Genomic DNA, 144,179 nt, shown 5'->3' with positions numbered 1-144,179 from the left:
CAGGGCCGCCGGGATTCCTCTAGTCTCAGTCAGACCATTAAGTTTGGTCTTTTTATGAGAATTTGGGGTCTGTATCCCACTGATCTCCTGCTCCCTCAGGGGTCTTCTGCTGTGCTCCCTGTCAGGGCAGTCATCAATTGTGGCCGGGCACCAACTAATTCTTCTGGTCTCAGGATGATGTAGGTCTCTGGTTCATGTGGCCCTTTCTGTCTCTTGGGCTCTTAGTTGTCGTGTGGCCTTGGTGTTCTTCATTTTCCTTTGCTTCAGGTGGGTTGAGACCAATTGATGCATCTTAGATGACCGCTTGTTAGCATTTAAGACCCCAGACGCCACATTTCAAAGTGGGATGCAGAATGATTTCATAATAGAATTATTTTGCCAATTGACTTAGAAGTCCCCTCAAACCATGTTCCCCAGACCCCCGCCCTTGCTCCGCTGACCTTTGAAGCATTCATTTTATCCCGGAAACTTCTTTGCTTTTGGTCCAGTCCAACTGAGCTGACCTTCCATGTATTGAGTGTTGTCTTTCCCTTCACCTAAAGCATTTCTTATCTACTGATTAATCAATAAAAAACCCTCTCCCACCCTCCCTCCCTCCCCCCCTCGTAACCACAAAAGTATGTGTTCTTCTCAGGTTTACTATTACTCAAGATCTTATAATAGTGGTCTTATACAATATTTGTCCTTTTGCCTCTGACTCATTTTGCTCAGCATAATGCCTTCCAGGTTCCTCCATGTTATGAAATGTTTCAGAGATTCGTCACTGTTCTTTATCGATGCGTAGTATTCCATTGTGTGAATATACCACAATTTATTTACCCATTCGTCCGTTGATGGACACCTTGGTTGCTTCCAACTTTTTGCTATTGTAAACAGAGCTGCAATAAACATGGGTGTGCATATATCTGTTTGTATGAAGGCTCTTGTATCTCTAGGGTATATTCCGAGGAGTGGGATTTCTGGGTTGTATGGTAGTTCTATTTCTAACTGTTTAAGATAACGCCAGATAGATTTCCAAAGTGATTGTACCATTTTACATTCCCACCAGCAGTGTATAAGAGTTCCAATCTCTCCGCAGCCTCTCCAACATTTATTATTTTGTGTTTTTTGGATTAATGCCAGCCTTGCTGGTGTGAGATAGAATCTCATCGTAGTTTTAATTTGCATTTCTCTAATGGCTAATGATCGGGAGCATTTTCTCATGTATCTGTTGGCTGCCTGAATATCTTCTTTAGTGAAATGTGTGTTCATATCCTTTGCCCACTTTTTGATTGGGTTGTTAGTCTTTTTGTGGTTGAGTTTTGACAGAATCATGTAGATTTTAGAGATCACGCGCTGGTCGGAGATGTCATAGCTGAAAATTCTTTCCCAGTCTGTAGGTGGTCTTTTTACTCTTTTGGTGAAGTCTTTAGATGAGCATAGGTGTTTGATTTTTAGGAGCTCCCAGTTATCGGGTTTCTCTTCATCATTTTTGGTAATGTTTTGTATTCTGTTTATACCTTGTATTAGGGCTCCTAGGGTTGTCCCAATTTTTTCTTCCATGATCTTTATCGTTTTAGTCTTTATGTTTAGGTCTTTGATCCACTTGGAGTTAGTTTTTGTGCATGGTGTGAGGTATGGGTCCTGTTTCATTTTTTTGCAAATGAATATCCAGTTATGCCAGCACCATTTGTTAAAAAGGCTTTCTTTTCCCCAATTAATTGACACTGGTCCTTTGTCAAATATCAGCTGCTCATACGTGGATGGATCTATGTCTGGGTTCTCAATTCTGTTCCATTGGTCTACGTGCCTGTTGTTGTACCAGTACCAGGCTGTTTTGACTACTGTGGCTGTATAATAGGTTCTGAAATCAGGTAAAGTGAGACCTCCCACTTTCTTCTTCTTTTTCAGTAGTGCTTTGCTTATCCGGGGCTTCTTTCCCTTCCATATGAAATTGGTGATTTGTTTCTCTATCCCCTTAAAATATGACATTGGAATTTGGATCGGAAGTGCGTTAAATGTATAGATGGCTTTTGGTAGAATAGACATTTTTACTATGTTAAGTCTTCCTATCCATGAGCAAGGTATGTTTTTCCACTTAAGTATGTCCTTTTGAATTTCTTGTAGTAGAGCTTTGTAGTTTTCTTTGTATAGGTCTTTTACATCCTCGGTAAGATTTATTCCTAAGTATCTTATCTTCTTGGGGGCTACTGTGAATGGTATTGATTTGGTTATTTCCTCTTCGGTGTTCTTTTTGTTGATGTAGAGGAATCCAAGTGATTTTTGTATGTTTATTTTATAACCTGAGACTCTGCCAAACTCTTCTATTAGTTTCAGTAGTTTTCTGGAGGATTCCTTAGGGTTTTCTGTGTATATAATCATGTCATCTGCAAATAGTGATAACTTTACTTCTTCCTTGCCAATCCGGATACCTTTTATTTCTTTGTCTAGCCTAATTGCCCTGGCTAGGACTTCCAGCACGATGTTGAATAAGAACGGTGATAAAGGGCATCCTTGTCTGGTTCCCGTTCTTAAGGGAAATGCTTTCAGGTTCTCTCCATTTAGAGTGATATTGGCTGTTGGCTTTGCATAAAAAAAAAAATTTATTATGTTGAGGAATTTTCCTTCAATTCCTATTTTGATAAGAGTTTTTATCATAAATGGGTGTTGGACTTTGTCAAATGCCTTTTCTGCATCAATTGATAAGATCATGTGGTTTTTATCTTTTGTTTTATTTATGTGATGGATTACATTAATGGTTTTTCTGATATTAAACCAGCCTTGCATACCTGGTATAAATCCCACTTGATCATGGTGAATTATTTTTTTGATGTGTTGTTGGATTCTATTGGCTAGAATTTTGTTGAGGATTTTTGCATCTATGTTCATGAGGGATACAGGTCTATAATTTTCTTTTTTTGTAATGTCTTTACCTGGTTTTGGTATCAGGGAGATGGTGGCTTCATAGAATGAGTTGGGTAGTATTCCGTCATTTTCTATGCTTTGGAATACCTTCAGAAGTAGTGGTGTTAAGTCTTCTCTGAAAGTTTGGTCGAACTCTGCAGTGAAGCCGTCCGGGCCAGGGCTTTTTTTTGTTGGGAGTTTTTTGATTACCGTTTCAATCTCTTTTTTTGTTATGGGTCTATTTAATTGTTCTGCTTCTGAATGTGTTAGTTTAGGTAGGTAGTGTTTTTCCAGGAATTCATCCATTTCTTCTAGGTTTTCAAATTTGTTAGAGTACAATTTTTCATAATAATCTGAAATGATTCTTTTAATTTCATTTGGTTCTGTTGTGATGTGGTCCTTCTCGTTTCTTATTCGGCTTATTTGTTTCCTTTCCTGTATTTCTTTAGTCAGTCTAGCCAATGGTTTATCAATTTTGTTAATTTTTTCAAAGAACCAGCTTTTGGCTTTGTTAATTCTTTCAATTGTTTTTCTGTTTTCTAATTCATTTAGTTCAGCTCTAATTTTTATTATTTGTTTTCTTCTGGTGCCTGATGGATTCTTTTGTTGCTCACTTTCTATTTGTTCAAGTTGTAGGGACAGTTCTCTGATTTTGGCTCTTTCTCCTTTTTGTATGTGTGCATTTATCGATATAAATTGGCCTCTGAGCACTGCTTTTGCTGTGTCCCAGAGGTTTTGATAGGAAGTATTTTCATTCTCGTTGCATTCTATGAATTTCCTTATTCCCTCCTCGATGTCTTCTATAACCCAGTCTTTTTTCAGGAGGGTATTGTTCATTTTCCAAGTATTTGATTTCTTTTCCCTAGTTTTTCTGTGATTGATCTCTAGTTTTATTGCCTTGTGGTCTTAGAAGATGCTTTGTAATATTTCGATGTTTTGGACTCTGCAAAGGTTTGTTTTATGACCTAATATGTGGTCTATTCTAGAGAATGTTCCATGTGCGCTAGAAAAAAAAGTATATTTTGCAGCAGTTGGGTGGAGAGTTCTGTATAAGTCAATGAGGTCAAGTTGGTTGATTGTTGTAATTAGATCTTCCGTGTCTCTATTGAGCTTCTTACTGGATGTCCTGTCCTTCTCCGAAAGTGGTGTGTTGAAGTCTCCTACTATAATTGTGGAGGTATCTATCTCGCTTTTCAATTCTGTTAAAATTTGATTTATGTATCTTGCAGCCCTGTCATTGGGTGCATAAATATTTAATATGGTTATGTCTTCCTGATAAATTGTCCCTTTTATCATTATACAGTGTCCTTCTTTATCCTTTGTGGTGGATTTAAGTCTAAAGTCTATTTTGTCAGAAATTAATATTGCTACTCCTCTTCTTTTTTGCTTATTGTTTGCTTGATATACTTTTTTCCATCCTTTGAGTTTTAGTTTGTTTGTGTCTCTAAGTCTAAGGTGTGTCTCTTGTAGGCAGCATATAGATGGATCGTGTTTCTTTATCCAGTCTGTGACTCTCTGTCTCTTTATTGGTGCATTTAGTCCATTTACATTCAGCGTAATTATAGATAAATAAGTTTTTAGTGCTGTCATTTTGATGCCTTTTTATGTGTGTTGTTGAGAATTTCATTTTTCCACATACTTTTTTGTGCTGAGGCGTTTTTCTTAGTAAATTGTGAGATCCTCATTTTCATAGTGTTTGACTTTATGTTAGTTGAATCGTTAAACGTTTTTCTTGGCTTTTATCTTGAGTTATAGAGTTGTTATACCTTTTTGTGGTTACCTTATTATTTACCCCTATTTTTCTAAGTAAAAACCTAACTTGTATTGTTCTATATCGCCTTGTATCACTCTCCATATGGCAGTTCAATGCCTCCTGTATTTAGTCCCTCTTTTTGATTATTGTGATCTTTTATCTTTTGATTTCCATGATTCCCTGTTATGTGTATTTTTTTTTAATTAATCTTAATTTGTTTGTTTTTGTGATTTCCCTATTTGAGTTGATATCAGGACGTTCTGTTTTGTGACCTTGTATTGTGCTGATATCTGATATTATTGGTTCTCTGACCAAACAATATCCTTTAGTATTTCTTGTAGCTTTGGTTTGGTTTTTGCAAATTCTCTAAACTTGTGTTTATCTGTAAATATCTTAATTTCGCCTTCATATTTCAGAGAGAGTTTTGCTGGATATATGATCCTTGGCTGGCAGTTTTTCTCCTTCAGTGTTCTGTATATGTCGTCCCATTCCCTTCTTGCCTGCATGGTTTCTGCTGAGTAGTCTGAACTTATTCTTATTGATTCTCCCTTGAAGGAAACCTTTCTTTTCTCCCTGGCTGCTTTTAAAATTTTCTGTTTATCTTTGGTCTGGCGAGTTTGATGATAATATGTCTTGGTGTTTTTCTTTTTGGATCAGTCTTAAATGGTGTTCGATGAGCATCTTGGATAGATATCCTTTCGTCTTTCATGATGTCAGGGAAGTTTTCTGTCAGGAGTTCTTCAACTATTTTCTCTGTTTTTTCTGTCCTCCCTCCCTGTTCTGGGACTCCAATCACCCGCAGGTTATCCTTCTTGATAGAGTTCCACATGATTCTTAGGGTTTCTTCATTTTTTTTAATTCTTTTATCTGATTTTTTTTCAGCTATGTTGGTGTTGATTCCCTGGTCCTCCAGATGTCCCAGTCTGCATTCTAATTGCTCGAGTCTGCTCCTCTGACTTCCTATTGCGTTGTCTAATTCTGTAATTTTATTGTTAATCTTTTGGATTTCTACATGCTGTCTCTCTATGGATTCTTGCAACTTATTAATTTTTCCACTATGTTCTTGAATAATCTTTTTGAGTTCTTCAACTGTTTTATCAGTGTGTTCCTTGGCTTTTTCTGCAGTTTGCCTTATTTCATTTGTGATGTCTTGAAGCATTCTGTAAATTAGTTTTTTATATTCTGTGATAATTCCAGGATTGTATGTTCATTTGGGAAAGATTTTGATTCTTTTGTTTGGGGGGTTGGAGAAGCTGTCATGGTCTGCTTCTTTAAGTGGTTTGATATGGATTGTTGTCTCCGAGCCATCACTGGGAAACTAGTTTTTCCAGAAAATCCGCTAAAAAAAAAATGCAGTCAGATCCCTATCAGAGTTCTCCCTCTGGCTCAGGCTATTTGGATGTTAAATGAAGCCGCCTGGGGAGGGTGGGGGAGGGAACAGAGAGATAGGAGAGTAGCACCTCAGAATATAGCCAGAGTTGCTTGTCTTGCTTGGAGTGACTATTATATCTGAGACTCCCGTGGGGCGCGTCGCCTATGTGTGCTGGCTGTGTGGAGATTGCCCCCGGGGGGTCTGGCCCACTGGAGTCACGGTCAGATCCTCCGCTTCCAGCCCCACGCCCAGCGTCAAGGCTCCCCTACTGGGACGGTGCACTCTCGACTCCAAAATCAGTCGCTGCCTCCCGGGGACTTCTCGTCCCTCCAGCCGCGTTGCCGTGCCGTCCTCGCGAACCAGTTGGGCCGCCTCCCGGGGTTAGTTCAGGTGGGTGGAGCAGCTCCCCGTGCTTGTGCCGTGACCGAGTGTCCCGGCTGGGACGCTGTTCTCCCCGCTCCAATACAAGTCGCTGCCTCCTGGGGACTTCTACTACCGGCTGCGTCCCACGCCACCCGCGGGACCCAAATGGGCCCCCTCCCGGGGTTAGTTCAGGGGGGTGGAGCAGCTCTCCGTGTTTATGCCGTACCTGCGTCCAGTCCAAATCCCGGCGGGGTGGTTCCCCGGCTGGTACGCTGCTCTCCCCGTTCCAAGACCAGTCACTGCCTCCCGGGGACTTCTCCTACTGGCTGCGTCCCACGCCGCCCGTGGAACCAGCTGGTCCCCCTCCTGGGGTTAGTTCAGGGGGGTGGAGCAGCTCTCTGTGCTTGTACCGTACCTGACTGGTACGCTGGCTCCAGGCTCTGAAAACAATCGCTGCTTCCCCGTATTAGTTCGTTCTCAGTCTCTAAATCTGTGTTTGTTGTTCAGGGTTCGTAGATTGTTATGTATGTGATCGATTCACTTGTTTTTCCGTGTCTTTGTTGTAAGAGGGATCCGAGGTAGCGTCTGCCTAGTCCACCATCTTGGCTCCCGTGAATCTGCTGCAGCACTTTTGAATGATCTTCACCAAAATTTTGCTTGCATGTCATACTAATGATTTTGTTCTATAATCTCTGCATTTGGTTGGATCACCTGTCTTGGGAACAGGCATAAATATGGATCTCTTCCAGTCAGTTGGCCAGGTAGCTGTCTTCCAAATTTTGTGGCATACGTGAGTGAGCACTTCCAGCGTTGCATCCTTTTGTTGAAACATCTCGATTGGTATTCCGTCAATTCCTGGATCCTTGTTTTTTCCCAGTGCCTTCAGTGAATCTTGGAATTCTTCCTTCAGTACCATCAGTTCCTGATCATATGTTACCTCCTAAAATGGCTGAACATCGACCAATTCTTTTTCGTATAGTGACTCTGTATATTCCTCCCATCTTCTTTTGATGCTTCCTGCATCGTTTAATATTCTCCCTGTAGAATCATTAAATATTGGAATTTGAGGCTTGAATTTTTTCTCCAGTTCTTTCAGCTTGAAAAATGCTGAGTGTGTTCTTCTCTTTTGGTTCTCTATTTCCAGCTCTTTGCAGATGTCATCATAATATTTTACTTTGTCTTCTTGAGCCACCCTTTGAAATCTTCCGTTCAGCTCTTCATCATTTTTTCCTTTTGCTTTAGCTACTCAACCTTCAAGAGCAAGTTTCAGAGTCTCTTCTGACATCCATTTAGGTGTTTTCTTTCTCTTCTGTCTTTTTAATTGCCTCTTGGTTTCTTCATGTATGATGTCCTTGATGTCATTCCACAAGTCATCTGGTCTTCAGTCATTAGTGTTCAGCGAGTCATGTCTATTCTTGAGAGAGATGGTCTCTAAATTTAGGTGGGATATACTCAAAGTCGTACTTATATAAGTGTCATTATATACATGCTTGTGTTAAAAATTTTAACAGTTATTTTTTCATACAGTGTTAAAGTGGTTAAACAAAAATTGAAAACTCTGGAAGTATATGTATTAAAAGTCACATTATTTGAAATTTATAAAGAAAAACTATGTAAATAAAAAATTCCTTTTTTACTACAAAAACATAGTTTATTATAACTGTACTTATCTGGCTTTGTGTTTGTTGTTGTTAGTTTCCCTTGAGTCAATTTCTACTCATAACAGCCCCCTGTATGCAGAGAAGAACTGCTCCACAGGGTTTTCAAGGCTGTGACTTTTCAGAAGCTGATCTCCAGGACTGTCTTCCGAAGAGCCTATGGGTGGGTTTGAACTACTAGCCTTTCGGCCAATAATCGAGTGCGTAACAGTCTGCACTACTTAGTGTCTTATTTTATTGTTTTCTGTTTGTCTCCTGTGTTTTTGTTCCTCTGTCTCTATTTGCTGCCTTCCTTTTGAGTAATTGATTTTTTTTAATATTACATTTTTATTTAATTTTGTTATTGTAGTAAAATATATGTAACCCCAAACTTATCACTCTAACCATTTTTAAGTGTACAATTCAGTGACATTAATTATATCCACAATGTTGTATAACTACCACCACCATCCACCTCCAAAATTTTTTGTCACCTGAAACAGAAACTCAGTATCCTTTGAGTACTAAGTCCTAATTTATCCCTCCACCTTCGCCTGGCAACCCCCATCTCTATTGTTTGCCTATTCTAGATATTTCTTATATGATATTTGTCCTTTTTTGTCTGACATTTCACTTACACCAATGTTGTCAAGCTTCATCCAGCTTGTAGCATGTATTACAACTTCATTTCTCCTTATGGCTGAATAACATTACCTTGTTTTTAATTACTGATAAAGAAAAACTGATGCTATTTTGCTGTTTGTTTTATGTGTGTCTGATACATTTTTTTGTCCCTTATGTGGTTTCCTTTGTATTTATTCTGCTTGGGGTTCACAGAGCTTCTTTGATGTGTAGGTTGATGTCTTTTTATCAAAATTAGTTACTTTCACTCTATAGATATTTTCTTCTTTTTTATACCAAAAAACCCCAAACCCATTGCCATTGAGTTGATTCCAACTCATAGTGACCCTATAGGACATAGTAGAACTGCCCTATAGGGTTTCCAAGGAGTATCTGCTGGATTCCAACTGCAGATCTTTGGGTTAGCAGCCTTAGCTCTTAAACACTGCACCACCATGGTCCCTTCTTATTTATAGTGGGTAGCAATTCAGATCTGTGCTGACACTACTTGGGTAGTATGTCTTCAAGTACATTTCTGCCTCATTCTCTTTCTTGTCTCTTTTTTGAGAATCCAGCAGATGTATGCTCAACTTTTCTACTTTGCCTACAGGATCCTGATGCTGTTTCTTTTCTTTGGTTTTTGTTTTGTTTTTTATCTCTCCCTCTTAGTGGATGATTCTTGATGATTTATTTTAAAGTTTACTGATTCTTGCTTTTATCATGTTCATTTTGCTAGTAAGTCAATTGAAGGAAAAATGTTGTTAGCTGCCTTTGAGTTGGCCCCCAACTCATGGCGCCTCCAGATACAGTGGAATGAAGTACTGTCCAGTCCTGTGCCATGGAACCATTGTGATCCATAGGGTTTTCATTGCCTAGTTTTCAGATCACCAGATCTTTCTTCCTAGTCCATGTTAGTCTGAAAGTTCTACTAAAGCCTATTCAGCATGATAGCAACATACAACTCCACTGACAGACAGGTGGCGCCTGCTCATCAGGTGTATTGGTTGGGTCTCCTGCGTGCAAGGTGAGAATTCCACCATATTGAAAAGCACCAAAATTTTCAATGTTTTGTAGTGTTTTTTCTGTGTTGAGATTCCATCTTTTTATCCATTAAAAGCATATTTCCTTTACCTAATTCAATATAAAAGGAGACTTGTCAGCACAACGGTTAAGCACTTGGCTATGAACCAAAAGGTTGGCAGTTTGAGCCCACCCAGCAACTCCTTGGGAGAAAGACCCGGTGATCTGCTCCCATCAAGATTACAGCCTTGGGAACCCTATGGGGCAGTTCTGTTCTGTCACCCGGGGACACTATGAGTTGAAATAGTCTCAGTGGCACCTAACACAATAACAGCAATTCAACATAGTTATAACAGTAGTTCTAAAGTCATTGTCTAATAATTGCCTTCTGTAGGTTTTCTTTTCTCACAACACATAGTCATATTTTCCTGTCACTTTGTATGTTGAGAAAGCCCTGAACATTGTGAATGTTACATCATGGAGACTAGATTCTGTTATACTTATCTACAGAGTGTTTACAGATTGGTTTTAGCAGGCATTTAACTTGGCTGAGCTCACACTGAAGACACACTCTGGTTTGTGGTGGATAGTAACTCAGATCTAAGTTCATCCTGCTTTCAAAAAACTCACTCGTGCTTTTTGTTTCCCCTAGTTATGACTTCAGCTCAAATTTGCCTGCTTTTGTTCACTACATAGAGCCATTGGGTACTTATTCTTATATATTTTGTCCAGAATACGTAGGCATTCCCTTGAGGAGCATCTGTTTGTAGAGGTTATTTCTCTATTATGGAAGTGGTCAATTAAAAGCATAACTGAGCTTTAAGATAGGTCTGTTAACTTGATGCAGGTACATATTGTACCACTCACTGATGGACAACTAAACAAAGAAAATCAAAGAGGAATAGTTGATTAATTAATTAGTTTAACTTATTATCTTCTTATCAAGAATGGAAAATATGGTTGATGAATTTTTTAGGAAAGGAAGTTAAATTTCAAAGCAAGAAATTGGAGATTTTGGGAGCAAGCAGATGGAAAAGCCCCTGGTTCAAGAATCAGAATATACACAATCTTTATAGACTTCTATTTAACCCTAAATTGTCTGTCAAAATCATTTCCTCAATCCGGTCCCCTATTTTCTTTTCAGTACAATTATGCAGGGAGAATGTAGAGGCGTAGGAGCTTGACTCGCAGGATTGGGCTTGAGAATAGACAAGAGAAGAAGCAACAAATCAACGTTCATCTGCTTCAGAGGCCCAGCTTTGGCCATTAACCATAGTGAAGGCTGTGAGAATGGGTGGACAGAAGTTTCCAGCACTGAATGCCAACTTTCTCTGATACCCTAGAGTTAAAATCTAACCCAAGCATCAGCCTAGGAGAGACCCAAAACCCAAGCATTTGGAGTAATTGAATGAATCATCTCTCTGCCCCCAAACCTTGAAAGTTAAGCTGGTGGGAAAGGAAAACGATGCTGAAGAAACACTTAGCAAAAGACCTTCTATCCCTAGGTCCTGATGCCTGGGGAAAGACTAAGGGTTCTCCCCATGGGATTCTAGGGTAAGTTTACACATTAGTGACTCTCATAATAGAACGAACCAGTTATGTTAGTAGTCTTTACAAAGAACTTTCTTCTGCAATCCAATTCATGCCTATGCCAACCTCAAAGGACAGTTTCACCATAATACTGGACAAAGAAACGGGTTTCATTTCAGCCTTGTCAATGAATTTTGAAGCAGAATGGAGTAGTAACAGAAGCCAGATTTGGGCCAACACTCATATCCCCTTTATATAAACATACTGTGCTATAAAAATTATTATAGAAGCTCTATGCCATGAATAAAGTAGAGGGCAGATGGTCCCAGAAGTCATTATATTATCCTTTGGAGAATATATTAAATTTTAATACTACAACACCTATAGCTCATATCAACCAGCTGTGTCCCGCATTTGCAGCACACATTAGTATACTCTGATTCTGTTTGCGCTTTTCTGTATCTACCTCTGCTTCTCTCTTTCACTCTCTCCCCAGTTGTGATTTGCTGTGACTTTCTCTGTCTGACAGCTTCTTTCTTTGATTCCCTTTTCTGTCTCTCTTTTGTCTTCTACATTCTCTGCACTGTTTCCTGCCCACTCTCTCCTTGAACTGCCTCACTTTTTAACTGATAATTATATGAAAATAAAGAACTTCCTAAAATATGTTGTGCTTGATGTTTTTACAAAGTGAAAAAGCTCTATTTTTTTCATTTCTTCATCTACCCTCCACTGTCCTCTCTCTTCCTCTTTTCTTTTCCTCATTGCATTCCGGAGAGTATTTTGTCATGCTAAACCGACACATGCACACGCCACACACACAGAATAAAATTATGAATGGAGAAATACAAAAACAAATACTGTAAAAGTCTAAGACAAATGGAATAATTAAAATGCATTTTTTTCACCCGTAGTCATCGCTGTGGTTTCCTAGGGCTGTTATGTCAAAGTACCACAAACTGGGTGGCTTATAAGAACAGAATTTTTGTGTGTCATAGTTGTCTTAGTTATCTATCACTGCTATAACAGATATACCTGTTATACAGGTATTGCTGTCCTATATGCTGAGGACAGCACTGTGACATCTCAGTAAAATAAAATAACTGTGTCCCTTATGTCTAGTGGTGGACCTAACTGAACTTACATTGAACTTTTTTTTTTTGGTGGTCCGTGAGTCTGTGTGTGCTTGTATATTGGGGAAGCAGGGGGAGGAGAATTAATAACTCAAAACATAGGTATGTTCCCTAAGGATTTTTATTCAGACCGTGACATCTTGTGCCATAATTGAATGAAGTGACACAGCAGTTTAAAGAGTGAGCTCCAGCCCTGGTTGCATCCATAAACACGGGCTAACGTTCATTCACATTTCCTCAACCTTTTTTCCCTTTACGTCAACAAATACTAATACCTGGTCCTCCTCCTTTCAGAGAGTGTTCTGGGAAGTTACACAATGAAATAAGTACTGCAAACCATTCTTAGCTTTTGAGATTTTCTCATCGTCCTCTTAGAATTATTTTGACAGATTCCCAAGACTTTCTTGTAAGAAACAAACAAACAAACAAAAAAATGAAAGATTTTCTTGACCTGAATTATATGTCTACCACCCTTCTGTCAGTTTGTCCTACTATGCTGGTCTACATGCTGCTGTGAGGCTGGCAGCTATGCCACCAGTATTTCACATACCAGTAGGGACACCTGTGATGGACAGCTTTCAGCAGAGCTTTCAGACTAAAAGTAGGAAGGAAAGCTTGGTGATCTGCTTCAGAAAATTAGCCAGTGGCTCTCTATGGATCATAACAGAACACTGTCCAGTATAATGCTGGAAGATGAGCCCCTTAGGTTGGAAGGCACTCAAAATACCTAGTAGTGATCCTGAAGATGGTACAGAACAGGGTAGCATTTCATTCTATTGTACATGGGACTGTCTTGAGACAAAGCCGACTTGACAGCAACTAACATTGACAACAAAATATGTATACTGCTCTAGCTAGCTAGGTAATACAGGAAGAAGGACAGAAACTATTGTGCCAGCCACTTTAAATATAATGTCTTCTTTAGGCTTTACAATAACTTTGTAAATTATAAATATAATTACTCATACATTACAGATATAATTAAATGAATTATGCAAGCTTGGAAATGGTCAAATTACAATTGAATTCAGTTCTTTTCTGATTTGAAAACATGATTTTGATGTTTGTCTTCATGATTTTAAGTAATATATTATCAAAGTCATAAATCTGGGCCAGTTTTGCTGGCAGGACTATGATTGATACCTCCTTGGAGGTAAGAATTAAAATGATATCATTACTGGGTGGTAAGTTAACACTTGGAAACTCTGTACTTACAGGAGTTGATTCATCAGTGTAGTAATGGAATGAAGCATCCTGGAGCAATTTCCTGTAGTATTGGTACATACTCTTAACCGATACCTGGAGACTTCTAATGTAATGGACTCTAATCCTTATCCAGGCACCAATAGCATTGATTTATTAATGGAGATAATTGTATGCCTATAATTTCCTATAACTGTATAGGTATTTCCCGCACACTTGGTGACTTGTGATGTCACCCTTTTATTAGCTCACATTTTCATAGGTCAGAAGTGTCTGGGTTCTCTGCTCTGACTGCAATCAAGACGTTGTCAGCCTGTGTTATCATCTGGAGCCTGAGGTCCTCTTCCAGTCCACTCCTGTTATTGGCAGAGTTCAGTTCCTTAAGGTTGTAGTACTGAAGTCCCTGATTTCTTGTTGGCTGTCAACTGGAGGCTGCTGTCAGCCTCTAGAGGCCACTCTCAAGTCCCAACCCAGTGGCTCTCTCCATCTCAGCAACTGAGAACCTCCCTCATGTTTAAACTCTCTCAGGCTTCAAATCTCTCGGACTTCTTCAACAATCAGCTGAAGAAAACTCTGTTTTAAAGGGCTCATGTGTTTAGGTTAGACTGGCCAGGATAATCTCCCTGTCTTAGAGCCAACTGATGAGTAAATTTAATTACACCTGCAAAATCCCTGTTGCCAGGTAATGTAACGTGTAATGTCACAGAAGTAACACCATGGTTCAGAGATCATGTGGGCCATCTTAGAGTTTTGCCTACAACAGTCATGCATTGACAAATCTTGTATTCTAGATATATTTATAAGAGCAGTGATAAGAACCCATAAACAAGACTCATTGCCGTCGAATTGGTTCGGACTCAAGGAGACCCCACAGGACAGAGTAGAACGGCGCCACAGGGTTTGCAGGCTGTACATCGTCATGGAATCAGACTTTCACATCTTTCTTCTGCAGAGCAGTTCATGGGTTCAAACCACCGACCTTGCGGTTAGCAGTGGAGCGCTTAACCACTGCACCACCAGGGCTCTGCAATAAGAATACCCAGTACCAAAAACTTAGCAATAAGAATAGTAACTAATTATTTGGAATCTGTCTTGTACCTAGGAGGCATTCTAGATGCTCTACTCAGTATTTCTCTAACCCTTACAAAAAGCCCTCTTAGGTAGTTAAATTATCCTATTTAGCATATGGGAAAGTTAAGCTCTGAGAGACTAAGCCACTTGTCCAAAGTCATACAAATAGGTGAGATTTTCCAACTCTTTTTGTTATGCCATGCACTATATTCACCAGTTTCTTAATAATGACCACATGATTTTGGAAGTATGTTCTTTACAAACCTGAAATTATTAACCTTTTATTATAAAGTACAGTGAATTTTTACAATGTTAAAAAAATAAAATTTCATTCCTAATAATTGTCTTAGTAATGGAGATTTAGGGTGACCAAGGGAAATTGGTTCTAAATACAAATCCCTAAGAAAAGTAGAAAATAACTGTGGGGATTCATATATTCATCATGGAAGCAAGAAACGTTTACTTAGCATCTTTCATTTCTAAGAGCAATAGTAGATAGTATAGAGTAAGGCAAGGATTTAATAACTGCACAATAAATGCTTGTTGCACCGAATGCGCCTTTTGCCCTCAGGTAGCTACCAGTCTGTTCCCTGAAGGGTGGAGACATGTAATTTGCTACATCACCCTCTCCAGATAGCACTAAAGAGTGTCTACATGAATGACTTTAAGGAGATTAAGAAAGATTTTCTAGAATGAGTAAAGTCAGAACTTGGTTTTGAAGAATGACTAGAAAAATGACTGGGAATATAATTAATAAAATTTTAAGACTGTTATCCATGTTTTCCTTTAATCGAACCAGTGCTTTATTATCATCACAAAGACAAGATATTTAGACAACTTGTTTAAATATGGACCCTGAGCAATGGTAGAAGTCCCTTAGTCCATAAGAGATAAACATTATGGGTGAGTAGCTCCTTGGTTTTCATTATGTCCCATCTAGAGAGCATCTGGGGCAGACTTTTATAACCTGGGATGATTCTTCTCTTTGTTAATCTTCTCTGGACAGGTTACAACACTGATACTTGGGGTATTTCATGGACCTGTTGACCAATAACTGTTTACTTCTTGGGATGCTTAGGGTTTGCTGCCCTTTGACAGAGTCACAAACATGTTTCCTTCATGAGCCAGGGTATTTGCAGCCAGTCTCTGTGAACCTTTCTTCACTACTCTTATACTCTAGGTTGCTGGATTTGGGCCCTGCCTGTGCTAGCAGCCCTAGATGGTATCAGGTCTACAAGAAATCCTGAGTCCTGTAAGACTATTTTTATCTGCTCTGTTTACCTTGTTTGTTTCCATTTGAGTGAAATGTTCACCAAAAAAACAAAAAATAAAACATTGCCGTAGAGTTGATTCTGACTCATAGCAACCCTATAGGATAGAGTAGAACTGCCCCGTAGAGTTTCCAAGGAATGCCTGGTGGATTTGAACTGCCGTCCCTTTGGTTAGCAGCTGTAGCACTTAGCCACTATGCCACTAGGGTGACTCAGTGAAATATCCCAGGTGATCTTGATGGACAGTGACTACTGGGGCAAGTCATTTCATGAGAATAATGGTTAGAGAGTCAGAATTTCAAGTCTGATGGCACCTGAATCACATGGGAGCTTTTAAAGCAGATGCCAAGAATGCACCCCACACTTACTGAATCAGACCTTCAGGGATGAATTCAAGGTGTCTGTATTTTTAAACAGCCCTCCAGGTGATTTTGAATGGAGAGCCATAATTCCAGCTCTGGTTGATTTATTACATGTTTTTCAAGGTCAGGAAGGCACACAAATACACAGACACACAAACACACTAATGCACACACAGGTCATACAGTATTAATGTAAAGTAGTGTTTATTGGGAGAATACTTCAGCCGGATGGGTCAGGAGAATGTACTGTCCCTCTGAGTCATTACCCTGTTGAGAAGAGTGTCAGCTTTGGATATCCTTGAAGCATCAAGGAAAGCGTTCCAGTAGAGGGGCCTCACTCCCATAAATCTTTACAAAAGTATAGGAAATTTTTGAAAGAGAGGGGAAATGTTCAGTTTCCTGTGTAACAAAGAAGGTTGCCTGGCTGGGGGAATAATGTTATTAAACTGGAGCTTAGCTAGGAGAATTTCCATTGTAATGTTGCAGCTATCTTTTAGAAAAAGTGTGCTTTTCCTGTGAGTAAACTCAGTTTTGCTGAGCCAAGCCATCAAAAGAGGAAAGGGAAAGAACCTCCAGGATTTTCTATTAGGTAACGCAAGAAATTGAGTTCTTTCCTAAGTACTTTACTTAGATTTCTGGTACTCCTCTAAACCATCTTTACTTCAGGTTGTTTGAGGACATGGTAACTTTCACATGGTCACATTACATGTCAACGGTAAAGTCTGAAAAAAAGCTACTTGGTTTGGACTCAGAAGGAAGCACTGCAGTGTTTCAGAGGGAGAAAACAGGATTTCCCTCTGCTTACCGTTTAGAAACTGGGGAGACATGCTGGTGGTCTTGTGTGCAAACAGCTAACTGATTCCAACAGGAGCAGCCTGAGCGAGAGATGTCTCTCAAGGAAAAGTGGTACAGAAGGCGCGTCAAGGGAGTTAAGTCTAGCACGTTTACCACACAAGGAAGATACTGATCAGAACATTTACCTGTCCGTGACTCGGTTCCCTCACTTCTAACATGGTAGGTAATAACGCCTTTTACCCGTATTGCCCTTACCAGTTACCAGCTGCTGTAAGGCTGATTCTGACTCATGGCAACCCCGTGTGTGTCACAGTAGGACTGTGCTCCAAAGAGTTTTCAATGATTGATTTTTTGGAATTAGATCACCATGCCTTCCTTCTGAGGTGCCTTTGGAAGGGCCTGAACTGCCAACCTTTCAGTTAGTAGTCAAAAGCTTAACCGTTAGTGCCATCCAGGGACTCCCATAGTGCCCTTGATGTTATATAATCTCTTTCACATCATTTCATGCAATCTCCCCATTTATCTTTTATAGATAGTAGGAACTAAGATTAGCTTTTAATGTAGTTTTAAAATCAAGGGGGATGCTTGTTTTGATTCATTCCAGGATTGGTAAAGTAAGGAGTAAATTTTGATTCATACAAAAATCCTCAGAAAAATATTGCTGATTATTACTATTTTTTTTTATTTTGCTGTAGGTAAATCTGATTATTTTTGAAATAGAATATGAACCCAGTTCTAATATATTAAAGGACAGAATATATGCTGATATTTTAGCAGGAAAATCTAGGATAGTGAATTAGGGAGACCATCATACGAAACATGTTCTTATTCACTTGGTTCAATGTTCAAGTGCTTTGGACAAAGACACATGGACCCTAAAGGGGCCACTCGCTGATACCTACCTGACTCGTCTACTAAACAAACAAAAGCAGTTGCCATTGAGTCAATTTCTACTCAGGGCAATGCTATAGGGGCAAGTAGAACTGCCCATAGGGTTTCCAAGGCTGTAGTCTTTACAAAAGCATACTACCATGCCTTTGTCTTGCAGAGTTGCTAGTGGGTTTGAACCACTGACCTTTGGGTTAGTACCTGAATACCTAACCACTGCACGATCAGAGCTGCTGACTATTCTACAAACTGTGGAGGTGACCCTTATAGCACCCACACACTTGCATCCATGGCATGGTCATGTCTGTGCTTACTTTGCCAACACCATAAGCCAACCTGTGGGCAGCACCTGTATTCTAGGGGTACATTGCTATTATGGATGGATTCTCATGGGTTAAGAGCCTGGCTATCTCCCTTTAGTTCTGAATATCTATCATACCTACAACTGAAACCCTTCAGAAACTTCACAACACCATGATCCCTAAGCAGGGATTCCTGAACCTGGCCAAGTATTACACTCACTTATGGACCTTGTTAAACATGGAGCCCACTAAACAAGCACATTCCAGGTCACCACCCAGAGATCCTGATTCAGAAAATCCAGGGAAGAGCAGGACTTTTTATTATTATTATTATTCTCTCTATAAGTTATTCTAATAAAGAAGCAAATTTGGGAGTTACTATTTAATTTCTCCACCACCCACTCTGTCAGTTTGTCGGAGCTTGTGTGTTGCTGTGATGGTGGAAGCTATGCCACTGATCTTTCAGATACCCATACTGAACAGTTTTCCGTGGAGCTTCCAGGCTAAGACAGACTAGGAAGGACCTGGCAGTCTACTTCTGAAAAAATTGGCCAGTGAAAACCTTATGAATAGCAGTGGAAAATTATCTGATATATTGCCGGAAAATGAGCCCCTCGGGTTGAAGAAAGTTAGAACAAGTCCATGAGAGCCAAAGTATGATCTTGAGTATATCCCACCTGAATTTAGAGACCATCTCAAGAATAGATTTGATGCATTGAACACTAGTGACCAAAGACCAGATGAGTTGTGGAATGATATCGTACATGAAGAAATCAAGAGGTCATTAAAAAGACAGGAAAGATGAAAATGGATGCAGAAGAGACTCTGAAACTTGCTCTTGAACATAGACTACCTAAAGCCAAAGAAAGAAATGATGAAGTAAAAGAGCTGAACAGAAGATTTCAAAGGGCAGCTCAAGAAGACAAAGTAAAGAATTATAATGACATGTGCAAAGACCTGGAGAAAGAAAACCAAAAGGGAAGAACACTCCTGGCATTTCTTCGGCTGAAAGAACTGAAGAAAAAATTCAAGGCTAGAGTTTTAAAACTGAAGGAGTCTACGGGGAAAATACGAAAGGACACAGGAAGCATCAAAAGCAGATAGAAAGAATACACAATCACTGTACCAGAAAGAATTGATCGATGTTTAGACAGTTCAGGAGGTAGCATATGATCAAGAACCGATGGTACTGAAGGAAGAGGTCCAAGGTACACTGAAGGCATTGGTGAAAAACAAGGCTGCAGGAATTGAAGGAATACCAATTGAACTGTTTCAACAAATGGATGCAGTGCTAGAAGTGCTTATTCGTCTATGCCAAGAAATTTTGAAAACAGTTACCTGGCCAATTGACTGGAAGAGATTCATATATGTACCCATTCCAAAGAAAGGTGATCCAACAGAATGAGGAATTATTGGCCAATATCATTAATGCCACACAGAAGTAAAGTTTTGAGGAAGGTCATTCAAAAGTGGTTGTAGCAGTACACTGACAGGGAACTGCCAGAACTTCGAGGTGGATTCAGGAGAGGATGTGGAACAAGAAATATCATGGCTGATGTCAGATGGATCCTGGCTGAAAGCAGAGAATACCAGAAAGATGTTTACATGCGTTTTATTGACTATGCTAAGGCATTCGGCTGTGTGAATCATAACAAATTATGGATAACACTGCAAAGAGTGGGAATTCCAGAACATTTAATTGTGCTCATGAGGAACCTGTACATAGAACGAGTGGCAATCGTTCGAAAAGAACAAGAGGATACTGTATGGTTTAAAGTCAGGAAATGTGTGCGTCAGGGTTGCATCCTTTCATCATAATTACTCAGTTTGTATGCTGAGCAAATAATCAGAAAAACTGGACTGTATGAAGAAGAATGGGCCACCAGGATTGGAGGAAGACTCATTAACAACCTGGGTTATGCAGATGATACAACCTTGCTTGCTGAAAGTGAAGAGGACTTGAAGCACTTACTGATGAAGATCAAAGACCACATCCTTTGATATGATTACACCTCACATAAAGAAAACAAAAATTCTCCCAACTGGACCAATAATCAATGTCATGATAAATGGAGAAAAGATTGAAGCTGTCAAGGATTTCATTGAACTTGGATCCACAGTTAACATCTTTGAAAGCATCAGTCAATGGATCAAGCATTACACTGGGCAAATCTACTGCAATAAAAAAAAAAAAAAAAAACTGCAATAGACCTCTTTAAAGTTTTAAAAAGCAAAGATGTCACCTTGAAGACCAAGGTGCACCTGACCCAAGCCTTGGTGTTTTCACTGCCTGCAGCTGGAAGCGGAGTGCCTGGTCAGGTGAGCCGGTGAGCACAAGCACTTAGCATTTCTTGGTGTGGCAACAAAGGGTGAAGTGTGTGTGGTGTGGGGTGCCAGTCTTGAGACAAGGTGCTGTCAGGTCAAGTCTCTGAGTGATATAAGGGACTGGGAATGGCTACCACAGTGGCAGGCAGAACACTGTGAAGACAGTGACAGAGCTCACCGAGGACTGAAACCTCCTCTTGGAAGTATCCAAGAATGCAGTTCTGCCTGGTGATCTTCCTGGACCATTGTCTGTTAACGCTGCACAGAATACCACAGCTGAGAAAATTCAAGGTGGTGACTTTCCCTTGTAATTTTTCAGGGAATGAAACAATTGAAGGTCCCAGAGTGACGCAAGCAGTTGCCGATTGGCTTGTTAACCTAAACGTTGGCAGTACAAACACACGCAGAAGCACCATAGAAGAAAGGCCTGGCCATCTTCTCCCATAAGGATTACAGCCCAGAAAACCCTGTGGAGCAGCTCTACTCTGTAACACATGTGGTTGCTATGAGTAGGAATCAACTCCAAGGCAGTGGGTTTGGAGGCAGGTGAAAAATAAATTCATGTTTTACCCATTAGATGTCACCCTCGTGCCATCTGGCCTTCCATCTTCACTAATACTGCATTCTCTAGGGGCAGACAGAGGATCAGGGTACTTCTTCCCAAAGGCCTGTTGAGGTTTGGGGTGGGGACTGGTCAGCAGCCCCTGCATCAGTGACCAAGGCTGAGAAGGATTTGAAGTGAGAGTAACAGACTCCGAGATTTAGGGCACACAGCTCTGGATTAGTTGGGAACAGTGCTTCTCAACTTTGCACACCGCAAACACCTGGAAACCTTTCAAAAACTGACCTGGGTCGCAACCTCAAGATCTGTCCTCGTTGGTCCTGGATGTGGCTGGGGCATCGGGAGCTGTAAAAGCTCCCCAGATAATTTTATTGTAGAGCCAGTGCTAAAGACCACTGCTTTAGGCTGTTATTGTGAATCCCGATGTTGTGTGTATAGTAAATATTTATAATCAAATCACAGATGACATGCACTCTGGGAGCTTGCTTTTACAAGCAAAGCAGAATAAAGGAGAGTCACTGGATTCTTTGGGGAAGTGACCCCACCCCAGCACATTTTACTATGTTTGAATTTGATTCTCAAGATATTTACTGAGCACCCATCTTAAGCAGCACTCTGTGTGAGTCCCATAATACCATATAGCCCTAAAGAGCCCTAGTAGGGGAGGCCAATTCCTGTAGATCCCATCTACTACCTCTGTAGCTGCCAATTAGTTTTGGAGGGGTTGAGGTTGCTGGTGTCACTAGGAGGTTGTGGGGGGTGCAGACCACACTGGGTGACACTGTAAGAAAGGGTGACGCCGAAATAACTGTCCATAATATTTCTATGCCGTGTTTCAGCAGAAATATATATATTTTTGATAAATATATCCCTGTAGTTATTTATAACAACAAAAGCATTTTTCAAAAGCTCAGATTACATGTATCAATATACTTACAAGGCTAAAATTCTACACTAATTTACTTTTTGAATCTCTAATGTGCTCTGCTCAGAGCTGTCATTATTACCCAATTATAGTGATGCTTCCAGTCACTTGGTTTCTTCTGCACTATTTACAGATACACGTTGTTGTTTTCATTGCTAGCAATGTCTTTATAGTCACTGATTTTCTGATGTTTTAGCTACAATGTTATGGTAATTAGTATTTGTGAACCTATATCAATAGCTTTTTAAAAAATGAAGTAGTAATTAAAGGAAAAGGAGTGGTATACAGGTAATACTATTTATGAGTAGCAGTAGCCTAGAAAACATTACTAAGGATTCTGTCTGGTAGAGGAGGTCTATCGGGAGGGTGACACCATGAGTTACAGCACTGGGTGACACCAACCCTAGTGACACCACTGGTTGACATGATAGAAAAGAACTATAGAAAGGAGATTAGGAAGCTGAAGCAGTAAAACAAGGAGCCAATCAGGTATACAATGGACCTTTTAGCAATAGATTCTCTTGCCATTATCTTTCCAGATTCTTGCTCAGAGAAATCCAGTGACTTACACTGGGAAGCCACGGGATGCAGCAACTCCAGAGAAGAAGGTTTCAGCTTTATGACATTGTTCCCATGCACTTAACTTGCTAACTGCTAAGGAACCCAAGCAACTTCAAAGACGGGGATTGTTTGAGACCCATATAATCCATGCAAGGTGGAGGGGACAGCCATATTCTTATTCTCCTGGAACAAAAAACATAGGGAGATCTTCCAGTCTACTCTATGTGATCTTCATGGATTTCATTTCTTTGGCATCCCATTTGAAAGATCCTCACCTTTAATTTCTCTCTTTTCTAGATCATCTGCATCTAACCAGGTATCATAAGATAGTGAATGGACTTTCTGCTCATTCTAGAAACTAATCCCCTAACCTGTGGAGACCCATTGCCGTTGAGTCGATTCCAACTGATAGTGACCCCCTAGGACAGAGAAGAACTGCCCCATAGGTTTCAAATGAGCAGCTGGTGGACTTGAACTACTGACCTCTTGGTTAGCAGCCATGCCCTTCTCCACTGTGCAACCAGGGCTCCAAATGCCCAAAAGGTGAGTAATATACACACTAAGCATCCCTCTCCAGGCTTATTAAGATGAGGCCAGGACAGTCCTAAGACCAACACCCATCCACACTATCTTCCATCGATATAAAGAAAATACCAGAAATTTGATTTGATTAACAAAGTGGAATTTGCTAGAATATGGAATCATATTTAGTGGAGAAAATATGTCTCTTTTCATCTCTCCTTTCCTCTTAGTGTTGCTTACTCCCCTCCCGAGTCAAATTTGGGGGTGTTTCTAGAGGACTACTTTCAGAGACTGTGTAAAATTACCAGGAGGGCGATGCTTTGAATTTGATGTAAGCCCGGAATTCTGTAGCCCTGTTGGCTATCTGCTGAAGCAGTGGGTTTGCCAGTGTTCTCTCTGTATGTTATAGCAAGAGGAAAAGAAAGAAGTAGATGGAGGCAGGGTGAAGAGAGGAGCTAGTAATGGGGTAGCCTGCACGCTTACCATCTGGTGTGCCAAAGATCAAGAGTTTTTAAGGGGCCAAGTGAAATCAAGAGTTAGCCAGTCTTGAGTTTGTCTTGCCAGTGTCCCCTCTTAGGAATCTGGGCAGCAAATGAAGAAAACCAAAAAACCAAACCACTGCCATTGAGTAAATTCCTACTCATAGCAACCGAATAGGATGGCCATTGGGGTTTCCAAGGCTGTAATATTTATTGGAGCAGACTGCCACATCTTTCTGCCACAGAGTGACTAGTGGGCTGGAACCACTGATCTTTGGTTAGCAACAGAGTGCCTAACCACTGTGCCACCATGCTCCTTAACAGGTGAGGAATACCATGGAATAGCATTTTGCAGTGTCCTACCTGGTGCAGAAGCTGAGGGAAATATTTAAAGGAGGTCAAGTTAGAGGGGTTCTTTTCCCATATCAGGGGACTGTGCAGTGGGGGACCTAAGGGGCCTCCTGAAGCCCTGAAAGATGTACCTCACTTGGATGTCTGCCACAGACAGGGAAGAACCATCACCTATGCCTGCTAAATAAAAAGATTTTTGCCACCTCCATCTCACCTCCTTCTCCCTGTTTTATACCCTGATCTTAAAGAATCCAGAAGTGTCAAGAGGAAGGAGCAGGACATATGGAGGAACAGAGAAAAAGTGTCCACTCACCAGTGCACAAGGCAGGTCTGGGCTGGTAGGGAGGGAAATGCTTTGAATTAGATATAAAAATGAAATTTCAAACTGGACTAACTGGGATAGACATTGTAAGACCGAACAGTGCCTAGAAAGCTTTGAAATCTGCCCAGTAGGCCACAAAGGAGGAGAAGAGAGTCTACGGTGCTTGCTTGAAGACAGTAGGTGGAGAATAATAAAATCATTTTAATTTTGTAACCCACATTACTAGGCTGGGTTCTCTAGAGAAGCAAAATCAGTAAAGCATATAAATACATATATAGAGGGATTTATATCAAGGAAATGGCTCACACAGTTGTAGAGGCTGGAACGTTCTAAGTTCGTGGGCCAGGCTAGAGGCTTCTCCTAATTCAGGTAGCTTCTGGTGCTGGCGAACCCAAGATTGGCATTTCAGACAGCAGGGCTCTTGCTCAAAGGCTGTGAAGTCCAATGAATCCCAAGATGGGCAGGCAAGATGGCAGATAAACTGCTAGCTCAAGTGCCAAGAACCACAGGTCAGACAAACAGGAGCCACTTTCAGGATCTAGAGCAAGCAAAAGTCCAGGAGCCATGCCAGAAAGTCTACCTATATTGGATGTAGGCCACAATCCCAAGGAAACTCCCTTTCAGGTGTTTGGCTATTCACAGCAGATCCCATCATGGAGGTGATCACATTATTTCAAATCTCATCATGGAGGTGATCACATCATCATATGACTTTCAAACTATATCATGACTGCCAAACCACTGAGAATCATGGCCCAGTCAAGTTGACAAACAGCCTTAATGATCACGCCCACTAAGTTCAGACTGTTCAGTAAACTATTTACAAAAATTTAACCCTAGGCGTAGAATCCATTTTACACCGAATTTTCATGGAGAACCAGAGAACCATTCGACTGCTTCATATCTTCCACGTGATTTCTTTTTGGCTGTAGGCTTGTGGGTCTGCATATGTGTCCTTGAGTGTCTAGTGATTTGTTCTGGACTCGACTCTTAGTGATCTTTCCAAAGAAGTTGGTGATCAAAGCTTTAGTCCCAATGCAGATCAGTGAAAGATTAGTACTAGTTCTAAGACAAAAGAAAACATTCCGTGAAATCTGATTGAATTTTATGATTTGTATTTCCATTTTCTTGCCAAATTTTTCCTAACAGCTTTAAGTAGTTAAATATTCAGATTTTTAAAGGGAGTTTGTACTTTATAGGTACCTATAACTTATGATAATTATATGTTAAGAAACCCATTGAAATGAAATAATCCTGGAGATTTCCAGGGTTTGGTGGACAAAAATTAGAAACAACATACATATTCAACAATAGAGTAATTATGTTTTGTACAGTTAGAACAGCTCTTTAAAATAATGATGAGCACATGCCTGGCAGAAAATATAGTTGCATACCTCAAGACGCTGAAAATTTTGTAACAACATGGAAAAAAAAAACAACAAAAAACTATATGTTGTATGCAGCATTTGTTGTTGTTGTCAGATGCCGTCTGGTCAATTCTGACTCATAGGGACCCTGTGCACAACAGAATGAAACACTGCCCGATACTGTGCCATCCTCCCAGTAGTTGCTATGTTTGAGTCCATTGTTGCAGCCACTATGGCAATCCATCTCGTGGAGGGTCTTCCCCTTTTTTGCTGAATATCTACTTTACCAAGCATGATGTCCTTCTCCAGGAGCAGGTCCATCCTATTAACATATCCAAAGTACATATATGCAGTGTATACTAAAACAAAATATTTAGTGTAGCCGGGTACAAAAATTATTATTTTAATATTGGTGCCTAGTATCTCAGGGCTTGCAAGATCCTAGGAGATATTTATTCTCTCTCATTCATCACATATATTCCATTGTTCCATTAGCAAATTCTGTTGTTTCTACCTCTAAAATAGATCTCAAGTTTCATCTGCTTCTTTTCACTTCTCTCCATCACAATTACTATCATCACAGTCTAAGCTATTTCCATTTCGCAGTACCTCAAAACATTGAACATAGAACTACCCAGCAATCCTAATCTGAGGCATATGTCCAGAAGAAGTGAAAACAAGAACACAACTAGAAACCCATACACCAGTGTTCTCTGAAGCACTTTTCACAACTGAAATGTCCATCAACAGATGAATGGAAAAAAAAAATGTGGTATATACATACAGTCCACCACTCATCTGTCAGTCTGTCATACTGTGGTGGCTTGCATGTTGCTATGATGCTGGAAGCTATGGCACCGGTGTTTCAAATAGCAGCAGCGTCACACATGGTGGACAGGGTTCAGTGGGGCTTCCAGACACTCAGACAGACTAGGAAGAAGGGCCTGGTGATCTACTTCTAAAAAAAATTGGCCAGTGAAAACCTTATGAATAGCAGCTGAACATTTTCTGATATAGTGGTGGAAGAAGAGCCTCTCAGGCTGGAAGGCACTCAAAATATGACTGGAGAAGAGCTGCCTCTTCAAAGTATAGTCGACCTCAATGACATGGATGGCGTAAAGCTTTCGGGACCTTTATTTGCCATTGTGACATGACTCTAAATTAGAAGAAATATCTGCAAATATCCATTAAAACTGGAACATAAAATGTACGAGGTGTGATCCTAGGAAAATTGGAAGTTGTCAAAAATGAAATGGAATGCATAAACATCAATATTGTAGGCACTGGTAAGCAGAATTGGATGGGTAATGGCCATTTTGAATCAGAAAATCATACAGTCTACTATGCAGGGAATGATAAATTGAAGGGGAGTGATGTCACATTCATGGTCAAAAAGAACATTTCAAGATCTGTCAAGATATGTCTTGCAGATTTTTACCATCTTCTGCAATCTGAAATTGATCAAACATGCAATCAAGGTTCATCAATAATTATTGGTGATTGGAATATGAAAGTTGGAAAAAGAGAAGGATCATAGTTGGAAAATATGACCTTGGTGTTAGGAAGGACGCCGGAGATTGCATGATAGAATTTTGCAAGACCAATGACTTGTTCATTGGAAATACCTTTTTTCATCAGTGCAAACGATAGCAATACACATGAACCTCACCTGATGGAAAACGTAGGAAACCAATAAACTGCATCTATGGAAGAGATGATGGAAAAGCTCAGTATCATCAGTCATAACAAGGCCAGGGGCCAGCTGCAGAACAGACCATCATATGCAACTTGGAGCAAGTTGAAGCTGAAGAAAATTAAAACATGTCAGCGAGAGCCAAAATGTGACCTTGAGTATATCACACCTAAATTTGGAGACCATATCAAAAATAGATTTGACACATTTAACACTAATGACCAAAGACCAGACGAGTTATAATGATGACATCAGGAACATCATACATGAAGGAAGCAAGAGGTCATTAAAAAGACAGGAAAGAATGAAAACACCAAAACGGATATCAGGAAAGACTCTGAAATGTGCTCTTGAAAGTAGAGTAACTAAAGTGAAATGAAGAAACAGTCATGTAAAAGAACTGAACAGAAAATTTCAAAGGGTGGCTCCAGAAGACAAAGTAAAGTATTATAATGAAATGTGCAAAGCCCTAGAGCTAGAAAACCGAAAGGGAAGAACATGCTTGGCATTTCTCAAGCTGAAGGAACTCAAGAAAAAATTCATGGCTCCAGTTGCAATATTGAAGGATTCTATGGGCAAAATAGGGCCCTGGTGGTGCAGTGGTTAAGAGCTTGCCAGTTCCAATCTACCAGCCACTCCTTGGAAATCCTATAGGTCAGTTCTACTGTGTCCTATAGGATTGCCATGAGTCAGAATCAGCTCACTGGGAACAGGTGTGATTTTTTGTTTTATGGGCAAACTATTGAATGCTGCAGGAAGCATCCGAAGAAGGTGGAAGAATTACACAGAGTCACTCTTCCAAAAAGAGTTGGTTGACATTCAACCATTTCAGGAGGTAGCGTGTGATCAAGAACCTATGATACTGAAGGAAGAAGTCCCAGCGGCATGGAAATCATTGACGAACAACAAGGCTCCAGGAATTGACAGAATAGTAAGTGAGATGTTTTCACAAAGGGATGCACCCTTGGAAGCACTCACTTGTCTATGCCAAGAAATGTGGAAGACAGCTACCTGGCCAACTGACTGGAAGAGATCCATGTTTGTGCTCATTCCAAAGAAAAGTGATCCAACAGAACGTGGAAGAGGATGTAGAACAAGGGATCTCGTGCTGATGTCAGATGGATCTTGGCTGAAAGCAGAGATATCAGAAAGATATTTACTTGTCTTTTACTTACTAGGCAAAGGCATTATATTTTGTGGATCATAAAAATTATGGATAACATCCAAAGGAGGTGAATTCTATAATACTTAATTGTGATCATGCAAAACCTGTACATAGTCTAAGAGGCAGTCGTTCAAAAAGAACAGGGGGATAGTAAGTGTTTTAAAATAAAAAAAGATGGTGCAGGACCTGGCAGTGTTTCATTCTGTTGTACATAGGGGTTGCTATGAGTAGGAACTGTCTTGACATCACCTAACAACAACAAAAACAAGGGCTTTTAATCCAACTCTTCCAAATGATATGTGAATATATACTTTTCCTTGTATCCATTTATTCTTTTAGCCATTCATGTACCTGATAACGGCAATTTCAAGATTCCCTGCTAAGCTTTGGGAAGTTATTGACACATTCACCAAACTCCAGGGCCTGATGTCTACATGACAGACAAATGTATACACATAGATACACACATTTAAGTGGTAAAGGGAAGAGGACCCAATGGGGGCAGAAAGAAAGGAGTTCATTATACCAGAGAAGGCAGCAGGGGACTGGTGATCAACCAAGGCTTGATGGAGAAGTTGATAATTCAGGAGAATATCATAATGAACATTGACATTTTAGTAGTGCAATTCAGGGTGCCAGCTATAACGGAAAGCTTTCTCTCTCTGTCAGCTCTGGGGGAAGGTCCTTGTTTCTTTTGAGCTTCTGCTCTTGGGCAGTCTTCATGTGGCTTGACATCTTTCTTTCCCCACCTCAGCTTCTTTGCTTGCTTGTTTAATCTCTTTTATATCTTAAAAGAGATTTACTTAAGACACATCCTACAGTACTACTGTCTCATTAACGTAACAAGAAATGCATTCCCACATGGGATTATAACCACAGGCATAGAGGTTAGGATTTACAACACTTATTTTGGGGGACATAATTCTGTCCATAACACTGGCCTACCTCATCCACAGATGAAATCTCATCTTCTTCCTTTTCCTCCACCTCCTCCTCCTCCCCTTCTTGCACCATCACATTTTCCGGGGGCAGGATGATTTTAAGGAGCTTTCTCTTCAATTTTGCATTTCCTCTAGACCTTGAGAATGACACTCTCCCCAAATTCTATGAGGAATCACACACAGGACACTCACTGAACAGTGGTATCATTTCCTTGGGCTTCTCTGTTCCCTTAAGTAATGGGACGATTCCTCTTCTTATGTTACTTTTTTCATTGGCATAAAACCTCTTTCAGATACATTTTTGGTAGTGATCTGAGACAAAGAGCAAGAAAACGTAAATGGGAGGCCCAAACAAAGGTGCAGGCAGCCTCTTATGAGCATGAGCAGACATAAGGAGCATGAATTACATGATCCTGGGAGCCCCTTGTTCACTCTATAGATTCCCTATCATCACAGGCTCTGGACGAAGTATTAGATATACTGTGTGATGGATCACACTGTGGGCTCTGGATTCTGCAGGTCTTCTTACAATCTGGGTGGTCTGGGTTCAATAAGTTGGATGTGGTCAGTGTTCTCCCCTGTAAAATGGGGATAAAACAGCACATCTACCTTCATCCCGGGGACCGGAATGATCTCAAAAGATGGACAATGAGCTCCCTTTTTACCATCCTATAGCTTCAGCCCCCACCTCATACCAGAAAGTGTCACTGGGAGCATTGATTAGCTGTGGGAACAGGGTTCCCGGTTGAGTGGTGTGCGTCCCTGAGAAGAAGCCTAGTATACCCTTACATGGCAAGGCCATGAGCAGTTGGGGTCAATTACAGCATTTTTAGCTGTCTGGCTGTGGCTAAGAGCTTGACTGCTGACTAAAAGGTCAGCAGTTTGAATCGAACAGACTGTCCTTGGAAACTCTATAGGGTAGTTCTACTCTATCCTATAGCGACACTATGAGTTGGAATCCAGTCAACACCAACAGGTTTGGTTTTTTTCATGGGTCCATGCTCCCCTCTGGCTGGGTGTGTGAGGAAAAATGAACTCATGGAGAGTCAAGTGCTCCATGGGAACAGAGACAAGACCCAGGGCCCTGAAGGGCAAAGGCTGTTTGGGCTTTTGGCCCTGGACCCAGGGCAGCCTCCTAGACATTCCTACACAAACATATGGAAAAGCAGGAGCCCCACAGGATCTGGAGGACTGTTCAGGAGGATGAGACACCTTCTCCCACACCTGGGCAGCCTCCTGACCCTTCTACCTCCCTACTCCCTACACCTCTGTCTTCTACTGTTCCCACATACTGCCTTACTCTCAACACTGCTGTGACTTCCTATCCTTCACACCTCATCTTTGGTCACAGCTGTGCATTCATTGACCCCCTCCCTTCTACATCCACCAATGTCTGTGCCTTCTTGTGGCCTGTCCCTCTTCCTTGTTCCCTATACTCTCCTCACTTACCATGACTGGCTGCCTTCTGGCATCTCCAAACTCATCATTACCCACACTTCCTGGTTCTCTTCAGGGCCGTCTCATGTTCTTGGTTCTTATACAAGGTCTGACCTCTTATTCCTCCCACCTCCTCAGTCACCACACATCCGGGAGTTCTCTAGGCCTCCCCCGTGTCCTCATCTCCTATAACTTGCCTGTCTCTTTATCTCTCCGAACTCTCACTCCCCACAGCTTCACTGTCTCCTCAACCTTCCCTCCTCCTGCCATTTATTATGAAGTCAGACACTCAGGCAAATACTTGTACATGATGCTAACAACAGCATTACTCACATTAGTCAAAAGGTGGAAACAACTCAAATGTCCATCAACAAATAAACAGATAAACAAAATGTGATGAATCCATACAATGGGACAACATTCAGTCAGAAAAAGGAATTACATGCTGACAGAATGTACAACTTGGATGAACCTCAAAAACACTGAGAATAATAGGCCACCTATTGCATGATTCTATTTAGTGGTAAAAACCCATAGTATATAAATCCGTAGACACAGAAAGCAAGTTGTGAATGCTTAGGTCTAGGGGAAAGGGTCCTGGAAAGTGACTGCTTCATGGCTATAGGGTTTCTTTTTGGGGTGATGAAAATGCTGTGGGACCAGATAGTAGTGATGGTTGAGCAGCACTGTGAAAGCATAGAAGCCAATGATTTATACACTTTAAAATGATGAAAATGTGAAACTTTATTTTTGGTCAAACCTAAAATTTGAAACTAACTAAATGATAAATGTTGAACAAGGGAAAAAAAAACCTGCCAAAAAATGGAAGAGCTGCTCTATCAGGTAAGGGATGGGAAGGCTTGGGCCTGAGTAAATGCCAGCTTTGGCTCTGGACCTGATGCTGGAGGTCGTGCTGAGGCTGGCTCTGCTGTAAGAGTTAGTTCCAGAGGCAATATTTGAGGAGAGTCTGCAGAGAGTTCTGGAGGTGAATCTTCACATGATTCTGGAGTGGTTTCTGGAGGTCATATGCAAGGTGGGTCTGGAGTGGGTGCCAGAGGTGAGCCCCCATACAGATCTGGAGCCTATTCCAGAGGCAAAGCTCAGTACGGGTCCGGAGTGGGTTCCAGAGGCAGTGCTTGATGTGGATCCAGAGCCAGTTCCAGAGGTGAGTCTCCGTGTGGATCCGAAGTGGCTCCCTCAGGAGAATCTTCATGTAGATCTGGAATGCGTTCCAGATGAAGTGCTCTAGATGGATCTAGAACTAGTTCCGGAGGTGAATCTTCACGTGGATCCGAAGTGGCTCCCTCAGGCGAATCTTCATGTAGATTTGGAGTGTGTTCCAGATGCAGTGCTCTAGGTGGATCTAGAACTGGTTCCGGAGGTGAGTCTTCATGTGGATCCGAAGTGGCTCCCTCAGGCGAATCTTCATGTAGATTTGGAGTGTGTTCCAGATGAAGTGCTCTAGATGGATCTAGAACTGGTTCCGGAGGTGAATTTTCATGTGGATCTGGAGCATGTTCTGGAGGTGACACTCGATGTGGACCTGGAGAGGGTTCCAGAGGTAACAATCGATCTGAATCTGTAGTGGGTCCTGGAGGGAATGATCGAGGTGGCTCTGAAGTAGGTTGCACAGATGGATATTCATCTGGATCTGGAGCGTCTTCCAGTGGTGATGCTCTACTTGTATCTGGAGCAAGTTCTGGAGGGGAGGCTCTAGGCAGATCTCGAGCCAGTTCCAAAGGTGATGCTTGTGCTGGAGATGCAAAAAAATAAAAGTTAGCAACACAAAGTTCTTTCCTTGTGCCTTTCCAAAGACGAAAAAGTTTTTACTGCCATTAAGAAAAGCTTGACGCCAAGAACTCCTCTCCAGGAAGTTTTCCCAGACTTTGGCCCACCAGATGAGTGGGCAGAGGATATTCTGAGCTCTGGCCCAACACCAGCCTCTGGGATCTCCTCCCTGTGCAGCCCAGCCCCACACCCCTGCACACATGCTCACATGCACCAATCCCCGTCCTCCTCACCCTCTTGCTCTGTCTCAGCAGGCTCTGGGTGCTCCAGCTGGGCAAGCAGCAGGTTGGCCTGGCACTCTATTACTGAGCCTGGCATGTTCAGCTGAGCATAGGCCTTCAACATCTTGAGGGGGAGGAAGTCTGGAGGCTCATCAAAATCCTCAGAGTACTCTTCGAGGAAGGTGCCCAGGATGAAGGAGATGGCTCTGAGGGAGGCAGGGAAGAGCAGGGTCAGGGGCCTGGCCTTCCACCAATACTACTCTCTCACAGCAGCCCTGCAGGGATTGGACCTGTGTGCCTGCCTCTGACCTTTTGGAAACCAGCATCACCCCACTGACTCGCCCCACTCAGGCTGTCCTGGCAGTGGCAGAGCCAGTCACCCAGCAGGGGGCTAGCAAAGAAAAGAGCCTTGATCCCAAGAACTCTCCTTTAATGGTCTGATCAACTCTCTCCATTATCAGGAAGCCTGACATACTTCTCTGTCTGTCCCCCCTGGCCCCTCCACACTGGAGAGAAAATTCTATGAAAGCAGGGAGATTGTGTCTGTGTGTTTACTGCAGGGTCTGTGCACAGTAAGTGCTCTGTGAATATGTGACAGCTCAGGGAGAAACTGAGTCCTTCCTCTTGCCCTAGCCTGCCCAGGGCCCTCAAGGCTCCTCAACCTGGAGCTTATGCCCAGCCTGCTGCCTTGTTGCCTCACATGCAGCTGAGCATCCAGGACTGGGGTTCAGGAGATTGGGGATCTCAGATTGGGGAGAAGGTTAAGCAAAGCTGGGAGAGGGCTCTGGTGGGGATGGGTTCTCTCAGTGGCCAGCTCTGAGCCCTCAGCCATCCCTCTGCTCCCCAGGACACCAGGGCTCCATCCCCAGCTCTCTGTGTTTTCTTTCCTCCTGCAGGGGGAAGCCCCTGAATTCATTCCTCTAGGGGGAATCTGGAGCCCTGGTGGTGCAGTAGTGGAGCCCAGGGCTCTGCCCAGCCCCTCTCCAACCACAGCCCCTCTCCCTACAGCTTCCCACCCTTCTGTGGAGGCAGGATCTCCTCCTTCTCAACCCGAAGTTCACTCACTCTTTCAGCTGGTCCTGAGGCCCACCGACTCCGTCAGAATAGGGAAGGACACATCCGTACCTAGAGGAGGCATAAGGGCATCACATCTAATGCACTGTGGACACTGCTACCTCCTTCCCATGTCTGCTGTTCCTGTCTGACTTTCTGACTAGAATGGAGCCCCAGGAGGGCATGGACTCTTGTCTGCTGTGTTCATTGACTAATACTAAGTACCTGGAAAAGTATCTGCCCTGTAGTGATTAAGGGCTAGGTTGCTAACCAAGAGGTCAGCAGTTCAAATCTTCCAGCTACTCCTTGGAAGCCCTGTGAAGCACTTCTATTGTGTCGTATATGGTCACTAGGGGTCTAAACTGACTCTACAGCAATAGGTTTTATATATATATATACACACACACACACACACACACACATATAATATAGATATAATGCAGATATAATATACTGGGTTTGGGTTTACATATATAATATTGATATAATACATAAATATCATATAGATGTGATACATATATAATATAGGTATAATACATATATAGATATAATATAGATATAATACATATATATATTTGTTAAGGAGTCCTGATAGCACAACAGTTAAGCACTAGGTTGATATTAGAAAGGTTGGTGGTCCAAATCAACCCAGCAGCTCCATGGGAGAAAGACCTGGTGATCTGCTCCTATAAAGATTTCAGGAAGGAAAACCCTACGGGGCAGTTCTACTCTCTCATATAGGATTGCTAGGAGTTAAAATTTACTCAACCGCATCTAACAACAACATATATTTGTTGGATGAATGAACTCTACTAGCACCTTCCCTGATGCCTGAGTGGCCTGGGGCCCCTCTCCCAGCCCCCAGGGATCCCTCTTCTGGCTACACCAAGGACAGGAATCCACTAGACAGAACCTTAAACTCTCTTTACAAATGGGAAAATGACTTTGCTGTAGGTCATGGGGTCATTGAGAGGTGAGGCTGAGAGCTTCTTCACTGGGGAGAGGAATTGATCCATGTGGAGCACTGGTGGCGCAGTGGTTAGGAAGTCAGCTGCTAACCAAAAGGTCGGCAGTTGGTATCTACCAGCCTCTCCTTGGAAACCCTATGGGGCAGTTCTACTCTGTCCTATAGAGTTGCTATGAGTTGGAATCAACTTGATGGCAACAGATTTCAATGGGTTTAGTAATTAATGTGAACATCCCCAGCCTCTTCAGCAGCCTTTTCTGCAGAGCCAAACTCCAGGTCAGCACTGTCCCTGGCTTATCCCAGAGAGTCCTCACAATACCCCTAGGAGCTGATCCTCTTACCACTCCACTTTTCAGAGGAGCAAACAGAGGCTCAGAAAGGTGAAGTGGTATTATCAAGACACACGGCCAGTAGGTAGCAGTGTGGCTTCTGGGCTGTGGAGGGGCAGGGCACCCACCTGAGGAAGAGCAGATCCAGGACCTGCTGGGTGGTGGCGAATCCTCTGTAGTTGCTCAGGAAGGTATGGTTGTAGGAGAGGTCACCTCCTAGAAAGGCAGGCACCAGGTGCCCCACCAGCTTCTCTAGTGTGCCTGCCTTGATGGTCTGCACCTCACAGGTCTCATCCAGGTCCGGGGCTGACTCATGGTTACACTGGAGGTGGGAAAATGGGGGGATACACAGTCAGAGGCAGCTCCATGTATGTCGTGGTGCCCCAGGAGGGTTGGGGCCTGAACTAAGACTGGAAACACTCAGGCTCTCAGTGATTTGTGTCAGGAGGTGACACACGAGTGCCTCCAGCAGAAAGTGGTTCTCAGCTTGCAAAGCAGAATATGAGGTGGGGTATGATTAGAAACATAGGAACCTCAAGTCATTTTGTAAACCAAGTAATCATGGTATCACTCAGTATTAAGAGCCTAATCCTCCCAGTGACAAGACATCCAATTCTACAGATGAGAAAACAGGCTTAGGGATGTCAAGGGACTGCTCAAAATCACATGGTCAGAGCCCAGAACCCTCCACCATCAGGGCTACTCGATAGTCCCTCTGTGCTGTGTGAGGCTTGATCTGCTCCTGCCGTGGAGAGGAAGGGTCTGGTGCAACCTCATTTCCTCCCCAGTTTGGAGACAGTGCACAGAGCAGAAACACCATGTGACATCCTCATTGATGGCAAAGCAAAGTATGTATTCTTTTTTAATTCTTTGCATTAGAAGTGTCTTTGAGGACATGAAGCTGTGGTGGCCCCAGATCCAGGCAAGAGTAAATTTCTGGAGATCCCCTGGTGGGAGAAACACCCCCACAGGGTCAAGGATCTGAATAGATGGCTCAGGGAGAGCAAATCCAAATGGCCATAAGCAACTGAAAGGGGGTTCAGCTTCTTGCAGGGTGATTGTAAATTAAGTAAAACAATGATTCCATTGGCCACCCAGACAGTAGATTGGCAGGAATTAAAGAGAACGATCATACCCAGGATCAGGCTCACTACAGATACCCATCTACTGTTATAGACTACTGGTGGCCATGTAACTAACATGGCTCTTTTTTTTTTTTTCTTTCTTTTTATTGTGCTTTAAGTGAAAGTTTACAAATCAAGTCAGTCTCTCCTACAAAAGCTTATATACACCTTGCTATATACTCCTAGTTGCTCTCCCTCTAATGAAATAGCACACTCCTTCCCTCCATTCTCTATTTTTGTGTCCATTCAGCCAGTTTCTGACCCCCTCTGCCCTCTCATCTCTTCTCAAGACAGGAGCTGCACACATAGTCTCATGTGTCTACTTGATCCAAGAAGCTCACTCTTCACCAGTATCATTTTCTATACCATAGTCCAGTCCAATCCCTGTCTGAAGAGTTGGCTTTGGGAATGATTCCCATCTTGGGCTAACAGAAGGTCTGGGGACCATGACCCCTGGAGTCCTTCTAGTCTCAGTCAGACCATTAAGTCTAGTCTTTTTACAAGAATTTGGAGTCTGCATCTCACTGCTCTCCTACTCCCTCAGGGGTTCTCTGTTGTGTTCCCCGCCAGGGCAGTCATCGGTTGTAGCCAGGCTCAGGCTGATGTAGTCTCTGGTTTATGTGGCCCTTTCTGTCTCTTGGGCTCATAATTACCTTGTGTCTTTGGTGTTCTTCATTCTCCTTTGCTCCAGGTGGGTCGAGACCAATTGATGCATCTTAGATGGCTGTTTGCTAACATTTAAGACCCCAGACCCCACTCTCCAAAGTGGGATGCAGAATGTTTTCTTAATAGATTTTATTATGCCAATTGACTTAGATGTCCCCTGAAACCATGGTCCTCAAACCCCTGCCCCTGCTATGCTGGCCTTCGAAGCATTCAGTTTATTCAGGAAACTTCTTTGCTTTTGGTTTAGTCCAGTTTTGCTGACCTCTCCTGTATTGTGTGTTGTCTTTCCCTTCACCTAAAATAATTCTTATCTACTTTCTAATTAGTGAAAACCCCTCTCCCTCCCTCCCTCCCCACTGCCGTAACCATTGAAGAATATTTTCTTCTCAACACAGCTCTTTTTGAAAGGAATCTGGCTCTAGAAGTCTTAACTTTAAGTGTGCATATCTTTCAACCCAGCAATGCCATTCCTGGGATACTGTCTCCCCTGGGTGGGGACCCCTAGATTAGGACACACTAAGACATTCACTGCAGCACTGCTGAAAGGGCAGCAGAAAGGAATCATGTCCAGGTCCACCAGCACTGACAGGCTCAGGCTCAGTCGCTGTGGTAACTGGTCTCCTTTCTAAAATAAGTGGTAGCTGAGTCAGGACACAGCTCCTGACCTGGAGGTGGCCGTGGTGTTGTGTGCCATAAGTTGCAGGAAAAAGGTATATCGTAGCATGAACCCTGCCCTTTTTGGATAAGAAGAATCCTACTAAGCATGAGCATGTGTGAGGCTGGGAGGTGCGGAAAGGCAGTTGAGCTCCACGGAACACCTGCGGTCAGGAGTGAGAACACTCAAAACAGTAGCAAAATGCAAAAGTAGTCACAGCCTACATGAAGGAAAGCAGCACAAAAGGCTTCTTTCTGATATTCCTGTGCATATGGGAAAAGTGACTTTGCACTGGGCCAAGGCTGGGGTTGAACACTGGGGTGGTGGAGGAGGGAAGGAGTGGTGGCAAGATTTCTTTGGGAGGTAACTGAAGGGGAAAAGCTCTGGTAGGGAGCTCAGTGGAGTCTCCAGGTGGTGTCTGGTCCCTGGGACCCCCTCTGTCCATCTCTGGGTCCTGGGTGTGAAGACCCTGCCCCATCTGCACTTACCCTGATCCTGCGCTGGCCCTTCCTGGCCCCTTTCTCAGGGGAGAAGGAGTACCTGATGTTGTTACCCTGCTCCTCGCCGATCTCCTGCAGGGAGCTCTGCAAAGGCAGGTCCCAGTGGTTAGCCCAGGAGGGATCAAGGGCCTATCTCCAAGGCTGCTTCCTCCCCTTTCTTCCCCTTCAGGCCCTGGTGCTGGCCTAGGCATCAAAGGAGCTCCCAGTTCCCTGTCTGTCACCATGTGGTGGGGGTGGGTGTGAAACATGACAGTCCTGGGTTGTGGGCTGATGTCTGGGAGTCCACAAAACCAAGAATCATGTGGTCTTGGCTTAAACAGGAAAAAGGGTTTCTCTGGTTTCTCCCCATTTGCGGGCAGAAAGGAAAGGCTGTTGTTGAATAGGCAGTAATTCCTCCTACTGGGCAGCCTGAGGCTGAATTGCCAAGCCCTGGACAGGTCCATTAGCCATGGCTGCCCAGGGTCTATAGGCCCCTCTCCCATCTCCTACTGTCCAGGAAAGAGGAGAGTGTGCAGTGGAGAGGAGGGGGCACAAGAGTAGGGGTATTGATATCAACCTCTGAGACCTGCAGAAGGATCTAAGAGGGGCTACACCAGCATGAGGTCATCAGTGTCCCTGTCAATGTCACCACTAGGACTGTAGGGTGATTACTGCACACAGGGTGAGCATGCAGCTCAGAGAAGGCCCAGGTGAGAGTGCTGACTCGGCCTGTGGCCCACTAACAGTCCCTTCCCTAAAGCTCTGGGTAGAGACTTTGGTCCCAGCATCCTATATGATCAAGGAAGTTGGGGCAGGGACGTGATCCAGGTCCCTACCTGTGCCATCCCTACCCCCTAGTACCCAATGTACCCAAATTGATGGGCAAGGCCCAGCCACACCCAAACCCCTGGTCAGGCCCAGCCTCAGGGAATCCAGTGATGGTAAGATGTTATGGGGACAGAGCCTGGGAAAGCCCTCAATGAGTACTGATGGCACCGCCGTTATCCTCATCTTCATCATCACCTCTACACTCCCAAGCCTTCCCAGATCAAATGACCTCTCCTTCCCTGACCCCCACTTACCTCTCTCCTCTAAATTAGCCCTGTCTCACCCTCAGCCTCACCAGTTCTGCCCTCCCTGCCCATAGACTGGTTCCCCATGAGGACAAGGTCTCATGTTCTGGGACTGGTATGGCCTGTGGAGTGGTGTCAGGTTTCCCAGGTGGAATCATAGTAGTGGCCTAGCCTGAATTGGTGTTTCCTGGGCCACTCTGTGTTACCTTTGGTTTCTTTTTGGCAAATGACAGCCAGAGCCTTCTGGGGTGACGGCTAAGCTGTTGTCAGAACCTTTTCCAAAGAGTTGAACTCCTGGGTTTCCCAAGACAGCAAGAAAACATGTTGATGTTTTGAGTGTCTCCACCCAAGTGAGCTGGGTAGGGGGCTGTGTGTAGAATGTGGGAGCTTGGTTACCAGGGTTCCAAGTTCTGTTGGGCTTGATTGCCAAGGAAGTGAGGTCACATCCTGGGTCCCTTACTTGGGCCCCATCCTCAGATGAAACCTCCACAAGTGCCCTTCTGGGATTCTGAATGCTCACCTTTTCCCCATGCTGTCTCCATAACTGTTCATGGTAACACCAACACAGCCCTTACCACAGAACACGGGGAAGGCCTGCAGGTATCCAAGTCCCCTTGTTTGAGAAGACAGCTGGGGTCACACCTGGCTCCTCCCTCTTAGTCAGCAGTTTGTGACGCTGGACAAGTTGCTGTGCCTCTCAGGCCCTCCCCAGTCTCCTCACCTGCACAGTGAGGGTCATTCTAGGATCTACTGCTTAGGGACTTCACCAGGTGTATGAAAGATAATACCTATAAAACCAGTGGGATGGTGACACGTGTAGCTCATGCACAAACTTAGTGGTCAAAGAATTTCTAGAAAAAGTGGGAAGCAGCATGTAATACAACTCACAACAGAGCTGGGTTCTGGTGGTGTGATCGTTAACAAAGTCACTTCCCTCTTGGACTTGATTCCCAGTCTGTACCATAAGGGGGATAGAATTAAGTGAAAATCAGTATGAGTACCCTCTGGCTTAAACATTCCAATACCTTCCTCTGATGTTTGGACTCTGACCCAAGTGCCTTGTCCCAGACTAGGGGGTGGGACGTCTGCACAATGGCTCCCAGTGATCCTGCCTCCTGGTCTACACATGCTGTGTCATCCCCTCCCTTAGCATGGACCGGACTCAGGGGCTTACATCTAAGAAATAAGATAGGGCAAATCGTCTTCGCTCTCTTATATTCTCTCTCTCTCTCTCTCCCTCATGGAAGCATGTATGACCTGCCCTTTGGAGAGGGTCATGTGACAAAGATCCAAAGGAATGCCCTGATTAACAGACATGGACTGAGGCCCTGAGTATAACAGCTCACAAGAAACCCAGTCCTGCTGATAACACAGGAGTGATCTTAGAATCAAATCCTCCCCCATCGGCCCTCCGTTGAGATCACAGTCCAGTCTCCTGAGGTGCTTTGAGGCAGTGGCCCTAGCTAAGCTATACCCAGAGTTCTGGTCCACAGAGATTGTGAGATCATCCATGTGTGTTGTGAGCAGCTAATTTTTGGGTTCCTGTTGTCACAGAACAGTAGATAACTCCCCCAGTCCACCAGGTCCTGTGATCTGTGCCTGTTCTAACCCCTCCCTCCCTCCTCTCTTCCCAAGCTTACCTCAACCACACTGGTCACTTATCTAACCTCCTCTCTAGACAATCTCAGGTTTTTTTTTTTTTTTTGAGAGCAAGAATTTTATATTCTTAAAAGAATAGCATATATACATTATTATCACTAGTTGTAAACGTAGGTTTTATGAGCATGTCCATTTTTTAAAATTGTAATTTAGGTGAAACTTTACAGGACAAATTAGTTTCTCATTAAACAGTCAAGACACAAATTGTGACTTTGGTGGCCAACCCTGCAATGTGTCAACACTCTCCCCTTCTCTACCCAGGGTTCCGTGTTTCCATTCATCCAGTTTTCCTGTCCCTTCCTGCCTTCTCATCTTTGCTTTGCAGCTGGTGTGTCCATTAGTCTTGTATACGCGATTGAACTATGAAGCATGTTCCTCATGGAGAATCTCACTTCTATCTCCAAATCTCCACACCAGCTGTGCTTTCTCTCTGGCACTCTGTCCCCAGACTTGTTCAGAGTTGGTCTCTGTTGTAATTCTGGTTGCAGCATCAGTGTCACTTCAGTGAGGCCTCTCAGGCCACACTACAAAAAATGTCCCTGGCCATCCCTCACAGCACCCTGCTTTATTTTCCCTGCAGCCCTTGCCCTTTTCTTTTGCATGTATTTGTTTTCATGATTTCGTGTATCTCCCCTGCTCATGCGTGCAGGGACCACGTAGGTCGTTTTCAGCACCCACCCAGGACTTAACACAGCCCTAGCTCAGGCCAAGTGCATGGGGCCCAGTTTGATAGCATCTCAAATTCTCTGCCCAACCCTGAGCAGCCCAGAATGTGGAGATGTAGCCTGTTAATAAAACAAAAACCCAAACCTGTTGGCGTTGAGTTGTTTCTGATCCATAGCAGTCCTAGACAGAGTAGAACTGGCCCATAGGGCTTCCAAGGAGCAGCTGATGGATTTGAACTGCCAACCTTTTTGGTTAGTAGCCATATGACTTAATCACTATGCTGTCAGGGCTCTGATAATAGGAGGTCCAAATCTGAACTAGGGGAATGGCCAATATGGCGTCTGGTGACAATCCCTTGGCCCCAGTTTCTCCCGCAAAACCCAGGGTACACCCCTATCAGAAGAGGCTGCTGCCCTCTGGTGGCGATTGCTAGCACTGCAGCTCCAGGCAGGAAAATTCAACACAAAACCCACACCTTGTTCAGGTGTCCTCAAAATAGCAGCTCTCCTGGGCCCCAGGGAGCAATGGAGCAGGAAGCAGGCAGTATGGGGGACCTCAGAAATCTCCTTTACCCTCTCTCTGCCTCCACTGACCTTGGGGTGTCCAGCTCACTTGCGAGGCATCCTCCCCTCATTGAGGGCAAAGACTCGCTTCCCCAGAAGGACCCCACGGCTCCAACAGGGACTGGTCTTGACCCTGGACCTGGACCTGGACTTGTGGTCCAGTGCTTTGCCCTGCTCTGCCCAACCCCATGTCCCCAGACTCACAATCCTCTCTTCCAGGGAGTAGAAAGCATTTCTAAGGGCCAGGGAGCATAGTGGGTCATTGACAAAGGACCAAGGCCAGCAGACACTTCTCCGAGCCTGTGGCACCCTTGGCGTAACCTTAATTTACACAGGAGGAAATCAAGGCCTTCTCTCCTTCAGGCCTTTTCACTTGGAAGGGGTTCTTCCTAGCTCCAGGGGCTCAGAGCAGTGATTTCGAGACCAGGCCATGTCCTCTCCGGGTTGCCCTGGGGGTGACCCAGACCAAGAAAACCCCTGGGTACCTTGTGATCCCCTTGCCCTTCATCCTGGTATCTTCCTTGCCCCATGCTGTGGGCAGTGGGCATGTGGCTAGGAGACTGAATGCCCCATGGCAGAGCTGCCTCCACCCTCTTTCTTTTTTCCCCATTGTCACCTCCTTGGAGCCCTCTCCTCCTCTGACCTCATCCCCATGGTCTCCACATGTGAAGTCCCAAGTGGGATACTAAGAGGAAATCAGCCCCTAGTGTGGAGTGGGAGCACAGGGGTCCATGCATTTTAGGGGCTGTCATTCCCAAAGCAAACCCCACGGGAGGGAGTGGAGCCCTGGCCTAGGAGCCAGATATCTTCCTTTTCCTATGGATCCTGCCCACCATGTTTGTTCCATGTTGGTCCCCTCCCCTCTCTAGGCCTCAGTTTCCTAATTGTGCAGTGAGTGGTTGGACTCGAGAAACTGTAAGCCTGTGCTCAATGAGGACATAGGACCAACCTCCCCAGGTCCCGCCACCCCTGAACCAGGTGGGATTTGGAGTCGGGCTAAGTTCAAGGGGTGTGCCAGCTCCTGGCTTCCCTTGAGCAGGCAGAGGTGAGTGGGCACCTCTTGGGCAGCCAGGCCTATATCCAGGGCTGCAAGCGCACGCAGGTGAATCAGGGCAGGGCCGTGCACACCACGTGCAAGTAAGCCTAGCTTCACCACACACGCCTGCCATGCAGCAACTGCTCTGGTCATGTGGCAGGTCCCACGTTTCACACCTCTCTGCTGTATGTATTGTGCCCACATATTTTCTTGGGTTAAAAGCTATTATATTCATTTTTCTGTGTACTTTTTGTTTCTTTCTCACAGTTTTCTATCATGTGGCTTCCCTTTTTCTTACTGGTTCCTGGGAACTCCTTATATACTGGGGATGTTAACCCCTTTGTCTGTGATCGAGGTGGAAACATTTGTTATTGTTTTTTCATTTTTTTGAATAAAAAGTTCTGGTGATTTTATTTGGCATGTACTGTTAAGATGTCTGTTCTCCCCAAACGATCTATAGATTCAGTATAATCACACACACACAAAAATATCAGCAGAGTTTTGTGGAAACTGACAGCCAATTTAAAATTACTCATAGAAATACAAAGAGTCAAGAACACTCAATCTCCTAGAAGAAAGTTGGAGAAGTTACACTACCATCTCCATCTTGGGCCCCTTTGCTCTCCACCTGTTTCCTTCCTCTATATCCTTCTAACACTCAATGGACTTTCGAATATTGAGCTCCGTCGTTACTTCTTTGCTTTTCAGCACTTTAAAGAGTTCTTTTGAAGTTGATTTGACCAATGCAATGCGTCTTTTGGTTTCTTGACTGCTGCTTCCATGGCTGTTGGTTGTGGATCCAAGTAAAATGAAATCCTCAACAACATCAGTCGTTTTTCCGTTTATCATGATGTTGCTCACTGGTCCGGTTGTGAGGATTTTGTTTGCTTTATGTTGAGGTGCAATTCCTACTGAAGGCTGTGGTCTTTGATCTTCATCAGTAAGTGCTTTAAATCCTCTTCACTTTCAGCGAGCAAGGTTGTGTCATTTGCATATCGCAGGTTGTTAACGAGTCTTCCTCCAATCCTGATGCCGCGTTCTTCTTCATATAGTCCAGCTCCTCCGATTATTTGCTCAGCTTACGGATTGAATAGGTATGGTGAAAGGATACAACCCTGATGCACACCCTTCGTGACTTTAAATCATGCAGTACCCCCTTGTTCCGTTCGAACAAGTGCCTCTTGATCCATGTACAGATTCCTCATGAGCACTTTAAGTGCTCCAGAATTCCCATTCTTCACAATGTTATCCATAATTTGTTATGGTGCACACAATGGAATGCCTTAGTACAGTTAATAAAACAGAGGTAAACATCTTTCTGGTATTCTCTGCTTTCAGTCACAATCCATCGGACATCGGCAATCATATCCTTGGTTCCTCGCCCCCTTTTAAATCTGGCTTGAATTTCTGGCAGCTCCCTGTCGATATACTGCTGCAGCCACTTTCAAATGATCTTCAGAAAAATTTTGCTTACATGTGATACTAATGATATTGTTTGATAATTTCCATTTTGTTGTGTCACCTTTCTTGGGAGTAGGCATAAATATGGACCTCTTTCAGTCGGTTGGCCAAGTAGCTGTTGAAAAGCAAAGATATCACCTTGAGGATTAAGATGCACTTGACCCAAGCCATGGTGTTTTCAATCACCTCATATGTATGTGAAAGCTGGACAATGAATAAGGAAGACCAAAGAAGAATTGATGCCTTTGAATTGTAGGGTTGGCAAAGAATATTGAATATCCCATGGACTGCCAAAAGAATGGACAAATCTATCTTGGAAGAAGTACAACCAGAATGCTCCTTAGAGGCAAGTATGGTGAGACTTCTTCTCACATACTTTGGACATGTTATCAGCAGGGATCAGTCCCTGGAGAAGGACATCATGCTTGATGAAGTAGAGGGTCAGTGAAAAAGAGGAAGACCCTCAAGGAGGTGGATTGACACAGTGGCTGCAACAATGGGCTCAAGCACAGCAATGCTTTTGAGGATGGTGCAAAACCAGGCAGTATTTCCTTCTGTTGTGCATTGGGTCGCTATGAGTCAGAACTGACACAATGGTACCTAACAACAACAACAACATTACTTCTAGTTTTCTCCACCTTTCCCATCAAGGCATTGGATGGGGATGGTGCACCCCACTTCTGTTTCAACTTCCAAAAGCATGGCTTAGAACCCTGACACTGAATTTTAGCATTTCAGGGAGCAGCCATGAGAGGGCGGGCGAACTGCCATTTCTTTTCACCTGGCCCCCTAGCATGGGTACTGCTTGGTGCTCTGCAGGGATGTACCTGGGCGCAGCTCCCATGGCGAGGGCAGAAGCTTTCCTTCTCATGGGACCTACCGCCCCATGGAGGAATCACAGTAGAATCAGGACCAAACAGGTGCCAAGTCAGCACTGAGGAGAATGCTCCCTCTTCAGGGACCCAACTGCAGAAAAGGGAGCTCAGCTGCAGCTTCTCCTAGAAGGTTTTCTTCAACAGTAAGCACAGAACCTTGCATTTTCTAGGCTGTTTCCACATGTTGTGTTCTTTACTTTCTCATACAATATTTTAGCAAGGCTTATGCAGCAGTTTGCACTCATAGTGCTTAAGTGCTATGGCTGCTAACCAAGAGGTCAGCATTTGAATCCACCAGATCCTTGGAAACTCTATGGGGCATTTCTACTCTGTCAGAATCGACTCAACAGCAACGGGTTTGGTTGGAAAACCCTGGTGGCGTAGTGGTTAAGAGTTCGTCTGCTAACCAAAAGGTCAGCGGTTCAAATCCACCAGGTGCTCCTTGGAAACCTTATGGGGCAGTTCTACTCTGTCCTATAAGGTCTCTGTGAATCAGAATTGACTCCATCGCAATGGGTTTACTAACCTAAAGGTTGGTTGGAACCATCCCCAGCGCTGAGGAAGAAAGGCCTATAGATAGTGAAGACTGCAACCAAGGAAACCCTACCAAGAATAGTTCTACTCTGTAACACATGGGGTAGCCATGAGTTGGAATACACTGGACAGCAACTGGCTCGGGTTCTTTTCTTTTTGTTTTTGTTTGCTTGTTTTACTCCATTTGCTGATGCTTTTAGTGCCCAGAAACTCAAGGAGAAATTGAACGTGGGTGTCCTTACATGCATGCTTTTGTTAACAATTTTAATGGTTATTTTTTCATAGGATATTAAAATAGTTTTACAGAAATCGAAAACTTTAGAAGTGTATTAAAAGTCATTATTTTAAATTTATAAATTTAAAAATAAAAATTATATAAATAAAAAAATTCTTCTTTTACTCCCAAACCATGCTTTATTGTAATTCTACTTCCCTGACTTTGAAGTTATTGTTGTTAGTTGCCCTTGAGTTGATTTCTGTTCATAGCAGCCCCATGTATGCAGAGTAGAACTGTTCTCTAGGGTTTTCAAGGCTGTGACCTTTCAGAAGCTGTCTTCCAAGGAGCCTGTGGGTGGGTTTGAGCTACCAACCTTTTGGCTAGTAGTCAAATGCTTAATGGTCTGTACTACCTAGGGTTTCTTAGGAAGCTAATTCATCAATAATATTTTATAATTATACTTCTTAGCTTATCTCATTTTCAAAGGAGAGTATTGCCACATTTGACATTTTCTCATGACACAGTAATGATCTTAAATAATTTTTAAATAACTTCAGCTTACTGAAATGTCTTTTACAGGACCCCACTGTGAATGGTATTGTTAAAATAAATAAACAACCTAGGTGCCCATCAACAGACGAACGGATAGACAAATTATGGTACATACACACAACTGAATACTACTCAATGATAAAGACTGATGATGAATCCAAGAAACATCTCACAACATGGGTGAATCTAGAGGGCATTATGCTGAGTGAAATTACTCGGTTGCAAAAGGACAAATATTGTATGTGACCACTGTTATAGAAACATAAGAAAAGGATTAATTTAAACACAGAAAAAAACATTCTTTGATGGTTACAAGGGTGGGAGGGAGGGAGAGGGGAATTCACTAATTAGGTGAAGGAAAGGACAACACACAATACAGGGAAAGTCAGCACAACTGGATTAAAGCAAAAGGTAAGAGGTTTCCTGAACACAACCAAATACTTCAAGGGACAGAGTAGCATGGACAGGAGTCTGGGGACCATGGTTTCAGGGCACATTTAGGTCAGTTGGTGTAACAAATTTTATTAAGACAATGTTCTGCCTCTCACTTTGGTGAGTGGTGACTGGGGTCTTAAAAGCTTGGGAGCAGCCATCTAAGATGCATCAATTGGTCCCAACACACATGGAGTGAAGGTGAAAGAACACTAAAAACACAAGGAAAATATTAGCCCAAGAGACAAAAGGGCTACATAAACCAGTGACTCAAACAGCCTGAGACCAGAATAACTATATGGTGCCTGGCTACCACCAAAGACTGCCCTGACAGGAAACACAACAGAGAGTCCTGGACAGAGTGGGAGAAGAGTGTGGAGCAGAACTCAAACTCATGTAAAAAGACCAGACTTAATGGTTTGGCTGAGACTGGAGGAACCCCTGAAGCCATGGCCCCTGGATGTTCTGTTAACCCAGAACTAATACCATTCCCAAAGCCAAAGATTAGACTGGACTATGAAACATAAAATACCACTTGCGAAGAGTGTGCTTCTTAGTTCAAGCAGGTATACGAGACCCAATGGGCAGCTCCTGCCCGGAGGCAGGATAAGAAGTCAGAAAGGGACAGAAGCTGGTTGGATGGACATGGGAAACCCGGGATGGAAAGGGGGAGTGTGCTGTCACATTATAGGGATTGCAATTAGTGTCACATAACAATATGTGCGTAAGTTTTTATATGAGGAATTAACTTGAGCTGTAAACTTTCACTTAATGTACTATAAAATAAATAAGTAATAAGCAAATAAATAAATGTTACATCCAAACTTTTTATAAAATTGTACTGAGAAGAATTTCCCAGTGATCACCATGGTGGTTTTTTAAATCTCTCCTATTGCACACTGTTTAAAACTATAAAGGTGAAATATCTACGGGACTTAAGTTGTCAGAGTATTATAAGCCTCGAGCCAAGACAGTGGCTGCTTTTGTAAGTCAGATGTAGTAATGAAAAATTATTTTTCTCCAGTTTTCATTGGCTGATTTTCAGAAGTAGATTACCAGGCCTTTCTTCCTAGTCCATCTTAATCTGGAAGCTCTACTGAAATCTGTTCAGTGAAGCCTCCCCTGACGGATGAATGGTGACTGCCTGTGAGGTACAGATTCCTATAGGCCTCACCTTAGCTTGCATCTCACTGCCTCTGCTGGCCTGCCCAGTTTCATTTTATGCCACCTTCCCCTTGACATGAAAAGCCTCTCCATGTCCCTCTTAAGGACATTGACAGCCACGGAAGCCTTCACAACCACAGATAAGAAATATAGACGTTGCCTGCACAATAGGAACATGAGGAACCAAAGAAACAGCTCATTACTTGGTGGTTTTGCTTGTCTGAACACGGGGTGGCACTGTCCCCCCACCAAGGGGAAGGCTAATGTTGAAGGAGGACTTCTGTAAGCAATCATTCTCCTAGGAGCTGTGACTTTAATGATGCCACCTGATGAATATTGAAGACAGTTGTGCAGCCTGCCCTGGACTTTTTTTTTTTCCTATTGTACTTTAAATGAAGGTTTACAGAACAAACCAGTTTCTCATTAAACAATTAGTACACATATTGTTTTGTGATATTGTTTACCAAACCCAATTCTGATGTCCTGTTCTTCTTCATATTAACAAATGCATTAATGATAGTAGGAGGCTAAAAGTCTGAATTTGGAGTCCTGGCTCTAGGGGATGGCTCTCTGTAGGCTCTGGAGGAAGGCCCTTTCTCTTCAGCTTCTCCTTCTTGGTTCCTTGGAGATCTCTGTGTGTCTTGGCATGTAGCTTACCCCTTCTGTCTCTGTGCTGCTTTGTTTCATCTCTTTTTGTATCTTGTAAGACATTGACTGAAGATACACTCTTAGGCTGGGTTTTCTATAGAAGCAGAACCAGTAAAGAGCATAAATAAGTATATATATACACACACACATAGAGAGAGATTTATATAAAGGAACCAACTCACACAATTGCAGAGACTGTGACTTCTCAAGTCTGTGAATCGGGATAGGGGCTTCTTCTGATTCACATAGCTGCAGGGGATGGTGAGCCCAAGATCCACAGGTCGGTGAGCAGGGCTCTTGCTCACAAGCTGCAAAGGTTGACTAATCTAAGATCAGCAGGCAAGACTGCAAGGCTTCTCTTGATTTACGTATCTGCAGGAGCTGGCGAACCCAAGATTGGCAGGTAAGCTGCTAGCTCAAGTCCCAAGAACTGGGGGTCAGATGAACAAGAGGCAGCTGCAGGATCCAGAATGAGCCAAAAGGCTTGGCAAGGCGAGCAGGAAGGAAGTAGGTGGTGGAGGGTGGAGAGATGAAGGCTAAGGGGGTGGTAAGCTGCCACAGGCCCAGCTCCCAGCAGTACCACTAAGCAGATTCCATCACTGGAGAGATCACATATCAGATTTCAACATGGAAGTGATCACAACTTTATACAGCTGCCAGAAGACTGAGAACCATGGCCCAGCCAAGTTGACACACAATCTTAACTATCACATACACCCTACACTAATCCTGCCTCATTAACATAACAAAGACAACTCATTCCCAGAGAGGATTATAACCACAAGCATAGAGGTTAGAATTTACAACACATTTTTGGGGGGACATAGTTAAATCCATAACACCTAATAACAAATAATATTGAGCTCATCTTCAGGTACCTGCTGGTTATTTATATATGAATTTGGGACAGTGTCTTTTCAAATCTCTTACCCATTTTATTTTATTTTTGCCTTCTTATTATTAAGTTCTAAGAGTCCTTTCTGAATTCTTGATACTTGAGAAAAAGTTATATATATATAAAACTTTTTCTATTCTGCGGCTTGTCTTTCTTTCACTTAAAAAAGTCTTTCACAGAGTAAAGGCTTTTAATTTTGAAAAAAGCCAATTCATCAGTATTTTTCTTTTAATAGGTCGTATTTGTTATATCTTAAGGAATTATTTGCCTGATTGACGGCACTGGGCTGGGCTAAGGTATGAAGATTTTCTCCTGGAAATAATGTATTTTTAATTTTACATTTAGGCTTATGATCCATCTTTTTTTGCATGGAAAAAAATTAGCTCCGTTTGTTGCAAAGTCTTTCCTTTGCTCATTAAAATGACTTGGCATCTTTGTGGAAAATATTTCTGTCAGTCTATTTCTGGACTCAGTTCTATTACATTGATCCATATGTCTATGCTTACACCAATTCCACACTGACTTTTTTGCTGTAGGGTTATAATCAATTTTGAAATCAGTCAGTATAAGTGCTGCAATGTTTTTATTTATTTTTTTCCTCCAAAATAACATGGCCATCTTAGGCCATTTATATTTCCACTAAATCTTCAGAATTAGTGTATCAGTTTTGATTGGGGTTAAATAATTTATAGATTAATTCTGGGGAAAATTAACATCTTTATAAATTGAGTCTTTCAATCTGTGAACATTGCATATCTCTCCACTTACTCGGGTCTTCTTTCATTTCTCTCAGCAACGTAGAGAGGTCTTGCACCTTTTTAATTAAATTATTCCTAAATGATTTGTGGGAGCCCTGGTGACCTAATGGTCACAAGCTCGGCTGCTAACCAAAAGATCTGCTGTTCAAAACCACATGCTGTGCCTTGGAAACCCTACAGGGCAGTTCTACTCTGTCCTATAGGGTGGCTATAAGTCAGACCCAGCTCAACTCCACCTAACAACAGCAACAACAAATAATTTATGCTTTGGGTGCTAGCGTAAATGGGGTTAAGTTTTGATTTTTTAATCCATTTTATGTTTTTAGAACATCAAAGTACAATTGAATTTTATTAGTTCAACCTGTATCCTGCAACCTGGCTAACTTTTTTAGCTCTCATAGTTATTTTGATAAGTTCTTTGGATTTTATATGTAAACAACCATGTCTTCTGCACGTAGAGGCAGTTTTTCTTCTTTCCAAATCTTTATACCCTTTTAAAATTTTATGTATTTGTGTCTATTGCCCTGTCTAGGACCTCTTGTACAAAGCTGAATGTAAGTGATAAGCGCAAGCATCCTTGCCTTGTTTCTATTATTATAGAAGAGAATATTCTTTTTTTTTAGAATTCTTATTTGCATGTTATTTTATAAACCTATCTCAGAACTGGTTCTTTCATAAGGCCTTACTTACCTTCTGGAGTTGTCAAAAACATCTTTGAACCAGTTTCCTCTCCCATAAGAAACAGAGCTGATCAAGTTGGCCAAAAAAATAGCCATAGGCCTTTGGAAAGTCTCATCTTGAATTCAAATGGTAGATATTCGACTCATTTACATGATCACATACTGCTAAGGGTTCAAGGTTGATGGCAACACTAGATACCTTACAGACTATTTAAATCAATCTTCACAACAAGCCTATGAAGAAATAACATTGTTCTCTCTTAATAAGTGAGGAAACGGAGGTTCTCAGATCTGACGTAGCTTGCTGAAGATTCCAACTCAAAACGGGGAAAGGCAGGATTCAAAGCCAAGTCTTAACTATGCTACGCTGCCTCAGATGATAATTACACCAGCTTAAAAAGAAAAACAAAAATATTTCCACAAGTTACTGCAATAAGAACTGTTTTATTAAACATATGGATGCACTTATCTAGTACAAAGCACAGTAACATTTCTTCCTCTCCTTTGCCCTGCTGGGCCGTCACTCCAGAACCTCACATCCATACAACACGCTTTCAGCAGGAGTCAGGACAAGAGGCCAAAGGAAAGTGCGATTCTGAAAATAATTCCACATGACCAAAGTGGGAAACAAAAAACAGGCAGAGGTTAGTAGGTGTCTCGGCTAGCTCTGTGCCAGCTGACTCTAGTCCTGTTCATTTTCTCTCATCAAGAAATATTTAGGAAGAGGAGCTCCCAAGCGAGCATTTATTTAGTATTACTGCCTAATTCTTTTGGTAGTGTCCCTCTCCCAATTCCATCTATCCTGATGTTTAACGAGCTTATCTGTAACCTTTCCAAGAAATTCCACCTTGGTTTACATCCCTGTCAACTGCCCATCCTTCCCTGAGCTTCAAAAACCAAAAATAATAATGAACGGTAAGTTTCAAAAGGATGTTAGCTGAGACTTTTCATAGATGAAGCCTACTTCCTAGAAGTCAAATGACCAAACATCTGCATAGCTGGAGATTGTGAAAATAGATTCAGCTAGGAGATATCTTAGATCCCCAGTTAGGTCCAGTTATTCTCCGTCTGTGGACTTAAAATAGTCATTATCCACAGTGGAATAGGTATGTCCCTCGTTGCTAAGAAAATCCACAGCTTGCTTGATTGAGACTGCACTCATGTACTGGAGCTGAGTCTTGAGATCATCAAAGTTCAATCCTTCAGGTCTTAGGCAAGCTTTGATCAAATTCAGCACCTGGTTTTGGGCTACAGTGAGGCCATTTACAGGAATGAAGCTATTCTCACCAAAGCTCCCTGCTTCACCCATTCCTGGATTGCTGATAGGTGCTCTCCCTACTGAAGGCTGGTTGTTAGACTTGCTTAGCATCATGTGTGCATTGACTGCTTCCAGGATATGTGTGATGAACTCATTCATATTCTCCAGGGGCATGGTTTTGAAGGTTACCAGGCTTTTTTGTTCTGAGTAGATCTCAGGCGGCTGGCCACTTTCACATATGTTTCTGGAGGAACCACAGCGTTTTTACCACTTGGGTCATCTGTGTCAACCCACTGGCAAACATCCATAGGTGCAGCTGTCATGTCATCTATATGTAAGCAATGTTGGTTGGTGCCTTTTCTGCATGTCTGATTATCCCCAAGATAGCGACCTGTGAAATCTCAACATTGCCAATTTTGAACACTTTGTCAACCAGGGTGGCAGAAAGCAGCCGGGATATGGTACAGAGTACAATGTGCTGGGCTCGGGCTCTTGATTTCTTTTCAGCTTGAGTAGGTGTGGGCAACCCAAAGCCCCCCCCCCCCCGGGGACTGTGTAGCCGCCAGCGCCAACATAGGCGGAGCTGCCATAGTTTTCAGATCCACTATTCCACGTTTGGGTAGTGACTCCGTCAGGATCCGATCTAGTGAGTCCACCGGGCACCTCAGGGCCCTGTTGCTGTCACAGCAGTCTAGAATAGAATATTCTTATTATTCTATTCTCATAGAGTACCTACCTACCCAGTAGAATATAAAAAAGCATCTATATTTCACCATTAATTGTGATGTTAGCTATGGTTTTATTTTTGTTGTTCTTTTTGTATATGCCCTTTATCAGTTTCCTACTATTACTAGTTTGAGGTATTCCTCCCCCCAACCCATGAAAGGGTGTTGAATTTTGTCAAATGCTTTTGCTGCATTTGTTAAAATGATAAAAAGGTTTTGTTTTTTTCTGTTAATGTTGAATTAATTGATTTTCAAATATTACTCTGAACACTGAATTTCTGGGAGAACTTCATCATGAGATATTATCCTTTTTAGATATTGTTTCATTCATTTTGTTGGCTATGAGCTTTTGCCCGTGAGGTCATGGGCTATATCAGTTTGTAATATTATTCCTCCTTCTTATTCTTGTCCTTGTGGTGGTTCTACTGCTTTTTCTCCGTCCTTCTTCTAGTCCTCGTCCCCTCCTCCTCCTTCTTTTTCTTGTCCATCTCATTTCTCCCTCCCCATTTTGTCCTCCTCCTCTTCCTTTTCCTTCTTCTTCATAATATCCTCACCAGTATTTGGTATTGTTATGCTAGTCTTATGAAACAAATGGGAAACTATCCATTCCTCTTCTATTTTTTAAATTACTTTAAGATTGGTGTTATTTCTTCACTTAATGTTTGATATAATTTATCAGTGAAATTGAACATGGAATTTTCTTACTGGAAAGATTTTTTTAATCACTTATTTTATTTTCAATAGATTTATGTCTATTCAAGATTTCCATTCCATCTTGTGTCGTTTGAGTAAATTGTATTTTTAATGAGATTTGCCATTTCGTCTAAGTCGTCACATTTGTTGGCATAAAGTTGTATGTAATGTTTCCTTACTAACCTTTGACGTCTGCAAAATCTATCATGATACCCCACTTTCTTTTTGGATTTTTTTTTCTTTATTGCTCAGTGTAGCAAGGAGTTTATACATTTTATGGATCTCTTCAAAGATACAATTTTTGACTCTATTATTTTTCCCTATTGTTTCTCTGTTATCTATTTTTCTGATATTTGTTCTTAAACCCTACAGTTTTTTTCCCTCTACTTACTTCTGCTTTACTTTGCTTTCCTTTTTCTAGTTTATTAAGGTGGTGCCTTAAGACATAGATTTTAGATATTACTTCTTCCTTAATATAAGCGTATAGCACCATAAATATTTCTCTAAGCACTCCCTTAAATGCATCACACAGATTTTGATATATTGTGTTTACACTATTATTTAATTCAAGTTATTTTCTAGTTTCCTTTTTGATTTCTTCTTTGACCCATAAAATATTTTAAAATGTGTGGTTTAATCTCCAAATGTTTTTGGTTTTCCTAGCTCTTTCATTGTTACTGACTTGTACCATGGTCAGAGAAGTATTCTGGGTAATTTTAATCTTTTAAGCTTATTGAGACTTGCCGTATGGCCCAAAATATCATCAATCTTGATGAATGTACCATGTGATCTTGAAATGAATGTGTATTCTTCAGTCATTGAGTCTAGTGTTCTCTAAATATCAGTTAGGTCAAGGTGGTGAATAATGTTGAGATCCTCTCTTCATTATTCTATCCATTGCTGAGTAAGGGATGTCAAAATTTCTTGCTGTGTTTATAGAATTTTTCATTTCTCCCTTTTGTTTTGTCAATTTTTGCATCACACATCTTGAAGGTCTATTATTATGCATATAACATTTCCAAAGGTAATTTCTTCCTGAGGAATTGACCCTTCATCATTATGAAATGTTCCTCTTTACCTTCGATAGTGCTCTTTGTCCTAAATTCTCTTTTATTTGATATTAATATACCTACTTCTGTCTTTTTATGCTTACTATTTGCATTAGTTTATCTTTTCACATTCATTTATTCTTAACCTATCAGTGTTTATATACGTCAAGTGTATTCTTTATATACATCGTACTGTTAGATGTCCGTTTTCAGTTCATTTTGGTAATGTACACTTTTTAATTGGGCCCATTAACATTTAACATAATTTTGATATGTCTATATTTTGTTTTCTTATTATTTGTTTTCTGTATGTCTCTTCTTTTTGTTCCTCTGTCTCTTTTTGCTGCCTTCTTTTTGACTGATTTTTTATACTACATTTTTACTTGATTTATTGATCTTTTAAAAGTTTTATTGTAGTAAAATATATATAACCCAAAACTTACCACTCTAACCATTTTTAAGTGTACAATTCAGTGACATTAATTACATTCACAATGTTGTGCAACCACCACCGCATCCGCCTACAAAATTTTTTGTCACCTGAAGCAGAAGCTCAGTACCCGTTAAGTGATAACTCCTGATTTCTCCCCCTCTCCATAACCCCTGTCTCTATGCATTTGCCTATTCTAGATATTTCTTATAAGTGAAATCATACATTTGTTCTTTTGTGTCTGATACTTCACTTAGCCCAATGATTTCAAGGTTCATCCATGTCGTAGCATGTATTACAACTTCATTTCTCTTTATGGCTGAATAAAATTCCCTTGTATGTAATTGGGGCTGTGGTGTCTCAGAGGTTAAGAGCTCAATTGTTAACCAAAACGTTGACAGTTCCAATACACCAGCCATTCCTTGGAAACTCTGTGGGGCAGTTCTCCTCTGTCCTATAGGATCTATGAGCCAGAATCAGCTCAGTGGTACGGTGTATGTAATTACCAATCAGGAAGAACTTCTGCTATTTTGCCATTTGTTTTATCTGTGTATTATACACTTTTATCCCTCATGTGGTTTCCTTTGTGTTTATTCTGCTTGAGGTTCACAGAACTTCTTTGATCTGTAAGTTGATGTCTTTTTACCAAACTATAAGTTGATCTGTAAGTTGATGTCTTTTTCACCAAAATAGGTATGACACTGTAGGCATTTTCTTGCTTATTATGGTTGGTAGCAATTCAGATCTGAGCTCACACTGCTTGGCTAGTATTTCTTCAAATACGTTTCTGTCTCATTCTCTTTTTTATCTCTCTTTGGGAATCCAGTAGATGTATGTTAGACTTTTCTAATTTGCCTATAGGGTCCTGATGCTGTTTTTCTTTTCTTTCAATCTTGTTTTCTCTCTCTTCCTCTGATTAGATGATTCCTGTTGATTTATTTTAAAGTTTACTGATTCTTGCTTTTATCATGTCCATTTTGCTAGTAAATCAATTGAAGGAAAACTATTGTTCACTGCCTTTGAGTTGGCCCCCAACTCATGGTGACTCCACGCACAATGGAATGAAACACAGTACAATCCTGTTCCATTGAACTGTTGTGATCCACAGGGCTTTCACTGGTTAATTTTCAGATCACCAGCCCTTTCTTCCTAGTCCATGTTAGGCTGGAAGTTCCACTAAAGCCTGTTCAGCATGACAGCAACATGCAAGCCTCCACTGACAGACAGACGGTCACTGTACATGAGGTGCGTGGTCTGGGTCTCTCATAAGGAAGGTGAGAGTTCTACCGTGTTGAAAAGTACCAAAATTTTTATTGTTTTGTATTGTTATTTATCTGTTGAGATTTCATCTTTTTATCCATTACAAGCACATTCCCTTTACGTAATTCAATATAAGGAGACTTCTTTGTGCAACAGTTAAGCGCTTGGCTGCTAAAGAAAGGTTGGCAGTAGGAACCCACCCAGCAACTCTGTGGGAGAAAGACCTGTGATCTGCTCCCATAAAGATCACATCCTTGGAAACCTTATGGGGCAGATTTACTCTGTCATGTAGGGTCACTAAGAGTTGAAATACACTCAATGGCACCTAACAACAATAACAATGATTCTACGTAGTTATAACAGCAGTTTTAAAGTCATTGTCTGATAATTGACTTCTGTAGGTTTTCTTTTCCTGCATAAATGAGTCATATTTTCCTGTCACTTTGTATGTTGAGAAAGCCCTGGACATCGTGAATGTTACATCATGGAGACTAGATTCTGTTCTACCTATCTACACAGTGTTTATAGATTGGTTTTAGCAGGCATTTAATTTGCTTAGACTCACACTGAAGACACATTCTAGCTTGCAGTGGATAGTAACTCAGATCTAAGTATACACTGCTTTCTGAAAACTCATTCATGCTGGTTGCTTCCCCAGTTATGGCTTCAGTTCAAATTTGCCTGCTTTTGTTCACTATACAGAGCCATCAGGTAGTTGTTCTTATGTATTTTGTGCAGAGTTCATAGGCATTCCATTTAGGAGCATCTGTTTATAGGAGGTTATTCCTCTATTATAGAAGTGGTCACTTAAAACCATAATTAAGCTATAAGATAGTTCCGGTAACTTGAAGCAGGTACATATTGTACAACTCCTTGACAGACACCTAAACAAAGAAAATAAAAGAGGAATAGTTAATTAATTAATCTGTTTAGCTTATTATCTCCTTAGTAAGCATACAAAATGTAGTTGAGGAATTTGTCAGGCAGGGTAGTTAAAATTCCAGAGCAAGAAGTTGTCTGGAGATTTTAGGAGCAAGCAAGTGGAAAAGCCCCTGGTTCAAGCATCAGAATATACACAAACTTTATAAACTTCTATTTAACAATAAATTGTCAAAAATATTTCCTCAGTCTGGTCCTATATTTCCTTTTCAGTACAATTGTGCAGGTACAATATAGAAGCCTAGGAGCTTGACCCATAGGGTTGGCTTGAGAATAGGCAAGAGAAGAAGCAACACATCAAATTTCATCTGCTTCAGAGGCCCAGCTTTGGCCGTTAGCCGTACATAGTGAAAACTGTGAGAATGAGTGGACAGAAGTTCCCAACACTGAATGCCAACTTTCCCTAATACCTTAGAGTTAAAATATAACCCAGCCATCAGCATCAGTAGAGACCAAAAATCCAAACATTTAGAGCAATTGATTGAATAATCTCTCTAAGCTGGTGGGACAGGAAAACAACAGCTGAAGAAACACTTAGCAAAAAACCTTCTATCCCTACGTCCTGATGCCTGGGGAAAGATTAAGTGTTCTCTCCTTGAGATTCTTGGGTAAGTTTACACATTATTGACTATCATAATGAAATGAGCCAGTTATCTTAGTTCAGAGATCTTTTCAAAGTACTTTCTTCTGCAATCCAGTTTATGTCCATACCATCTTCAGGAGATAATTTCACCATAACACTCGACAAAGAAACAGGTTTTGTTTCAGCTTTGACAATGGATTTTGAAGCAGAAAGGTGTAGTAACAGAAGCCAAATTTGGGCCGACGTTCATATCCCCTTTATATAAACAACTCCATATTATAAAAATTAGCATAGAAGCTCTATCCCATGAATAAAGTAGAGGGCGAATAGTGGAAAAAGTCATTACATTTTCTTTTGGAGAATGTGTTAAATTTTAATACTGTAATGCCTGTAGTTCATATCAACCTTCTGTGTCCTATATTGCAGCACACATTAATATACTTTGATCCTCTTCATGCTTTTCTGTATCTGCCTCTGCTTCTCCTTTTCTCTCTCTTCTCAGTTGTATTTGCCGTGACTTTCTCTCTGATGGCTTCTTCCTTTGATTCCTTTTTCTGTCTCTCCAATGTCTTGTGCATTCTTTGCACTGTTCCCTGCCCACTGTGTCCTTGAACTGCCCTGCTTTTTAACTGAGAATTGTGTGAAAATTATGTACTTTTAAAAATAGAGTATGTTGTGCTCAATGATTTAATTTGGAATTTTCAGAAATTATTTGAAAAGGGAAGTTCTATTTTTTTTCGTCTCTTCGTCTATCCTCCACTATATTCTCTCTCTCTTCTCTTTTCCTCATTGCATTCCACAGACTATTTTTGTGGAGAAAAAGACACACACACCACAGAATAAAATTATGAATGTAGAAATATAAACAAATAAGATAAAAGTCTAAGACAAATAGAATAATTAAAAAGCATTTTTTTCACCCATAAACATTGTAATGCTTTCTTAGGGCTGCTATATCAAAGTATCACAAACTGGGTGGCTTATAAGAAATTTTTTGTATCAGAGCTGTCTTAGTTATCTAGTGCTGCCATAACAGAAATACCACAAGTGGATGGCTTTAACGAACTATAATTTATTCTCTCATAGTCTAGGAGGCAAGAAGTCTGAATTCAGGGCACCAGCTCCAGAGGAAGGCTTTCTGTCTCTGTCAGCTCTGGAGGAAGGTCCTCGTCATCAATCTTCCCCTCGTCTAGGAGCTTCTCAGTGCAGGAACCCCAGGTTCGAAGTGTGTACTCAGCTCCTGGCACTTCTTTTTTTGGTGGTATAAGGTCCCCTTGTCTCTCTCCTGGCTTCTCTCTTTTATATCTCAAAAGAAATTGGCTTTAAAACACAACCTAATCTTGTAGATTGAGTCCTGACTCATTAACATAACTGCCTCTAATCCCACCTCATTAACATCATAGAGGTAGGATTTACAACACATAGGAAAATCACATCAGATGACAAAATGCTGGACAATCACACAATACTGGGAATCATGGCCTAGCCAAGTTGACACATGTTTTCAAGGGATACAATTCCATCCATGACAGTAGTCTTAGAGCCTAAGAGTCCTACATGAGGCTGAGAGTCATGTTGATTCCTCCTGAGGGCTGTGGGGCAGAGTCTCTTGCATGCCTCTCTCCTGGTTTCTGGTGATGGCCAGCGATCCTGGGCCTTCATTGGCTTGTAGATGCATCACTCCAGTCTCTGCCTCTCTGTTCACATGCCTTTCACCTCTCTGATTGTGTCTATGTGTTTCTCCTCTTTTATGAGGACAGCATACTTATTGGATTGGGACCCACCCTAATCCAGTATGACCTTATGTTAACCTACTGATGTCATCTTCAGACACCCTAACCAAGCAAGTTCACACTCACAGATACAGGCGTTCAGATTTCAACTTATCATTTTGGGGGACACAATTCAATCCTTAACAGGCATCTACACAGTTTTTAAAGTTCAGTTAAAATTTTTTTTGAATTTATTTATTTTGCTTTAGGTGAAAGCTTACAAATGAAGTCAGTCTCTCATACAAAAAGTTATACACACCTTGCCATGTACTCCCAGTTGCTCTTCTCCTAATTAGATAGCACATTCCTCCTCTCCACCCTGTATTCCCCGTGCCCATTCAACCAGCTCCTGTCCCCCTCTGCATTTTCATCTTGCCACCAGACAGGAGTTGCCCACATAGACTCAAGTGTCCACTCGAGCCAAAAAGCTCACTCCTCACCAGTATCATTGTCTTATAGTCCAATCCAATCCCTGTCTGTAGAGTTGGCTTCTGGAATGGTTCCAATCCTGGTCTAACAAAGGATCTGGGGACCATGACTGTCAGGGTCCCTACAGTCTCAGTCAGACCATTAAGCCTGGTCTTTTTACGAGAATTTCAGATGTGCATCCCACTGTTTTCCTGCTCCATCAAGGATTCTCTGTCATGTTCCCAATCAGGGCAGTGATCGTTGGTAGCTAGGCATCCTCTAGTTCTTCTGTTCTCAGGCTGATGGAGTCTCTGGTTTATGAGCCCTTTTCTGTCCCTTGGGCTCATCTTTACCATACGTCTTTGGTGTTCTTCCCTCTCCTTTGCTCCAGGTAGTTTAAGACCAAGCGATGCATCTTAGATGGCCACTTCCTAGCACTCAAGACCCCAGACACCTCTCACCAAAGTGGAATGCAGAACGTTTCCTTAGTACATTTTGTTATGCCAATGGACCCAGATACCCCCTGAAACCATGGTCCCCAGACCACCATCCCTGCTACTCTGGCCTTTAAAGTGTTTGGTTGTGTTCAAGAAACTTCTTTGCTTTTGGTTTAGTTCAGTTATACCAACTTCCCCTGTGTTCTGTGTTGCCCTTCCCGTCACCTAAAATAATTTTTTGTCTACTATTTAAAAAAAAAACGAACTATCTAGTTAGTGAATATCCTTCTCCCTCCCTCCCCACCCTCGTAACCATCAAAGAACATTTTCTTCTGTGTTTAAACTTTGTCTAGACTTCTTATAATAGTGGTCTTATACAATATTTGTCCTTTTGCAACTGACTAATTTCACTCAGCATAATGTCTTCCAGATTCCTCCATGTAATGAAATGTTTCACAGATTCATCATTGTTCTTAATCGTGTAGTATTCCATTGTGTTAACGTACCATAATTTATCCATTCATCTGTTGATGGGCACCTTGCTTCCATCTTTTTGCTATTGTAAACAGTGCTGCAATGAACATGGGTGTGCATATATCTGTTCCTGTGAAGGCTTTTATTTCTTTAGGGCATATTTCAAGGAGTGGAATTGCTGGGTCATATGGTAGTTCTATCTCTAGCTTTCTAAGGAAGTGCCAAATCAATTTCCAAAGTGGTAGTACCATTTTACATTCCCACCAGCAGTGCATAAGTGTTCCAGTCTCTCCACAACCTCTCCAACATTTATTATTTTATGTTTTTTGGATTAATGCCAACTTTGTTGGGGGTGAGATGGAATCTCCTCGTAGTTTTGATTTGTATTTCTCTAATGGCTACTGATCATGAGCATTTCCTCATATATCAGTTACCAGCCTGAATGCCTTCTTTAGTAAAGTGCCTGTTCATATTCTTTGCCCATTTTTTAATTGTGTTATTTGTCTTTTTGTTATTGAGTTTTTGCAGTATCATGTAGAGTTTAGAGATCAGACCCTGATCAGAAATGTCATAGCTAAAAAATTTTCTCGGTCTGTAGGCAATCTTTTTACTCTTTTGGTGAAATCTTTGGATGAGCATAGGTGTTGGACTTTTAGGAGCTCCCAATTATCTGATTTCTCTTCTGGTGCTTGTACATTGTTAGTAATGTTTTGTATACTGTTTATGCCATTTATTATGGCTCCTAGCATTGCCCCTGTTTTTTCTTCCATGATCTTTATCATTTTAGATTTTATATTTAAGTCTTTGATCCATTTTGAGTTAGTTTTTGTGCATGTCTCTTCCATTGGTCTATGTATCTATTGTTGTACCAGTACCAGGCTGTTTTGACTACTGTGGCAGTATAATATGTTCTAAAATCAGGTAGTGTGAGGCCTCCCACTTTGTTCTTCTTTTTCAGTAATGCTTTACTTATCCAGAGCCTCTTTTTCTTACATATGAAGTTGGTGATTTGTTTCTCCATCTCATTAAAAAATGTCACTGGTATTTGGATTGGGATTGCATTGTATCTATAGATCACTTTGGGTAGAATGGACATTTTTACGATGTTGAGTCTTCCTATCCATGAACAAGGTATGTTTGTAGGTCTCTCTTGGTTTTTTGCAGTAATGTCTTATAGTTTTCTTTGTATAGGTCTTTTACATCTCAGGTTAGATTCATTCCTAAGTATTTTATCTTCTTGGGGGCTATTGTAAATGGTATTGATTTGGTGATTTCCTCTTCAGTGCTCCCTTTGTTAGAGTGTAGAGGAATCCAACTAATTTTTATATGTTTATCTTGTATACCGATACTCTACTGAACTCTTCTATTAGTTTCAGTAGTTTTCTTGAGGATTCTTTAGGTTTTTCTGTGTATAAAGTCATGTCATCTGGAAACAGAGATACTTTTACTTCTTCTTTGCCAATTCGGATGCCCTTTATTTCTTTATCTAGCCTAATAGGTCTGGCTAGGACCTCCAGCACAATGTTGAATAAGAGTGGTGATAAGGGACATCCTTGTCTATTTCCTGTTTTCAAGGGGAATGTTTTCAGTCTTTCTCCTTTGAGGACGATGTTGGCTGTCGGCTTTGTATAAACGCACTTGATCATGTTGAGGAATTTTCCTTCTATTCCTATTTTGATGAGAGTTTTTTTTTTTTTTTTTATCATGAATGGATGTTGGACTTTGTCAAATGCCTCTTCTGCATCAATTGATAAGATCATGTGGTTCTTATCTTTTGTTTTATTTATGTGATAGATTACCTCGATTGCTTTTCTAATGTTGAACCATCCCTGCATACCTGGTATGAATCCCACATGGTCGTAGCGAATTATTTTTGTGATATGTTGTTGAATTTTATTGCCTAGAATTTTGTTGAGGATTTTTGTGTCTAAGTTTGTGAGAGATATTGATCTGCAATTTTCTTTTTTTTTTTTTGTGGTGTCTTTACCTGGTTTTGGTATCATGGATATGGTGGTTTCACAGAATGAATTTGGGAGTATTCCATCTTCCTCTATGCTCTGAAATACCTTTAGTAGTAGTGGTGTTAACTCTTCTCTGAAAGTTTGGTAGAATTCTCCAGTGAAGCTGTCAGGGACAGTACTTCTTTTTTCTTGGGAGTTTTTAAATTACTTTTTCAATCTCTTCTTTTGTTATGGGTTTATTTAGTTGTTCTACCTCTGTTTGTGTTAGGTTAGGTAGGTAGTGTGCTTCTAGAAATTTTTCCATTTCCTCTGTTGTTGTTGTTGTTAGACGCTGTTGAATGGGTTCCGACTCATAGCGACCCTATGCACAATAGAATGAAACACTGCACAGTCCTGTTCCATTCTTAGAATCGTTGTTATGCTTGAGTTCATTGTTGCTGCCACTGTGTCAATCCACCTCATTGAGAGTCTTTCTCTTTTCTGATGACCCTGTACTCTGCCAAGCATGATGTCCTTCTCCAGGGTCTGATCTCTCCTGACAACATGTCCAAAATATGTAAGATGCAGTCTCGCCATCCTTGCTTCTAAGGAGCATTCTGGTTGTACTTCTTCCAAGACAGATTTGTTCGTTCTTTTGGCAGCCCATGGTATAGTCAATATTCATCATCAACACTACAATTCAAAGGCGTCAATTCTTCTTTGGTCTTCCCTTATTCATTGTCCAGCTTTCACATGCATATGATGCGATTGAAAATACCATGGCTTGGGTCAGGTGCGCCTTAGTCGTCAAGGTGACATCTTTGCTTTCAACACTTTAAAGAGGTCCTTTGCATCAGATTCATCCAATGCAATACATCTTTTGATTTCTTGACTGCTGCTTACACAGCTGTTGATTGTAGATCCAAATAAAATGAAACCCTTGACAACTTCGATCTTTTCTCCGTTGGTCATGATGTTGCTCATTGGTCCAGTTGTGAGGATATTTGTTTTCTTTATGTTGAGGTGTAATCCATACTGAAGGCTGTGGTCTTTGATCTTCATTAGTAAGTGTTTCAAGTCCTCTTCACTTTCAGAAAGCAAGGTTGTGTCATCTGCATGATGCAGATTTTTAATGAGTCTTCCTCCAGTCCCTATGCCCTCCTGTTCTTCAGCATATAGTCCAGCTCCTTGGATTATTTGCTTAGCATACAGATTGAATAGGTATGATGAAAGGATGCAACCCTGATGTGAACCTTTCCTGACTTTAAACCAATCAGTATCCACTTGTTCTGTCCGAACAACTGCCTCTTGATCTGTGTAAAAGTTCCGTATGAGCACAGTTAAGTGTTCTGGAATTCCTGTTCTTCACAATGTTATCCATTAATTTATTATGATCCACAAAGTCGAATACCTTTGCACAGTCAATAAAACACAGGTAAACATCCTTCTGGTATTCTCTGCTTTCAGCCAGGATCCATTTGACATCAGCCATTTCCTTTAGGTTTTCAAATTTGTTAGAGTATTATTTTTCATAGTATTCTGTTATGATTCTTTTAATTCAGTTGGGTTTGTTGTGATATTGCCCATTTCATTTCCTATTCGAGTTATTTGTTTCATCTCCTTTTTTTGTCAGTCTGGCCAATGGTTTACTGATTTTGTTACTTTTCTCAAATAACCGGCTTTTGGTCTTGTTAACTCTTTCAATTTTTTTTCTGTTCTCTATTTCATTTAATTCTGCTCTAATTTTTATTATTTGCTTTCTTCTGGTGCCTGAGGGTTTTTTGTTGTTCTCTTTCTATTTGTTCAAATTGTAGGGATAATTCTTTGATTTTGGCCGTTTCTTCTTTTTGGATGTGTGCATTTATTGCTATAAATTGACCTCTGACCACTGCTTTAGCTGTGTCCCAAAGATTCTGATAGGAAGTGTTTTCATTCTTATCGGATTCTATGAATTTCTTTATTCTGTCCTTAATTTCTTCTATAATCCAATCATTTTTTGAGCAAAGTGTTCAGTTTCCATGTGTTTAATTTCTTGTCTCTTTTTTTTCTGTTATTGTTTTCTAGGTTTATGGCTTCATGGTCAGAGAAGATGCTTTGTAATATTTTGATGTTTTGGATTCTGTTAAGGTTTGCTTTATGGCCTAGTATGTGGTCTATTTTAGAGAATGTTCCATGTGCATTGGAAAAGAAAATGTACTTCTCTGCTGTTTGGTGGAGTGTTCTGTATATGTCTATGAGGTCGAGTTGGTTGATTGTGGCAATTAGATCTTCCGTTTCTTTATTGAGCTTCTTTCTGGATGGTCTTCCCTTCACTGAAAGTGGTGTGTTGAAGTCTAAGACTATTATTGTGAAGCTGCCTATCTCTCTTTTCAATGCTGTTAGGGTTTGTTTTATGTATCTCGAAGCCCTGTCATTGGGTGCGTAAATATTTAATATGGTAATATCCTTCTGGTATATCGTCCCTTTAATCATTATATAGTGTCCTTTCTTATCCTTTGTGGTAGATTTAACCTTAAAGTCTGTTTTATCAGAAATTCGTATTGCCACTCCTGCTCTTTTTCAGTTGATGTTTCCTTAATGTATATATTTTTCCATCCTTTGAGTTTTAGTTTGTTTGTGTCTTTAAGTCTAAATTGTGTCTGTTGTAGGTAGCAGATAGACGGATTGTGTTTTTTAATCCATTCTGCAACTGTCTGTCTTTTTATTGGTGCATTTAGTCCATTTACATTCAGTGTGATTATGGATAGGTATGAGTTTAGTGCTGTCATTTTGATATCTTTTTGTGTGTTATTGACAGTTTCCTTTGTCCCTTTAATTTTTTCTGCTGAGTAGATTTTCTTTGTAAATTGTGCACTCCTCCTCTTCATTGTTGTTGATTTTGTTTTTCTAAGTTTAAACCTAACTTTTATCTCCCTATATCGCCTTGATTTCCTCTCCATATGGAAGATCTATGACTACTTTCTTTAGTCCCTCTTTATTTATTTAATGTCATCTTTTACATAATGACATCACTGTCTCCCTGTATTGAGAGTTTTTTATCTTGATTTATTTTTTGATTTCCCTGTCTGAGTTGATATCTTGTTGCTTTGTCCTGTGTTCTAGCGTTGGGCTTATATCTGATATTATTGATTTTCTAACCAGAGAATTCCCTTTAGTATTTCTTGTAGTGTTGGATTTGTTTTTGCAAATTCCCTAAACTTCTGTTTATCTGGAAATGTCCTAATTTTGCCTTCATATTTGAGAGACAGTTTTGCTGGATATATGATTCTTGGCTGGCAATTTTTTTCCTTCAGTGCTTTATATATGCCATCCCATTGCCTTCTTGCCTGCATGGTTTCTGCCAAGTAGTCCGAGCTTATTCTTGTTGAATCTCCTTTGTAGGTGACTTTTTGTTTATTCCTGGCTGCTCTTAAAATTTTGTCTTTACCTTCGTTTTTTAGCAAGTTTGATTATAATATGTTTGGGATCTACCTTGTATGGGGACGGATGAACATCTTGGATAGATATTTTCTCATCTTTCAGGATATCAGGGAGGTTTTCTGCCAACAAATCTTCAACAATTCTCTCTGTATTTTCTGTTATCCCTCTCTGTTCTGGTACTCCAATCACTTATAGATTATTTTTCTTGATGGAGTCCCACATGATCCTTAGGGTTTTTTTTTTTTTTCATTTTTTTAAAATTCTTTTATCTGATTTTTCTTTGAGTTTATTGTTGACAAGGGTTTTACCTTCAATCTCACTAGTTCTGACATCCATTTCCTCAATTCTCTGCTGACTTTCTACTGAGTTGTCTATTTCTGAAACTTTATTGTTAATCTTCTGAATTTTTGATAGCTGTCTCTCTGTGGATTCTTGTAGCCTATTAAATTTTTCATTATGTTCTTGAATAACCTCCTTAATTTCATTGACTCCTTCATCTGTGTCCTCCTTGGCTTGTTCTGTGTTTTGCCAGATCTCTGTCCTGATGTCTTGAAGAGTTCTGTACATTAATCTTTTGTATTCTACATCTGGTAATTCCAGGAATACATCTTCGTCCAGAAGATTTCTTGAGTCTTTGTTTTGGTGGTTTGTTGAAGCGATCATGGTCTGCTTCTTTATGTGTTCTGATATCGACTGTTGTCTCCTAGACATCTATAAGTTATTGTATTAATTTATTTTATGTTTGCTCACTGGTTCCTAAGTTCTTGCTTTGTTTTATTTTGATATAACCAAATAGGTTACTAGAGTGAGCTAACTTGATTATTGGAGCCTTTGAAGCATTAATGTCCTGTAACTAGATGGCTAGAGCTATATACAAGCATAGGAGTCCATTCAAACTTCTTGTATAGATTTAGCTCAGGTGTCCAGATAGTTGATCAGCTAGTGTGTGGTGAAGGCTCTCACCTACAATCTTAGAGGAGCAGTGGTGAATAGTAGAGGCACAGGTTTCTGGTTGCAGCAGTGGGTCACACTCTGAGGAAGGCAGTGGGCTGACAACTTTCCCCTGAATGTCTGTGAGGAAGGCATCTCCCTGTTCTCTAGAGCACACTGGTGGGTGGGCTCTGCAGGTGTACCACAGGCACCCAATGCTTTTAACTATAAGGACTGGGAAGCACCACTTATCCTTGGACCCCTGTTGCAGGTGGCTAGGTGGCATGGGTGGAGCCACCAGTACCACCCAGGCCCCTGCTGTGGGTATGTGAGGATCCTTTTCAATAGGCAGAGCAGTATCAAACATCAAAAATCCACCTCTCCACTGCACAGCTGAATCAGTTACAGTCAGACCTCAAGCACATTCACCCTTGCAATGTAACAGCCAGATTCTATCTGCTTCCTGGGGCTGCCTGGGTCCATGCAGGGGTGAAAGATATTCAAAGTCTGTGGACTCCTTGTGAATGGACAGGAGCCACTTCTGTTCTTAGTTTCTGGATTAGGGGAGCCAGCAGAATATTTTTCCCCTGTTTGTTAATTTGTTCTTTCTCCAAGGCCCAGGAGAATGGCTCAGGGAGTGCAACACAACCTATCTCAGGCCCAGGGACATCAACTGTCCCTGAAGCTGGCTGAAGCAGAGGGAGAAGGGGTCAGATAGATGGGAGAGTTCTTTCAAAAGGAGGTGCTAGTAGATCCGTGTGATAAATTAGACAAAATCACTTATCTTGTGCCGAGAGTGCTGTTTCATCTCAGATTCTGGAGGCATGCATAGATTCTGTGTGCTGCCTTGACCCCACCACAGTCACACCAGGGGTTTGGGGCTGTGCCACCTTGCTTTCCTCTTTTGCTGAAGCAGCCGCACCCAGATGCCACCACCAGCCCTGGCATGGTTGCACCTGGGGATCAGGGCTGAGGCGCTCCCACTGAGTCAGGTCCTGCTGCTTCTGCACTGTCTCTCTCTCCCCTGTCACTTAGTCTGATTTCTTAACTTTGCCTTGGATGTTCAGGGTTCCTAGCTTGTCATATATATAATTGATTCACTTATTTTGGGGGGTCTTTGTTGTTTTTGTTGTAAGAGGGACCACCAGAAGCATCTGACTACTCCACCATCTTGGCCCCCTCTCAGTTGAAATTTTTGATTCAAGCTTTCTAGAGGAAAAAAACAAGGGTCCGGGTAAGGCATGGTCACTTATATACTTTACTTTCGCTTTAAAAAAAATGTCAATTCCTTGAGGGACATATACTTAGGTGGAAAAAAAAAAAGTACCCAGGAATTGTGATCTTCTAAGTGAAGTACTTAACCACTTCCTCAGTAACATTTCAATAGAAAATTCAGTGCTGGATTTCAAATAATAGATAATTCTAGTGACTCCTCCAAAAAAAAAAAAAAAATTTTTTTTTTCTCCACCCTCCAAACATATTAAGGAGCCCTGGTGGCACAATGGTTAAGTGCTTGGCTGCTAACCAAAAGGTTAGAGGCTTGAACCCACCCAGAAGCTCTGTGGGAGAAAGATCAGGTGATCTGCTCCCATAATGATTAAAACCAAACTCCTTGTCATTGAGTCAATTCTAACTCATAGTGACCCTATATGACAGAGTAGAATTGCCCCATAGGGTTTCCAAGGAGCGGCTGGTGAATTCAAACTGGCAACTTTTGGTTAGCAGTTGAGCTCTTAATCACTACACCTCCAGGGCTCCTGCATAAAGATTAAAGCCTTGAAAACCCTATGGGCAATTCTATTCTGTTGTATAAGGTCACTATGAGTTAAAATTTACTCGACAGCACGTAACATCAACAACAATGACATAGCGACAGATAAAATTAGATGAATTAGGCAAGCTTGGAAATGGTCAAATTAGAATTGAATTCAGTCTTTTTCTGATTTGAAAACATGATTTTGATGTTTGTCTTCATGACTTTAAGTAATGTAATATCAAAGTCATAAATTGGGCTGATTTTGCTGGCAGGAATGTGATTGATACCTCCTTGGAGGTAAGAATTAAAATGATATCATTCCTGAGCAGTAAGTTGACAATTGGAAACTCTGCACTTACTGGAGTTGATTCATCAATGTAGTAATGGAGCAATTTCCTGTAGTATTGGAATATACTCTTGACCCATACATGAAGACTCCTAATGTAATGGACTCTAATCCTTATCCAGGCATCAATAGCATTGCTTTATTAATGGGAATAATGGTATGTCATTATATCAGTTTCCTATAACTGCATAACAATTTACCACACACTTGTTGACTTATGACATCACCCATTTATTAGCTCACATTCCTATAGATCAGAAGTGGCTGGGTTCTCTGCTCAGGCTGCAATCAAGGTGTTGGCTGTTTGTGTTACTATCTGAAGCCTGGAGTCCTCTTCCACGTTCACTGCTGTTATTGGCAGAATTCAGTCCCTTGAGGTTGTAATACTAAAATGCCTGTTTTTTTCTTGGATGCCAACTGAGGACTTCTCTTAACTCCTAGAGGCCACTCTCAAATCCCAGACCACTGACTCTCTCCAACTCAGCAACAGAGAACCTCCCTCAGGTTGAAATTCTCCCATGCTTCAAATCTCTCTGAATTCTTCTTTAGCAAACAGCTGAAAAAAAAAAAAAAAAAAACTCTGCTTTTCAAGGGATCTTGACATTAGTTTAGACCCATCAGGATAATCTCCTTCTCTTAGAGCCAACTGATTAAGTAACCTTAATTACATCTGCAAAATCCCTGTTGGCATGGAATGTCACATGTAATGTCACGGGAGTAACAACATGGTTCACAGATCATGGAGGCCATCTTAGAATCTTGCTTACAACAGTCATTCATTGACAAATTTTATATTTTAGATATATTTATAAGAACAGCCATAAGAACCATAAACCAAACCCATTGCTGTTGAGTTGATTCCGACTCAGAGCAACCCTACAGGACAGGGTAGAACTGCCCCATAGGGTTTCCAAGGCTGTAAATCTTTATGAAATCAGCTTGTCACATCTTTCTCCTGCAGAGATGCTCATGGGTGTGAATCACCAGCCTTTCAGTTAACAGCGGCATCCTCAACCACTGCACCACCAGAGCTCTGCAATAAGAACAGTAACTAATTATTGGGAAACTGCCTTGTACCTAGAAAGCATTCTAGACGCTTTACTCAATATTTCTCTAATTCTTACCAAAAATTCTCTTAGGTAGCTACATTATCCTATTTAATAAATGGGGAAAGTTAAGCTCTGAGAGGCTAAACAACTTGTCTAAAGTTATTTGGATAAGCGAGATTTTTCCAACACTTTTCACCATGCCATGCACTGTATTTACCAGTTTATTAATAATGACCACAATATTTTAGAATGAAATATGTTCTTTAAAATTCTGTAATTATTAACATTTTATTATATAGCACAGTGAAATTTTAAAGTGTTAAAAAATAAAATTTCAATCCTAATAATTGTCTTAGTAATGGAGATTTTAGGGTGACCAAGGCACACTTTGCAAGAAAAACGACTTCTTTGGAAATACCTTTTTTCCAACAATGTAACAGCAACTAAACACATGGACCTCGCTGGATGGAATACACAGGAATCAAATCAACTGCATCTGTGGAAAAAGACAAAGAAAAAGCTCAATTACATCATTCAGAACAAGGCCAGAAAAATGAAACAAGACCTATACCTCACACCATGAACAAAAACTAATTCAAAATGAATCAAAAACCTAAATATAAAATCTAAAATGATAAAGATCATAGAAGAAAAAAATAGGGACAACACTAGGAGCCCTAATAAAAAAAAAATACATGGCATAAATAGTATACGAAACATTACCAACAATGCACAAACACCAGAAGAGAAACTAGATAACTGGGAGCTCCTAAAAATCAAATACTTATGCTCATCAAAAGACTTCACCATAAGAGTAAAAAGATAACCTACAGACTGGGAAAAAAATTTTGGCTATGCCAAATCCAATCACTGTCTAATCTCTAAAATCTACAAACCCTCCTAACCTAGTGCTGTCTAGTCGATTCTGACTCATAGCGACCCTATAGGACAGAGTGGAATTGCCCCATGGAGTTTCCAAGGAGCACCTGGTGGATTCGAACTGCTGACCCTAAGATACTGCAAAACCTCAACAGCAAAGGACAAATAATGCAATTAAAGACCATGCAAAGCATATGAACAAGCACTACACCAAAGAAGACATTGAGGCAGCTAACAGATACATGAGCAAATTCTCACTATCATTAGCCATTAGAAAAATGCAAATCAAAACTATAATGAGATACCATCTCACCCCAATAATGCTAGCATTAATTCGAAAAACACAAAATAATAAATGTAGGAGAGGTTGTGGAGAGACTGGAACACTTATACACTGCTGGTGGGAATGTAAAATGGTACAACCACTTTGGAAATTGATTTGGCGCTTCCTTAAAAAGCTAGAAATAGAACTACCATAGGATCCAGGAATCCCTTTCCTTGGAATATATCCTAGAGAAAAAAGAGCCCTCACACAAATAGATATATGCACGCCCATGTTCACTGCAGCACTGTTTACAATAGCAAAAATATGGAAACAACCTAGGTGCCCAACAATGGATGAACAGATAAGTCAGAGTATATTCACACAACGGAATACTAGGCAACAATAAAGAACAATGATGAATCCGTGAAGCATCTCGTAACATGCATGAATCTGGAATGCATTATGCTGAGTGAAATTAGTCAGTCACAAAAGGACAAATATTGTATGAGACCACTTTCATAAGAACTCAAGAAAAGGTTTAAACACAGAAGAAAAGATTCTTTGATGGCTACGTGGGTAGGGAGAAGGGATAGGGGTATTCACTAACTAGATAGTAGACAGACATTATTTTAGGTGAAGAGAAGGACAACACACAATACAGGGAAATTCAGCACAACTGGACTCAACCAAAAGCTAAGAAGTTTCCTGAATATAACGAAACATTTCAAGGGACACAGTAGCAGGGGCAGGAGTCTGGGGACCATCGTTTCAGAGGACATCTAGGCCAACTGGCCTAACAAAGTTTATTAAGAAAAGGTTCTACATCCCACTTTGGTGAGTGGTGTCTGAAGTCTTAAAAGCTAGCAAGTGGCCATCTAAGATGCATCAATTGGTCCCAACCCACCAGGAGCAAAGGAGCATGAAGAACACCAAAGACAGAAGGAAAATATAAACCCAAGAGACAGAAAGGGCCACATGAACCAGAGACTCTATCAGCCTGAGACCAGAAGAGCTAGATGGTACCCAGCTACTACCAATGACTACCCTAACAGGGAACACAACACAGAGTCCCTGATGGAGCAGAAGAGAAGTGGGGTGCAGAACTCAAATTCACATAAAAGGGCCAGACTTAATGGCCTGAGTGAGAGTGGAGGGACCCCAGAGGACATGGTCCCTAGACTCTCTTAACCCAAAACTAAAACCATTTCCGAAGCCAACTCTTCAGACAAAGATTAGATTGTAGTATAAGACATAAAATGATACTGGTGAGAGGTGTGTTTCTTAGCTCAAGTAGACATACGAGACTAAGTGGGCACCTCCTGTCCAGAGTGGAGATGAGAAGTCTGAGGAGGACAGGAGCTGGTTGAATGGACCAAGGAAATAACAGGATGGAGAGAAGGAGTGTGCTGTCACATTATAGGGAAAGCAACTAGGGTTATATAACAATGTGTGTATAAGTTTTTGTATGAGAAACTAACTTGAATTGTAAACTTTCACTTAAAGCACAATTAAAAAAAAAGGGGTGGCCAGGGGCCATACTTCCATGGTTTTTCTAGTCTCTGTCAGACCAGTAAGTCTTGTCTTTTTCTTTGTAAGTTAGAATTTTGGTCTACATTTTTTTCCAGCTCTGTCTGGGACCCTCTATTGTGATCCCTACCAGAGAAGTCAGTGGTGGTAGCCAGGCACCATCTAGTTGTGCTGGACTAGTCTGGTGGAGGCTGTGGTAGTTGTGGTCCATTAGTCCTTTCGACTAATCTTTCCATTGTGTCTTTGGTTTTCTTCATGCTTCAAGGCTGTAATCTTCACAGAAGCAGACTGCCACATCTTCCTCCCATGGAGTGGCTGGTGGGTTCAAACTGCTGACTTTTTGGTTAGCAGCAGAGAGCTTAACTGCTGGGTCACCAGGACTTCTTTTAAGAGAAAAATGGAGCTCTAAAAAAAAGAAAAAAACAGGTATTTGTGCAAGCTGACCTGTATATTGAGGCATATAAGTGTTCTTGAGGAATCTATGGTGGGTAAAGATGCTGTGTATTCCCTAGCAAGCCCCAGTAAGTGAGCCACAGTGAAGATTCCTTCAGTTATGAAGGAACCTGAAAATCAGTTACTGGATTCTGGTGATTCTGGGCCTTGGAATCTGAGTGTTTGATAATGAGACATCATTTCAGTTATCAGCCTGACTTGGTCACTATGATCCGCAGGTTATTTGATCCACCATAAGTACTGAAAAACACAGCTGCAATCTGTTAGATAACAGACGTTTTTTATGCAAGATTTAGCATCAGCAGAATAAGAAAAATACATGAAAAATAGACTCAGACTTCTGTTACCTATTTCTGTGATTTCTCTCCTTCAATTCATACCTATTGCCTCATGTGGGTGTGGGGGCTCCTTCAAACAGCTGACAGTGAGGGAAAAGACTCAGTCCTATTTCACAGATGCATCGGAGCTCTATGTTGGCACCACTAGAAATGAAATGGTAAAGGGTTGTGTCTCCATTCAGAGGGACCCGGAAGGGCAGCGAAGAAAGAATATCCTTGAAGTGGTCAGAGCTGTGAGCTGTACAATTGGTAGTCCACTGCTTATGGACAGGGAGTATAAAGATCAGATAGACTCTGAAATCCTGGGCAGTGACAAATGACTTGAACAGTTGATCAGGGTTATGGACTAAATTAGACTGCATCTAGAAGTGCAGGACAGTTAATGCTTAGGGTGTTCTTAGGCCATTGTGAGATAGTAGATGCAATGGAGCCAAAAAATTAAGACATTTCCTCAGTGAACTGTAAGGAAGTACAATGGTTCCATGTAGCCTCTCTGAAGATGTCCCAAGTGATTGAATAATGGGCTGTGTTTTCTTGTGAGGTTGTGACCAGCCAGGTGACAAACTGTATTTATTTTCTTTCACTCTTTCTTTGCCTTACTTTTCCCTTCACTCCTGCTACCCTGAAATAAAAGGCTAAATAAATCATTAGCACATGAACTCTGCTTCAGCTCTGATGGAGAGAATAACTGAGTTAAGGTACGTGACTGTAGTCAGAGATACGCACATCACAGCAAAACAAACATAAGGGCTTCTTTGCTTACTAGAATTTCTACTTTATCTGTGTTATCGTAGACCTCTGTTATTTCACTCAAATAGAAATTGGGTATCACAATGAAGCAGAGGCAACATGTCAAAGTCATATTCTTATATTAGAAAAACTGGTTTCAATCCTGGTTCTCCACTTTTCTAAACATGTGACCTCAGGCAAATTTTAATTTTTCTGAGTCTCAGTTAAAACCAGTAAGACCAGTTGTTATCTAGTCAATTCCAACTCATGGTGACCCCATGTATGTAAGAGTACAACTGTGCTCCACAGGGCTTTTAACAGCTGATTTTTTGGAAGTAGATCATCAGGCCATTTTTCTGAGGTACCTCTGGTTAGACTTGAACCCCCAACCTTTTGGTTAGTAGCTGAGTACATTAACCATTTTATACCACCCATGGACTCCGGGGTCTCAATTACCTCATGTATATAATGGAAATAATAATAGTACTTACCTGAAAAAAAAATTACAGATTTATATAAATACAATGCATTGTTATAATACAGTAGTGATACATCACATGTGTTAAATACTTTCCTGTAATAAATAAAATAGATATATTTACTATAAATGCAAATGTAGATATACAAGCATAGACATAGACATAATAACAGAAATGTTAAATTAATGAGTAGGACATTATCTGTTTTCTGAGAATTGCCAAAGGGACTCCATGGGGAAACGAAGCTATCACATACACCAATCAAAATTTAAACAAAAACCCACTGCAGACTTTCCTGAGAGATGCTGTTTTTTATTAGGTGCTGTTCAGTCAGTTCTGACTCATAGCAACCATATGTACAACAGAACAAAATACTGCCCAGTCCTGCGCCATCCTCACAATTGTTACCCTTGAGCCCATCACTGCAGTCACTGTGTCAACCCATCTCTTTAAAGTGTTAAAAACCAAAGATGTCACTTTAAAGACTAAGGTGCACCTGACCCAAGCCATGGTGTTTTCAATCACCTTATATGCATGCAAAAGCTGGACAATGAATAAAGAAGACTGTAGAAGAATTAATGCCTTTAGATTATGATGGTGGCAAAGAATATTGAATATACCATGGACTGCCAGTAGAATGAACAAATCTGTTTTGGAAGAAGTACAGCCAGAATGCTCCTTAGAAACAAGGATGGCAAGACTTCGTCTCACATACCTTGGACATGTTATCAGGAAGGATGAGTCCCTGGAGAAAGACATCATGTTTAGTAAAGTAGAGGGTAAGCAACAAAGAGGAGGACCTTCAATGAGATGGATTGTCACAGTGGCTGCAACGATGGCCTCAAGTATAGCAACGATTGTGAGGACAACGCAGCACCAGGCAGTGTTTCGTTCTGTTGTACATGGGGTTGCTATGGGCTGGAACTGACTCGAAAGCAACTAACAACAACAACCACAGTGGTGAGACTGGTCAGCAAAGGAGAGAGGGGACAGGAACTATTCCAACACTTCCCCACCCTGTTCACAGAAGAAAGGAATACGGATCCCAGCCATATCCTAGACACAACCTTGCTTGCTGAAAGTGAAGAGGACTTGAAGCACTTACTAATGAAGATCAAAGACCACAGCCTTCAGTATGGATTACACCTCAACATAAAGAAAACAAAAATCCTCACAACTGGACCAATGAGCAAAATCATGATAAACAGAGGAAAGATTGAAGTTGTCAGGGATTTCATTTTACTTGGATCCACAATCAACAGCCATGGAAGCAGCAATCGAGAAATCAAAAGACGCATTGCATTGGGCAGATCTGCTCCAAAGGACCTCTTCAAAGTGTTGAAGAGCAAAGATGTCACCCTGACGACTAAGGTGCGCCTGACCCAGGCCATGGCATTTTTAATCGCATCATATGCATGTGAAAGCTTGGCAATGAATAACGAAGACTGAAGAAGAGTTGACGCCTTTGAATTGTGGTGTTGGTGAAGAATATTGACTATACCATGGACTGCCAAAAGAACTAACAAATCTGTCTTAGAAGAAGTACAACCAGAATGCTCCTTAGAAACAGAGATGGCGAGACTGCGTCTTACATACTTTGAACATGTTGTCAGGAGGGATCAGTCCCTGGAGAAGGACATCATGCTTGGCAGAGTACAGGGTCAGTGGGAAAAAGGAAGACCCTCGACGAGGTGGATTGACACAGTGGCTGCAACAATGAGCTCAAGCATAACAAGGATTTTAAGGATGGCGCAGGACCTGGCAGTGTTTCATTGTGTTGTGCATAGGGTCGCTATGAGTCGGAACTGACTGGATGGCACCTAACAACAACAAGTAAACATGCTACCTCTTCTGGGGAGTATTTGCCTTTCTAGCTGTATCTTTAATTGTCAAAATGGAGAACGAGGGGTTTGAAATAGGGTTTTTGACCTTTAAGCAGAAATTTCAGACGTAGTCAAGAAAATGAGTGGTGGTTTCCTGGTGCCTCAGCCATCAAACTAGTTGGGCATATTCCTCTCCAGCTCTGATTTCCAGAGAAGGTTACTTCCCTTAAGTCTGGCACAAACCATCCAAACCAAACTCATTGCCATCAAATTGATTCTGACCCCCAGCAACCCTATAGGACAGAGTAGAACTGCCCCATAGGGCTTCCAAGGAGCGGCTGGTAGATTTGAACTGCCAACCTTTTGGTTAGCAGCTAGAGGTATTAACCACTGCGCCACCAGGGCTCCAAGTCTGGCATAGTACCAATCATTTGGTAATTGGCCAAGAAAAATGTTTTGACCAATTGAAGTACAAATAAATTTTATTGCTTTTAGTTTTCAGTATTATATTAACTTTGGTCACCTAGGTACATCTTAATTTTATGCAATGCCAGTTACCCAATGGTGCTGGAGGATTTATGTTGATAAAAGGGAAAGCAAGATTTGCTCTTAAAATCAGAACTTCTTGAAAATGAAAAGAGTGCTGTTACTCTTCTCCCTTCTCAGTTTCTATAGAGTAAACACCCAAAGAACACAGTTTGAGTACTTCCTTTTTTAGGTTCTGCTTTAGACTCCAGCCAGACCCTGTCTCCCTCCTTCAGCTGCAAGATAGCATTTCCTGCAGCATGCTCATAGCCATCTTTGGCCTCTGCTTGCTTATCCCTGATCTCTATGCTATTCCTCATGAGACCCACATTCACAGATCCCTGAAATAGCTCGATGTCAAAGCCAAAGTTGTAGACACCAGGGATGGTGCAGGTGAATATTCCAGTGGAGATTGAAATGGTTCTGAGGGTTATAAAGGGCTTCTGCAAAGACAATGGGCTGGAAGGGCACTGGAAGAGGTTCACGCAGCTTCACTGCAAAGGAAGAAATTGATGGGAATGGACACTTCTCAAGACCTCCTTCTTCTCCTCTTGGCCCTTGCATTCCAGGGGAACCGCGGTATCCTAAACTCCAAAACAAACAGAAGGCAGAATGAGGTGACCTTGAAATCATACATTTATGCTCAATGTACTTCTCCTTCCAATTCAAGGCTGAACTGAAACAGCATCTCTCCTGGGAAGTGCTTCTTGCTTCTCCCGTATTCAGTAATATTCTCTCCTTTGTGCCGTGGTGACAGCAGGACATTGTGCTTAATTTTATCACAGTCCTTTCCATGGTGCATTGTAATCTCTCTCTAAATGCCTGTTTCCTGATGGACTGTGGGCCTGGGTTTTCATCAATAGTGTTTCTCAAGCACCCCACAGAGTGTCTGACATAGAGTTGGCAGTTTGTATGAGTTTGCTAAATGAATTATTGAATAAATTCATGAATTACTGTTTTAAACTTATTTCACAACATGCCCACAGGTTTCCCTTACTGAAAACATAGATTTAAAGGTGAAGATTGCGATATGATAATGGGTGAAAAATATATTAATCAAGGGAATATATGCAGTAAGAACTAAAGAAGAACTTAAACAGATTGGTAGTTGGCTGCCATTGAGTTGACTTCAACTCATGGCAACATTTTGGACAACAAAACAAAATGGTGCCCGGTTCTACATCATCCTCACAATCACCAGCATGTTCCAGTCCATCATGGCAGCTATTGTGCCAATCAATCTCATCGAGGATCTCCCTCATCCTCATTGGTCCTCTACTTCACCAAACATGATGTCCTCCTTCAACAACTGATGATGCGTCTGAAGCAAGTAAGTAGGATAGTGTCCTGTTGTGATCTATAAGGTTTTCACTGGCTAATTTTCAGAAGTGGATCACCAGGCCTTTCCTCCTGGTCTGTCTTTGTTGGGAAGCTCCACTGAAACCTGTTCACCATGGGTTTTTGAAATACCAGTGGCATAGCTTCCATCATCACAGCAACACAGAAGTTCTGACAAATCGACAGAGCGGGTAGTAGAGAACTTAAACAGTAATTCCCAAATTTGCTTGTTTATTAGAATAATTTATAGAGACAATAAAAAAAGGGTCCTGCTCTTCTCTGGATTTTCTGAATCAGAATCTCTGGGTGGTGGCCAAGAACATGCTTGCTTAGTGGGCTCCACATTGAACAAGCTCCATAGGTGAGTCTAACAAATGCATGGCCAGGGTCAGGAATCCCTGCTTTAGGGAAAATGTTCTTGTGAAGTTATCAAAGGGTTTCAGTTGTAGGTGGATAGGCATTTAGAGTCAAGGGGAGATATCCAGGTTCTTAGCCCATGAAAAGCCATTCATAATAGCAGTGTTGCCCCAGAATACAGGTGCTATCCACAGGCTGGCTTATGGTGTCAGCAAAGCAAACACAGATATGACCATGCCACCTGTTAGGATGTACCTGTGTGGGTGTTAGAAGGGTCATTTGCAGGGTTTGTAGGACAGTCATGATTCCAAATGGCACAGTGGTTAAAGCACTCAGCTGCGAACTGAAAGGTTGGCTGTTCGAACACACTTGCTGGAGAAAGATGTGGCAGTCTGCTTCCATAAACGTTACAGCCTTAGAAACACTATGGGGTAATTCTACTCTATCTTATAGGGTTGCCATGAGTTGGAACTGACTTGATGGCAATGAGTTTGGTTCGTTTGGTAGAACAGTCAGATAGGTATCAGTGAGTGGCACCTTTAGAATCCATGTTTCTTTGTCAAAATACATGATGGAAACCAAAATGCTTAAAACCTTAAATAAAGAATATCAAACAAAATGAATCATTCAAACATATTTCTTATGATGGTCTCCCTAAGTTCATGATCCTAGATTTCCCTTCTAAAATATCAACATAGATTCTGTCCTTAAATATATTAGAACTGAGTTCATATTTTACTTCAAGAATAATCAGCAATATTTTTCTGATGATTTTTATATGAAAGCAATACACTAAATGTATCAAAATTTATTCCTTATTTTGTCAATCCTGGAATGAATCAAAACAAGCATCTTTGCCCCTTGATTTTAAAACTACTTTAAAAACTAATCTTAGTTCCTATTATCTCTAAAAGATAAATAGGGAGATTGCATGAAATGGTGTGAAAAAGATCATATAACTTTAAGGGCAATTCAGGAGTCCCTGGATGGTGCAAATGATTAAGTGCTTGACTACTAACTGAAAGGCTGGTGGTTCAGAAAGAGGGCCTGGCAATCTAATTCCCCCAAATCAACCACCAAAAACCCTACGGAGCACAGTTCTACTCTGACACACATGGGGTTGCCATGAGTCAGAATGAACTCGACAGCAACTGGTAACTGGTAAGGGCAATACTAGTAAAAGGCATTTTACCTGCCATTTTAGAAGTAACGGAACTGCGTCATGGGACAGGCAAGTGTTTTGGTCAGTACCTCCTTTGTGTGGTAATTGTGCTACATCTTAAGTCTTTTTTTTTTTTTTTTAATTTTATTGTGCTTTAAGTGAAAGTTTACAGTGCAAATAAGTTTCTCATTTGAAAATTTATACACAAATTGTTTTGTGACATTGGTTGCAATCCCCATAATGTGTCAACATTCCCTGTACACCCCGGGTTCCCCATGTCCATTCCTATAGTTTTCCTGTCCTGTCCTGCCTTCTTGTCTTTGCTTTTGGGCAGATGTTGCCCATTTGGTCTCATATACTTGACTGAACTAAGAAGCACGTTCCTCACATGTGTTACTGTTTTATAGGCCTGTCTAATCTTTGGCTGAAAGATGAACCTCAGGAGTGGCTTCAGTTCTGATTTAGTGGGATGTCTAGAGGCTATAATCTCAGGGGTTCCTCAAGTCTCTGTCAGACCAGTAAGTCTGATCTTTTTTGTGAATTTGAATTTTGCTCTACATTCTTCTCCCACTCTGTCTGGGACTCTCTCTTGTAATCATTGTCAGAGTGGTCTCTATGGTAGTCGGACACCATCTAGTTCTTCTGGGCTCAGGATGGTGGAGGCTGTGGTTCATGTGGTCCATTAGCCCTGTGGACTAATATTTTCCTTCTGTCTTTGGTTTTCTACATTCTCCTTTGCTCCAGAAGAATGGGACCAGTAGATATAAATTATATGGTCATACCCAAGGTTTTAAGACCCCAGACGATACTCACCAAAGTAATATGTAGAACATCTTCTTTATGAACCATGTTATGCCAATCGACCTAGATGTCCCCTGAGACCATGGCTCCCAGCCTTCAGCCTCAGGAACTTGGCCTGTCATGGTGTTTGGGTGTGTCTAGGAAGCTTCTGTGAATTTGCCTTGCTCAAGTTGTGCTGTTACCATGTCCTTAAGCCACATGAAGAAAAGATGGTTTAGAGGAACACCAGAAATCTAGGTAAAGAATTTGGAAAAGGACATTAACCTCTTGGACAGCCTGGTGGATGGTCCTGGAGGCTCTTTCCCTTCCCTTTTTCAATGACTTGGCTCAGCAGAACTGAGTTTACTCTTTGGAAAAATATGGGTTCTCTGAATGATAGCTGCAACACTGGGATGGAAATTCTCCTAGCTAAGCTCAAGTTTAATAAGGTTATTTCCCCAGTCAAGTACCTTCTTGTTCCACAGGTAACTGACCATTTCTCCCCTCTTTCTAAAATTCTTTGTAGTTTTATACAGATTTATGGGAGTGAGGCCTCCCTACTGGGACATTTTCCTTGATGCTTCAAGGATAGCCAAGGCTGACACCCCATTCTCAACAGAATGGTAATGAATAAGAGGGACAATACATTCTGCTGATTCATTTGTCTGAAGTATTCTCCTAATAAACATTTTACATTTATGCTGTATGATGTATGTGCATGTGTGTGTTTCTCCATGACCCTTGTAAAATGTGTAATATATCAACCAGAGCTGGAATTATGACTCTCAATTCAAAATCACCTGGAGGGCAGTTTAAACGTATACATACCTTGAATCCATCCCTGAAGTTCTGATTCAGTAAGTATGGGATATGTTCTTGGCATCTGATTTAAAAGCTCCCAGGTGATCCATGTGCCATCAGACTTCAAAATCAGACTCTCTAAATGTTATTCCCATTAAATGACTTGCTCCAGTGGTTGTTGGCTGTCAGGGCCACCTGGATATTTCACTGAGTCTATAAACATTTTATTAAAAGAGAAACAAACAAATGAGGTAAATAGAGCAGGTGAAAATAGTCTTACCTAGTTCGCCAGTCAGACCCCTAGGACCTGGGAGCCCTGGAGGTCCACGGGGTCCTTCTTTACAGGACTCAGGACTTCTTGTAGACCCAATACCATCTAGGGTTGCTAGCAAGGGCAGGGCCCAAATCCAGCAACCTAGAGCAGAAGAGGAGTGAATAAAGATTTACAGAGACTGGGTGTGAACACCATAGCTCATGAAGGAAACATGTTTCTCTGCCAAAGTGAAGGAAAACCTAAGGATCCCAAAAAGTAAACAGTTATTGGTCAACAGGTCCATGAAATGCCCCAAGTATTAGTGCTGTAACCTCGTCAGGGAAGATTAGGAAAGAGAAGAATTATCCCAGCTTATCAAAGTCTGCCCCAAATGCTCTCTAGATGGGACATAATGAGAACCAAGGAGCTATTCACCCATAATGTTTATCTCTGGTGGACTCAGGGACTCCTGCCACTGCTCGGTGTCCATATTTAAACAAGTTGTCTAAGTTTCTTTTATTTATGATGATAAGGCACTTTGAGTCCACTCATTAAAGCATTGGTTCGATTAAGTGATAATGTGGATGACAGTCTTAAAAACTCATTAATTATACATCCAGTCATTTTTCTAATCATTCTTCAAAATCAAGGTCTGACTTCACTCATTCTGCAAAACCTACCTTAATCTCTTTAAAGTTAGTCATGTAGACATTTTCAGTATTATCTGTAGAGGTTGATGTATCAAATTACATATCTATCCCCTTCATGGAACAGAGCATTAGTTACCTGAGGACAGAAGGGACTTTAAGTGCAACGAGCATTTATTAGGCAGTTATTATATCCTTATCTTACTCTATACTATCTATTCTTATCCTTAGAAATGAAAGATGTTAAATAAAAGCTTTTTGCTTGCATGATGAATGTATGAATGAACATAGCTATTTCCTACTTTTCTTAGGGATTTTTATTTGAAACGAATGTCTCTTGTTGTTTTCAGGTGCCATCCAGTCAGTTCCAATTCACAGGAACTCTACGTACAATAGAACAAAACACTGCCCGGTTCTTTGCCATCCTCACAATCATTGTTATGCTTGAATGCATTGTTATAGCCACTGTATCAGTTCATCTCATTGAGTGTCTTCCTCTTTTTCACTGACCCTCCACTTTACTAACTATGATGTTCTTCTCCAGGGACTGATCCCTCCTGATAGCATGTCCAAAATACATGAGATCATGTATGTTTTGCTATCCTTGCTTCTAATGAGCATTCTGGCTTGTACGTCTTCCAAGACCGATTTATTTGTTCTTTTGGCAGTCCATGGTATATTCAATATTCTTCACCAAAACCGTAATTCAAAGGCATCCATTTTTCTTTTATCCTCCTTATTCATTGTCCAGCTTTACATGCATATGAGGTGATTGAAAACACCGTGGTTTCAGTCAGGCCCACCTTAGTCTTCAAGGTGACATCTTTGCTTTTCAACACTTTAAAAAGGTCTTTTGCAGCAGATTTGCCCAATGAAATGGGTCCTTTGATTTCTTGACTGCTGCTTCCATGAGTGTTGATTGTGGATCCAAGTAAAATGAAATCCTTTCTCTGTTTTATGTGATGTTTATTGGTTCACTTGTGAGGATTTTTCTTTTTGTTGAGGTGTAATCCATACTGAAGTCTCTCATCCTTGATTCTCATGAGTAAGTGCTTCAAGTCTTCTTCACTTTCAATAAGCAAGGTTGTGTCATCTACATAATGCAGGTTGTTAATGAGTGTTCCTCTAATCCCAAGGCCCTGTTCTTCTCCATAGAGTCCAGCTTCTCTGATTATTTGCTTAACATACAGTTTGAATAAGTATGGTGAAAGGGAACAATTCTGACCCACACATTTCCTGACTTTAACCATCCAGTATCCCTTTCTTCTGTTGGAATGACTGCCTCTTGATATGCACAGGTTCCTCATGAGTACAATCAAGTGTTCTGGAATTCCTATTCTTTGCAATGTTATCCATAATTTGTTATGATCCACACAGTCGAATGCCTTTGCATAATCAATAAAGCACAGGTAAACATCTTTCTGGTATTCTCTGCTTTTAGCCAGGATCCATCTGACATCAGCAATGATATCCCTGGTTCCACGCCCTCTTCTGAATCCAACCTCAATTTCTGCCAGTTCCTTCTTGATATACTGCTGCAGCTGCTTTTGAATGATCTTCAGCAAAATTTTGCTAGTGTGTGATATTAATGATATTGTTTGATAACTTCCACATTCAGTTGGATCACCTTTCTTGGGAATAGGCATAAATATGGATCTCTTCCAGTCAGTTGGCCAGGTATCTGTCTTCCAAATTTCTTGGCATAGATGAGTGAGCACTTCCAGTGCTGCATCTGTTTGTTGTACATCTCAGTTGGTATTCTGTCAAATCCTGGAGTCTTGTTTTTTGTTGATGCCTTCAGTGCAGCTTGAACCTCTTCCTTCAGTACCATCAGTACTTGACCATATACTACCTCATGAAATGGTTGATCACTGAACAATTCTTTTTGCTATAGTAACCCTGTGCATTCCTTCCATCTTCTTTTGATGCTTCCTGTATCATTTAATATTTTCCCCATAGAATCCTTCAATATTGCAACTGAAGGCTTGAATTTTTTCTTCAGTTCTTTCAGCTTGAGAAAAGCCAAGTGTGTTCTTCCCTTTTGGTTTTCTTACTCAAGGTCTTTGTACATGACATTATTATATTTTATTTTGTCTTTCTGAGCCACCCTTTGATATCTTCTATTCAGCTCTTTTACCTCATCATTTCTTCCGTTTGCTTTAGCTACTCTTCGTTCAAGAGCAAGTTTCAGAGTCTCTTCTGACATGAACATAGTTCTTTTTTTCTTTCCTGTCTTATTAATGACCTTTTGCTTTCTTCATGTATGATATCCTTGATGACATTCCACAACTTGTCTGGTATTCAGTTATTAGTGTTCAAGGTGTCAAGTCTATTCTTGAGATGGTCTTTAAATCCAGGTGGGATATACTCAAGATCATACTTTGGCTCTTATGGACTTGTTCTAATTTTCTTCAGTTTCAACTTGAACTTGCATATGGGCAATTGATGGTCTGCTCTGCAGTCAGCCCAGGGCCTTGTTCTGAATGGTGTTACTGAGCATTTTCATTGTCTCTTTACACAGATGTAGTTGATTTGATTCCTGTGTATTCCATCTGGCGAGGTTCACGTGTTTAGTTGCTGTTTACATTGTTGAAAAAAGTATTTCCAAAGAAGTCGTTGTTCTTGCAAAATGTCCCTTAGTCACCCTAAAATTTCCATTACTAAGACAGTTATTAGGATTGAAATTTTATTTTTAACAATATAAAAATTCACTGTGCTTCATAATAAAATGTTAATAATTACAGCCGTTTAAAGAACATATTTCATTCCAAAATGTTGTGGTCATTGTTAATAAACTGGCAAATACAGTGCATGGCATAATGAAAAGAGTTGGAAAAATCTCACTTATCTATATCACTTTAGACAAGTGGCTTAGCCTCTCAGAGCTTAACTTTCCCCATTTATTAAAGAGGATAATGTATCTACCTAAGAGAGTTTTTGGTAAGAATTAGAGAAATACCGAGTAAAGTATCTAGAATGCCTTCTAGGTACAAGGCAGATTCCCAATTAGTTGCTGTTCTTATTGCAGAGCTCTGGTGGTACAGTGGTTAAGCACTCTGCTGCTAACTGAAAGGCTGGTGATTCACATCCATGAGCATCTCTGCAGGAGAAAGATGTGACAAGCTAATTCCATAAAGATTTACAGCCTTGGAAACCCTATGGGGCAGTTCTACTCTGTCCTGTAGGGTTGCTCTGAGTCGGAATCAACTCAACAGCAATGGGTTTGGTTTATGGTTCTAATGGTTGTTCTTATAAATATATCTAAAATACAAAATTTGTCAATGAATGACTGTTGTAAACAAAATTCTAAGATGGCCTCCATGATCTGTGAACCATGTTGTTACTCCCATGACATTACATGTGACATTCCATGCCAACAGGGATTTTGCAGATGTAATTAAGGTTACTTAATCAGTTGGCTCTAAGAGAAGGAGATTATCCTCATGGGTCTAAACTAATGTCATGAGCCCTTGAAAAGCAGAGGTTTTTTTTTTCAGCTGTTTGCTGAAGAAGAATTCAGAGAGATTTAAAGCATGAGAGAATTTCAACCTGAGGGAGGTTCTCTGTTGCTGAGTTGGAGAGAGTCACCCGTCTGGGACTTGAGAGTGGCCCCTAGGAGGTGAGAGAAGTCCTCAGTTGACAGCCAACAAGAAAACAGGGACTTCAGTATTACAACCTCAAGGGACTGAATTCTGCCAATAACAGCAGTGAATGTGGAAGAGGACCCCAGACTTCAGATGATAACATAGACAGCCAACACCTTGATTTTAGCCTGACCAGAGAACCCAGCCACTTCCAATCTACAGGAATGTGGGCTAATAAATGAGTGATGTTATAAGCCACCAAGTGTGTGGTAAATTCCTATGCAGTTACAGGAAACTGATACAATGATATACCAATTTTCCATTAATAAAGCAATGCTATTGATGCCTGGATAAGGATTAGAGTTCATTACATTAGGAGTCTCCACGTATGGGTTAAGAGTATGTTCCAGTACTACAGGAAATTGCTCCAGGATGCTTCATTACATTACTACATTGATGAATCAACTCCAGTAAGTATAGTTTCCAAGTGTCAACTTACCACTCAGGAATGATATTATTTTAATTCTTACCTCCAAGGAGGTATCAATCACATTCTTGCCAGCAAAATCAGCCCAATTTATGACTTTGATATTACATTACTTAAAGTCATGAAGACAAACATCAAAATCATGTTTTCAAATCAGAAAAAACTGGATTCAATTCTAATTTGACCACTTCCAAGCTTGTATCTAATTTTATCTGTGGTAGATCAGTAATTATAACTTAAAAAGTTGTTGTAAAGCTTGAAGAACAAATTATATGTAAAATGGCTATGACAAAACAGTTTCTACCCTTCTTCCCATACTACCTAGCTAGTTAGAGCAGTATACATATTTTATTACCATTGTTAGTTGATGTCAAGTTGGCTTCGACTCAAGGCGACCCCATATACAACAGAATGGAAAGCTGCCCTGTTCTGTATCATCTTCACCATTGCTGGTGTTATTTTGAGTGCCTTCCAACCTTAGGGGCTCATTTTCCAGCATTATATTGGACAATGCTCTGTTATGATCCATAGGATTCCCATTGGTGGATTTTCTGAAGTAGATCTCCAAGCCTTCTTTCCTAGGATTAGCCTGGAAGCTCTGCTGAAATCTGTCCATCATAGGTGACCCTGCTGCTATTTGAAATACTGATGGCATAGCTATCGGCATCACAGGAACGAGCAGACCAGCACAGTATGACATAACTATGTTCTCAGTTATTAAGTCTTCTCCCCCTACTTCCTCAACATACAAGCATACACAGATACACAGACCATGCAAAAAATAATTCAGTGTAAATTCAGTTAGATCCACTAGTAGATGCAAGGGGCAAATTTATTTGATTTTGCTGAGATATCATGGCGCTGTCCTCAATATTTATAAGGGGAGGTTGTATGTTGTTATTGTCAATGTTAGGTGCTATCGAGTAAATTTTGACTCATAGTGACCCTATATAACAAAGTAGAACTGCCCATAGGGTTTTCTAGGCTGTAATCTCTATGCACGGAGCCCTGCTGGTGCAGTGATTAAGAGCTCAACTGCTAACCAAAAGTTGCCAGTTTGAATCCACCAGCCGCTCCTTGGAAACCCTATGGGGCAGTTCTACTCTGTCCTATAGGGTTGACATGAGTTGGAATCGACTCGATGACAACGAGTTTGGTTTTAATCTTTATGGGAGCAGATCACCAGGTCTTTCTCAAACAGAGCTGCTGGGTGGGTTCAAACCTCTAACATTTAGGTTAGCAGCCAAGCACTTAACCATTGTGCCACCAGGGCTCAGCAGTATATATGGAGGGTGGACAGGTCACTATACTTATCTATTATTTGAAATCCAGCATTGAATTTTCTGTAGAAATGTTACTGAGGAAGTGGTTAAGTATTTCACTTAAAAGATCGAAACTCCTGGGTGCAATTTTTTTTTTTTTTTCCACCTAGTATAAGTTCCTCAAGGAATTGGCATTTTCTTTTATGGGGAAGCATACAAGTGACCATGCCTTACCCTGACCCTTGCTTTTTTTTTTCCCTCTAGAAAGTTTGAATCAAAATTTTCAACTGAATGTTAAAAACTATATAGATGCCTGTTATGAACTGAATTGTGTCCCCCAAAAAGATAAGTTGAAATCTGAACCCCAGTACCTGTGGGTTTGAACAAGCTTGGAAAAAGGGTTTTTGAAGATGATATTGGTAAGGTTAACATGAGGTCATACTGGAGTAGGGTGGTTCCCAATTCAATATGAATGTGGTCCTTATAAAAGAGGAGAAACACATAGACACAATCAGAGAGGTGAAAGGCATGTGAACAGAGAGGCAGAGACTGGAGTGATGCATCTACAAGCCAGTGAAGGCCCAGGATCGTTGGCCAATACCAGAAACTAGGAGAGAAGTGTGCAAGAGACTCTGCCCCACAGCCCTCAGGAGGAATCAACATGACTCTCAGCCTCACGTAGGACTCTTAGGCTCTAATACTACTGTCATGGATGGAATTGTGTCCCCTGAAAACATGTGTCAACTTGGCTAGGCCATGATTCCCAGTATTGTGTGATTGTCCAGCATTTTGTCATCTGATGTGATTTTCCTATGTGTTGTAAATCCTACCTCTATGATGTTAATGAGGTGGGATTAGAGGCAGTTATGTTAATGAGTCAGGACTCAATCTACAAGATTAGGTTGTGTTTTAAAGCCAATTTCTTTTGAGATATAAAAGAGAGAAGCCAGCAGAGAGACATGGGGACCTTATACCAGCAAGAATGAAGTGCCAGGAGTAGAGTGCATACTAGGAACCTGGGGTTCCTGCACTGAGAAGCTCCTAGACGAGGGGAAGATTGATGACGAGGACCTTCCTCCAGAGCTGACAGAGACAGAAAGCCTTCAGAGCTGATGCCCTGAATTCAGACTTCTAGTCTCCCAGACTGTGAGAAAATAAATTGCTATTTGTTAAAGCCATCCACCTGTAGTGTTTTTGTTATGGCGGCACTAGATAACTAAGACAACTATGACACAAAATATTTCTATGCTTATAAGCCACCCAGTTGGTAATATTTTGATATAGCAGCCCTAGGAAACCATTACAATGCCTATGGGTTAAATATATATATATATATATATATATATATATATATATATATATATATATATATATATATATAATTGCATTTGTCTTAGAGTTTTATATTATTTGTTTTTAGATTTCTCCACTCATAATTTTATTCTGTGGTGTGTGTGTGTATCACCACAAAATATTCTGTGGAACGCAATGAGGAAAATAAAAGAGAGAGAGAGAAGGCAATGGAGCATAGAAGAAAAGATGAAAAAAAAAATAGAACTTCCCTATTCAAATAATTTCCAAAAATTCCAACTTAAATCATTGGGCACAGCATAATCTATATTAAAAACTTCTTAATTTTCATATAATTCTCAGTTAAAAAGTGGGGGAGTTCAAGGAGAGAGTGGGCAGGAAACAGGGCAAAGAATGCACAAGACACTAGAGAGGCAGACAAGGGAATCAAGGGAAGAAGCCGTCAGACAGATAGAAAGTCACAGCGAATCACAACTGGGGAGAGACAGAAAGAGAGAAGCAGAGGCAGATACAGAAAAGCACAAAGAGAATCAGGATGTGTTAATGTGTGCTGCAATGCAGGACAGAGAAGTTTGAGATGAACTACAGGCATTGTCATATTAAAATTCAATACATTCTCTAAAAGCAAATATAATGACTTTTTGCACTAACTGCCCTCTACTTTATTCATGTCATAGAGCTTCTATACTAATTTTTATAATATGGAGTTATTTATATATAAATGGCATATGAATGTTGGCCCCAATTTGGTTTCAGTTACTTCTCCTTTCACTTCAAAATCCATCGACCAGGCTGAAACAAAACCTGTTTCTTTGTCCAGTATTACGGTGAAATTGTCTCGTGAGGATGGTATAAACATAAATTAGATTGCAGAAGAAAGTGCTTTGAAAAGATCTCTGAATTAAGAGAACAATTTCATTTCATTATGATAGTAATTAATGTGTAAACTTACCTAAGAATCCCACAGAGAGAATTTTTAGCATTTCCCCAGGCATCAGGACCTAGGGTTAGAAGGTCTTTTGCTAAGCGGCTCTTTAGCTGTCCTTTTCCTTTCCCACCAGCTTGATTTTCAAGGTTTGGGAGCACAGAGTTTATTCAATCAATTCCTGTATATGTTTAGATTTTTGGTCTCTCCTTATTTTAACTCTAAGGTCTTAGAGAAAGTTGGCATTCAGTGTCGGGAACTTCTGTCCACTCGTTCTCAAAGCTTTGACTACATACAGCTAATGGCCAAAGCTGGGTCTCTGAAGCAGATGAACTTTGATTTGTTGCTTCTTCTCTGGGTTATTCTCAAGCCCAACCCTGTGAGTCAAACTCCCACGCTTCTATATTCTACCTGCATGATTGTACTGAAAAGGAAATACAGGACCAGATTGAGGAAATGATTTTGACAGATGATTTATTATTAAATAGAAGTTTATAAAGATTGTGTATATTCTGATTCTTGAACCAGGGGCTTTTTCACTTGTTTGTTCCTAAAATGTCCAGACAACTTCTTGCTTTGGAATTTTAACTTCCCTGCCTGATAAATTCATCAACTACATCTTCTATGCTTGCTAAGGAGATAATAAGCTAAGTTAATTAGTTAATCAACTATTCCTCTTTTTTGTTTAGGTGTCTGTCAGGGAATGGTACAATATGTACCTGCTTCAAGTTACCAGAACTATCTTATAGCTTAATTATGGTTTTAAGTGACCACTTCTATAATAGAGGAATAACCTCCTATAAACAGATGCTCCTAAACGGAATGCCTATGTACTCTGGACAAAATACATAAGAACAACTACCTGATGGCTATGTATAGTGAGCAGAAGCAGGCAAATTTGAACTGAAGTTATAACCAGGGGAAGCAACCGGCATGAATGAGTTTTCTGAAAGCAGCATGTACTTAGATCTGAGTTACTATCACTGCAAGCCAGAGTGTGTCTTCAGTGTGAGTTTAAGCAAGTTAAATGTCTGCTAAAATGAATCTATAAACACTCTATAGATTAACAGAATCTAGTCTCCATGATGTAACATTCACAATGTCCAAGAATTTCTCAACATACAAAGTGACAGGAAAATATGACTCATTTATGCAGGAAAAGAAAACCTACAGGAGTCAATTATAGACAATGACTTTAAAACTGCTGTTATAACTATGTCTAATCATTATTATTGATGTTAGGTGCCACTGAGTGCATTTCAACTCATAGGGACCCCATATGACAGAGTGAATCTGTCCCATAAGATTTCTTTATGGGAGCAGGCCACAGGTCTTTCTCCCACAGAGTTGCTGGGTGGGTTCCAACTGCCAACCTTTCTTTAGCACCCAAGTGCTTAATTGTTGCACCAACAAGTCTCCTTATATTGAATTACTAAAGGAAATATGCTTGTAATGGATAAAAAGATGAAATCTCAACAGATAAATAACAATACAAAACAATGAAAATTTTGGTACTTTCCAACGTGGTAGAACTCTCATCTTTCATGTGAGAGACCCAGTTAATGCACCTCATGTACAGTGACCGTCTGTCTGTCAGTGGAGGCTTGAGTGTTGCTGTCATGCTGAACAGGCTTTAGTGGAACTTCCAGACTAACATGGACAAGGAAGAAAGGGCTGGTGATCTGAAAATTAACCAATGAAAACCCTATGGATCACAACAGTTTGATGGGACCGGACTGAACTGTGTTTTATTCCATCGTGCATGGAGTCACCATGAGTTGGGGGTCAACTCACAGGCAGTGAACAACAGTTTTCCTTCAATTGATTTACTAACAAAATGGACACAATAAAAGTAAAAATCAGTAAACTTTAAAATAAATCAACAGGAATCATCCAATCAGAGGAAGAGAGAAAACAAGATTGAAAGAAAAGAAACAGAGCATCAGGACACTATATGCAAATTAGAAAATCTAACATCCATCCATTGGATTCCCAAAAAGAGACAAGAAAGATAATGAAGAAATACTAGCCAAGCAGTGTGAGCTCAGATCTGAATTCTTGCCCACTAGAAGCAAGAAAATGTCTACAGTATCTTACAGATTTTGGTAAAAAGACATCAACTTACAGATCAAGGAAGCTCTGTGAACCCCAAGCAGAATAAATACAAAGGAAACCAGGTGAGGGACAAAAATGCATAAGACACAGATAAATCAATTAGCAAAATAGCAGAAGCTCTTCTTTATCAATAATTTCATATACCATTCCTGTACTGTCGAGGTGATTCTGCCCCATTGGGTTTCCAAGGAACAGCTCGTGGATTTTAACTGCCAACCTTTTGGTTACCAACAGAGCTCTTAACCACTGAGACACCATGGCTGCAATTACATACAAGGGGATTTTATTCAGCCATAAAGAGAAATGAAGTTGTAATATATGCTACAACCTGGATGAACCTTGAAAACATTGGGCTAAATAAAATGTCAGTCACAAAAGGACAAATGTTATATAATTTCACTTATAAGAAATATCTAGAATAGGCAAATGCATAGTGACAGGGGTTGGGGGAGGAGGAGAAATCAGGAGTTATTGCTTAATGGATACTGAGTTTCTGCTTCAGGTGACAAAAAGTTTTGGAGGTAGATGGTGGTGGTGGTTGCACAACATTGTGAAAGTAATTACTGTCACCTAATTGTACACTTAAAAATGGTTACAGTGGTAAGTTTTGGGTTGTATATATTTTACTATAATAAAACTTTAAAAAAATGAAGTAAAAATGGAATATAAAAATCAATTAGTCAAAAAGAAGGCAGCAAAGAGAGAGGAACAAAACGAAGAGACTTACAGAAAACAATTAAAAAAATACAGACATATCAAAATCATGTTAAATGTTAATAGGTCCAATTAAAAAGTGTACATTACCAAAGTGAACAAAAAAGGAGCATCTAACTGTATGCTGTGTACAAAAATACACTTTAAATACATAAACAGAGATAAGTTAAGAGTAAATGAATGTGAAAAGACAAACTAATGTGGATAATAGGCATAAAAAGACAGGAGTAGGTATATTAATATCAAATAAAAGAGAATTTAGGACAAAGAGCACTATCCAAGATAAAGAGGAACATTTCATAATGATGAAGGGTCAATTCCTTAGGAAGAAATTACCTTTGGAAATACTATATGCATAATAAGAGACCTTCAAGATGTGTGATGCAAAAATTGACAAAACAGAAGGGAGAAATGAAAAATTCTATGAACACAGCAAGAAATTTTGACATCCCTTACTCAGCAATTGATAGAATAATGAAGAGAGGATCTCAACAACATTATCCACTATGTTGACATAACTGGTATTTAGAGAACATTAGACTCAACGGTTGAAGAATACACATTCATTTCAAGATCACATGGTACATTCATCAAGATTGATGATATTTTGGGCCATACGGCAAGTCTCAATAAGCTTAAAAGATGAAAATTACCCAGAATATTTCTCTGCCCATGGTAGAATCAATAACAATGAGAGAACAAGGAACAACAAAAACATGTGGACATTAAACTACATATTTTTAAATATTTTATGGGTCAAAAAAGAAAACTAGAAAATAACTTGAATTAAATAATAGTGTAAATACAACATATCAAAATCTGTGTGATGCATTTACCGGAGTGCTTACAGAAATATTTATGGTGCTATACACTTAAAAAAAAAATTTTTTTTCTCTTATATTAAGGAAGAAGTAATGTCTAAAATCTATGTCTTAAGGCACCACCTTAATAAACTAGAAAAAGGGAAGCAAAGTAAAGCCAAAGTAAGTAGAGGGAGAAAAAAAAAAAATAGAGTAAGAACAAATACCAGAAAAATAGATAACAGAGAAACAATAGAGAAAAACAATAAAGTAAAAAATGTATAAACTCCTAGCTACCCTGAGCAATAAAGAAAAAAAAAATCTGAAAAGAAAGTGGGGTATCATGACAGATTTGCAGACATCAAAAGTTTAGTAAAGAAATACTATGTAGAACTTTACACCAAAAAATATGACAACTTAGATGAAATGGCAAATTTCATTAATAATATAAATTACTCAAATGGCACAAGACAGAACAGAAATCTTGAATAGACATATATCTATTAAAAATGAAACTAGTAATTAAAAAAAAAACTTCCTACTACGAAAACTCCATGTTCAGATGACTTTACTGATAAATCATATCAAACATTAAGTGGAAGAAATAGCACCAATCTTAAAGAAATTAAAAAAATAGAAGAGGAAGGGGCAGTTCCCCATTTGTTTCATAAGACTAGCATAACAATAGCAAATACTGATGAGGATATTATGAAGAAAAAGGAAGAGGTAGAGGAGGAGGACAAAATGGGGAGGGAGGAAGGGGATGGAAACAAGATGGAGGAGAAAAAGAAGGAGAAGGAGAGGATGAGGACCAGAAGAAGGACAGGGAAAAAGCAGTAGAACCACCACAAGGACAAGAATAAGGAGGAGGAGGAATGAATATTACAAACCGATATCGCCCATGACCTCACTGGCAAAAGCCAACAAAATGAATTAAACAATATCTAAAAAGGATAATATCTCATGATGAAGCTCTCCCAGAAATTCAGTGTTCAGAGTAATATTTGAAAATCAATTAATTCAATATTAACAGGAAAAAACAAAACCTTTTTATCATTTTAACAAATGCAGTAAAAGCGTTTGACAAAATTCAACACCCTTTCATGGATGGAGGGGAGGAACACCGCAAACTAGTAATAGAAACTGGTAATAGAAACTAGTAATAGAAATGGGTAATAGAAACTAGTAATAGAAAGAAACTGATAAAAGGCATATACAAAAAGAACAACAAAAATAAAACCATAGCTAACATCATAATTATGATAAATATGATATAATACAGATGCTTTTTTAATAATCTATCCTATACGACTTTTTTGTATCCTATGAGAATGGAATAATAAAAATATTCTATAAGAATAGAAACAAGGCAAGGATGCTTGCTCTCATCACTTATATTCAGTTTTGTACAGGAGGTCCTAGACAGTGCAATAGAAAAAAATACATAAAATTTAAAAAGGGTATAAAGGTTTGGGAAGAAGAAAAACTGCATCTATTTGCAGAAGGCATGATGGTTTACATATAAAATCCAAAGAACTCATCAAAATAACTATGAGAACTAAAAAAGTTAGCAAGGTTGCAGGATACAGGTTGAATTAATATAATTCAATTGTGCTTTGGTGTTCTAAAAATATAAAATGGATTAAAAAATCAAAACGTAATCCAATTTTACTAGCATCCAAAGCATAGATTATTTGCTGTTGTCATCACTAGGAGCATTCGAGTTGGTTCCAACTTATAGCCACCTCACAGGACAGACTAGAATTGCCCCATAGGGTTTCCAAGGAGCGGCTGGTGGATTCAAACTGCTGACATTTTGGTTAGCAGCAGAGCTCTTAACCATTAGGCCCCCAGGGCTTCCACAAATTATTTAAGAATAATTTAATAAAAAAGGTGCAAGACCTCTCTGTGTTGCTGAGAGAAATGAAAGAATACCTGAATAAGTGGAGAGATATGCAATGTTCATGGATCAGAACATTCAATTTTGTAAAGATGTTAACTTTTCCCAAAATTAATCTATAAATTATTTAATCCCAATCGAAACTTATACACTAATTCTAAAGATGTAATGGAAACATAAACAGCCTAAGATGGCTATATTATTTTGGAGAAAAAAAAAAAAGTAGCAGCACTCACACTGACTGATTTCAAAATTGATTATAAGCCTACAGCAAAAAAAGTCAGTGTGGGTGATCCAGCAATCCCACTCCTAGGAATATATCCTAGAGAAATAAGAGCCGTCACACGAATAGATATATGTACACCCATGCTCATTGCAGCATTGTTCGCGATAGTGAAAAGATGGAAATAACCTAGATGCCCAATGACGGATGAATGGATAAACAAACTGTGGTACATACACACAACGGAATATTATGCAATGATAAAGAACAACGATGAATCTGTGAAGCATCTCATAGCATGGATGAATCTAGGGGACATTATGCTGAGTGAAATAAGTCAATCACAAAAGGACAAATATTGTATGAAGCCACTACTGCAAAAACTCATGAAAAGGTTTACATACAAAAAGAAACAATCTTTGATGGTTACCAGGGAGGGGAGGGGTGGGGATGGAAAAACACTTACTAGATAACAGATAAGTGGAAGCTTTGGTAAAGAGTAAGACAGTACACAGTACTGAGGAAGCCAGCACAACCCATACAAGGCAAGGTCATGGTAGCTCCATAGGCACATCCAAACTCCCTGAGGGACTGAATAGCTGGGCTGAGGGCTGTGGGGACCATGGTCTCGGGGAACATCTAGCTCAATTGGCATAACATAATTTATAAAGAAAATGTTCTACATTCTACTTTGGTGAATAGCGTCAGGTCTTAAAAGTCTGTGAGCGGCCATCTAGGATACTCCACTGGTCTCACACCTTCAGGAGCAAGGAAGAATGAAGAAAACTAAAGACACAAGGGAAAGATTAGTCCAAAGGTCTAATGAACCACATCTACCACAGCCTCCACCAGACAGAGTCCAGTACAACTAGATGATGCCTGGCTATCACCACTGACTGCTCTGATAAGGATCACAATACAGGGTCCAGTCAGAGGTAGAGAAAAATATAGAACAAAATTCTAACTCAGAAAGAAAGACCAAACGTGCTGGCCTGACAGAGACTAGAGAAACCCTAAGAGTATGGCCCCTGGACTCCCTTTCGGCTCAGTGATGAGATCACTCCTGAGGTTCATCCTTCAGCCAAAGATTGAACAGGCCCATGGAACAAAACAAGACTAAAGGGGCGCACCAGCGCTGGGGCAGCGACTGGAAGGCAGGAGGGAAGAGGACAGCTGGTAATGGGGAACCCAGGGCTGAGAAGGGAGAGTGTTGACATGTCATGGGGTTGTCAACCAATGTCATACAACAAAGTGTGTACTAACTGTTTGATGAGAAACTAGTTCTCTAAACATTCATCTAAAGTTCAATAAAAAAGAAAATTGAAAAAAAAAAGGCAGTGTGGAATTGGTATAAACATAGACATATGGATTAATGTAATAGAACTGAGTCCAGAAATAGATCAACAGAAATATGGCCAAATGATTTTCCACAAAGATGCCAAGTCGATTTAATGAGCAAAGGAAAGACTTTGCAACAGAGTTATTTTTTTTCCATGTTAAAAAAAAAATAAAGATTGACTCTTAGCTCAAGCCACAAACAAAACATTAAGATGGATCATAGGCTTAAATGTAAAATTAAAAATATATCATTTCCAGAAGGAAATACAGGAGAAAATCTTTATGCCTTAGTTAGGCAAATAATTCCTTAAGACATAATAAGTACAACCTATTAAAAGAAAAATACTGATGAATTGGGTTTTTTCAAAATTAAAAGCCTTTACTCTTAGATTTTTAAGTGAAAGACAACCCACAGGATAGAAAAAGTTACACATATAACTTTTTTTTTGTTTTTTTATCAAGAATTCAGAAGTTAATAACGAGAAGGCAAAACAAAACAATAAAATGTGTAAGAGATTTGAACGGATGCTGTACCAAAACCACATATAAATAACCAGTAAGCACATTAAGATGAGCTCAATATTATTTGTCATGAGGTGTTACAGATTTAACTCTGTCCCCCGAAAATGTGTTGGAAATCATAACCTCTATGCTTGTGGTTATAATCCCCTTTGGGAATGTGTTGTCTTTGTTCTGTTAATGAAGCAGGATTGGTGTAGGGTGTACGTGATAGTTAAGATTGTATGTCAACTTGACTGGGCCATGATTCTCAGTCTTTTGGGAGCTGTATAATGTGATCACGTCCCTGTTGGAATCTGATATGTGATCACTTCCATGATGGAATCTGCTAAGTGGTACCAGTGGGGGCTGGGCCTGTGGTGGCTCACCGCCCCTTCAGCCTTCATCTCTCCACCCTCCACCACCTACTTCTTCCTGCTCACGTTGTCAAGGCTTTTGGCTTGTTCTGGATCCTGCAGCTGCCTCTTGTTCATCTGACCTCCGGTTCTTGGGACTTGAGCTAGCAGCTTACCTGCCGATCTTGGGTTCACCAGCCCCTGCAGCTACGTGAATCAGGAGAAGCCTTGTGGTCTTGTCTGCCGATCTTGGGGTTGGTCAACCTTCACAGTCTGTGAGCAAGAGCCCTGCTCTCAGACCTACTGATAGTAGGTCACCAGCCCCTGTGACTACGTGAATCAGGAGAAGCCTCTATCCCTATCCACTGACTTGGGATGTCACAGCCTTTACAATCCTGTGAGTTGTTTCCTTGAAATAAATCTCTCTCTATATATATGTATATATTTATGTGCTTTAATGGCTTTGCTTCTCTAGAAAACCCAGCGTAAGACAGTGCATCTTCAGTCAATCTCTTACAAGATACAAGATAAAAAAAAAACATTAAACAAGGCAGCACAGAGAGAGAGATGGTTAAGATACACGCGAAGACACACAGAGCTCTCCAAGGAAACTGGAAGCAGAAGCTGAAGAGAAAGGGCCTTCCTCCAGAGCCAACAGAGAGACTGGCAAGTGCATACACCCCTGAATGAGAGCACAGGAATGTGTTATGGGATGAGACTGGCATGGTAGGTGGTGGGATATCATGTAGGGCCTTGTAAGCTAGTTACTAACTTTGAATATTATGCTAACTTACACATCCACTTAAGCTAACTGAAATGGGGAGCAATATAATATGAGCTGAGCTTTCAAAATCTACTCTGAGATTGTGTGTGGAAAATGGACCACAGGTTGGCAATAGTGGAAGTAGGAAGTTCAAGTAAGTGGTCCATTGCAGTCATCCAGGGAAAAAATGAAAATAGCTGACACTGGGATGATAGTAATTGTGATGGAGAGAAGTGAAAAGAAAAAAAAAAAAAGAAGCAGATGAAATTTGAGATCTATTTTAGAGGTAGAAACAACAGAATTTGCTGATGGAACAACAGAATATTTGTGATGAAGGAAAGAATAAGTATTTCCTAGGATCTTGCAAGGCCTGAGATACTGGGCACCAATACTAAAATAATAATTCTTCCTAGCTACACTAAACATTTTGATTTTGTATACACTGCATATGTACTTTGGGTATGATAATAGGAGGGACCCATCCCTGAAGAAGGACATCAAGCTTGGTAAAGTAGATATGCAGCGAAAAAGGGGAAGACCCTCAATGAGATGGATTGACACAGTGGCTGCAACAATGGACTCAAACATAGCAACGATTGGGAGGATGTTTTGTTCTGTTGTACACAGGATCACTATGAGTAGGAACTGACTGGATGGCATCGAACAACAACAACGAATATTACATTTTTTTTTCATGCTGTTACAAAATTGTCAACATCTTGAGGTATGCAACTGTATTTTCTGTGAGGAATGAGTTCATTATTTCTAAGAACTGTTCAAAATGTATGAAACGTAATCATTCTATTGTTGAATATATATGTTGTTTCTAATTTTTGTGTACCGAACTTCTGAAATGTCTAGAATTATTTCATTAGAATGGGTTTCTTAACATGTAATTAGAATATTACAAGTTATAGACACCTATAAAGTACAAACTCCCTTTAAAAATCTGAATATTTACTTAAAGCAGTAAGGAAGGGAAACTTGGACAAGAAAATGTAAATAAAAATGATAAAATTTAATCATATTTCAGTGAATGTTTTCTTTTCTCTTAGAGCTGGTACTAACCTTTCAATGACCTTCTGCATTGGGACTAAAGCTTTGATCACCAACTTCCTTGGAAAGATCATTAACTAAGTTGAGTCCTAAACAAATCACTAGACACTCAAGAACACATGTGCAGACCCACAGGCCTACAGCCAAAAAGAAATCACACGGCAGATAGGAAACAGTCAAATTGTTCTCTGGTTCTCCATGAAAATTCTGTGTGTAAAATGGATTCTAAGCTTAGTGTTTTTTCTATTTCTTCATCTTTGGCTTTAGTTGTTGGTGCATAAATTTGAATAATGGTCTTCCTTGTAGGCGTATGGATATTATCCTATCACTGACAGCGTTGTTCTTCAGGATAGATCTTGAAATGTTCTTTTTGATGATGAATGCAACACCATTCCTCTTCAAGTTGTCATTCCCAGCACAGCAGACTATATGATTGTGTGATTCAAAATGGCCAATATCAGTCCATTTCAGCTCACTAATGCCTAGGATACCAATGTTTATGTGTTCCATTTTATTTTTGATGATTACCAATTTTCCTAGATTTATACTTCTTACATTCCAGGTTCTGATTATTAATGGATGTTTGCAGCTGTTTCTTCTCCTTTTGAGTCATGCCACATCAGCAAATGAAGGTCCTGAAAGCTTTACTCCATCCACGTCATTAAGGTCGACTCTACTTTGAGGAGGCAGCTTTCCCCAGTCGTCTTTTGAGTGCCTTCCAACCTGGGGGCTCATCTTCCAGCACTGTCAGACAATGTTCTGCTGCTATTCATAAGGTTTTCAGTGGCTAATGCTTTCCACAAGTAGACTGCCAGGTCCTTCTTTCTAGTCTGTCTTAGTCTGGAAGCTCAGATGAAACCTGTCCTCCATGCGCGACCCTGCTGGTATCTGAATACCGGTGGCATAGCTTCCAGCATTACAGCAACATGCAAGCCCCCACAGTACGACAAACTGACAGATCTTTATCAGCTGCTGCAGTCTGAAATTGATCGAACATGCAATCAGGATGCATTGATAATTGCTGGCGTTTGGAATGTGAAAGTTGGAAACAATGAAGAAGGATCAGTAGTTGGAAAATATGGCCTTGGTGATAGAAACAATGCCGGAGATAGATTGATAAAATTTTGACAGACCAACGACTTCTTCATTGCAAATACCTTCTTTCACCAGCATAAATGGCGAATATACACATGGACATTGCCAGATGGAACACAAAGGAATCAAACTGACTACATCTGTGGAAAGAGACAATGGAAAAGCTCAATATCATCAGAACAAGGCTAGGGGCCGACTGTGGAACAGACCATCAATTGCTCATATGCAAGTTCAAGCTGACACTGAAGGAAATCAGAGCAAGTCCACGAGAGCCAGAATATGACCTTGAGGATATCCCACCTGAATTTAGAGACGGTCTCAAGAATAGATTTGACACATTGAACACTAGTGACCACAGACCAGACGAGTTGTGGAATGACATCAAAGACATCATCCATGAAGAAAGCAACTGATCATTGAAAGAGACAGGAAAGAAAGAAAAGACCAAGATGGATGTCAGAGGAGACTCTGAAACTTGCTCTTTAGCGTCGAGCAGCTAAAGCAAAAGGAAGAATTGATGAAGTAAAAGAACTGAACAGAAGATTTCAAAGGGCCTCTGGAGAAGACAAAGTAAAGTGTTATAATGACATGTGCAAAGAGCTGGAGAGAGAAAACCAAAAGGGAAGAACACACTCAGCGTTTCTCAAGCTGAAAGAACTGAAGAAAAAATTCAAGCCTCGAGTTACAATAGTGAAGGATTCCATGGGGAAAATACTAAACGACGCAGGAAGCATCAAAAGAAGATGGAAGGAATACACAGAGTCATTATACCAAAAAGAATTAGTAGATATTCAACCATTTCAAGAGGTGGCATACGATCGGGAACCGATGGTACTGAAGGAAGAAGTCCAAGGTGCTCTGAAGGCATTGGCGAAAAACAAGCCTTCAGGAATTGATGGAATATCAATTGAGATGTTTCAACAAACAGATGCAGCGCTGGAGGTGCTCACTCGTCTATGCCAGGAAATATGGAAGACAGCTTTCTGGCCAACTGACTGGAAGAGATCCATATTTATGCCTATTCCCAAGAAAGGTGATCGAATTGAATGTGGAAATTATAGAACAATATCATTGATATCACACACAAGCAAAATTTTGCTGACGATCGTTCAAAAACGGCTGCAGCAGTATATCGACAGGGAACTGCCAGAAATTCAAGCCGGCTTCAGAAGAGGATGTGGAGCCAGGGATAGCATTGCTGATGTCAGATGGATCCTGACTGAAAGCAGAGAATACCAGAAGGATGTTTACCTGTGTTTTATTGATTATGCAAAGGGATTCGACTGTGTGGATCATAACAAACTATGGATAACACTGCGAAGAATGGGAATTCCAGAACACTTAATTGTGCTCTTGAGGAACCTTTACATAGATCAAGAGGCAGTTGTTTGGATAGAACAAGGGGATACTGATTGGTTTAAAGTCAGGAAAGGTGTGCATCAGGGTTGTATTCTTTCACCAGACCTATTTAATCTGTATGCTGAACAAATAATACGAGGAGCTGGACTATATGAAGAAGAATGTGGCATCAGGATTGGAGGAAGACTCACTAACAACCTGTGTTATACAGATGACACAACCTTGCTTGCTGAAAGTGAAGAGGGCTTGAAGCGCTTACTAATGATGATCAAAGACCACAGCCTTCAGTATGGATTGCACCTCAACACAAAGAAAACAAAAATCCTCACAACTGGACCAATGAGAAACATCATGATAAATGGAGAAAAGATTGAAGTCAAGGATTTCATTTTGCTTGGATCCACAACCAACAGCCATGGAAACAGCAGTCAAGAAATCAAAAGACGCATTGCATTGGGCAAATCTGCTGCAAAGGACCTCTTCAAAGTGTTGAAAAGCAAAGATGTCCCCCTGAAGACTAGGTGCGCCTGACCCAGGCCATGGTATTTCCAATCGCATCATATGCATGTGATAGCTGGACAGTGAATAAAGAAGACCAAAGAAGAGTTGATGCCTTTGAATTGTGGTGTTGGCAAAGAATATTGACTATACCATGGACTGCCAAAAGAACGAACAAATCTGTCTTGGAAGAAGTGCGGCCAGAATGCTCCTTAGAGGCAAGGGTGGCGAGACTGCATCTTACATACTTTAGACATCTTGTCAGGAGGGATCAGTCCCTGGAGAAGGACATCATACTTGGCAGAGTACAGGGTCAGCAGAAAAGAGGAAGACCCTCAACGAGGTGGATTGACACAGTGGCTGCAACAACGAGCTCAAGCATAACAAGGATTGTAAGGATGGTGCAGGACCGAGCAGTGTTTTGTTCTGTTACGCATAGGGTCGCTATGAGTTGGAGCTGACTCGACGGCACCTAACAACAACAACATGTATTTATACCCTTTACTGATTTTGCTTCTCTAGAGAACCCAGCCTAATAGTGTGGTTTACAAAATAAAATTATTTTTCTCCAATTACTGTCTTCAAGCAAGCACTGTTGACTCTCTTGTTTTCTCCTCCTTTGTGGCCTGTTGGGCAAATTTCAAAGCTCTCCACACGCTGGCTGGTGTTACAATGCCTATCCCAGTTAGTCCAGTTTGAAATTTCATTCTTACACCCAATTCAAAGCATTTCCCTCACCACCAGCCCAGGCCTGCCTTGTGCACTGGGGAGTAGACCCTTTTTCTCTACTCCTTCATATGTTCTGCTCCTTCATCTTGAGGCTTCTGAATTCTCTAAGATCAGGGTATGAAACAGGGAGAGGGAGGTGAGGCGAAAGTAGCAAAAATCTTTTTATTTAGCAGGTATAGGTGATAGTTCTTTCTTGCCTGTGACAGACATCCAAATGAGGTACGTATTTCAGTGCTTTAGGAGGTCCCTGGGGCCCCCCACTGCACAGCCCCTGATATAGGACAAGAACCCTTTTGACTTGACCTCCTTCAAACAGCCCCCTCAGCTCCTGCACCAGGTAAGACACTCCAGAGGGCCATTACATGGTATTCTTCATCTGTTAAGGAGCCTGGTGGCACAGTGGTTAAGTGCTCTGTTGCTAAACAAAAGATCAGTGGTTCCAGTCCAGTCCTTCCATGGGAGAAAGATATGGCAGTGTGCTCCCATAATGATTCCAGTCTTAAAAACCCTAATGGGCATCCTATTGGGTTGCTATGAGTAGGAATTTCTGGTCTTTTCTTTACAGAGACAGAAGAGGGTGTGGATGGGTGTTGGTCTTAGGACTGCCCTGGTCTCATCTTAATAAGCCTGGAGAGAGATGCTTAGTGGGTATTTTCCTCACCTTTAGGGCATTTGAAGCCCTGGTGGCACAGTGGTTAAGAGCTCGGCTGCTAATTAAGAAGTCAGCAGTTCAAATCCACCAGCTGCTTTTGGAAACCTTTGGAGCAGTTCCCCTCTATCTTATAGGGTCGCTATGAGTTGTAATCAACTCACCGACAACAGTTTTCAACAGGTTAGGGCATTAGCTTCCAGAATGAGGAGAAAGTCCATTTAATACCCTATTATACCTAGTTAGATACAGATGATCTAGAAAAGAGAGAAATTAAAGGTGAGGATCTTACAAATGGGACGCCAAAGAAATGAGATCCATGAAGACCACACAGAGTAGGCTAGAAGATCTCCCTATGTTTTTTCCTCCAGGAAGATAAGAGTAGGGCTGTCTCCTCCACCTTGCATGGATGTTGCAGGTTTCAAACAATCCAAGTCTTTGAAGCTGCTTGGGTTCTTAGCAGTTAACAAGCTAAGTGCATGGGAACAATGTTATAAAGCTGAAACGTTCTTCTTTGGAGTCACTGCATCCCATGGCTTCCCAGTGTAATAGTCATTGGAAGTCTTTGAGTAATCATCTGGAAAAATAACTGCAAAAGAATCTATTGCGAAAAGACCCACTATATGCCTGATTGCCTCTTTGTTTTACTGCTTCAAGTTCCTAAGCTTCTTTCTATAGTTCTCTTCTATCATGTCAACCAGTGGTGTCACTAGGGTTAGTGTCACCCAGTGCTGTAACTCATGGTGTCACCCTCCCCACAGACTTCCTTTTGTACCAGACCATACAGAATCCTTAGCAATGTTGTCTGGACTACTGTTACTTGTAAATAGTGTTTCCTGTATACCACTCCTTCTTTTTCTCTAATTACTACTTCATTTTCAAAAAAGTTATTGAGATAGGTTCACAAATACTAATTACCACAGTATTGTAGCTAGAACATCAGATAATTTCATTAAATCACCAACTATAAAAACACTGGCAGCAATGAAAACAACAGTGTGTGTTTGTAGCTAGTGCAGAAGAAACCAAGTGATTGGAAGCATCACTGTAATTGGGTAATAATGACAGCTCTGAGCAGAGCACGTTAGAGGTTCAAGAAGTAAATTAGTGTAGAGTTTTAGCCTTGTAGGTATATTGATACATGTAAGCTGGGCTTATGAAAAATGTTTTTGTTGTTATAAAATAACTACAAGGATATTTTTATAAAAAATCATAAATTTCTGCTGAAACACTGTACAAAAACTTTATACACAGTCATTTTGATGTCACCCTCTCTGACAGTGTCACCAGGTGCAATCTGTACCCCCTCTGTGACACTAATGACCTCAATCCACCAGAACTAACTGGCAGCTACAGAGGTTGCTTTGGGACCTACAGTAACCTGCCTCAGCCACTAGGGCTCTTCAGGGCTACATGGTGTTATGGAACTCACACAAAGTGCTACTTAAGATGGATGCTCAGTAAGTATTTTATGAACCAAATTCAAACATAGGAAAATGTGCTCTGGTGGGGTCACTTCCTCCAAAAAATCCGGTGACTTTCCTTTATTCTGTTTTGCTTGTAAAAGCAAGCTCACAGAGTGCATTTCATCTATGATTTGATTATATTTGCTACACACACACCATCTGGATTCATAATAATAACCTAAAGCAGTGGTCCTCAACCTTTGCTCTACAATAAAATTATCTGCGAAGCTTTTAAAGCTCCCAATGCCCAAGCCACATCTAGGACCAATGAAGACAAATCTTGAGGGTGGGACCTGGGGGTCAGTTTTTTAAAGCTTTCCACGTGTTTCTGGTATGCAGTCAAAGTTGAGAAACACTGTCCCAAAGTAATCCAGAGCTTTGTGCTCTAAATCTAGGAGTCTGTCATTTTCACTTCAAATCCTTCCTAACTTGGTCACTGATGCAGGGGCTGCTAACCATTCCCCACCCCAGACCTCAACAGGCCTTTGGGAAGAAGTGCCCTGACCCTCTCTCTGCCTCTACACAATGTAGTGTTAGTGAAGATGGAAGGCCAGATGACACAAGGTGACATCTAGAGGGCCAAACATTCGCTTCCTTGAATTTCCTCAGCCGTGGTTTTCTGTGCAGTGTTAACTGACTATGGTCCAGAAAGATCACCAGGCAGAACTGCATTCTTGGATGCCTCCAAAGAGAGGAGGTTTCAGTCCTCAGTGAGCTCTGTCACTGTCTTCATGGTGCTTTGCCTGCCCTGCAGACAGACCACCTGTGGTGGCCATTTCCAGTGCCTTATATTACTCACAGACTTGACCTAACAGCGCCTTGTCTCAAGACTGGCAGCCCACACCACGCACACTTCACCCCCTGTTACCACACACACTTTACCCCTTGTTGCCACACCAAGAAATGCTAAGTGCTCATATGCACTCTGGCTTACCTGCCCAGGCCCTCTGCTTCAAGCTGCAGGCAGATAAGCAGGGCTCCTTTGATTCTCACCTGCTCACAGGCCCTTCCCAGGCTCTGTGACTCGTACCACTGATGCCTCTACTGCTCCCCGAAAATGCGGCAGAGTCAATGCCCATGCAGTGTTTTCAACCATTGTGAGATGGAATTCAGTAGATAAATTCTTCTCCCTTCCTTCTTCCATGGAGCCTTGGGGGTACAGTGGTTAAGCGCTCAGCTGCTAACCAAATGGTTGGCAGTTTGAATCCACCAGTTGCTCCTCGAAATATGGGGCAGTTCTACATTGTCCTATAGGGTCGTTACGAGTCGGAATAGACTCCATGGTAATGGGCTTCCTCCTTCCATGGACTGTTTGGAGACACTGTCCTTTTGGGTGGCCTCTCAGAGAATGACCTCACAGACCAAGGAATCTCTTGACTTGTTACAAGCTGAGGCCAGCTCAGTACTCACTGTTTTATTTGCTCTCCCTGCATCTTTGCTGTGCTCCCCCTTCCACCTCATTTCTGCTTCCTTGAGACAGCACTACCACAGAAGTGTTTGCATACGAGCTTTCCCTTCGGGCTCTATTTCCTAGTGAACCAAGTATTAAAATAAAACAACTCCGCATTAGCCTGGAAAACACTCCAAGACTTCTGAGTATCTCATTGTTAATTATAAGAATACCTGGTGGAGTAGTGGTTAAACAGCTCAGCTGCTAACTAAAAGGTCATCCTTTCGAACTCACCAGCCACTCCATGGGAGCAAGATGTGGCAGTCTGCTTCCTTAAAGATTGTTGTTGTTGTTAGGTGTAGTCGAGTTGCTTCCAACTCATGGCGGCCCTATGTACAACAGAACAAAGCACTGCCCAGTCATGCAACATCTTCACAATCGTTATGCTTGAGCACATGGTTGCAGCCACTTTGTCAATCCGCCTTGTTGAGGGTCTTCCTTTTTTTCACTTACCCTCTACTTGACAAGGCATGATGCCCTTCTCCAGGGACTGATTACTCCTGATAACATATCCAAAGTATGTGAGACATAGTTTCTTGCCATCTTTGCTTCTAAGGAGCATTCCGACTGTACTTCACCAAAGACAAATTTGTTCCTTCTTTTGGCAGTCCATGGTATATTCAATATTCTTCATCAACACCATGATTCAAAGGCATCAATTTTTCTTCGGTCTTCCTTATTCATTGTTCAGCATTGACATACATATGAGGCAGTGGAAAACACCGTGGCTTGGGTCAGGCGCACCTTGGTCTTCAAGGTGACATCTTTTCTTTTCAACGCTCTAAAGAGGCCTATTGCAGTAGATTTACCCAGTGTAATGCTTGATTTGTTGACTGCTGTTTCTGTAGGTGTTGATTGTGAATCCACAAAAGATGAAATCCTTGACAACTTCAATCTTTTCTCCATTTATCATAATGTTGCTTATTGGCCCAGGTGTGAGAAATTTTGTTTTGAGGTGTAATCCATACTGAAGGCTGTGGTCTTTGATCTTCATCAGTAAGTACTTCAAGTCCTCTTCACTTTCAGCAAGCAAGGTTGTGTTATCTGTGTAACACAGGTTGTTAATGAGTCTTCCTGCAATCCTGATACCCCATTCTTCTTCATATAACCCAGCTTCTCAGACTATTCGCTCCTCATACAGATTGAATAATTATGGTGAAAGGATGCAACCCTTACGCACACCTTTCCTGATTTTAAACCACGCAGAATCCCCTTGTTCTGTTCGAATTACTGCCTCTCGATCTATGTACAGGTTCCTCATAAGCACAATTAAGTGTTCTGGAATTCCCATTCTTTGCAAAGTTATCCGTAATTTGTTATGATTCACACAGTTGAATGCCTTTGCACAGTCAATAAAACACATGTAAACATCTTTCTGGTATTCTCTGCATTCAGCCAGGATCCATCTGACATCAGGAATGATATTCCTTGTTCCACGTCCTCTTCTAAATCCACCTTGAATTTCTGGAAGTTCCCTGTCGATGTACTGCTGCAACCACTTTTGAGAGATGACCAAAATTTTACAAGTGTGTTATATTAAGGATATTGTTTGATTATTTCTGCATTCTGTTGGATCACCTTTCTTTAGAATGGGTACAAATATGGATCTCTTCTAGTTGATTGGCCAGGTAACTGTTTTCCAAATTTCTTAGTATAGACAAGGAAGCACTTCCAGCACTGCATCCATTTGTTGAAACATCTCAATTGGTATTCCATTAGTTCCTAGAGGCTTGTTTTTCACCAATGCCTTCGGTGCAACTTGGACCTCTTTCTTCAGTGCCATCGGTTCTTGATCCTATGCTACCTCCTGAAATGGTTGAACATCGATCAATTCTTTTTGGTAGAGGGACTGTATATTCCTTCTATCTGCTTTTGATCCTTCCTGTGTCTTTTAGTATTTTCTTTGTAGAATCCTTCAGTATTACAACTCGAGGCTTGAATTTTTACTTCGGTTCTTGCAGCTGGAGAAATGCTGAGCGTGTTTGTTCCTTTTGGCTTCCTTTCTCCAGGTCATTGTATCTTTATAACCATTATAATTCTTTATTTTGTCTTCCTGAGCTGCCCTTTGAAGCCTCTGTTCAGCTCTTTTACTTCTTCGTTTCTTCCTTTGGCTTTAGCCACTCTATGTTCAAGAGCAAGTTTCAGAATCTCTTCTGACATGCATTTTTGACTTTTTTTTCTTTCATGCCCTTTTAATGACCTGTTTCTTCATGTGTGATGTCCTTGATGTTATTCAACAACTCGTCTGGTCTTTGGTCACTAGTGTTCAATGTACCGAAATCTATTCTTGAGATGGTCTCTAAATTCAAGTGGGATATATTCAATGTTGTACTTTGGCTCTGGTGGACTTGTTCTAATTTTCTTCAACCTGAAGGGCTCATATCAGATGATATTCTGCTGCTATTAATTACATTTTCACTGGCCAATTTTTTTTAGAAGTACACAGCCAGGTCCTTCTTCCTAGGCTGTATTAGCCTGGAAACTCCACTGAAACCTGTTCACTATGGGTATTTAAAATATTGGTGTCATAGCTTCCACCATCACAGCAACACACAAGCTCTGACAAATTGACAGAGTGGGTGGTGGAGAACTTAAACACTAACTCCCAAATTTGCTTTTTTATTAGAATAATTTATAGAGACAATTAAAAAAAAAATGTCCTGCTCTTCCCTGGATTTTCTGAATCAGAATCTCTGGGTGGTGGGTGACCAGGAATGTGCAAGTTTAGTGTGCTCCATGTTTTACAAGGTCCATAGGTGACTCTAATGCTTGGCCAGATTCAGGAACCCCTGCTTAGGGATCATGTTGTTGTAAAGTTTCCAAAGGGATCAGTTGTAGGTTCGATAGATATTTAGAAACAAAGGGAGATATCCAGATTCTTAGCCCATGAAATGTGCCGCCAGAATACAGGTGCCATCCACAGGTCGGCATATGGCAACAGCAAAGTAATCACAGATATGACCACGCTACCTGTTAGGATGCACCTGTGTGACTGCTAGAAGATTTGTCTCCAGGGTTTGTAGAATAGTCAGGAGTCCTGGTGGTGCAGTTGTTAAGCACTCAGCTGCTAACCCAAAGGTCAGTGGTTCAAACCTACAAGCCACTTTGCTGGAGAAAGATGTGGCAGTATGCTTCTGTAAAGACTAAAACAAAACAAAACCAAACCCAGTGCTGTCGAGTCGATTCCGACTCATAGTGACCCTATAGGATAGAGGAGAACTGCCCGATAGAGTTTCCAAGGAGCGCCTGGCAGATTTGAACTGCCGACCCTTTGGTTAGCAGCTGTAGCACTTAACTACTACCCCACCAGGGTTTCCATAAAGACTACACACTTGGAAACCCTATGGGCAGTTCAACTCACCCCTAGAGGGTTGCCATGAGTCAAAATCTAGTCAATGGCAACTGCTTTTGTTTGTTTAGTAGAATAGTCAGGTAGGAATCAGTGAGTGGTCCCTCTAGGGCCCATGTTTCTTTGTCCAAAATATGTGAATATTGAACCAAGTGAATCATACAAACACGTTTATTTTGATGGTCCCCATGAGTTCACTCTCCCAGATTTTCCTGCTGAAAAATCAACATATATTCTGTCCTTAAATATATTAGAAATGAGTACTTATTTTACTTCAAGAATAATTAGAATCACCTAAAGCAAAATTAAAAAAATGAAATAAAAAGAATAATCAGCAATATTTTTCTGGGATTTTTATATGAATCAAAATTTACTCCTTATTTTACCAATCCTGGAATGAATCAAAACAAGCATCTTTGCTCCTTGATTTTAAAATCCTCACAACTGGACCAATAAGCCACATCATGATAAATGGAGAGAAGACTGAAGTTGTCGAGGATTTCATTTTACTTGGATCCACAATCAACACTCACAGAAGCAGCAGTCAAGAAATCAAAAGACCCATTGCATTGGACAAATCTGCTGCAAAGGACCTCTTTAAAGTGGTGAAAAGCAAAGATATCACCATGAACACTAAGGTGCGCCTGACCCAAGCCATGGTATTTTTAATCGACTGCATCTTACATACTTTGGACATGTTGTCAGGAGGGTTCAGTCCCTGGAGAAGGACATCATGTTTGGTAAAGTAAAGGGTCAGCAGAAAAGAGATGGACTGTCACAGAGGCTGCAACAATGGGCTCAAGCATAACAACGATTGTAAAGATGGCACAGGACCAGGCAGTGTTTCATTCTGTGGTACACAGGGTTGCTATGAGTCTGAAGCGACTTGACGGCTCCTAACAACAACAACAATCATTATGAGGAAGCCCTGGGGTGGCACAGTGGTTAAGAGTTCAACTACTAACCAAAAGGTCACCAGTTTGAATCTACCAGATGCTCCTTGGAAACACTATGGGGCAGTTATACTCTATCCTATAGGGATGCTATGAGTCAGAATCAACTTGATGGTAATAGGTTTGTTTTTAATCTTTACGGGAAGAGGTCACCATGTCTTTCTCCCTAGGAGCTGCTTGGTGGTTTCAAACCTCCAACCTTTCGGTTAGCAGCCAAGCATTTACCTGTTGTGCCCCCAGGGCTCCTCAGCATGTATGGAGTGGTCACTATAATTATCCATTATTTGAAATCCAGCACAAATTTTCTGTAGAACTGTTACCCAGGAAGTGATTAATTACTTCACTCAGAAGATGGCAACTCCTGGGTACATTTTTTCCCCCCTTCTAAGTCCCTCAAGGAATTGATATTTTCTTCTACGGGGAAATAAAGTATTTAAGTGACCATGCTTTCCCCTGACCCTTGTTTTTTTCCTCTAGAAAGCTTGAATCAAAAATGTCAACTGAACTTTAAAAACTCTGTAGATGCCTGTTAGGGATTGAATTGTGTTCCCCCCCCAAAATAAGCTGAAATCTGAACCCCTGTTCCTGTGAGTATGACCTTCTTGGAAATAGGGACTTTGAAGATGGACACCAGTTAGGTTAACATGAGGTCATAGTGGAAGTAGGGTGGGTCCCAATCCAATATGAATGCTGTCCTTATAAAAGAGGAGAAGAAACACAGGCAGAATCAGGTGATAGACGTGTGAACAGAGAGGCAGAGATCAGAGCGATGCATCTACAAGCCGATGAAGGCCCAGGATCACTGGCCATCAACAGAAGCTAGGAGGGAAGCATGTAAGAGACTGTCCCAGAGCCCTCAGGAGGAATCAACATGACTGACAGCCTGATTTAGCACTTTTAGCTTCTAGGACTATTGTCATGGATTGAATTATGTTCCCCAAAAATATGTGTCAACTTGGCTAGGCCATGATTCCCAGTATTGTGTGATTATCCACCATTTTGTCATCTGATGTGATTTTCTGATGTGTTGTAAATCCTACCTTTATGATATTAATAAGGCCAAATTACAGGTAGTTATGTTAATGAGGCAGGACTTAATCTACAAGATTAGGTCATGTCTTAAGCCAATTTCTTTTGAGATATAAAAGACAGAAGTGAGCAGAGAGACATGGGGACCTCATACCACCAAGAAAGGAGCCCTGGGAACAGAGTTTGTCCTTTGGACCTGGGGTTCCTGCACTGAGAAGCTCCAAGACCAGGGGAAGACTGATGATAAAGACCTTCCTCCAGAGCCAATAGACAGAGAAATCCTTCCCCTGGAGCCCTGAACTTCGACTTCTAGCCTCATAGACTGTGGAAGAATAAATTGTTATTTGTTAAGGCCATCCACTTGTGGTATTTCTGTTATAGCAGCATTAGATAACTAAGACAACTATGACACAAAAAAAATTCTGTTCTTTAAGCCCCCAGTTTGCGGTACTTTGATATAGCAGCCCAAGGAAACCATTGCAATGACTATGGGAGAAAAAAAATGCATTTTAATTATTCGCTTTTGTCCTAGACTTTTACAGTTTTTGTTTTTATATTTCTCCATGCATAATTTTATTCTGTGTGTATGGGCTGTGTGTGTGTACATGTTTATCATGACAAAATACTCTGAACACAATGACGAAAAGAAGAGAGAGAGAGAAAACAGTGTAGGGTATATGACTACATGAAAGAAATAGAACTTTTTCACTTTTTAATATCATATATTCTATTTCAAACAGTTCTTTATTTTCATATAATTATCAGTTAAAAAGTGAGGGAGTTCAAAGAGAGAGTGGGCAGGAAACAGTGCAGAGAGTGTAGATGACAAAGCAGAGACAGAAAAGGGAATCAAAGGAAGAAGCTGTCAAACAGAAAGTCACGGTTAATCACAACTGGGGAAAGAGAGAAAGAGAGAAGCAGAAGCAGATATAGAAAAGCACAAAGAGAATCAGGATATATTAATGTGTGCTGCAATGCAGGACACAGCTAGTTGATATGAACTATGGGCATTGTGGTATTAAAATTTAATACATTCTGCAAAGAAAAATATAATGACTCTTTGCACCATCTGCCTTCTACTTTATTCATGGCATAGAGCTTCTATACTAATTTTTATAGCATAGAGTTGTTTATAAAAAAGAGATATGAGTGTTGATCCAAATTTGACTTTGGTTACTTCTCCTTTCTGCTTCAAAATTCATTGACAAGGATGAAATGAAACCTGTTTCTTTGTCCAGTATTGTGGTGGAATTGTCCTCTAAAGTTGGTGTAGGCATGAATTGGACTACAGAAGAAAATACTTTGTAAGGACTTCTGAACTAAGATAACTGGTTCATTTCATTACGATAGTCACTAATGTGTAGACTTACCCAAGACTCCCACAGAGAGAAGTCTTAGTCCTCCCCAGGCTTCAGGATGTAGGGATAGAAGGTCTTTCGTGAAGTGTTTCTTCAGCTGTGGTTTTCCTTTCCCACCAACTTGACTGTCAAAGTTTGGGGGCAGGGAGATTATTCAATCAATTAATCTAAATGTTTGGATTTCTGGTCTCTCCTGAGGCTGATGGTTCGGTTATATTTTAACTCTAGGGTGTTAGGAAAGTTGGCATTCAATGTTGGAAACTTCTGTCCACCCATTCTCACAGCCTTCTCTGTGGCTAATGGCCAAAGGTAGGCCACTGAAGCAGATGAACTTGCATTTATTGCTTCTTCTCCGGCCTATTCTCAATGCCAACCTGTGAGTCAAGCTCCTACGCTTCTATATTGTGCCTGCATAATTGTACTGAAAAAGAAATAGAGAACCAGACTGAGGAAATGATTTTGACAGACAGTTTAGGGTTAAATAGAAGTCTATAAACATTGTATATATTCCGATTCTCAAACCAGGGGCTTTTCCAACTGCTTGTTCCCAAGATCTCCAGACAACTTCCTGCTTTGGAATTTTAACTTCCTTCTCTGACAAATTCATCAATCACATTTTCTATGCTTGATAAGAAGATAAAAGTTAAACTAATTAATCAGCTATTCCTCTTTTCTTTGTTTAGTTGTCTCTCTGGGAGTGGTAATATATGTACCTACACCAAGTTAACAGACTTATAGCTCAATTATGCTTTTAATTGACTACTTCCTTAATAGAGAAATAACCTTTATAAACAGATACTCCTAAATGGAATGCCTATGTATTCTGGATAAAATACATAAGAATAACGACCTGATGTTTCTGTATAATGAACAAAAACAGGCAAACTTGAACCGAAGTTATAACTAGGGGAAACAACCAGCATGAGTGAGTTTTTTGAAAGTGGTGTGAACTTAGATCTGATTGACTATCCACCACAAGCCGGAGTATGTCTTCAGTGTAAGTCTAAGCAAGTTAAATACCTGCTAAAACCAAGCTATAAACACTCTGCAGGTTAAGTATAACAGACTCTAGTCTCCATGATGTAACATTCACAATGCCCAGGGCTTTCTCAACATACAAAGTGACAGGAAAATATGACTCATTGTCATGGGCAAAGAAAACCTACGGAAGTCAAATGTAGACAATGACTTTAAAACTACTGTTATACAGATATACGCACACCCATGTTTATTGCAGCTCTGTTTACAATAGCAAAAAGCTGGAAGCAACCAAGGTGTCCATCAATGGATGAATGGATAAATAAATTGTGGTATATTCACACAATGGAATACTACGCATCGATAAAGAATAGTGACAAATCTGTGAAACATTTCATAACATGGAGGAACCTGGAAGGCATTATGCTGAGCGAAATTAGTCAGAGGCAAAAGGACAAATACTGTATAAGACCACTATTATAAGATCTTGAGAAACAGTATAAACTGAGAAGAACACATACTTTTGTGGTTACGAGAGGGGGAGGGAGGGAGGGTGGGAGAGGGTTTTTTACTGATTAGTTAGTAGATAAGAACTGTTTTAGGTGAAGGGAAGGACAATACTCAATACATGGAAGGTCAGCTCAACTGGACTGGACCAAAAGCAAAGAAGTTTCCGAGATAAACTGAATGCTTCAAAGGTCAGCGGAGCAAGGACAGGGGTTTGGGGACCATGGTTTAAGGGGACTTCTAAGTCAATTGGCAAAATAATTCTATTATGAAAACATTCTGCATCCCACTTTGAAATGTGGCGTCTGGGGTCTTAAATGCTAACAAGCGGCCATCTAAGATGCATCAATTTGTCTCAACCCACCTGGATCAAAGGAGAATGAAGAACACCAAGGTCACATGATAACTAAGAGCCCAAGAGACAGAAAGGGCCACATGAACCAGAGACCTACATCATCCTGAGACCAGAAGAACTAGTTGGTGCCCAGCCACAACTGATGACTGCCCTGACAGGGAGCACAACAGAGAACCCCTGAGGGAGCAGGAGAGCAGTGGGATGCAGACCCCAAATTCTCACAAAAAGACCATACTTAATGGTCTGACTGAGACTAGAGGAATCCTGGCGGTCATGGTCCCCAAACCTTCTGTTGGCCCAGGACAGGAACCATTCCCAAAGACAACTCATCAGACATGAAAGGGACTGGACAGTGGGCAGGAGAGAGATGCTGATGAAGAGTGAGCTATTTGTATCAGGTGGACACTTGAGACTGTGTTGGCATCTCCTGTCTGGAGGGGGGATGGGAGGATAGAGAGAGTTGGAAGCTGGCAAAATTGTCACGAAAGGAGAGACTGGAAGGGCTGACTCATTAGGGGGAGAGCAAGTGGGAGTACGGAGTAAGGTATATATAAACTTATATGTGACAGTTTGACTTGATTTGTAAAAGTTCACTTGAAGCTCAATAAAAGTTAATAAAAAAAAAACTACTGTTAAAACTGTGTTGAATTGTGGTTATTGTTGTTAGGCGCCACTGAGACTACTTCAACACATGTGACGGAACAGAACTGCCCCATAGGGTTTCCAAGGCTGTAATCTTTATGGGAACAGATCACCAGAGCTTTCTCCCAAGGGGTTGCTGGGTGGGCTCAAACTGCCAGCCTTTTGGTTTGGAGCCAAGTGCTTAAGCATTGTGCCAACAAGTCTCCTTATATTGAATTAGGTAAAGGAAATATGCTTGTAATGGGTAAAAACATGGAATCTCAACAGAGAAATAACACTACAAAACAATGAAAATATTGGTACTTTTCAATATGGTAGAATTCTCACCCTCCATGCAGGAGACCCAGCCAATAATTCTCATAAGCAGCTACCACCTGTCTGTCAGCCAAGGCTTGTGTGTTGCTATCACACTAAATAGTTTTTAGTGGAACTTCCAGACTAACATGGACTAGGAAGAAAGATCTGGTGATCTGAAAATTAGGCAATGAAGACTCTATGGATCACAATGGTTCGATGGCACAGGACTGGACAGTGTTTCATTCCATTGTATATGGAGTCATCACGAGCTGGGGGTCAATTGAAAGGCAGCTCAAATTTTTCCTTCAATTGACTTACCAGCAAAATGAACATGATAAAAGCAAGAATCAGTAAACTTTCATATAATTCATCAAGAATCATCCACTAAGAGGGAGAGAGAGAAAACAAAACAAAACAAAAACCAAAGAGAAGAAACAGCATCAGGATCCTGTAGGCAAATTAGAAAAGGCTAACATACACTTACTGGATTCCCAAAAAAGAGAAAAGAATGAGACAGAAATGTATTTGAAGACATACTAGCCAAGCAGTCTCAGCACAGATGTGAATTGCTACCCACAAGGCACCGTGGTGGCACAGTGTTTAGGAGCTAAGGCTCCTAACCAAAAGATCTACAGTTGGAATCAAGATACTCCTTGGAAACCCTATAGGGCAGTTCTACTATGTCCTATAGGGTCACTATGAGTTGGAATCAACTCGAAGACAATGGGTTTGGGTCTTCTTGGTATAAGCAAGAAAGTGCTTACAGAGTGAAAGTAACCAATTTTGGTAAAAAGACATCAACCTACACATCAAAGAAGCTCTGTGAACCCAAGCAGAATAAATACAAAGAAAACCACATAAGGGACAAAAAATGTATCAGACACACATAAAACAAATAGCAAAATAGCAGAAGTTCTTTCTAATTACATACAAGGGAATTTTATTCAACTATAAGAAGAAATGAAGTTGTAATACATGCTACAACCTGGATGAACCTTGAAAACACTGGGCTAAGTGATATGTCAGACAAAAAAGGACAAATATTGTATGATCTCACTTATAGGAAATATCTAGAATAGGCAAATAATAGAGACAGAGGTTTCCAGGGGGAGGTAAAGGGATAAATTAGTAGTTATTACTTAATGGATACCAAGCTTTTGTTCCAGGTGACAAAAAATCTTGGAGGCAGATGTTGGTGGTGGTGGTTATACAACATTGTAAATCTAATTAATGTCACTGAATTGTACATTTAAAAATGGTTAGAGTGACAAGTTTTGGGTTATATATACACTACTACAATAAAACTTTTAAAAAGTCAATAAATAAGTAAAAATGAAATACTGAAAAAGCAATTAATCAAAAGGAAGGCAGCAAAGAAAGAAAAGCAATAAAAACAGAGGAGACAAACAGAAAACAAATAATGAGACATGAGGTAGTGCGACCATTAAGCACTCGATTATTGGTCAAAAGGTTGGTAGTTCAAATCCACCCACAGGCTCTTTGGAAGGCAGTCCTGGAGATCAGCTTCTGAAAAGTCACAGCCTTGAAAACCCTGTGGAGAGAGTTCCACTCTGCATACAGGGGGCTGTTATGAGTAGAAATAGACTCAAGGGAAACTAACAATGACAACCACAAAGCCAGATAAGTACAGTTATAATAAACTACAGTTTTGTAATAAAACAAATTTTTTATTTATATAATTTTTATTTATAAATTCAAATAATGTGACTTTTAATAATATACTTCCAAAGTTTTCAATTTTTGTTTAACCACTTTAACACTGTATAAAAAAATAACTGTTCAAATTTTTAACACAAGCATGTATATAAGGACACTTATATAAGTAAGACCTTGAGTATAACCCACCTGAATTTAGAGACCATCTCAAGAATAGATTTGACTCGTTGAACATTAATGACCAAAGACCAGGCGAGTTGTGGAATGACATCAAGGACATCATACATGAAGAAAGCAAGAGGTGATTAAAAAGATAGAATGAAAAGACCCAAATGGATGTCAGAAGAGACTCTGAAACTTGCTCTTGAACGGCGAGTAGCTAAAGCAAAAAGAAAAAAACAGTGAAGTAAAAGAGCTGAATGGAAGATTTCAAAGGGTGGCTCAAGTAAAGTATTATGATGACATGTGCAAAGACCTGGAAATAGAAAACCAAAAGGGAAGAACACACTCACCATTTTTCAAGCTGAAAGAACTGGAGAAAAAATTCAAGCCTCAAGTTCCAATACTGAAGGATTCTACAGGGAAAATATTAAACAATGCAGGAAGCATCAAGAGAAGATGGGAGGAATACATGAGTCAGTACATGAAAAAGGATGGGTCAACATTCAACCATTTCAGGAGGTAACATATGATCAGGAACCGATGGTACTGAAGGAAGAATTCCAAGATGCACTGAAGGCACTGGCGAAAAACAAGGCTCCAGGAATTGACAGAATACCAATTGAGATGTTTCAATAAATGGATGCAGCACTGGAAGTGCTCACTCATGTATGCCACAAAATCTGGAAGACAGATACCTGCCCAACTGACTGGAAGAGATCCATATTTATGCCTATTCCCAAGAAAGGTGATCCAACTGAATGCAGAAATTATCAAACAATATCTTTAATATGCCGTGCAAGCAAAATTTCGCTGAAGATCATTCAAAAGCAGCTGCAGCAGTATATTGACAAGGAACTGCCAGAAATTCAAGAGGGATTTAGAAGAGGACATGAAACCAGGGATATCATCCTAATGTCAGATGGATCTTGACTAAAAGCAGAGAATTCGAAAAAGATGTTTGCCTATGTTTTATTGACTATGATAAGGCATTCGACTGTGTGGAACGTAACAAATTAAGGATAATACTGAGGAAAATAGGAATTCCAGAACACTTAATGTGCTCATGAGGAATCTGTACATGGATCAAGAGGCAGTCATTCAAACAGAACAAGGGAATACTGCAGGGTTTAAAGTCAGGAAACGTGTGCATCGGAGCTGTATCCTTTCACCATACCTATTCAATCTGTCTGCTGAGCAAATAATCCGAGAAGCTGGACTATATGAAGAAGAATGGGGCATCAGGACTGGAGGAAGACTCATTAACAACCTCCATTATGCAGATGACACAACTGCTTGCTGAAAGTGAAGAGGACTTGAAGCACTTACTGAAGAAAATCAAAGACCACAGCCTTCAGTATGAATTATACCTCAACATAAAGTAAACAAAAATCCTCACAAATGGACCAGCATCATGAGAAACAGAGAAAAAGACTGGGTTTGTCAAATATTTCATTTTACTTGGATCCACAATCAACACCCTTGGAAGCAGAAGTCAAGGAATCAAAAGATGTATTGGGCAAATCAGCTACAAAAGACCTCTTCAAAGTGTGGAAAAGCAAAGACGTCACCTTGAAGACTAACGTGCAACTCACCCAAGCCAAGGTGTTTCTGATCACCTCATATGCATGCGAAAGCTGGACAATGAAGAAGGAACACCAAAGAAGAACTGACGCCTTTGAATTGTGGTGTTGCTGAAGAATACTGAATATACCATGGACTGCCAAAAGAAAGAACAAATTTGTCTTTGAAGAAGTACAACCAGAATACTCCTTAAAAGCAAGGATAACAAGACTACATCTCACATATTTTGGACATGTTATCAGGAGGGATCAGTCCCTGGAGAAGAACATCAAGCTTGGTAAAGTAGAGGGTCAGCGAAAAAGAGGAAGACCCTCAATGAGATGGATTGACACACTGGCTGCAACAGTGGCCTCAAGCACAGGAACAATTCCGAGGATGTGCAGTGTTTCCTTCCGTTGTGCATAGGATTGCTATGAGTTGGAACTAACTCGACAGCACCTAACAACAACAACAACAAGGATACACATACTCAATTTCTCTCTGAGTTTCTGGATAGGGCTCACCTGGCACTGGCTTTGTACCAAACAGATTCGATTGGAAGGTCCCAATATTTTGTACACTGGTTTTAGGATCATATATGAGTTTCCTCTCTCTCTGAATATGTCGAGTTTCTCCCCAGCAACAATGCTGAAACCACAAAATATACTAGAGCATGCTATGATTTCAACCTACCAAAACCACCAACAAACGAGTACTTTTGTAAAACAAACAGACAAGCAAAAACAAGAAGAAAAGAACCCAAGCCAGTTGATGTTCATTCAGTGTATTCCGACTCTTGGCTACCCCATGTGTGCTCCATAGGGTTTCCTTGGCTGTAATGCTTACCAGTTATAGGCCTTTCTTTTGTGGTGCTGCTGGGTAGGTTCAAACAGGCAAACGTTAGGCTAGTAGTCAAGTGCAAACCGTTTGCATAAGTCTTGCTAAAATATTATATGAGAAAGTAAAGAACAGAACACATAAAAGCAGCCTAGAAAATGCACTGTTCTATGCTCACTATCGAAGAAAACCCTCTGGGAGAAGACTCAGCCAAGCTCTCTCTTCAGCAGTGTGGGCCATGAAGAGGGAGCATTGTCCTCAGTGCTTACTTGGCGCTAGTTTGGTCCTGAAGCCTCTGTGGCTCCCTTCCTGGGGCGGTGGGTCCCGCAGGAAGGAAAGCTCCTGGCCTTGCCATGAAAGGTGGGCCCAGGTCTTTCCTGGCAGCACCAGGTGGTTCCCATGCTAGGGAGCCTAGTGGGCAGAACTGGCGGTTCCCGCGCCCTCTGGTGGCTGCTCCCCGAAATGCTGAATTTCAGTGCCAGGATTCTAAACCGTGATTTTGGAAGTGGGACGCACCATCCCCATCCCGTGCCTTGATGGGAAAGGCGGAGACAACTAGAAGTAACGCTGCAGCTCAGTATTCAAAAGTTCTTAGAGTGTTAGAAAGATCTGGAGGGAGGAAACCGGTGGAGGGCGAAGGGGCCGGAGATGGAGATGGTAGTGTAACTCCTCCAGCTTCTAGGGGATCGTCTGAGTGTTCTTGACTCTTGGTATTTCCGTATATACTTTTGAACGAGCTGTCAGTTTCCACAAGTAGAGCTCTGCTGATATATCTTTTTTTTTTTATTATTATTGTGATTGTATAGAATCTATAGATCGTTTGGGAAGAAGTGACATCTTAACAATACATGCCAAATAAAATCACCATAAATGTTTTTTTAAAAAATTGCAAAATTGATAAATGGAGAACAAATATTTCCACCTCAATCACAAAGGGGTTAACATCCCCAATATATAAGGAGCTCCAGGAACCAATAAGAAAATGAACAGTCATATGATTTAAAAAAAGTGGAAAAGAAGCAAAAAGTACACAGAACAATGAATATGAATAGCCTCTAACACTGGAAATTACAGACGGCGCAAAACTTGCAGCAGCCGGGCGTTAAACGTGCGGCCCGTCACATGACCAGGGCGGTTGCTGCCTGGTACGTGCATCTGGTGAGGCCGAGCTCACGTGCACCTGCTGTGGGTGGCCCCGCACTGACTCCCTGGCATGCGCATGCGTCCTTGAGTACAGGCCCGGTAGCCTGAGCAGGGCCAGACCACCTCTGCCTGCTCAAAGGAAGGTGGGAGCTGGTGCACCTTCTGAACTGAGCCCATGTCCACGCCCACCCAGGTCTGTGTTGGGGGGAGGGGGCTTACCCTGCATATTCATTGAACAGAGGCTTAAACAGTTCTGAGTCCAACCACTCATTGCACAATTAGGAAGCTGAGGCCTAGAGAGGGGCTGGGACCAACAGGGACAAACATGGTGGACAGAGTCCAGAGGAAAAGGAAGGGCTCTGGCTCCTAGGCGGGGGCTCCATTCCCTCCTGTGGGGTTGGTTTATGGAATGAGAGACCCCAAGATGGGGGGACTCCCGCACCCCCCCTCCACTGGAGTGGCTGGTTTCCTCTCAGCATCCCGACATGAGCCGTGGGCACACGCAGACTTCACACGTGGGGACCATGGGGGTGGTGTCAGAGGAGGAGAGGACTCCAAGGAAGTGACAAGGGGGAAAGAAGAAAGAGGGTGGAGGTGGCTCTGCCATGGGGCATACAGCTTCCTAGCCACATGCCCACAGTCCACAGCATGAGGAGGGAGAGATGCCAGCATGAAGGACAGGGGCATCACAAGATTTCCAGGGGTCTACCTGGTCTAAAAAAAAAAAAACTTTTAGTTTTTTTTTACCTGGTCTAGGCCACAACCAGGATAATCCAGAGAGGACATGGCCTGATCCTGCAGTCACTGCCTTGGGCCTCTTGAGCTAGGAGGAGCCCCTCCCAAGTGAAGAAGGCTTCAGAAGAGAAGACCTTGGTTTCCTCCCACGTAAACTGGTGTGCTTGGAATGGGTGCCCACAAGGGTTCCACAGACTCAGAGAAGTGTCTGCTGGCCTTGGTTCTCCATTGATGACCGAAGGCGCTCGTAGCCCTTACAAATGCTTTCTACTCCCTGGAATAGAGGGTTGGGAGTCTGTGAGTCTGGGGCCATGGGGTTGGACAGTGCAGGGCAGAGCACTGGACCACAAGTTCAGGTCCAGGGTCAGGACTAGTCTCTGTTGGATCTTCGGGTTGTTCCTGAGGAAGTAGGGCTGGAGTCTTTGCCTTGAATGTGGGAAGGATGCCTCGAGAGTAGCTGGACACCCTAGGGTAATGGATGCAAAGAGAGGGGAAGGGAGGTTTCCAAGGTCCCCCACACTGCCTGGGTCCCACTCCTTTACCCCCTGGAGCCCAGGAGAGCTTCTGCACTGAGGACACCTGAAGAAGGTGTGGGTTTGGTGGTGTTTTCCTGGCTGGGGCTGCAGTGGTAACATTGGCCACCAGAGGGCGGGAGCCTCTTCTGCCACTGGTGCACCCTGGGTTTTTTGGAGCAACTGGAGCAAAAGGATTGTCACCAGAGGCCAATCTGGCCACTCACCTGGCTCTGACATGAACTTCCTATTATCAGGATACATCTCCACATTCTGAGGGGGGTGTGGGGGGATTCTATGTAGGTGGGCCCTGAGAAGCCTCACTGAGGTGACATTGATGTTGCAACCAGAATGACAAAAGGGACCAACCCTGAACAAGTCTGGGGACAGAGTGCCAGAGAGAAGGCACAGCTGGTGCAGAGACTTGGAGATAGAAGTGAGATTGTCCATGAGGAACGTGCTTCATAGTTCAATCAGGTATACAAGACTAATGGGCACACCAGCCCCAAAGCAAAGACAAGAAGGCAGGAAGGGACAGGAGAACTGGACGAACGGAAATAGGGAACCCTGGGTGGAGAAAGCAAGAATGCTGAAACATCACAGGGTTGGCAACCAGAGTCACAAAGCAATTTATGTATTAACTGTTTAATGAGAAACTAATTTGCTCCATAAAATTCAACCTAAATCACAGTAAAAAAATGAACATGGACATAAAATGTAAGTTTACAGCTAGTAGTAATAATGTGCATAGTCTTATTGTTTTTTGAAAATACAAAATTCCTGCTCTCAAAAAAAAAGAACTGAGATTGTCCAGAGAGGAGGTTAGCTAAGTGGCCAGTGGGATGAGGTGAGCTTGGAAGAAGAGGAGGGAGGGATGAGGTCAGGCACAGATCACAGGACCTGGTGGACTGGAGGAGTTATCTAGGCTCTGTGACAACATGACCCCAAAAAACTTGGGGGCTCACAGAAACACACACGGATGATCTCACAGTCTCTGCAGACCAGGATTCTGGGCAAAGCTTAGGTGGTGCCACTCTGTCAAAGCATCTCAGGAGACTGGGCTGTGGTCTCAACTGAGGCTCAATGGGGGCAGGATCCACTTCCAAGATTACTCCCGTGATATTGGTAGGACTCAGTTTCTTGTGAGCTGTTACACCTGGGGCCTCTGTCCTTCTCAGTCTGTTGAGCAGGATTGTCTTTGGTTCTTTGTCACATGGCCATCTCAGGTCATATGTGCTTCCCTGAAGGAGAGAGAGAATATAAGAGAGCCAAGATGATTTGCCCTATCTTATTTCTTAGAAGTGAGCCCCTGAGTCCAGTCCACACTAAGGGAGGGGATGACACAGCATGGGTAGACCAGGAGGCAGGATCACTGGGAGCCATTGTGCAGATGTCCCACCCCCTAGTCTGGGACAAGGCACTTGGGTCAGATTCCAAACATCAGAGGAAGGTATTGGAGTGTTTAAGCCAGAGGGTACTCAGACTGATTTTCACTTAACACCATCCCCCTCATGGTAGAGACTGGGAATCAAGTCCAATAGGGAAGTGACTTTGTTAAAGATCACGACACCAGAACCCAACCCTGTTGTGAGTTGTACTACATGCTGCTTCCCACTTTTTCTTGAAATTCTTCGACCACTAAGTTTGTGCATGAGCTACACGTGTCACCATCCCACTGGTTTTATAGGTATTATCTTTCGTACACCTGGTGAAGTCCCTAAGCAGTAGATCCTAGAATGACCCTCACTGTGCAGGTGAGGAGACTGGGGAGGGCCTGAGAGGCACAGCAACTTGTCCAGCGTCACAAACTGCTGACTAAGAGGAAGGAGCCAGGTGTGAACCTGTCTTCTCAAACAGGGGGCCTTGGATGTGTTAAGCCTTCCCTGGGTTCTGATGGGAGGGCTGTGTTGGTGTCACTGTGTACAGTTATGGAGATGACATGGGGGAAAGATGGAGAATCCAAAACCCAAAAGGGCCTTTGGGGGGTCTCATCTGAGGAGGGAGCCCAATCAAGTGGACCCAGGATGTGACCTCACTTCCTTGGCAATCGAGCCCAAACAGAACTTGGAACCCTGGTAACCAAGCCCCCACATTCTAGACACAGTACCCTACTGAGCTCACTTGGGTGTAGACATTCGAAACACCAATATGTTTTCTTGTTGTCTTGGGAAACCCAGGAGTTCGACTCTTTGGAAAAGGTTTAGACGACAGCTTAGCTCTCACCCCCAAAGGCTCTGGCTGCCATTTGCCAAAAAGAAACCAAAGGTAACGCAGGGTGGCCCAGGGCAGGCAAACACTGTGATCCCACTTGGGCTGCCTAACACCCCTCCCCAGGTCATACCAGTCCCCAGATCATGTCATGCCTTGTCCTCATGGTCACCTAGCCTGGGGGCAGGGAAGGAAGGATGACAGAACTGATGAGGCTGAAAGTTGTTGGACGAGACAGGGTTCATTTGGAGAGACAGGTGGGTGGGGATCAGGGATAGAAGGGTCATTTGATCTGGGGAGAGTTGGGAGGATAGAGGTGATGATAAAGATGATGATAATGGTCCAGCTTCACAACTAGCACTTAACGAAGGCTCTCACAGTCTCTATCCCCTCAACATCTCACCATCATTGGATTCCATGAGGTTAGGGACTGACCAGGAGTTGGAGTGTGGCTGGGCCCTAGTCTATCAGTTTGAGCACCCTGGGGACTGGGAAGCAGAAGAGGCAAAGGTAGGAATCTGGTTCGCGTCCCTGACCCCACCTCCCTGATAATATAGGCGGCTGGGCCCTGTCTCTTCACAGAGGTTCGAGTTTAGACCCAGGGCTTTAGGGAAGGGACCGTCAGTGAGTCATAGGCCGAGTCAGCACTCTCACCTGGGCCTTCTCGGAGCTGCACGCTCCCCCTGTGTGGGGTAGTCATCCTGCGGTCCTAGAGGCCATGTCATTCACAGGGCCACTGATGACCCCATGCTGGTCTAGACCCTCCTAGATCCTCCTGCAGGTCTCAGAGGCTGATATACCCCAGTTCCTGAGCCCCCTCTTCTCTGCTGCAAGCTCTCCTGCTTCCTGGACAGTGGGAGAGGAGGAGACGTGGACCTATAGAGCCTGGACGGCCATGGCTGGTGGACTTGTCCAGGGCTTGGTGGTTCACCCTGAGGCTGCCCAGCAGGATGAATGACTGCCTATTCAACAAGGACGTTTCTTTTCTGCCCCTGAATGGGAGAACCCAGAGAAACCGTCATTCCTGTCCTAGCCAAGTCCACATGATTTTGGGTTCTGTGGACCCCTAGCCATCAGCCCACAACCCAAGACTGTCATGTTTCACACTCACCCCCACCACACGGTGACAGGGAGTTGGGAGCTCCTCAGATGCCCAAGCCAGGACCAGGAACTGAAGGGGAAGAGAGAGAATGAAGCAGCCTTGGAGACAGGCCCTCGATCCCTCCTGGGTTAACCACTGGGCCCTGTTTTTGCAGAGCTCCCCACAGGACATCAGCAAGGAGCAGGGTGACAACATCAGGTACTCCTTCTGCCCTGAGAAAGGGGCCGGAAAGGGCCATCGAAGTGCAGATGGGGCGGGGTCTTCACACCTAGGACCCAGAGATGGGCAGAGGGGATCCTAGGGACCATACTCTGACCTGAAGGCACCCCTGAGCTCCCTACCCGGGCTTTTCCCCTCGTGTGCCTCCAAGTTACCTCCCAAGGGAATCTCACCACCACCCCTTCACTCCTCCCCAACCCCACTGCTAATCCCCAGCCTTGTCCCAGCGCAAAGTCACTTTTCCACACGGGAATATCAGAGAGAAGCCCTTTGTACCGTTTTCTCTTCATGTGTATGGGACTACTTCCACATTTTGTTACTGTTTCTAGTGTTTTCACTCCTGACGCCAGGTGTCCCGCAGAGCTCCACTGTCCTTCCACACCTCCCAGCCTCACACAGCCTCACGCTTAGTAGGATTCTTTTTACCCAAAATGGCCAGGGTTCATGCTATGTATGACATACCTTTTTCTGCAACTTACAATCTTATGGCACACAACACTGTGACCCCCTCCAGGTCTGGGGCTGTGTACTGACTCATCTGCAGATTATTCTAGAAAGGAGATCAGTTACTACAGCGATTGAGGCAGTCAGTGCTGGTGGATCTGGACATGGTTCCTTTCTGCTGCCCTTTCAGCAGTGCTGCAGTGAACATCTTAGTGTGTCCTAATCTAGGGATCCCCTCCCAGGAGAGACTCCCAGGAATGGATTGCTGTGTTGAAAAAAACGCACGTTTAAAGTTAAGATCTCTAGAGTCAGATTCCTTTCAAAAAGAGCTATGTTAGTTACAGGGGCACCAGCAGTCTATGACAGTGGCTGCATCCCTGCATTGAGCCTGGTCCTGGGTGTAATCATTCTCTTTAACTCCTACCAGTCTAGTGTCAGGGTGGCCAGTGGAATCACTGCGTTGCTTGATTAACAAAGCCCTGCAAGAAGCTGAGCCCCCTTTCAGTTGCTTGTGGCCATTTGGATTTGCTCTCCCTGACTCATCTGTTCAAATCCTTGACCCTGTTGGGGTCTTTCTCCCAACCAGGGATCTCCAGGCATTTACCTGAGACTGGGACCACCACAGATCAGGTTTTCAAAAACCCTTTTAATGTAAAGAAGAAGAAAACAAAAGTACATACCTTGCTTTGCCATCAAAGGGAATGTCATGTGGTGTTTCTGCTCTGTGCACTGTCTCCAAACTGGGGAGGAAATGAAGTTCCACGAGACCCTTCCTCTCCGTGGCAAGAGCAGACCAAGCCTCACAGCACAGAGCGACCATCATGCAGTCCTAGTGGTGGAGGGTTCTGGGCTCTGATCTCATGACTTTGAGCAGCCGCTTAACACCGCATAGCCTCTGTTTTCTCATCTGGAGAATGGGGATGTCTTGTGAGGACACGCTGGGAGGATTATGCTCTTAATATGGAGTGATATATTTGGTTAACAAAATGATTTGAGGTTCCTATGTTTTTAATCATACCCCACCTCAAATTCTGCTCTGCAAGCCGAGAACCACTTTCTGCTGGAGGCACTCGTGTGTCACCGCCTGCCACAAATCTTAGCTCTGGCCTCCAACCCTCCTGGAGCTCCATGATACTCATGGTGCTGCCTCTGTGTATCCCCCCACTTTCCCACTTCAAGTGTGACCATGAGTCAGCCCTGGATGTGGATGAGACATGTGACGTGCGGACCATCAAGGCAGGCACACTGGGGAAGCTGGTGGAGCACCTGGTGCCCGCCTTCCTAGGAGGTGACCTCTCCTACATCCGTACCTTCCTGAGCAACTACAGAGCATTGGGCACCACCCAGCAGGTCCTGGATCTGCTCTTCCTCAGGTGAGTGGCCCCCGCCTCCACAGCCCAGAAGCCACGCTGCCACCTACTGGCTGTATGTCTTGGGAATACCACTTCACCTCTGAAAAGTGGAGAGGATCAGCTTCTAGGGGTATTGTGAGGGCTCTCTGGGACAAGCCAGGGACGGTGCTAACCTGGAGTTTGGCTCTGCAGAAGAGGCTGCTGAAGGGGCTGGGGGTGTTCGCATTGATCACTAAACTCGTTGAAATCTGTTACCATCGGGGCAATTCCACCTCATAGCAACCCTCTAGGACAGAGCAGAACTGCCCCATAGGGTTACCAAGGAGAGGCTGGTAGATTCAGACTGCCTACCTTTTGGTTAGCAACCGAGCTCTTAAACAATGCGCCACCAGGGCTCCACATTGATCATTTCCTCTCCCCAGTGAAGAAGCTCTCGGCCTCACCTCTCAATGACTGTGTGACCTAGAGCAAAGCCATTTTCCCATTTGTAAAGAGAGTTTGAGGTTCTATCTAGTGGGTTCTTGACCTTGGTGTAGCCACAAAAGGGATCCCTAGGGATTGGGAGAGGAGCCCCAGGCCACTCAGTCATCAGGGAAGGTGCTAGTAGAGTTCATTCATCCAATGAATATGTGTTGTTAGCTGCCATTGAGTGAGTTTCAACTTCGAGCAAGTCTCTCTGACAGTGTAGAACTCCCCCATTGGGTTTTCTTTCCTGTAATCTTTATGGGAGCAGATTTCCAGGTCTTTTTCCCATGGAGCCGCTGAGTGATTTGGACCACCAACTTTTCCAATATCAGCTGAGAGCTTAATCGTTGTGCTATCAGGACCCTTGTATATGTGTATATATATACATATATATGTGTGTGTATTTCCATATATTTATATACATTTTATTTGTAAATATACATGTATATGTATATATATAAATGCATTCCCGAAGAGTCAATTCAGACACATAGTGACAGAGTAGAACTGCCCCCTAGGGTTTCCAAGGAGTGGCTTGGTGGATTCGAACTGTTGAACATTTGGTTAGCAGCCAAGCTCTTAACCACCGCGGGGCAGTTACTTTGTATGATTCAATGAACACAGCAGACAAGAGTCCACGCCCTCCTGGGGCTCCATTCTAGTCAGAGAGTCAGACAGGAACAGCAGACTTGGGAAGCAGGTAGCAGTGTCCACAGTGCATTAGATGTGACGCCCTCATGTCTCCTCTAGGTATGGATGTGTCCTTCCCTATTCTGACGGGGATGGTGGGCCTCAGGACCAGCTGAAAGAGTGAGTGGACTTCAGGTTGAGAAGGAAGGGCTCCTGCCTCCATAGAAGGGTGGGAAGCTGTGTGTGGGGGGGCTGTGGTTGGAGAGGGGCTGGGCAGAGCCCTGGGTTTCACCACTGTACCACCAGGGCTCCAGATTCCCCCTAGAGGAATGAATTCAGGGGCTTCCCCCTGCAGGAGGAAAGAAGACACAGAGAGCTGGGAATGGAGCCCTGGTGTCCTAGGGAGCAGAGGGGTGACTGAAGGCTCAGAGCTGGCCACCAAGAGAACCCATCCCCACCAAAGTCCTCTCCCAGCTCTGCTTGACTTCCTCCTCAATCTGAGATCCCCAGTCTCCTGGACCCCAGGCATGGGTGTTCAGCTGCATGTGAGGCTGAGGTGGCTGGGCCCCTGCGCTTCTGAAGAACAGTGTCAGTGGGAAGAAGAGACTCACGTGCACACAGAAACTAAGGCAGCAGGCTGGGGCACAAGCTCCAGGTTGAGGAGCCTTGAGGGCCCTGGACAGGCTGGGGCAGGAGGAAGGACTCAGTTTCTCGCTGAGCTGTCAGATATTAACAGAACACTTACTGTGTGCAGGTCCTGCGGTAAACACATAGACACAATCTCCCTGCTGTCATGGAATTTTCTCTCCTGTGTGGAGTGCTGGTCTGCCAGTGGTCTGCCACTCTTCTGCTACTGTCAGGACAGCCTGAGTGGGGTTGGTCACTGAGGTTATGCTGGCTTCCAGAAGGTCAGAGGCAGGCACAGAGGCCCAGTCCCTTCAGGGATGCTGTGAAGTGCAGTGTGGAAGGAAGGCCAGGCCCCTGACCCTGATGCTCTCCCATCCACCCTCAGTGCCATCTCCTTCATCCTGGGCACCTTCCTGGAAGAGTACTCTGAGGATTTTGATCAGCCTCCAGACTTCCTCCCCCTCAAGATGCTGAAGGCCTATGCTCAGCTGAACATGCCAGGCTCAGTAATAGAGTGCCAGGTCAGGCTGCTCCTTGCCCAGCTGGAGCACCCAGAGCCCGCTGAGACAGAGCAAGAGGGTGAGGAGGACGGGGGTTGGTGCATGTGAGCATGTGTGCAGGGGTGTGGGGCTGGGCTACACAGGGAGGAGATCCCAGAGGCTGGTGTTGGGCCAGAGCTCAGAGGATCCTTTGCCCACTCATCTGGTGGACCGAAGTCTGGGAAAACTTCCTGGAGCGGAGTTCTTGGGGTTGAGTTTTTCTAAACGGCAGAGAAAAGGTTTTCATCTTTGAAAGGGCACAGGAAAGGACATTGTGTGGGTGAATTTTTCTCTTCTTCTATCTCCAGCACAAGTGTCACCTCTGGAACTTGCTCAAGATCCACCTAGAGCGTCCCCTCCAGAACCTGCTCCAGATACAAGTGGAGCATTGACGCTGGAAGACCCTCCAGATCAACATGAATATTCACCTGTGGAACCTGCTCGGGGTCCACCTCCAGCGTGCCCCCTGGGACCTGCTCCGGGTCCACCTCCCGCGTGCCCTCTAGGACCTGCTCCGGGTCCTTATCCAGTGTCACTTCTGGAACCTACTCCAGATCCGCCTCAAGCATCACCTCCGGAAACAACTCCTGATGCCCCTGAGGATTCCCCTCTGGAGCCCTCTGCACATCCTCCTTGAGCAGTGCCTCTGCCACCCGCACGTGGGGCAGAGCCGGCCTCAACACGGCCTCCAACATCAGGTCCAGAGCTGAAGCTGGCATTTGCTCAGGCCCAAGCCTTTCTGCCTCTTACCTGAGAGGGCATGTCTTTTATTTTTTGGCAATTTTTTTCTTCTTCAACATTTACTTTATCTGTTAGTTAATTTCAAGTTTTAGGTTTAACCAAAAATAAAGTTTCGCATTTTGATCGTTTTAAAGTGTTTGATTCAGTGCCTTCACGTACTTTCACAATGCTGTTCAACCATCACTACTCACTGGCTCCAGAGCAGTTTCATCACCCCAAGCAGACTCCCTATAACCAGGAAGCGGTCACTTTCCAGTACCCTCTCCCCCTGCCCTAAGCATTCACAGACTTGCTTTCTTTGTCTATGGATTCACATACTATGGATTTTTGCAACTAAATCATGGAATACGTGGCCTTTTGTTCTCAATGTTTCTGAGGTTCATCCAAAGTTGGACCTTGTGTCAGCATCTAATTCCTTTTTCTGGCTGAATGTTATCCCATGATATGGATTTGCCACGTTGTGTTTATCCGTTTATTTGTTGATGGACATTTGGGTTGTTTCCACCTTTTGACTAATGTGAGTAATGCTTTTATGAGCATCATGTACAAGTATTTGCCTGAGAGCCTGACTTCATGATAAATGGCAGGGGTGGATAAAGAGGAGAAGGGACGGGTGAGGAGACAGCGAAGCTGTGGGGAGTGAGAGTTTGGAGAGATCAAGAGACGAGCAAGATGGGAGGGGCCAGAACAACACCACCAGATGTGGGTGATGATGATGTGGGAGGGGCCAGGAGGCAGCCAGTCATGAAGTGAGGAGGCTATAGGGAGTGAGGAAGAGGGACAGACCACAAGAAGGCACAGGTGTGGCTGGATGTAGAAAGTAGGGTGTCAATGAATGCATAGGTGTGGCCAAAAGAGGTGCAAAGGACCATGAAGCCACAGCAGTGTTGAGAGTAAGGCAGTAGGTGGGAGCAGTAGAAGGCAGAGGTATAGGGAGTGAGGAGGTGGGAGGGCCAACAGGCTGCCCAGGTATGGGAGAAGGTGTCTAGTCCTCCTAACTGGTCCTTCAGATGCTGTGTGGCTCCTGCTATTTCATATGTTTGTATGCAGGAATGTCTAGGAGGCTGCCCTGGGCCCAGGGCCAAAAGCCTAAGCAACCATTGCCCTCCAGACTCAGCCAGAGTGGAGAATGGACCTGTGAAAAAAACCAAACCTGCTGCCATTGACTGGATTCCAACTCATAGGGTCCTTGTAGAACAAAGTAGAACTACCCTACAGGTTTTCCAAGGAGCTGAAAATACTCGTACTTGAGCCCAACTGCTCTGCGGTTTCCCATGTAAGGAGACACCAGACATCTTCTCAGGGACTCACACCACTCAGCAGGGATCCCTCTTCTCATGACTAATCAATGCTTCTATGACACTTTCTAGGTTGAGGTGAGGACTGGAGCTATAAGAGGGTGAAAAGAGACCTCATGGTCTGTCTTTGGAGATCATTCTCTTCCCAGGATGAAGGAAGAGGTGTTATTTTATCCCCATGTCACAGGAGAGAACACTGACTTCATCCAGCTTAAAGAACCTGCCCCAGGTCGCCCAGCTTGTAAGGACACCTGCAGACTCCAGACCCCACACTGTGATCCATCACACAGCACATCCAGGACTGCACCCAGAGCCTGCGATGCTAGGGATTTTGTAGGGTGAACAAGGGGTCTCCCGGGATCATATAATTCATGCTTGTTATGTCTGCTCATGGCCTTAAGAGGCTGCCTGCACCTTTGTTTGGATCTTGCCATTTATGTTTTCTTGCTCTTTGACTCAGGCCATTACCAAAAACGTTTTCAGAGAAAGGTTTTATGCCATTAAAAAATAACATAAGGAGTAGGACCCACTACTTAAGAGAAAAGAGAAACCCAGGGAAGCTGCCCCTTGGGCAAAGGCACCACTGTTCAGTGAGCGTCCTGTGTATGTTTCTTCATAGAACTTCGGTGGGAAGTCTTTCTCAATGTGTAGAGAAAATGCACTAGAGGAAATTCATATTTGAAAAGAAAGCTCTTTAAAACTATCCTGACCCAGGAAAATGTCATGTTTCAAGAAGAGAGGGAAGAATGGGAGAAAAGAAAGAAGATGAGATTTCATCTCTGGATGAGGTAGGCCAGTGTTAGGGATTAAATTATGTCTCCCCAAAATAAATCTTAACCTCTATGCTTTTTTTTTTTTTATGCTTATGGTTATAATCCATGTGGGAATGGGTTTTCTTTGTTATGTTAATGAGGCAGTATTAGCGTAGGATGTGTCTTAAGTCAATCTCTTGAGATATAAAAGAGATTAAACAAGTAAGCAAAGAAGCAGAGATGGGGGAGAGAGATGCCAAGCCATGTGAAGATTGTTCAGGAGCAGAAGCTCAAAAGAGACAAGGACCTTCCATCAGAGCTGACAGAGAGAGAAAGCCTTCTCCAAGAGGCAGCACTCTGAATTCAGACTTCTAGCCTCCTAAACTGTGAGAAAATAAATTTCTGTTTGTTAAAGCCATCCACTTTTGATATTTCTGTTGTGGCAGCACTGGGTCACTAGACAGGGGCTGACTAGATGGCAACTGACGACAACAACAACATAGGGAACTGCTCATCATCCCTTCAGCACTTCAAGCATTTCGGGTTCCTGTTCCTTTGTTCATGCTGCTACCTCTTCCCAGAATGCTTTCTCCACCCACTCTGCCTTGTGAATATCAACACTCATTGTAATAGTCAATCAAGGCTTGGCTTACCACCAATCCCCTGTGCAACTTCCCTGGTTGAATCAACTTCTTTCTTTCAGCCCCCATCAGGTCCTCTTCCTTTACCACTTAAATGTGTGTATCAATGTGTATACATCCGTCTCTCATATAGACAGCAGGCCCTGGAGTTTGGTGAACGTTTTGAGAAGTCCCCAAAGCAGAACATGGATTCCTGCAATTACCATTATCAGATGCATAAATGGCTAAAATAATAAATGGACACATGGAAAAGGATATATGCACATATCGTTGGGAAGAGTTAGATTAAAAGCCCTTGGTATTGTTGTTGTTAGGGGTTGTCAAGTCAGTTCTGACTCATAGAGACCCTATGTACAACTGAAGGAAACACTGCCCCATCCTTGTGCCACCCTCACAATCCTTGCTATGTTTGAGCCCACTGTAGCAGCCACTGTGTCAATCCATCTCATTAAGGTTCTTCCTCTTTTTCGCTGACCCTCCACTTTACCAAGAATGATGTCCTTCTCCAGGAACTGGTCACTCTTGATAACATGTCCAAAGTATGTGAGACAAAGCCTCATCATCCTCACTTCGAAGGAATATTCTGGATGTACTTTTTCCAAGACACATTTGTTCATTCTTCTGGCAGTCTGTGCTATATTCACTATTCTTCACCAACACCACCGCTCAAAAAGGCGCCAATTCTTCTTCAGTATTCCTTATTCCTTGTCCAGCTTTCATATGCATATGCATGAAGTGATTGAAAACATCATGGCTCAGACCAGGCGCTCCTTAGTCCTCAAAGTGACATCTTGGCTTTTTAACACTTTAAAGAGGTCTTTTGCAGGAGATTTGCCCAATGCAATGCGTCCTTAGATTTCTTGACTGTTGCTTCCATGGGCTTTGATTGTGGGTCCAAGTAAAATGAAATCCTTGACAACTTCAACATTTTCTCTGTTTATCATGGTGTTCCTTATTGGTCCAGTGGTGAGGCTTTTGCTTTCTTTATGTTGAGGTGTAATCCATAGTGAAAACCAAACCAAAAACCCACTGTTGTCAAGTTGGTTCCAACTCATAGCGACCCTATAGGACAGGGTAGAACTGCCTCACAGAGTTTCCAAGGGGCGCCTGGTGGATTTGAACTGCCAACCTTTTGGTTAGCAGCTGTAGCTCTTAACCACTACGCCACCAGGTTTCCATCCATACCAAAGGCTGTGGTATTTGATCTTCATCAGTAAGAGCTTCAAGTTCTCTTCACTTTGAGCAAGCACTGTTGTGCCATCTGCATGACACAGGTTGTTAATGAAACTGCCTCCGATCCTGATGCAGCATTCTTCTTCATAGAGTCTAGCTTCTCAGATTATTTGCTCAGCATACAGTTTGAATAAATATGGTGAAAGAATACAACCGTGACACACACCTTTCCTGACTCTAAACTACTCAGAATCCCCTTGACCTGTCTGAACAACTGCCTTGATCAATATACAGTTTCCACATGATCACAATTAAGTGTTCTGGAATTCCCTTTCTTCACAATGTTGTCCATAATTTGTTATAATCCACGCAATTGAATACCTTTGCATAGGCAATAAAGCACAGATAAACATCTTCCTGGTAGTTTCCTCTTTCAGCCAGGATCCATTCGACATCAGCAATGATATACCTTATTCTAAATCATCTTCCGCATTTTGTTGCATAACTTTCTTTGTAATGGCCACAGGTATGTGTCTCTTCCAGTCAGTTGGCCAGGTAGCTGTCTTCCAAATAACTTGGCACAGAAAAATGAGTGCTTCCAGGGTTGCAACCGTTTGTTGAAACATCTCAATTGGTATTCTGTCAATTCCTGGAGCCTTGCTTTTCACCAGTGCATTCAGTGTAGCTTGGATTTCTTTCTTTAGTACCATTGGTTCTTGATCATATGCTACCTCCTGAAATGGTTGAACTTAAACTAATTCTTTCTGGTACAGTGACGCTGTGTATTCCTTCCATCTTCTTTTAATGATTCCTGCATCACTCAATATTTTGCACATACAACGAAAAACCCAAATGCTTTTGCCGTCTAGTTGATTCTGACTCGTAGTGACTCTATAGGACAGAGTAGAATTGCCCCATAGAGTTGGATTCAAACTGCCAGCCCTTTGGTTAGCAGCCAAGCTCTTAGCCACTGGGTGATCAATGCCCCATTTTGCCTGTAGAGTCCTTCTGTATTGCAACTCGAGACATGAAATTTTTCTTCAGTTCTTTCAGTTTGAGAAATGCCAGGTATGTTCTTCCCTCCCTTTTTAACTCTAGGTCTTTGCACATTCGATTGTAATAGTTTACTTTGTCTTCTCTAGCTGCCCTTTGAAATCTTCTGTTCAGCTCTTTTATGAGATCGTTTCTTCCTTTCACTTTAGCTACTTGACATTCAAGAGCAAGTTTCAGAGCCTCTTCTGACATCCATTTTGGTCTTTGCTTCCTGTCTTTTTAAGGATCTTTTGCTTCCTTCATGTATGATGTCCTTGATGTCATTCCAAAACTCTTCTGGTCTTTGGTCATCAGTGTTCAATGTGTAAAATCTATTCTTGAGACGGTCTCTATATTCAGGCGGAATATACTCAAGGTCATACTTTGCCTCTCATAGACTTGTTTTCATTTTCTTCAGCTTCAACTTGAACTTGCATACGGACAATTGATAGTCTGTTCTGTAGTAGGCACACGGCCTTGTTCTGACTGAAGATATTGACCTTTCCATCATCTCTTCCCTCAGATGTAGTCTATTTGATTCCTGTGCTTTCCATCAGATGATGGAAAAAGGTATTTGCAATGAATAAGTCATTGGTCTTACAAAATTCTATAACGTGATCTCCGGAATCATTTCTACCCCCAAGGCCATATTTTCCAATAATGATCCTTCTTCTTTGTTTCCAATTTCTCATTCCAGTCACCAATAATTATCAATGCCCCTTAATCGCTTGTTCTATAAATTTCAGACTGCAGAAGTTGGTAAAAATCTTCAATTTCGTCATCTTTGGCGTTAGTGGTTGGTGCATAAATTTGAATAATAGTCGTATTAACTGGTCTTCCTCCTAGGCATATGGATATTTTCCTATCTCTGACAGCATTGTACCTCAGGTTGTATCTTGAAATGTCCTTTTTGTTGATGTGTATGACGCTGCTTCTCTTCAATTTGTCATTCCCTGCATAGTAGGCCATATGATTGTCCGATTCAACATAGCCGGAAACAGTCCATTTCTGCTTACTAATGCCTACTATATTGATGTTTATGCATTCTAGTTCATTTTTAATGACTTCCAGTTTTCCTAGACTCATACTTTGTACCTTCTATGTTCCGGTTATTAATGGACGTTTGCAGGTATTTTTTCTCATTTTAAGTCATGCCACAACAGCCAATCAAGGCTCTGAAGCCAATTGTTTTAGGAGTCAATCACCAGGTCCTTCTTCCTCGTCTGTGTTAGTCTTGAATCTCCACTGAAACCTGTCCACTATGGGGGACACAGCTGCTATTTGAAATACCAGTGGCATAGTTCCCAGCATCATAGCAACACGCAAGCCAGCACAGTATGACGAACTGAAAGATGAGTGGTGGATTGTATATATATACCACATTTTTTTAAGTCCGTTCATCTGTTGACAGACGTTTAGGTTGTTTCCACCTTTTTGCCATTGTGAAAAGTGATGCAATGAACATGGTGTACGGGTTTCTAGTTGTGGTCCTGTTTTTACTTCTTCTGGGTACACGCCTAGGATTCGCATAGCTGGGTCACGTGGTAGTTCTATGTTTAATTTTTCAAGGCACTGCCAAACTGTTCTCCATAGTGGCTGTACCATTTTGCATTCTCATCAGCAATGGATGAGGGTTCAATTTTCTCCACACTATGGCCAACATCTGTTGTTTTCCATTTGTTTGTTTTAATCATTTTCATTCCTATGGGAGTGAGGTAGTATTTTACTGTGGTTTTAATTTGCCTTTCCCCAATGGCTAATGATGTTGAACATCTTTTCATGTGTCAGATACAAATCTCATCACAATACTTCTCAGGTGAATATTCTCAGTTTTCTACCAGGTGAAACCCAAATTCCCTTTGCCCTTTGATCTTCCCCTTACATCATGTCTAGCCTCAGCCCCCATCACATTCTGCAATGATGGATGTTGTCCTCAAGTGCTCCCAGAACAAAGCATGCCCTTACCTAACTCCAAACACTTTTGCTTCCAGTTTTCCTAGATACAAACTTTGTACATTCTATATTCCGATTAATAATGGATGCTTGCAGCTGTTACTTCTCTTTTTAAGTTACATTACATCAGTAAATGAAGTTTCCTCAAGCTTGACTCAATACACATCGTTAAGGTCGACTCTACTTTGAGGAGACAGCCCTTCCCAATCCTCTTTTGAGTGCCTTTCAACCCGAAAGGCTCATCTCCTGGCACTATATCAGACAGTGTTCCACTGCTATTCATAAGATTTTCACTGGCTAATTCTTTTCAGATGTAGACCACCAAGTTCTTCCTCCTAGTCTTCTTAGTCTGGAAGTTCAGCTGAAACTTGTACACAATGGGTGACCCTGCTGTTTTTTTTGAATACTGGTGGCAAAGCTTCCAGCATCACAGCAGCACACAAGCTGCCACATATGATAAACTGACAGATGTGTGATCTGAGTGCATTTGAAATTTTAAAAGTAAATTAACATTGTGCTTTAACTTGTAAGTATATTGATACATGTAAGCTGGGCTTATGCAAAATGTTTTTGTTATTAGAACTAACTACAGGGATATTTTTATAAAACATAATAAATTTCTGCTAAAACACTGCACAAAAATTTTATAGACAGTCATTTTGGTGTCACCCTCTCTGACAGTGTCACCTGGTGTGGGTCACATCTCCCACCATCCTCTAGTGACCTCACTAACCTCAACCCCCAGAACTAATTGGCAGCTACAGAGGTAGGAGATGGGGCCTACAGTATTCTGCCTCAGCCACTAGGGTCTTCAGGGCTATATTGTATTATGGGACTCACACAGAGTGCTACTTAAAATGGGTTCTAAATGCCATGTTGGCCCGGCTTTATATTTTTAATGAGGAAGTGGGAAAGGAGATACACTTGAATTAGAACAAATACAAAATATGGTTTTGTTAGGTAAGGGGAAAGGTGGAACCTGCCTTTTTGAATTGGGACTGCGAATCACCAGTTTTTTCTCTCTCTCTCACACACACAGTTTACAGTCTGTTTTTCTAGGTTCTAGTTTGCCTGCTATAGTCTTCAAAGTTCCCCCTTTTTTTATTGTGATAAGTATATATAACAAAACATTTTTGCCCTGCCAGCGTTTTTTACATATACAATTCAGTGGCATTAATTACACTCATGTGGTTTAAAATCAGGAAAGGTGTGTGTTAGGGTTGTGCTCTTTCAGCATAGTTATTCATTCTGTATGTTGAGTAAATAATCTGAGAAGCTGGACTGGATTTGAGGAAGACTCATTAACAACCTTCGATATGCAAATGAGACAACCTTGTTTGCTGAAAGTGAAGAAGACTTACTGATGAAGATCAAAGACCACAGTCTTCAGTATGTACTATACTTCAACATGAAGCAAACAAAAATCCTCACAACTGCACCAACAAGCAACATTATGATAAAGGGAGAAAATTTTGAAGTAGTCAAGAATTTCATTTTACTTGAATCCGCAATCAACGCCCATGGAAGCAGCAGTCTGGAAATCAAATGATGTATTGCAGTCGGCAAATCTGCTGCAAAACACCTCTTTCAAATGTTAAAATGCAAGACATCACTTTGAGGACTAAAGGCATGTTTGATCCAAGCCTTGGTATTTTCAATTTCTTCATATGCATGAGAAAGCTGAACAGTGAGTCCAGAAGGCAGAAGAAGAATTGATGCCTTTGAATCATGGTGTTGGTGAAGAATATTGAATATACCACAGACTGCCAAAAGAATAAACAAATCTGTCTTAGAAGAAGTACAGCCAGAATGTTCCTAGGAAGTGAGGGTGGTGAGACTATGTCTCATGTACTTTGAACATGTTATCAGAAGGCCCAGTCCCTGGAGGACATAGTGCTTGGTAAAGTAGAAGGTCAGCAAAAAGAGGAAGACCCTCAACATGTTGGGCTGACACAGCAACAATGGGCTCAAGCATAGCAACAATTGTGACGATGGAGCAGGACCCGGCAGTTTTTCATCCTGTTATCCATAGGGTTGCTACGAGTCGGAACCAACTCGATAGCACCTAAGAAGCCCAAATTTACTGATTTTTTTCATGGCTCAACATATGTTCTACGTTGGCAAATGTTTAATATTTACTTGGAAATAATGTCCATTTTGCCTTTGCTGGGGTGTTCGATAAATGTCAACTAGGTCCAATTGATGGAAGGTTTTTTCCCATGTCTCATATACTTCCTGATTTTCTGTATACTTCATCTATCATTACAGAGAGAAACATTTTGAAATCTCTGACTAAATTTATGGATTATCCTATTTTCATTTCAGTTCTGCTTGATGTGCTTCAAGCAGTTTGAAGATCTGTTATTAGGGACATATACCAACAGGACTATTATGTCTTCTTGATGAGCTGATCTTTTATCTCTACGAAATGTTCCTTTTTGTACATGGTAATGATTCTTGTTTTGAATTCTAGTTTCTTGCTATTGTGAATAAAGCTACTATAAACAGTCTTTGTGAGGACAGATGTTTTCTTTCTCTTTTGTAACAATCTAGGAGTGGAATCACTTGTTCTTATTATAGGGGTGTGTTTAATATGTTAAGAAGCCCTAAAGCATTTTTCGAACGTGGTTGTACTATTTCCACTAGCAATGTATGAGTGTATAAATCCACATCCTTGTCAGCACTTGGAATTTTCAGTCTTTTTAATTTTAGTCATTCTATTGGGAGTGTGGAACCTCTGGGTAATGCAAACAGTGAACACACTGGGCTGGTAACTGAAAGTTTGGAAGTTCAAGGCCACCCAGAGGTGCCTTGGGAGAAAGGCCTGAGCATCTACACCCCCCAAATCAGCCATCGAAAACCTAATTAAATCCATAGTTACATACTACTAAAAACCAAACCAAATCTGTTGCTGTCCAGTCGATTATGACTCATAGCTACCTACAGGACAGGTTAGAACGGCCCCATAGGGTTCCCAAGGACTGGCTGGTGGGTTTGAACTGCCACCCTTTTGGTTAGCAGCTGTAACTCTTAACCACTGCACCACTAGGGCTCCCAATAACCAGTGACTCTCAAGTTGATGAATTGGAATCAACTTGACCGTCACTGCAATTGGGTATGTAGTTGTACTTAACTATGGGTTTAATTTTCATTTCCCTAATGTCTTAGTTATCTAGTGCTGCTTATAACAGAAATACTACAAGTGGACGGCTTTAACTAACAGAAATTTGTTTTCTCACAGGTAAGGAGGCCAGCGTCATCATTTTTGTTAAGTGCTGTGGAGTCAGTTCCAAGTCATAGCAACCCTATGCACAAAAGAACAAAACACTGCCCAGTCTTGCTCCACCCTCACAATCATTGCTATGCTTGAGTCCATAGTTGCAGCCATTGTGTCAATCCATCTCTTTGAGGGTCTTCCTCTTTTATTGCTGACCCTCTACTTTACCAAGCATGATGTCCTTCTCCAGGACTGAGCCTTCCTGATAACAAGTCCAAAGTATGTGAGTCGTAGTCTCGCCATCCTTGCTTCTAAACAGTATTTTAGTTGTACTTCTTCCAAGACAGATTTGTTCATTCTTCTCGCAGTCCATGGTATATTAAATATTCTCTTCACTTTTAGCAAGCAAGGTTGTGTCATCTGCATAACACAGGTTGTTAATGAGTCTTCCTCCAATCCTCATGACCTTCATGTGCTTACTGGTTATTTATATATGTTTTTGGTACAGTGTCTGTTCGAATCTCTTGCCCATTTTTTTTTTTTGCCTTCTTATTAAGAGCCCTTTCTGAATTCTTGATATTTGAAAAAAAGTTATATGTATAACTTTTTCTTTTCCGTGGCTTGTCTTTCATTTAAAGATGTCTTTCCAAGAGTAAAAGCTTTTAATTTTGAAAGAATCCAATTCATCAGAATTTTTCTTTTAATGGGTTGTAATATCTTAAGGAATTATTTGCCTACCTAAGGTATAAAGTTTTATCTTATATTTTCTTCTGGAAATGGTACATTTTTAATTTTACAGTTAGGCCTATGATCCATCTTAATGTTTTGTTTGTGGTTCGAGCTAAGAGTCAAGCTTTATTTTTTTTAATATGGAAAAAAAATTAGCTGTTTGTTGCAAAGTCTTTCCTTTGCTCATTAAATTGACTTGATATCTTTGTTGAAAATCATTTGACCATGTTCCTGTTGGTCTATTTCTGGACTAAGTTCTATTACATTGATCCATATGTCTATGTTTATAGCAATTCCACATTGACTTTATTGCTATAGGCTTATAATCAATTTTGAAGTCAGTCAGTGTAAGTGAGGCAACTTTTTTTTTTTTTTTCTCCAAAATAACATAGCCATCTTAGGCCGTTTATATTTCCATTAAATCTTTAAAATTAGTATGTCAGTTTTGATAGGGATTAAATAATTTATAGATTAATTTTGGAGAAAATTAACATCTTTTCAAAATTAGGTCTTCCTGTCCATGAACATTGCATATCTTTCCACTTATTCAGGTCTCCTTTCATTTCTCTCAGCAGCGTAGCGAAGTCTTGGACCTTTTTTATTAAATTATCCCTAAATAATTTGTGGGAGCCCTGGTGGCCTAATGGTTAAGAGCTCCACTGCTAACCAAAAGGTCAGCAGTTCAAATCCACCAGCCATTCCTTAGAAACCCTATGGGGCAGTTCTACTCTGACCTGTAGGGTGGCTAGGAACCAACAATGACAATAACAAATAATTTATGCTTTGGGTGCTAGTGTAAATGGGGTTAAGTTTTGATTTTTTAATCCATTTTATATTTTTAGAACATCAAAGCACAATCAAATTTTATTAACTCAACCTGTATCCTGCAACCCGGCTAACTTTTTTAGTTCTCGTAGTTATTTTGATAAGTTCTTTGGATTTTATATGTAAACAACCATGTCTTCTGCAAATAGAGGCAGTTTTTCTTCTTTCCAAATCTTTATACCCTTTTTAAATTTTATGTATTTGAGTCTATTGCACTGTCTAGCACCTCTTGTACAAAGGTGAATATAAGTGATGAGAGCAAGCATCCTTGCTTAGTTTCTATTCTTATAGAATAGAATATTCTTATTACTCTATTTTTATTGAATAGAATATAAAAAAGATTTGTATTTCACCATTAATTATGATGTTAGCTATGGTTTTATTGTTGT

The 144,179-nt window shown here is 41.5% G+C and overlaps 1 pseudogene; it reads right to left on the bottom strand.

Moving 5' to 3' along the window:
* Window positions 1-52,403: 52,403 nt before the first annotated feature.
* On the bottom strand, window positions 52,404-122,773 carry LOC126076482 (replication protein A 32 kDa subunit-like; annotated as a pseudogene).
* Between the last annotated feature and the right edge of the window lie 21,406 nt (window positions 122,774-144,179).

Source organism: Elephas maximus, chromosome 4 (genome assembly GCF_024166365.1).
Source record: "Elephas maximus indicus isolate mEleMax1 chromosome 4, mEleMax1 primary haplotype, whole genome shotgun sequence".
In the NCBI taxonomy this organism is placed as follows: domain Eukaryota; kingdom Metazoa; phylum Chordata; class Mammalia; order Proboscidea; family Elephantidae; genus Elephas; species Elephas maximus.
The sequence above is the reverse complement of the archived record's forward strand: the minus strand, read 5'-3'. Positions and strand labels throughout refer to the sequence as shown.